At 46.1% G+C, this 124915-nt stretch overlaps 5 protein-coding genes, 1 long non-coding RNA gene and 1 pseudogene across 17 annotated transcripts in view; 3 read left to right on the top strand and 4 right to left on the bottom strand.

The window, feature by feature from the left end:
- Positions 1-15091: 15091 nt before the first annotated feature.
- LOC146355603 (uncharacterized) lies at positions 15092-20157 on the top strand (annotated as a pseudogene).
- Positions 20158-20176: 19 nt separating this feature from the next.
- On the top strand, positions 20177-28883 carry LOC146355602 (uncharacterized). The gene is made up of 6 exons (XM_084831028.1): positions 20177-20255; positions 21582-21664; positions 23321-23450; positions 24923-25033; positions 26661-28040; positions 28142-28883. Exons 2-5 carry the CDS (start codon positions 21590-21592, stop codon positions 27746-27748), a joined length of 1404 nt encoding a protein of 467 aa, XP_084687154.1. The 5' UTR covers positions 20177-20255; positions 21582-21589; the 3' UTR covers positions 27749-28040; positions 28142-28883.
- An 11086-nt stretch (positions 28884-39969) lies between these two features.
- LOC146355601 (uncharacterized) lies at positions 39970-68495 on the bottom strand. The gene is made up of 11 exons (XM_084829943.1): positions 68337-68495; positions 67319-67445; positions 67101-67196; positions 63645-64728; positions 56538-56670; positions 51441-51503; positions 47994-48193; positions 47056-47191; positions 44208-44334; positions 43583-43693; positions 39970-41353 (listed from the first exon to the last, which is right to left on the bottom strand). Exons 1-11 carry the CDS (start codon positions 68409-68411, stop codon positions 40191-40193), a joined length of 3315 nt encoding a protein of 1104 aa, XP_084686069.1. The 5' UTR covers positions 68412-68495; the 3' UTR covers positions 39970-40190.
- A 10393-nt stretch (positions 68496-78888) lies between these two features.
- On the bottom strand, positions 78889-98077 carry ATF6B (activating transcription factor 6 beta). Of its 2 annotated transcripts, XM_084830689.1 has the most exons (16): positions 97972-98077; positions 96727-96830; positions 96000-96084; positions 93663-93781; positions 93448-93577; positions 92105-92281; positions 91657-91838; positions 90994-91179; positions 87447-87538; positions 85969-86139; positions 85292-85399; positions 85058-85148; positions 84784-84854; positions 83492-83603; positions 79974-80058; positions 78889-79842 (listed from the first exon to the last, which is right to left on the bottom strand). In XM_084830689.1, the coding sequence occupies exons 1-16, from the start codon at positions 98054-98056 to the stop codon at positions 79571-79573; spliced, it is 2070 nt and encodes a 689-aa protein (XP_084686815.1). In that variant the 5' UTR covers positions 98057-98077; the 3' UTR covers positions 78889-79570. The 2 variants fall into 2 exon arrangements, with proteins under 2 accessions (XP_084686815.1, XP_084686814.1); XM_084830688.1 differs by lacking the exon at positions 78889-79842 and having other exon boundaries at positions 79980-83603.
- Positions 98078-98144: 67 nt separating this feature from the next.
- On the top strand, positions 98145-112565 carry FKBPL (FKBP prolyl isomerase like). 11 transcript variants are annotated; one of them, XM_084831056.1, is made up of 5 exons: positions 98145-98306; positions 98621-98714; positions 107718-107843; positions 111243-111333; positions 111465-112565. In XM_084831056.1, exon 5 carries the CDS (start codon positions 111570-111572, stop codon positions 112545-112547), a length of 978 nt encoding a protein of 325 aa, XP_084687182.1. In that variant the 5' UTR covers positions 98145-98306; positions 98621-98714; positions 107718-107843; positions 111243-111333; positions 111465-111569; the 3' UTR covers positions 112548-112565. The 11 variants fall into 11 exon arrangements, 10 of the variants coding, with proteins under 10 accessions (XP_084687182.1, XP_084687180.1, XP_084687178.1 ...); XM_084831054.1 differs by lacking the exon at positions 107718-107843 and adding an exon at positions 99988-100099; XM_084831052.1 differs by having other exon boundaries at positions 98621-100099.
- LOC146355599 (uncharacterized) lies at positions 98838-104234 on the bottom strand. The gene is made up of 3 exons (XR_014787235.1): positions 104155-104234; positions 103809-103904; positions 98838-101553 (listed from the first exon to the last, which is right to left on the bottom strand). It is a non-coding gene; the product is annotated as an uncharacterized LOC146355599 (long non-coding RNA).
- Positions 112566-114445: 1880 nt separating the features above from the next.
- PRRT1 (proline rich transmembrane protein 1) overlaps positions 114446-124915 on the bottom strand; it is a 26321-nt gene continuing 15851 nt past the window's right edge. Inside the window, exons 10-11 of the mRNA XM_084829942.1 lie at positions 119138-119314; positions 114446-117350 (exon numbers count right to left, since the gene is read on the bottom strand). Coding sequence (XP_084686068.1) covers positions 117174-117350; positions 119138-119314 — 354 coding nt within the window. The 3' untranslated portion in view covers positions 114446-117173. The remainder of the gene's footprint in view (positions 117351-119137; positions 119315-124915) is intronic.

Below are 124915 nucleotides of genomic sequence, written 5' to 3'. Positions count from 1 at the left end.
TTTTTCCTCTCTTCTCTATCTGTCTGCTACTTTCTCTATTTCCTTCTTTTCTACTTGCCTTTGTCTTTTCTCCTTGTCATCCATTGGGAACCACACTTAGTATCATTTGGAGTTGCAACTAACACTAATTTGCAAATATCACATATATTTCATGATATTTAAGAAATCATAAAATATACACAACAAACTTTTTCTGCAATTTAACACAATGAATGGAAAACACTTTTTGCATGGTAAGGCATGATGGAGCAGATCCAGCAATTATACTGCTCTTCTGGCTGAAAGCTCAGGGCCCATTAAAATCAAGGGACGGGCATACCCACACACGCAAAGAATTCTGGGTGACCATTTTTGCATCGGCAACTCTATGCTGCATGAGTTCTGGCAGAAGGAAATCTAAAAGTCATAGATCAAACTCAGCTTGCTGTACACTGAGCTGACTACAAACACAGACACACGGTCCACAGCGATGAGAGTTCAAGTTTATCAAAAGCTTCACAGCACTGTCCATGGCAAGTCTTTGACAATTTAAAAATTTTTAGTTCATGTGCAGAGTGTCTCTAAAAAGCCCAGATGATGATGGAGGCAAACAGAGAAGGCTCTGGGCAATGAAGATGAGATGTTTCCAGCAAAGGCTCTCCACTTTTGCATCAGTTTAAAAAGGGAAAGTGTGGCCCTACACCCCTTCTGACAGACAAGGGCCTTTAACTTTTTAGCAAGGCCTCTGTCTAAACAGAGCGGCACAGCTCAGCTCTCTAGCCGTGACGCTTTAACTTGGGCAACAACTCTTCTGTAAATTTTATTTTACTTCTGTCAGGTTCTCACAGACATTCTAAAAACTTACTCTTTTTTTTTCTCTTCTAACCTGGTACACGAAAGCACTGAAACACTGAGTGCCGAAACTCAGGACGCTGGGGGGTGATGGGCATCGCTTTATACTTGCATTTTTCAGGCAGCCATTAATCTTCGGGGAGGCGGTGGGGTGATTTGCAGGACTTCAAAGGCAAGCTTCTTAGTTTGTTTGTATTTGTAAATCCCAAGCTTAAAACAGGACAGGATGAGGTACAGGGCAGCCAAATTCTTGCTTTGGCACGGGCAACAAATAACTCAGGTCAGCTTTCTTCGCTGGGGTCTCAAACAGGAAAACAGTCTTAATTTAAAGTTGTAACATCACTGACAGCGTCAGCCAGCCAGCTACACAGATCTCATTGTTTTTTAAGACAGTTGCTCCAATATCTTTTCTTCTCAATCAGGTTGGGTCTCCCAGCTTACACAGTTTATTGCAGCTTTTAGGAGCATGGTAGTAGCGTGATTTTGACTTGGCCAGGAACATGCTGTCTGGTTTCTCGGTCTCTTCAGCACAGACACTTAGGCAGTGTAACACTGGACACTCAAATCAGTGAGATTTCTTCATTGCAGGGAATCCCACGGCAAAAGCTTAATGGTTACGCTCTTCAGAAATCATATAGCCGATGGTCAGTAGCTACAGGCTCTATGCAATTCTAACACAGTTCAAAGCTAAACACGGTTACCTTGACAGAGATCTTTAACATGGTCTTTCCGCTTCATTCTGCTTTGGGACAGTCTTATGGCACACTTTTCACTTGAAGAGGGGTCTAGCCTGTGCTCTGGGGGCTGATTCTTCACCTTTATTTTCTATTTTGCCTTCATCTTCTGGGTCTTCATTTTCAGTTTCCATTTCTTAGGGATTTCATCTCAATTAGGCGAGGTGATGATGTTGCACAACTCAGAATGTTGTAGGCAATTTTCCTGCCCCCCCTCTCTTGGCGCGCTAGGCTAACAGCTACTTCTTCGGCCTTACACTCTCACGCTCCCATGCTTTGTTAAAAGCCAGACTGTCCTGCAATATTTTTCTAATTAACAGCCTCAGATCTTGTTCTTTTTTTCCTCTCAGCTCGACCTTGAGCTTTTTGCTGTTTTCTCTCTCTATTCTGAATCTTTTTTTTTTTTAAAAAAAACCCTTTTCCTTCTTTGTTTGACATACATCTCAAGGGGGTGCAAGTCTTGAGCAGTAGACGAGCTCGCCTCCTCTTTTTTGTGAGAACACATCTTTTTAAGGGTCACTGCCGATTTTATTAAATCTTCTGCCCAACACTTCAATTCTTCAGTTTCTTTTATTAATGCTGATTGAGGTGTAAGAGGGGAACCTCCCGATCCCGATCCCGTAGAGATGAAAGTCTCGGCAGACAATATCTGGGAGTTGAGGACCGTAGCTGAAATCGGTGAATTACTGCCGGTGGGGCTTGAAACTGATGGCGACAGTTCTAAGTCAAAGCGAGGGGCAATGCCTCTGTAGGGGGGATGGCAGGGGCTCAGGAGCCACAGGATCTGGATCTCGACGGGGCGGTCTCACAGTAACATGGGCCCGTGGTGGAAGCAGGGCATAAGCAGGTGGAAATGCCGTTAGCTCTGCCAGATCTTCACACGGGGCTTCTAACACTGGTTGTAATTTCTTTTTGGCCAATTTTTCTTTTCTGAGCACCAAAACTTTTGCCTGGGATTCTAGGCATTTCTTTAGCCATGGAGGAGAAGCGCGGACTATGGAATCCCACGAGTTTATGTAGGGAAATTGGTCGGGGTGCCCAGGTCTCCCAACCACAATGGCATATACACGGCTGATTTTGCTGGGCTCTAAAGAGCCTTTAGTAGGCCATCCTACACCAAAAGACGGCCACTCTATTTTACACAAAGTCTGCAACTGTTGAGGATTCATGGGGGGGTCCCCATAATCTCTACTAAAACCTTTCTTAAAATTTGCTAGCATACATCCCAAGGGGGTGCAAGGTTTGCTTCCCCCACCACCCATAGCCTCCCTCCTAAACTGAAGACAGACACAATTAGGGAAAGGAATTGGTCAGTGAGTAAGGGGTCTCACTGGCTGACACAAGAGGATTTTACACACCACGCACTTTGCTACTGGCCTGGGCACCCGGACGGTCAACGGTATGCGTCAGAAACCGCAGTAGCCACTCACACAATCATCAATCTCTCCACTGCATCCATATGTCCCTGCCACCCACTTTTCCCACTTTTTACCAGAGCGGAAAGCGGCTTCCTCAGCTTCCTACTGAGTACTGGCGTGCTGGGTACTGGCGCCCACTCGGGGGTGTGATCAGGCCCCCCTTCTACCCGCAAGGAGTAGGTTCTTTTGTATACGTATACAACCCTGAGTGCTCATTGGAAGGACAGATAATGAAGCTGAAGCTCCAATATTTTGGCCACCTAATGCGAAGAGAAAACTCTCTGGAAAAGACCCTGATGCTGGGAAAGACTGAAGGCAAAAGGAGAAGGGGACGGCAGAGGATGAGATGGCTAGATAGCATCACGGATGCAATGAATATGAACTTGAGCACGCTCCGGGAGAGAGCGCAGGACAGGAAGGCCTGGCGTGCTATGGTCCATGGGGTCATGAAGAGTCGGACACGACTGAACAACAACTACCAACACTGACCTTCTTCATAAGGCGGGGCCCTCTTTTTTTCTGCCCAGTGGCCTTTCTCCCTAAAGGCGGGGCCCTCTTTTTCCCATATACTTGCCTTTCTCCTGAAGGCTTCCAATGTGGGTTTCAACTCAATTGCAGCTGTGATACAGGCAGGGCTCAAGTTCCTTCCTCCGCTTCCCAAGGTTCTCTTGCCGCTCGCTGCCGTTTGGGCGATCCCGGTGCAGGCTTTCTCCCATTCACTCGACAAAAAGGTCGGTGGCGCCAAGAAAGGGAGGCATGCGCCGAGCTCGTCTTCCCGGTGCAGCGATCAAGAGCAGGCAACTGCCACCTGTCTGGCTCAAAGCCTGCCACATCCGAGTCACGGCACCATTTATATTCCAGAACCCAGAGTCAGAGAGACCACAGAGTGAAGGAAAAAGAGATTCTTTATTTAACGCGCGGGCTTAAGGCTGGAATCATTTCCAAAAAGCCAGAAGCCCCGAAATACATCAGCACATTGGTTTTATAGACATTGTGACACATATGAAACGGCTCCTCCTCCCCCTCCCATGTGGGGTTGCAGTCCTCAACATTTCTTCTCCTAGCACTATTGTTTATAATACAAGAACTGGGTTATAGGGTAGCCATGATAAGGAGAGAACAGCAGAGAACAAGATATACAATTGTATGACCTTTGACAAGATAAGGAATTCCTGTGTCTCGTCAGCTTACAACAATATATTCAAGGGAGAAAGAGCTCAGCAAGAACATGAAGCATGAGACTGCATGAGGCTACTTAGTCTGACCCCCGATATGGCTGCTACAGTAGGTGCCAGGCATACCTCACTAGGGAGCTCATTCTACAGCCGGGGTGCCACAGTGGAAAAGGACCTCCTCCTAGTAGCCACCCACCTCACTTCCTTTGGCAGGGGCTCACAGAGAAGAGCAAGTGAAGATGAGCTTAAGGTCTGGGCAGGCACATATGGGAGGAGGCAATCCTTCAGATAACCTGGCATTCTTATAACTGCGTTGCTACTCTGGGGTACACATAACACATTAGGGGTGAGGGTAAAAGATTCTTTCCACAACTGGCAGCCAGTGCAGCTGGAAAAGTACCGGAATAATATGAACTCGTTGGCCAGTCCCTGTTAACAATCTTGCTTCCCTATTGTGTACCAGCTGAAGTTTCCGGACCGTTTTCAAAGCAGCCCCACATATAACACATTGCAGTAATCCAGACGAGAAGTTATCAGAGCATAGATAACTGTAGCTAGGCTATCTCTGCCCAGATAAGGGCGTAGTTGTTATACCAGCCTAAGCTGATAAAAGTGCTCCGTGCCACTGAGTTCACCTGCCTCAAGTGACAGTTCTGGGTCCAATAGCACCCCCAAACTACGAACGTGATCCTTGAGGGGGAGTGCAACCCCCTCCAGAACAGGTTGAACATCACCTAGGTGGAATGATACAGCTCACACTACTAAGAATACGATGTTCCCCTATGGGCAGGTGTGCTTTCCCTATGGGGATGTTCTGTCCTATGTTCCCCTGTGGGCAGGTAGTTTCCCTGTGGGCAAGCACTGTCATTTGTTTTAGTACGTTCCACAAAAAGGTAATAATAAAGAACTGAGGGCACAGGTATGTGTTAAGCAAACTCAGTGGTTTATGGCCACTGAACATGGAGGCAGTACATAGCTGTCATGACTAGTGGCCATTGATAGACTGCAGCTCCTCCATGAGCCATTTAATCCTCTTTCAGAGACATCCAAGCTCAGGGCCGTCACCTCACCTTGCGGCAGCAAACCCCACGAATGAATGTGCCTTGAGTGGGGAGCAATTTTCATTAAGTCTGTAGTGTGCAAAAGGCTCTCAGGTCAACAGCCCCAGAATCAGGGCCACCAGGATACAATGATGGAACATGGAAATCTTCCATGGAAACCTTTGGTCCATCTAGCCCCGTATTGCCGACACTGACCAGCAGTGGCTCTCCAGGGTTTCAGCTAGGATTCTTTCCAGCCCTATGTGGGGATTGAAGCAGAGGCCTTCTGTGTGCAAAGCATGTGCTCTACCACCGAGCGACGGCCTCTCCAGGATGGGTCCTGGGCACTGGTGGGCATGGGGAGCAGCAGAGAGGAAGAGAGTTACATAAGGAAAGCCGTGGGGTTGCACTCCCACACATTTCATCCATATTGTCTATTCCTGGGTTCAAAACCAGCTAGAAGATTGCAGGCTTGTGGTCGTCAGGCCCCTGAAGTGAAGCCGAGTGTGGCCAGTGCCTGGGTAGGCAGGCTGGAAACCTTCTGGGATTCCGCGGAAGGCAGGTGAGCCGCAAGTACCTTATGGGGATTCTGGCAAACCACATGATACTGTTCATCACTCCTGAGCAAGGGAAAAGGGGATGGCTGGTACCTTGGGGACCAGCCCAGCCTCTGTGAGACACGGTGCGGGAGGAGGGGAGAGAGCATCGGAAACAGCTTCGGCACCGATGGAACCGGGCAGGGAGGAAGTACTCCGTGGAGCAGGAGGTGACCGCACCTGCCTTCCCGCCGCTGGACACCTGGGGTTCCTTGCAAGAGGTGCGTTCGCTTACCACCACCCGCTCGCACCCCAGGAATGCCCGTTGCCCGTTTTGCGCTTCCCCCAATATCCCCCCCCCGAATTTCTGACATCTAGTGTACATATATGTGTGCCGTTGCACTGAAATATAACTGAAGAGACTGGGGTACAAATCCCAGCTCAGCTATAAAACTGACCTCTGAAAATGAGGATCTGACTTAGCCTCAGTGGGCGAGAGAGTGTAACCAGGGCTGACTTAAGGCTACTGAAAAGTTCAATTTGCTTGAAAATGTGTTTTAAAACTTAAGCAGGAAAACAGTGCGTACTGTTTCAACTTGTTAAACAAATGAAAACATACCACACAAAGTCTTAAGATATGAATGGTCTATCGAGAAAAGGAAATGCAAAGGAACGTCACATAGAGTAGTAGAATGTGAAACACGCAGTGATTACAAAGAAAATGTTTGTGTACACTCTGCCAAATACACTACAGTTTAACTCTCGCTCAGGCCTGTTAGAAAACAATGTCAGGAGTGTAGAAGGCCTAGCTAGCAGTACTTGAATTGTTACTTTGCTCCACTTAAACTTCCACTAGTCCAAACTAGCTAAATGCAGTGTTTGAAGCTTCCAGCTATATAGCAGTCTGGTCCAAACATTTAGAGGATCGAAGGCAGGAAACGGGAGGTGGGGGGAATTAAAGGGAAGGTATCGCTAGCTGTCCCAAGCAGAGATCTGAAGAACAGGCTTTTGTGGACCTAGTGAAAGGTTGAAGGAGACCTCCCCTAGGATCCAGGGTGCAGAACTCAGCAAAGTCTAGTGAGGAAAAATTAATCCAGGTAGAAAGTGGAGGGAATGTTTTAAAATGGAGAAAGGTGGTGAAGTCTGAGTCTCACCAGTGAGGAAAATAAAATAGCACGGAAAAACTGAATCAAGCTGCTCAGGAGCTAGGCTTCTAGCCCCCGAAAGCTGTTCGCAAAAGCTGGAACTATGCAAAACAGAACGAACAACAGAAAGAGCTGAACACAAAGTCTTCCTCCTAAGGTTCAGTCTCTTTTTGATTCACTGTGTCCCGTAAACGTCCTTGCCTTCTGATTGGCATTTTTCTTTCTTTTCAGTTGTCAACTAGAAATTTGGTTCTGGATTGGTGAACGGCCAATCACATATCCTCTTATTTATTTATATCACCGAAGCTCTCAGGGCAGTTTACAACAATTGCGGCTAGGAGTTATTCTGGTTGTATTGATGGACAGGTCATGGCAGAGAGTTCTGACAAAATGTGGTCCACTGGAGAAGGAAATGGCAACCCACTCCAGTATTCTTGCCAAGAAAACCCCATGGAACATAGCAAAAGGCTAAAAGATATGACGCCAGAAGATGAGCCCCTCAGGTCGGAAGGTGTCCAATATACTACTGGGGAAAAGCAGAGGGTATTTCCAAGTAGTGCCAGAAAGGGTGAAGCGGCTGGGCAAAAGCCGAAAGGACACTCAGCTGTGGATGTGTCTGGTGGTGAAAAGAAAATCCAATGCTGTAAAGAACAATATTGTTTAGGAACCTGGAATGTAAGATCAATGAATCAAGTAAGCTGGAGGTGGTCAGACATGAGATGGCAAGATTGAACATCGACATCTTGGGAATCAGCGAACTAAAATGGACAGGCATGGGCGAATTTAATTCAGGTGACCATCATATCTACTACTGTGGGCAAGAATCCCTTAGAAGAAATGGAGTAGCACTCATAGTCAACAAAAGGGTGGGAAAAGCAGTACTGGGGTACAATCTTAAAAACGATAGAATGATCTCAGTACGAATCCAAGGCAAACCATTCAACATTACAGTAATTCAAGTCTATGCCCCAACCACTGATGCCGAAGAAGCTGAGGTTGATCGGTTCTATGAAGACCTACAACACCTTCTAAAACTAACACCAAAAAAAGATGACCTTTTCATCATAGGGGATTGGAATGCCAAAGTAGGAAGTCAAGAAATCACTGGGATAACAGGCAAGCATGGCCTTGGTGTACAAAATGAAGCAGAACAAAGGCTAATAGAGTTTTGCCAAGAGAACACGCTGATCATAGCAAACACTCTTTTCCACCAGCACAAGAGGCGACTCTACACATGGACATCACCAGATGGTCAATATCAAATCAGATTGATTATGTACTTTACAGCCAAAGATGGAGAAGCTCTATACAGTCAGTCAAAACAAGACCTGGAGCTGACTGTGGCTCAGATGACGAGCTGCTGCTTGCAAAATTTTGGCTGAAATTGAAGAACGTAGGGAAAACCACTAAACCATTCAGGTATGACCTAAATCATATCCCTTATGAATATACAGTGGAGGTGAGGAATAGATTGAAGGGATTAGACCTGATAGATAGACAGAGTGCCTGAGGAACTATGGACGGAGGTCCGTAACATTGTTCAGGAGGCAGCAACGAAATCCATCCCAAAGAAAAAGAAATGCAAGTGGCTGTCTGATGAGGCTTTACAAGTAGCTGAGGAAAGAAGGGAAGAGAAAAGCAAGGGAGAAAGGGGAAGATATATGCAACTGAATGCAGAGTTCCAGAGAATAGCAAGGAGAGACAAGAAGGCCTTCTTAAATGAACAATGCAAAGAAATCGAGGAAAACAATAGAATGGGAAAGACTAGAAATCTCTTCAAGAAAATCGGAGATCTCAAGGGAACGTTTTGTGCAAAGACGGGCATGATAAAGGACAAAGAAGGCAGGGACCTAACAGAAGCAGATGAGATTAAGAAGAGGTGGAAAGAATACACAGAAGAACTATACAGGAAAGATCTGAATGTCCCCAGTAGCCATGATAGTGTGGTCACTGAATTTGAGCTGGACATCCTAGAGTGTGAAGTCAAGTGGGCCTTAGGAAGCATCACTAACAACAAAGCTAGCGGAGATGACAGTATTCCAGCTGAGCTATGTAAAATCCTAAAAGATGATGCTGTTAAAGTGCTGCACTCAATATGTCAACAAATTTGGAACACTCAACAGTGGCCACAAGACTGGAAAAGGTCAGTTTACATTCCAATTCCAAAGAAGGGCAATGCCAAAGAGTGTTCAAACTACTGTACAATTGCGCTCATTTCACATGCCAGCAAGGTGATGCTCAAAATCCTACAAGCTAGGCTTCAGCAGTATGTGAACCAAGAACTACCGGAAGTACAAGCTGGGTTTCAAAGAGGCAGACGAACTAGAGATCAAATTGCCAACATTCGCTGGATCATGGAGAAAGCAAGAGAATTCCAGAAAAACGTCTATTTCTGCTTCATCGACTACACTAAAGCCTTTGATTGTGTGGATCACAACAAACTGTGGCAAATTCTGAAAGTGATGGGAGTACCAGACCACCTTACCTGTCTCCTGAGAAACCTGTATGAGGGTCAAGAAGCAACAGTAAGAACCAGACATGGAACAACCGATTGGTTCCAAATTGGGAAAGGAGTACGACAAGGCTGCATATTGTCGCCCTGCTTATTTAACTTATACGCAGAATACATCATGAGAAACGCCGGGTTGGATGAATCACAGGTCGGAATTAAGATTGCCGGGAGAATTATCAACAACCCCAGATACGCAGATGATACCACCCTAATGGCAGAAAGCGAAGAGGATCTAAAGAGCCTCTTGTTGAGGGTGAAAGTGGGGTGTGCAAAAGCTGGTTTGAAACTCAACATTAAAAAAATTAAGATCATGGCATCTGGCCCCATCACATCCTGGCATATAGAAGGGGAAGAAATGGATTCAGTGACAGATTTTATTTTCTTGGGCTCCAAGATCACTGCAGACGGTGACTGTAGCCATGAAATTAAAAGACGCTTGCTCCTGGGGAGGAAAGCTATGGCAAACCTAGAAGAGCATAGTAAGAAGCAGAGACATCACCTTGCCGACAAAGGTCCGTCTAATCAAAGCTATGGTTTTCCCAGTAGTAATGTATGGCTGTGAGAGCTGGACTATAAGGAAGGCTGAGCACCAAAGAATTGATGCCTTCGAACTGTGGTGCTGGAGAAGACTCTTACGAGTCCCCTGGACTGCAAGGAGGTCAAATCAGTCTATCCTAAAGGAAATCAATCCTGCCTGCTCGTTGGAAGGACAGATACTGAAGCTGAAGCTGAAATATTTTGGCCACCTAATGCGAAGAGAAAACTCTCTGGAAAAGACCCTGATGCTGGGAAAGACTGAAGGCAAAAGGAGAAGGGGACGGCAGAGGATGAGATGGCTAGATAGCATCACTGATGCAGTGAATATGGACTTGAGGACGCTCCAGGAGAGAGCGCAGGGCAGGAAGGCCTGGCGTGCTATGGTCCATGGGGTCACAAAGAGTCAGACACGACTGAACGACTCAACAACAACAACAACAAAATTGTTATATTATGGTTTTGATGTTGTTATATTTTATATTGTTTGACTGTGCGTTCTTTGGTTTTAATTTTTGTGAGCCGCCCAGAGAGCCTTGGGTATTGGGTGGTATAGAAATGAAATAAATAAAATAAAATATGTTTAGGGATTGCCCTTCATCATTATAAGCAAATAGGGAGAGTAATCTTATGGCTGCTAGACAGTGTCTGGACAGCCATTGGATTTTTCCATTCCCAGAAAATGCACTCCCCGCCCCTTCCCAGCTGCCTTGTGCTGAGCGTGGTTCTTCCCTGTCTATGCGCTTGTAAATACAGTGCGGAGAGGGCAAAAAGTGGCTGTTCCCGGGGGCCGGGAGAGGAGGAGACCACAGACGAGTCGCTCCGATGCGCCCTGCGGCCTCCACCCCTCCTGCTCCCAAGTCCTCACCTAGACAGCCAGAATTGGCACCCGGCTCTCCTGATAGGATTGCTCCCTAGAAGGTTAGAAAGTGGTTAACCTGACAGCTATTTGGAGGAATCGAGGCATGTGGTTAGTGGTGACATTAGTGGTAGTTAGTGGTGATAGTGGCTGCATTTACCTGGATCCTTGTAAGAGGTTTTGGATTGGATTCGTTGTTTTTTCCAACTTGTGGAAGGGGTCAAGCTCAGAATACCATTTCTACATATTGCAAGTATTGTTCTTGCTACAGTTTCAAAGCAAGTCTGCTCATATTTTAGAACAGGGCTGTGATGAGAGGGGGAAAATATTCCAGTGCATTATTTTTCTGCAGAAATTATTTTGTTTTCTTAATTTCATTCATAAAAATGAATGCATGTCAATTGCAAATGCAATATCAGGCAATCTTGGCAGGTTCAAAGGTGTAATGAATGTTTCTCGCATGAATATCCTTAGCAAGCCTATGGGAGAATACATATATATCATTGAAAGACATGTTTGACTCAGGGTGAAGTGGAACTAATAATTAGTGACGGTGAAGATGAAGGTGCCCCAATAACCATAGTGGAAAAGTGCTGAACTGATGAGGGGGTGCCGCCACATCATGCACAGTTCTTTGGGTTGCTATAATTAAGTCGCATTTCAACAGTTTTCAGAACCCTTGTTTTTCCCCTTGAATTTAAACAATATAAAGAGATTTTTTTTCTTTCTCACATAGCCAGTGTCCTTCAAGGAGGTAGCTGAGTATTTTACTATGGGGGAGAGTTATTTCCTGGATCCAGGCCAAAGAGCTCTGTGCAAGGAAGCTGTGCCAGAGGAGTTGGGAACTGTGGTGTCTCTGTGTAAGGATTCCTTTTCTTTACTGGATAAATGAGAATGGGATGAATTTCTCTTCTTGGTCGTTGCAGTTGGGATGGTCCTCCCCATAGGCTAATGGATTCTTGGGGGCTCTGTAGGATTTTTCGTATGGTGTGGAGGCATTGCTGTCCAAGCCCTGGTCGATCTCTGGAAGGCAAAGCTGACCCAGGCGGTTGACAGAAATGCTCTCAAGCAGCTTCTCATCTTGAGCTGACTCATGGCCGCTCTTTACTGTACACCTCAATTTTTTTGATGAAATGTTCTAGGTCAATACATGACTAATAAATGTGAAGTGTGTATAAAAGAAAAAATTAAGAAAGAGCACTCAGAATGCCTGAAGATTTTGTAGTGACCAGCCTGTCTCTTTCTTTGCAAGAAATTCCCAGACTAGACCTCAGCTCCCAGCTGGAAGAAGGAAAATACCACGTTGTCCAGGGCTCCGACGAAGAGGAGCGATTGGCAGGTACCTGCTTAGATTTGTAGTGGAACTATTTCCTGTCTGGGAATTGACTGGGGGTTTTGGAGAACTTTTCATCTTCTCTTCAATTGTTGAGCTTAATCAGCCGCACGGCATATCCCCCAACAGAATACAGAGCCTGATTTGATTTCATTTGTACCTTGCCGTCTATGAAAACATGGCACTGAAGGCAGCTTATAGGCACAATTAAAATGGATTCAAACAATAAAAAATATATTCAAATAAAATACAAGCATGGCCATTACAGAATAAAAACAGTACCCCTCTTAACAGACTTACGGACAGAAGGTCTTCTTGAATGAAGCGTTCCTTGCCTGTCAGTGGTAGGGCAGCACGCTTCCTGTAACCAGCCCCATCAGCAGTCTGGCTCCAGCATTCTGGACCAGGAAACTTTCTGAGCAGTTTTTGAAGGCAGCCCCATGCACAGCATGTTACAGTAGTCCAAGCAGGCTGTAAATGAGGCATGGTGACCGTGGCCAGATCACACACCCTAGGAATGTGTGTGGTGTGCAAATGCGCTCCTGGCCACTGCCGAGACCTGGGCATCCGCGTTCAGGGCTACATCCCAAAGCACCCCGAACTGTGAGCCTGAGTCTTACTGAGCCATCCAACACAGGACGAATCTCCACTCCCTGATTTCCTTTGGACTGAGCAGCAACACCACTACCTTGTCTGGATTATTTGCCACCATCCACTCCATTACCATCCTTAGACCTGCTTCAGAACCAGAAAAGCTTCCTTGGATTTAGACAGAAAGGAGAGGGAGAGTGGGGTGTCATCAGAATCCTGGTGGCACCGAACCCCAAACTCCCAGTGGATTCGTGTATATGTGCAACACCACAGGGGATGAGGTCGAATCCTGAGGATCACCACAGGCTAGCAGCCATGGCTTCGAGCAGGAATCCCCCAACACCAACTTCTGAAATCGGACCTCCAAGACGGACCTGAGCGACTAGCGCCTCTGTGTCCCATCTCAGACAGATGCCATAAAAGGATGTGATGGTCGATGTTATCGAAAGCTGCAGAAAGGTCCAGTTCCTGGTGTAGATTATCCACCAAGGTGACCAAAGTTGTCTCTGTCCCATAGCCCGACCTGAAGCTAGATTGAAATGGATCTAGGTAATCCATGTCATACAGAAATCCCTGAAGCTGAGAAGCCACCTCACGCTCCAGCACCTTGCCCAAGATTTTTTGTGAACCTCCCAGAGAGCTTCGGTATTGAGCGGTATAGGAAGGAAGGAAGGAAGGAAGGAAGGAAGGAAGGAAGGAATATTGTAGACTGGCTGGAAAGTATCCATCACTGGCCAGTCTCTAATTTGAGTACCACCTCGTTTAGCCACAATAGAATCACACCTTGCCTTTAAGAGGCATTCGCCGCTACCCTACGCGCTCAGCCAGTCCCCAATGCCCGGCTGCATTTATAAGGCAGAGGGGGCAAGGGTCCAGCACATGAGTGGCCAGAGCTGTACACAGTATTCACAGTATTCTAAGGTTCCCATAGGCAGGCCCACTACCATCGCTTTGGGAGAGGGAATTATCTAGCATTTTTTTAATCACAACTTCATCATTTTTAAAAACTAAACGCTAGGTAGAAATGTTTTAATGAAAAAAGTGCCTGGATTATCTTAATGTCATATTCTACCTTCCTAATTTCTACAATAAACCATGATATCAGGTTGGGGTAGAGATGAAAATCTTCTTTACTATCAACATCATTCTCAGATATTTTAAAGGTCCTGGTCAGACACATGTGTACTACAGTTAAAGGGGCATGGGAATGCCCCTTTAGTTGAGTGGCAAAAAAAAACCCCAAACCCGCAAAGGTTATGCCATTATAAACCTCAACATTCCATTGGTTATACAAACAACACGTGTTGAGCTAAGAACGTGAAATTTGGCATCTATCATCTACACAATGAGTTCTACAGCTATGCCACATTTCAAAGTGATCCAGTGCAAATGATCACAGACAAAGTTAGCTGACATGATCTGAAAATTAACACATTTGTACTTTTTATTCCATGCTGTATCTTGGCATATCATACATTTCCTTCAGATTCTGAAGAAAACTACTCATGTACCTTATTCAGGCTTGGCGAGGAGAAGTGACTTCCACTTTTTTGGTGAAATTCTGAGTGGCGGTTCACAGGTCATTATGTTTCTGCACCATGAAAGCCTATGGCAGTGACTGCTGGCAAAGGTATGTCAGGCATGCTGATTTTCATTCTGAAGCTAAAATGCTGCCAGTACTCCAAGGTTTTCAGAGTATATCTGTGTTACAGAGTGTTCCATTCCTTTAGTTACAGAATGTGACCTCACACATTTAGGCTACAGATTACTACATGGATTGGGATATTGGCATGGGGGGTGTTAGGGAGACTTTTTCCCTGTGCTGTGGTCCCATACTGGATCACACACACACACACACACACACACACACACACACCGCTTTCAGTTTTCATTACTAAAATGGCATCCAGTTGTGTTGTAACTTGCAGGCACAGGGCAAAGGTTAAAGCCCGGTACCCACCACTCTAGGGTCCTGATCCATGTGAGGTCCCATGAGCTTACTTCTGAGTTTTGTTTGGAAAAAAGTTATGTCTTTAAAGTAACATGAACATATAGCCTGATCCTCAGAGAATTTGGGTGGGGTGGTGGAATGCATAGGCGGGGGAAAGCAGAAAGAGCAGGGTCTCAGACCACCTTTCTGAAAGCAGAAATACAGCCCAAGGGCCCTTGATCTTCCTTTCCACATGGTAGTGTAATGGGTCTGTGCAGTTTTAGAACGTTTCCTAAGAGCTCCTGCTATGACCTGTGTGTCTCTGAGGATTGCCTCATTGTTTTGTTTTTTCTTGGCAAGGATTTTTGCTTGCCAAACCTGCTCTTATTTCCCTGCTGGAATGGGGAGAAGCCGTGGGTGCCAGATGCTCAGGACTTGGACACAACAGAGACTATGGATACCAGCTCAGGTGAGAGGTCAGGGGAACCTGATTGACAAATTCCCCACTGGGGATGGTTCAGAACTCTAATCTCCTCCTGAGAAAGGGCAAGATCCCCTTTCCATTCAATCTGCCTTCTGAAGTGGTACAGTCCAACCACAGATAAATTGAATGGGACTGCTGGTTCCTTTGAAGGGGATGAGAGATGCAGGGACATGGCAAAGCAGTACTATTCCCCATCCTCCCGTGTCTTTAGCATCTTGAGAACGCAATCCTATGCATGTTTAGACAGCAAAAAGTCTTACAACTCCCAGCACGCTGTCTAAATATGCATTGCACCCTTAATAGGTTATTTTCCTCCTTTATTAATCTACGTCCTGAGGTTTCTCCTCTACCATAATGAGAAGCGAATTGTTTGCATTTGTCCTTTATCCTTGCAGGTGATGTTAGGAGGTGACAAGTGCCCGGAGTATGGGAAATGTGTTCCTCAGAATTACTGAACAGCCCAAAGTCCACCCTGGGGGGAAATCTCAAAAAAGCTTAGAATGTGGGACATGTTTTCTTCAACAGCCCCAGTCGCTGAACCACCAGATGGTCCACAAAAGGAGAGAAACCTATACGTGTATATAGTGTAGGAAAACATTTCCATGCCCTTCGGTCCTTGTGATCCACCAGTCCACACTGGTGAGAAGCCCTTTAAATGCCCAGAGTGTGGGAAATGTTTTTCTCAACATGCATACCTTGTAACACACCAGAGAATCCAAACCACATGAATGCTTTGAGTGTGGGAAATGTTTCACTCAGCAATCACAGCTTATGGCACATGTGAGAGTCCACACAAGAGAGAGGCCGTATAAATGCCTGGAGTGTGAGAAATCTTTTACTTGCCAGTCAAACTTTATGACTCGCCAGAGAATCCACACAGGGGAGAAGCCCTATCAATGCTCTGAGTGTGGGAAATGCTTTACTCAGCAAGCACACCCAACTCATGAGAGTGTTCACACAGGGGAGAAGCCCTATAAATGCCCAGACTGCAGGATATGTTTTACCCACCCATCCTTTCTTAGGACTCATCAGAGACTTCACATTGAAGAGAAACTTTACCAATGCGAAGAGGGTGAAAAATGTTTTGCTGACAATTCAGCCCTAATACAACACAAGAGAGTCCACATGGGAGAGAAGCCTTATCAATGCTCTGAGTGTGAGAAATATTTTACGTGCCAATCTTACTTCAGACCCATGAATGGGTCCACGAGGGAGAGAAGCCCTATAAGCATCCTGAGTATGGGAAATATTTTGCTAATCCCTCAGGTTTTTTGGAACACCAGTGAGTCCACATGAGAGAGAAACCCTACAAATGCTCCGGATGTGAGAAATGGATGTGAGAAATTGGACTCGATGGCCTTGTAGGCCCCTTCCAACCCTACTATTCTATGATTCTATGAAATGTTTTGCTCAGTGATCACATCTTGTGACACACCAGAGGATTCACTCGGGAGAGAAACCTTATCCATGCCTGGAGTGTGGGAAATGTTTTTCTGTCCTCTCGGGCCTTGTACAACACTAGAGAGACCACAAGGGCAAAAATCCTTAAAAATGTTTAAGAGTGTGGGTCTTGTTGAAACCTCAACTCTTTTCACCCACCAGAGAATTCATACTGGAGAGAAATGGTTTGACTATTACAAAAATGCGCGCCAGTGAGAATTGGTCTTTTATAGCCCAAAGTTAGCAAAATATTTCGAAGGTTGATAAATGCCTATCTGTAAATCCACTTGTGTGAAGCATTTTGTAACAACTCCTCTCAGTGAATGGAGGTCAAGAAAAAAAATGAAGTGCCTCACATATAGTGATATACTCTGAGATAGGGAAGGGGAAACCTTATAAAGATAGACTCCTTAACTGTGCTACACTTCTGTTTGTCTTTTGATGTATCTTTTTGTCCGTCCCTTTCCCAAGTATTTGAGTCCTACATCTATTTTTATCATAACACATCATTTGGGGTATATTCTTTCCAACTCATTGTGAGGAAAACATTTTACTCAAGCACCTGTTATAATACCCTGTGTCTGTCACTAGGTGTCACTATAGTTCTCTACCCTTCAGCTGTAGTTCTGTTGGATTACACCCAAGAACATAAGAAGAGTCCTGCTGGATCAGACCAAAATTGTTTTCTACTCCAGCAACCTGTTCCCCACAGTGGACAATCAGATGCCGCTGGGAAAGAGCCAAGTACAGTGATGGCACATATAAATCCCTTAATGCCTCGGTATTTCAGGTATCTTGTTCAGGTTACTTGATAAACCTTTGGATTATTTTAACTCTTTCTAACGTCGGTTAACCCTTAGACCTTGGAGCAGTTGGCGGTCTGTGTCTTTCCTAGCCTTAATGTAACAAGAGACACTTTGTGCTTCTTGCAATGACACCTAGAGCTCCTGGGCCATGTCAGCCCCACTGCTGTGCTGTGCACATTAACCACCTAGCAACCTGCCATGTTCTCTGGCCCCAATCCTCCCTCTCGCTCAGAGGAGGCCTTGGGGGTGGAGGGAGGGTTCAACAAGTAATCCATCATTTGCGACTGGGAACATGGCTTTTTCTGACTCCTCAGGTATGTAGTCCCCACTGCCTCCATATCATAAGAACCTATGGCTGCAGAATCAGACAATGGCTGTTTAAGAAGCAGACAGTTACTCAGAAGGGGTGGAGTTAATAGCAGGCCCAGACCTGCCAGCCTTCAGAAGGCCTCTGCATGTTGCTGAGACAACTATTCTTGGTGGATTTGTTTCCACGTGTTGGGAACCCACATTGCCTAACCTGATCTTGCTGTACTGCAGGAATGGGGAATGTGTAACAGAAACTCCCATCATCCCTCCCCATTAGCTATGCTGGCTTGGGCTGATGGGAGTTGAAGTCCAACAACATCCAGAGGACCACGTTCCCTACCCCTGCTTTACCGGATGTGACCTTGCCTTACTGGATGTGACCATGCTGTGCCAGATGTGATCCATCCTTTTGAGGCAGTACCATCACTGCACCCCAGTTTCCTCTGGGAGCCCCATGCTCAGCTAGGACAGGCCACAACCCAGGTCCAAGTAACCTGACCACCACTAACACCCCACTTATAAATAGCTTTTCTTCGGTTCAGACATTAGCTATCCCTCTTGAAGCCCTGACCATAGTCAGCTGCCTGCATAGACGTAAAATAGTCGTAGACTGAAGTGTATTCTCTTTGTGGGCCAGATTTCCTGGCAGTGTTTGATGCGATGTCTGCCTTGTGGAGGAGAACTCAGTTGCTCAAAGGAGATGATGTAAAAACTTTATTGCTGCTATAATTTGGCAGCACTGTGGTCCCACCATTCCCCTACCCCCAAAAAAGGAAAAGCAAAGACATGCTCTTACAATGCATGTGAAAATTATGTGTTGTTTAGTAATTTTTAATTTTAAAAATTGCCATGCAAATGCTTCCTGTGCTAGCAGGGATAAATAATTGTCCAATATTAGATACTGAAGCTGAAGCTCAAATATTTTGGCCACCTAATGCGAAGAGAAAAGTCCCTGGAAAAGACCCTGATGCTGGGAAAGACTGAAGGCAAAAGGAGAAGGGGACAGCAGAGGATGGGATGGCTAGATAGCATCACCGATGCAATGAATATGAACTTGAGCACACTCCGGGAGAGAACGGAGGACAGAAAGGCCTGGCATGCTATGGTCCATGGGGTCACGAAGGTCAGACACGACTTAAGGACTGAACAACAACAACAACAACAACAACATTATTCCACCGAGAAATATGATGTCCATGTTAGGGGAAGGGAAAGGGAGAAGCTGAGAGGGAGAGAGCAGTATTTGACAACCTTGCAATGGTGTCCCCATATTACATGTTGGGGTGCGCTGCGATTGAGATACAGTGATTTCTGACAATCCTGCTAACTGCAGCAGCACCAAGATTAAGATCTCTGATCAGCAGTGGCCACCAGCCTAATAGATGGTGCGGTTATGAAGAGGTTCTCAGTAACATATCAGGAAAATACATGTTAAAAACTCATATTACCCCCCTTCATGCATCCATGCATGAAGAGGTCTCCACAAGGACATGGGTTATACACACACACACGCTAACTATTGCAGTGCGGAATGCTCTTCAGGGTGCCAGCCACTCCATTTCATTTCCTCTAGTGGGTGCAGCTAGGTAATTTTAGACCCTGGACGGAATGCTGGGACTTGTAGGACTTTTTTTTTTTTGGTCAAAACATGCATAGGATTGCACCTTTAATGGCCTCATAGACAGCCCCCTTCAGACAGCTATGTATATTACTTCATCTTTCTTCTCTTCCCCACCTGCCCTCCACCAGACGTTCCATGTTCTACAACTGCTTCTACATGCCCAATATGTTAGAGAGAAACTGGTTTGCCAATCCTGATAAAAAAGACTCTGTGCATGGGCAGTTTCACTTAAATCACAGCCCACCACCATGCCTACAGAAAATGAGCCTCTGTAACCAATACATGCCCAACCTGCTGCCGCCACACTATAAAATACTTTTTTTATTGCTCATGGCTCCCTCTTGTGCAAGGAGGGTGGCGCCCAGGGCCATAGCCAGCCTTAACGGTTTTGGGGGGCCGCCAAAAAAGTAGGAGGGCTGCTCATCTGGTTTGCAGGCTTTTTAAAGGCAAAATTGTAAACTGTGTTTTAGTTGTTTGTAAAAAAAAAAAAAAAAAGTGGGCAGAGAAAATTTAGCGGCGGGGGGGGGGGGACAGTGCCCCAACCCACTCCTGGCTACAGGCCTTGTGGTGCTGTTTGGCTCCATAAGCAACGGCACTTATCGCCTGAACATCGCAAATAGAGGTAACAATCAGGTTTTGCGGAGCAGAGGCGCTCCACTTCAGTTTGGAGCCACTTCACTTCATTCACAACCGGGTACACTTGCCCCAAGGCCCGGCATGCAGCTGCCGAGTGCCACGCATGATCTCCTGCCCCCGGCAAGGCGACGACCCCGCCGTGCGTCGAAGGACGGCAGTTCCCAGCAGGCGCGCCGCAGCACGGTCGCTTGGCCAGATCCTGTTTCCTAGCCCCACACCCTAGGGGAAGGGGCTGTGCTTCCGGGGGTGGTAAGAGGGGGTGCGCGGTCGGAAGGGTCGCCGCAGCGAGAAGGCGCCCGGAGGGCACGTCTGGATCCCGCGGTTTGTTTGCAAATGGTGACAAGGGAGGGCTCGGGGGCGGAGCGGGGCGGGGGAGAGCGCGACTTGCTGGGGTCGGGGTCGGGGCTCCCCCATGCCTGAGGGCTGGCCTTCAGCTTGCTGCATTTTTCATGCTGCGGGGGGCGGGACGCGAAAAGAACTGGCTGCATTTCGGCTCCGTGATCTACCCCAGTCCTCCCCAACCTGATGCCCTTCAGATGTGTTGGACTACAAAGCCCATCATTCCCAGCCACCATTGGGAATGGTAGGGGTCGTAGTGCAACAGATCCGGAGGGCACCAGGTTGGGGAAGGCAGATGTATCCCCTGTGTATGTGTGTGTGTGGTGGAGAATGAATGCAGAGGAGAAAAGGGGGAAGGTAGAGACATACCGAGAACTCTTGAAATAAATGAAGCTGAAGGCCAGGGCGTGGAGACGGAGCCTGGATTTCGTTTTGCTCAGGGGCAAGTTAAGCGACAGGAAAGGAGTGGGCTGGTCCTCCCAACTGACACTTTGGCAGCATAATAATAATAATAATAATAGAGATCGAGCTGGAAATGCGGCTCTCATGAGCTATGGAGGGACCGTAGCTCAGTGGGTAGACCACCTGCTTTGCATGCAGAGGTTCAGTCCCTGGTGTCTCCAGGTAGGGTTAAGAAAGAATCCTGCCTGAAACCCTGGAGAGTCGCTGCCAGTCAGTGGCGACAATACTGGACCGGATGGTCTGATTGAGTACAGGGCAGCTTCCCACATTCCTGTGCTGCCCCCCACTCCATCCCGCTGCCCCAGCACCCTTGGTGAGCCAGTCATCTAAATAGCCCTACTAAGGAGGGAGGAGACCTTCACCACACTGTTGTCACTGATCAGAAATCCGGGGAAGCAAAGGATGGGGATAAAATTCTCCTTGCTGCTCAGCAAGTCAGCGCAGACAGTCAGCTTACCTAGTGGTTTCAGGCACAGGTAATACACCACCTGGAGCCTTCCAGATGTGTAGTCTGTCCATGCTGGGTGGGGATGGTGGGAGTTGTAATCCAATACATCTGGAGGGTACCAGATTGGGAAAGGCTGTATTATGCAGTCTCTGCCCCTCCTCACCGTGGTGCAGCTACAGCCCTATGGATACCCAGTTGCTTCTAGTACCTGTTGATGTGGGGGGGGGTGTACATTTTTACCACTGATTAGAAATCTAGAGGAGCTAGAAGGGAGGGATTTTCTCTTCACTGCATGGGGTTGTGTGTGCTGAGCAGCATTCCACCAAGTTTCTGCAGCCACCCAGCTGCAGGGTGAACGGCACATTTCCGAATTGCTTTGATCATTTCTGCCTTCCCAGTGCACAGAATGACGTCCGTGTTGACATCAGGATCGTCCCCCCACTGCAGAGGAAGGCAAAGAGTTACAGCACAGCCAGCTCAGGTAGGAAATTCCGAGGGAGCTGCCGGTGTGTAATGCCCAGTGGAATTCAAGCCCAGATAGGACACAAGGAATCCAGGTGTTCCCTTTTTCTGCTGGAGCTGAGAGGCACAGAGGTTGGCCATCTGAGCTGCTCTTGTTTCCCCCCTCTCCCTCAGTTACTGGAATTCAGAGCCATCACAACTAGTAGCTGTTGATAGCTTTATCCTCCATGAATTTTATCAATCCCCCTTTAAAGCCATCCAAGTTGGTGGCCATCACTAAACCTGGTTCGCATGTAAGAGCAGCAGAACATGGGTTAATTAATCCAGGATTTGCCACAGCAGGGGCCACTGTCTCTTTAAATATGCAACCTCTGATCAGAGGTTGTTCCGTAGCATCCAAACCCAGACACTTTGGGTTAGTTGTGGGTTAAACAACCCTCAGTTAAACTACAATTAGTAGTTAGGTTAACTGTGGGTTGTTTAACCCATGATTAACCCATAGTGTCTGGTTGCGGACATGATGGAGCAACCTCCGATCAGGCCAATAAGAGGTTGCATATTCTAAATGGCGGTGGCATGCACTGCAACAAATCGTGGGTTAATTATCCCACGATTTGCCACTGTTACATGCAAATAGGCCCTACATCTTGTGGTAGTGAATTCCATAGTTTAACTATGTGCTGTGTGAAGAACTCATCTCTTTTATCTGTCCTGAATCTCCCAGCTATCAGCTACATGGGATGACCCCATTCGGTTCTAGTATTATGAGATAAGGAGAAAAATGTCTGCCTCTCCACTTTCTCCACACCATGCATAACTGTGTACACCTCTATTGTGTCTCCCCTCACTCACCTTTTTCTAAACTAAAAAGCCCCAAATGTTGTAATCTTTCCTCCTAGGGAAAAGATTTTGGTTGCCCCTTTTTTCACCTTTTCCAGTTCTACCATATCTTTTTGGAGATGTGGTGACCAGAAGTGTACACACTGTTCTAAGTGTGATTGCCCCTTAGGTTTGTATGAAAGCATTAGGATATTTGCAGGTTTATTTTTAATCCCTTTCCTAATAACCCCTGACATGGGGGTTGCATCCAGGATCTGCCTTCCCAGACAGGACGGGACCATCTGCGAGAGGAAAGCTCCACTCACAGGAGATCTCTCCACCCAATTTTTGGGTGATCCCCTTCTCCCTCTCACCCCACAAATCACACTATTCAGCAGGGTCTTCCGAATCTCTGTGGAGCATTTGCAGAAGGCTGGAGGGGCTGCCGTGAGAAGGGGGGGCGGGGAAGTTCACTTGTGCCAGCGCAGTTGATCTAGCTTAAGCCCCTGGAATTCTCCACTTTCTCAGCAGCTGCATGCTGGGTCGACATCTTCGTTGAGCTGTCCACCACGACCCCAGGTTTCCTTTCCTGATCAGTCGCTGCCAGCTCAGATCCCATCAGTATATATGCAAAGCTAGGATTCCCCCCCCCCATGTATGTGCATCACTTTACACTTATTTACACTGAACTGCAGGGGCCATTTTATTCCCCATTCTCCCAATTTAGTGAGATCCTTTTGGAGCTCTTTGCAATCTCTTTTTGTTTTTACCGCAGTAGATAAATAGGTGTCATCTGCAAACATGGCCACATCTGGAAGCCAGCCTCTAGAATCTGAATGTCAGTTCTTTGTTCTAGCAGAGACTGGTGACGTTTGAAGATGTGGCTGTTTACTTCACAAAGGAGGAGTGGGTTCTGCTGGATCCAATGCAAAGAGCCTTGTACAGGGCCAGCATGCTGGACAATTATGAGAACGTAGCCTCACTGGGTAAGGAGTTTGTGTCTTCACTGGCTCATCACATGAATGAATGAATTCAAAACATTTAGCTCAGGGTGGTGATGGACAATCTCCCCTCAACCACCTGCCCTTCTCCTTTTATCCTCACACCACAAACCCCCCCGACTGTGAGGTAGATTAGGCTGAGAGAGTGCGACTGGCCCAAGGTCCCTTTGCAAGCCGAGGGAGTATTTGCACCCAGCTTTAAGGAAGACGTTAAAGGTGTTTCTCAAGGGCATCCCTTTATGTTTTCGGGGGGGGGGGTGTTCATTTTCTTCACCACTGTCTTGTCTTCTCTGAAGGGGGCCAAGTGGGATTGCAGGTCATGCTGTTCTCATTTGAACTTCCCAAGCCCTCGGTGAGGTAGGTTAGGCTGAAGGACAACAGCTTACTGAAGGCCACCCAGGAAGGTTTGGGCCGAGTGAGCGCTTGGCACCTGGATCTCTGTTCCACCCCTCTGCTGACCCTTGTCCTAAAGACCTCTCAAGGGAAGAAAGGACATACCTGGGAAGGGGCACACCTGCTCTCTTTGGCTCCCATCTGCTCTAGTCAGCATAACTAATGGTGAGGGATGATGGGAGTGGTAGGCCAAAACATCTGGAGAGCCACAGGTTGCTCACCCCTGCACTAATGGAACTCTGGGCTCAGGACAATTTGCTCATTACCCCACCTCTAGCAGCATCTTCAGTTTGAACCAAGCAGCCCCCTTTTAAGAACATAAGAAGAGGCACGATGGATCAGACCAAGGGTCCATCTTGTACTCACAAGAACTTGGGAACCATGTTTGCCTCAAAACCAGCTCATAAGAACATAAGAAGAGTCCTGCTGGATCAGACTAAGGATCCATCTAGTCCAGCATCCTGTTCACACAGCGGCCAACCAGCTGTCCCAAGGGGAAGCCAACAAGCAGGATATGAGTTCAACAGCACTCTCCCGCCTAACCTACCTCAAAGGATTGGTGTGAGGATAAAATGGAGAGGAGGAGGACCACATAAACCACCTTGGGTTCCTTGCAAGAGGGAAAAAGGTAGGATATAAATGTTAAGTGGGCACAGCTAAATAGACGCATGAGAAAACTGCCTTAGATCACACAGTTCAGTTAAGGAAATGTGGTAGTAAACAGATTTGGTTTTGAGGCATTTTTGGATGCCAGAACTAAAGAAGCCAAGCAAAGAACTGGAACAGAGTGCCACAACACAGAACTGTTATGGTGGGATCAGAGTCTTCCTTCTTTCAGAGAAAAATTAAGATAGCTTTCCCCAACTTGGTGCCCTCCAGAAGTGTTGGAGAGCAACTCCCATAATTCCCCAGCCAGCGTGGCCCATGGCAGCTGGGGAATTATGGGAGTTGTAGTCCAAGAAGTCTTGAGGGCACCAGATTGTGGAAGGCTGACCTAGGATGTCTTTTTTTTCCTAAGGGGGTTAAGAGAATTTGACCCAGTTATGCTGTTCTTTCTTGAAAAGGATGTCCAGTCCTGAAGCCTGACCTCATCTGCTGGCTGGAAGCGGGACAGGAGCTGTGGGTGCCGGACTCTCAGGCTTCGGGTGGTGCAGAGATCTTGGTCACCTCCTCAGGTGAGGCTTCGGGACCAGCCCCCTCATTCAAATGTCACTGGTGTTTTCTCGAAGCTCCTCCTGAGAAACATGGCTATGCCACTTTATTTCTAAGGATGTGAATAATACAAACAGGCCTTTCCACACATGCAAGGATGGCTTGATTTTGCCACACTTGGCTGGAAACTGAACATGTGAAATAACTTTGCAGAGAAGCCACTGGGTTTGAGATGAGGTGAAATGGATGGAAGCTCTGTCTGTAGTACTAGATCTCTGACAGCCCATTTTTGCATTTATATAGGCAAGATCTCACTTGCTGTTGTAATCATCAAGCAAACCTGTTGGGTTGGTTCCAGATTTGGTTTTACCTAGAGTAGACCCATTGAAATCAATGGAGCTGAAGTTAGTCATCCCTAATTTAAGTTCCATTTATTTCAATGGATCAAAGTATGGCTAAATTGGGAACCAACCCAAAATAATAAAGTGATTTCCATGCATGTGCCAATCAGCCAAGAGGAAGAAGTCTTTTGATATTCCCTCACCCCCTTGCAGCTCACCTTACCCTTTCGGTTTCACTCTTCCTACAGTCAACACATTTCCAGGAGTTTCCTCTCCTCTTCTCATTCTTTTTAGATTTTAAATGGCTCATTCGCCTCCATAAGAGGCAGAGGCTCAGTAGCTCTCTCCCTTCTTCCTACCTCATCAGAAGAGCCCTGCTGGATCAGACCAAAGGCCTACCTACTTCAGTATTCTGTTCGCACAGTGGCCAACCAGATACACCAGTGGGAGGCCCCCAGTTCATGCACGTGCACACACACCATCACTACCTCTTTGCGCACTCACTCTCATTTCCCACTCCGTGCCTTCCTTTTTCCGCTTTAGTTTTCAGTTTAATTTGATTTCATTTAAAATTCTCATTACTAATTAGCAGAGTGGTAGGTGAGAAGGAGGTTGACGGGGGTGGGGCATCACAAATTGCAGTAGTATCTTTGAGGGTCCACCAGCTCTATCCCTTCTCCTCTGGCTTTTCTCCTTTTCCTACAAGCCAGATCTCTTTGCAAGCTCCTTCCACGGGGGCAGACCCACCCTGACATTTGGGAAGATCAACCCCTGTTGAATGATTAGCAGAGGCATGAGTCAGTTCCCTGCAGGCTGAGTGGGTGATGCAAGACAAGATCAAGTTCAGTAACTGATACATCATGCTGAACTGCTGATAATGTTCGTTGACTCATAAAAAGGTTGCAATTCTTTTGTTGGCCTTTAGAAGAAAGCGAGATAGTGTGGTGTAGTGGCTAGAGTATTGGACTAGGAGTCGGGAGATCCGGGTTCTAGTCCCCACTCGGCCATGGAAGCTCACTGGGTGACTTTGGGCCAGTCAGAGACTCTTAGCCCAACCTACCTCACAGGGTTGTTGTTGTGAAGTTAAAATGGAGAGGAGGAGGATTATGTATGCCACCTTGGGTTCCTTAAGGAGGAAAAAAGGTAGGATATAAATGTAATAAATTAAATAATAAATAAATAGAAGAACCTTAAGTTTCTTCAGAAATTATTTATTACATCTCTTTCCCATCTCTTGATCTAAATCTTCCTGAGGTTCCCATATCCCCCACATTCCAGAGTAACTTCTGTCTGTGTTTGCTCTTTGTAGGTGACTCGAAGAAAAAGAACTTGTGCCCTGAGTGCGGGAAATGTTTTGCAAAGAAACGTAATCTTGTCAGACACCAGCAAGTCCACAGTGCAGGGAGACCTTATGAATGCTCAGAGCGTGGGAAATGCTTTGCTCAACAGCTGGTTTTTCTGGAACACCAGCGAGGCCACACAAGAGAGAAACCTTACAAATGCCTGGAATGTGGGAAAGATTTTCCTCACCATTCTGTCCTTGTGACCCACCAGAGGGTCCACACAGGAGAGAAGCCCTGTAAATGCCTGGAGTGTGGGAAATGTGTGGCATTACACGGAGACCTTGTAAGACACCAGAGACTCCACACGGGAGAGAAACCTTACAAATGCTTGGAATGTGGGAAAGGTTTTTCTCGTCACTCAAATCTTGTGAACCACCGGAGAATTCACACAGGGGAGAAGCCCTATAAATGCTTGGAATGTGGGAAAGGTTTTGCTTGCTATTCACACCTTGTGAGCCACCACAGAATCCACACAGGTGATAAACCTTATAAATGTTTGGTGTGCTGGAAATGTTTTGCTGAACGATCAACCTTTGTGAAACACCAGAGAGTCCACACAAGAGAGAAACCATATAAATGCCTGGAGTGTGGGAAATGTTTTGCTCAACATTCAAACATTGTGAAACACCAGAGAATTCACACAGGGGAGAAGCCCTATAAATGCTTGGAGTGTGAGAAATGTTTTATGCGCCAGTCATACCTTGCAGCCCATCAGAGAGTTCACACAGGGGAGAAGCCCTATAAATGCCTGGAATGTGGAAAATGCTTTGCTCAGAACTCAACATTGATGCAGCATAAGAGACTCCACACAGGAGAGAAGCCCTATAAATGCCAGAAGTGTGAGAAATGTTTTGCTGAGAACTCGGGTCTTGTGAAACACTCAAGAATCCACACAGGAGAGAAGCCATACAAATGCTTGGACTGTGGGAAAAACTTTGCTGATAGTTCTGCCTTTGTGAAACACAAGAGAGTCCACACAGGAATAAACTACACATTCCTAGAATATGGGAAGCAAAAATTAAACCTTGCCAACCACCAAATAATTCACACATGAAAGGAACTGTAACTATTAAGAACATGAGTAGGTGAGAATGACTCCTGTCTCAAAATTGGCAAACCGTTACCAGGTCTACACATGCAACAGAATGAGGTGGTAGAATGCTGAGGTGGTGGAGTTGATGCTACCCCTTCAGAATGCAGGCAGAAGGGTGCCATGTTTGAATTCTACCACCTCAGACCTCTTATCACCTCATTGTGCTCAAATGTAGACCAGGTCTATTTCTACTGCAGAGGGAAATAATTCACTCATAATTAGTATCTCCTTCTTGGTGAGATGCTCTACAGAAGTAACCTGTGGCCCTCCAGGTGTTGTTGGACTACAACTCCCATTCGCCTCTGACCACTGACCATTGGAAGCTGGAATCCAAGAACATCTGGAGGGCCACAGGTTCCGCACCCAAGCTTTAGGGATACCCCTGCCAATAATCCCTCCCTGCCATCAGCCTGTTGAGAGCAGAAGAAAAAAACGGTATGTGGAAGTAGTTGTTACCAGACATTAATGGCTGCCTCGGAAATCGGTAGCTCAGTGTCTCTTCCTTGACTATCCCCTCATACTGTCTGGCAAAACAAAACACGTGCCGTGATGTCATCATTCCCCTTTCCCTGCTGCTTGTGGATGGGATGTGACATCTCTGGGAGTTTATTGGGAAGAAAAGAGAAGATGTGGGGCTGCTTCTTTCAGCAGCATCCATACACCTTCTGCCACCTCCAGTTCCAGCTCCATTGTAGGATGTGCCTCACTGTGTTGTGGATTTGTTTCTCTTGTGTAATTTTGCTTTGATAATCCCACCCCATTCCACCACTTCTTCCCAAGGACCTGCATTTTTGTTTTGTCTTTATATGTATTTATCTTAGCAACACTGCCAACTTACGAGCTCCAGCCCATTATGCGGAAAACACTTTACTGAAGCACCATGCCTTGCAGGATGTCATACGAGCCATGCAGGAAAGACACATAAGGAACATGTGGGAATCACTTGCACATGGAAGCTCTTGTTCTATTAGAGAGCAGGGACATAATGAAACAATTAATTTGCAAGACATGTTGAGTGAATGCCGTGAGGGATGACAGAATATTTATTTAAATATAGCCTCAAAATATGCATTGACATAAATCTCTGTGATTCTCTCTCTGTGGTTGGTTACCTCTTTTTCTGTGCAGCCATTTGTGATGGCTAATTTTAAGCTGCAATCCTATATCCCCTTATCTGGGAGTAAGCCCCATTGAAGTCAATGGGCCATAGTTCTGAGTGGACCTGTATAGAATTGTGCTGTTAAATGTGCAGCCATATGCAGACACCTTTTCTTCCTGTTCCCTGTTCAGCATTGTTTTGATGTTTTACACTGATTTTTCTTTTCTTTTTTGAAAAGGAAAATAATTTGCATGTAGTATTGGGGGAAATCCAATCTTTCATGGACCTTTTCACTGATCAAGGTTAATCTTGCCTTTTTACCAAAGCCTTTGAGGGCTCAATGCATTTACTAAAGTAGCATACTGTTTTTCCTGTTGGAGGGAGCAATCCTATCTGGATCGACAGTCGCCTCCGACCCTGGGGGCGACCACCTATCCAGTGCAGGGCAGGAGGAGTGGTGAGGAGCAATTCTCCTCCTCGCTTCCCCCACCCAGCTTTCACGGCTAGACAGCCAATTTTGGCTGTCTAACCACAGGACCTCAGAGCGTGGGAAGCGGCGGTTGGACAATACATAGGATGTGTCATGCTGGCATTTCTGACCTCCCCGCCCTGCCCCCAGGAACGCCCTGTTTTCACCACTCCGCACTGCTCTTCCGAGTGCGGAGCTGATCCATGCTGCCTACTAGATGGCACGTGAGCGGGTGGGGGTTGGTTCTTCGGGAACCGACCTATCCTATGGCCATCTAGGTGCTGACTAGTGACCATAGGATTGCACCCTTATTGTTTTATATTTTAATTGCTATTAGCTTGTTTAATGGTTTAATATGTTTTAGCTGTTTAAATTATTTATTGTTTTACACTGTGTAAATTGATTTTATCTGTATGCTGCCCTGTGATCTTAATGATATAGGGTGGGATACAAATGTGTGTGTGTGTGTGTGTGTGTGTGTATATAGATTCTCTGCTGTAACAGGAAAACAGAATTAAGAAAAGTACAAGTAGGACCTGCAGCAAAACATTACATGCTAACATTAATGTACATGAGCTCCTCTTCTAGATATGCCAGTCCTTTCCTCCTTGGTTTTCCATTTTTTCTCCTCCAACATCAGTCAGCAGTGTGTGCCCACTGAGCATGAGCTTTTTTGGGGGGGGCTGTTTTTTTGGTACCCTCCCTTAGAATTTTCCCCCAACGTTTTTTGGTACGTCTACAAACCTTGGGATTTCCTGAGCCTTCTGATATATCCCTCTTTTGTGTGGGTGGTGCTGTTTTGGCTACAAAAGGAGCAGCATTCAAAGAACTGAGTTCCTATCGGTATATACCAGACATCATCAACCTGGTGCCTTCCAGATGTTTTGGACTTCAACTCCCATTAGCCCCAACCAGCATAGCTGGTGGTCAGGAATGCTGGGAGTTGTAGTTGAAAACATCTGGAAGGTGCCAAGTTAGGGAAGGCTGGTATTGAAGATTTACAGGGAGAAATAATAGAAATTGTCCCTGGTAAATAGGGGCTATTGGGAGTGTTTGAGACACAGACCACTTGACCGGACTTCTGGAAGCTTCTGTCAGCACAGACTCTTTAAGGGGCAACATCACAGAGACTCCCAGCCTAAGACAAGGCCTCAGCTAGGCCCAAGAATCTGCAAGGCCTTACAGGCCAAACTAGGCCAAGAGAAAAAAATCTCCAGACACAGGGCACAATCCTACACATATTCAGGCAGAAAAAGTCCTATGTCTCCTAGCATTCACCAGACACCATGGCTAGCTGCGGAAAGCCGATAGTTGTAGGACTTTCTTCTGCCTAAACATGCATAGGATTGCGCCCCGATGGACAGTCAGATACACCTGACCAGAGCTTTATTCCGGAGTACTGAAAATGATACACAAGTCCCTTCTTATACCACAGGCGTGCCTGTCCATAGTATTCGTTTAACAATTTAATAGTCTCAATATCCCTGATAAACTGCCTAGTTTCTGGAAGGTTCTGCAGTAATTCTTAGTGGATGGAATCCCAAACTTTTTAGCATGTAAGAAAGTTAGATCTCTGCTGTAAGCCAAGGCCGGCTGCTGTTGCATTGATTGATGTCAAGTAGCACAATGACTGTGCAGTTTTTGAAAAGCCATTTTGTCAAGAGCCTTCAAACTTAGAACCTATTAACCCATAGTATACTATAATGGTATACTTCAACTTATTTTAGGCAGAATAGCCATTTTGTCAGAGAGGGCAGATCCAAGTCACCATAATTAGAACTGGAATGGTGTGGGGGATATGTTCAACCCTTTAAACTTTGGGGAAGAGGAGAGGGAGCCCCAGTTCCCAACTATGGGAAAATTATGTAATCACACATAAACCTATAAAATGGATAACCTTCCCTTTCTCCCCATTTATTGTAAGTGTGGGAGAAAAGGCCTTTTCTGCAGGCCTGAACCAAAGTCCCCAAGATGGAAAAGATGTAAGAATGTTGTAGGAGAGTTACTGTGAAAAATAAGACAAACAACTGGGTGAGAGGGTGGAATAAACATTCCTAAGCACAGATAGAGACTCTGGCTGACTCTGACTCCTATCTCCTATCTCATGAAGACAATGGTTCTCTCAAAGCCCTGTTGTCTAATGAGATAAGGAACTGCCTTGCAAGAAGTTGCAAGTATTTGAGCTCAAGCTGTGCTCAAGAACCATGGTGTATTCATGGTTCTAGAAAGAAGCATCCTCTACATGTGTTAAATGCCTGATGTGTGCGTGATCAGCTTAAACCCTATGTGATTGGATATAGGTAGCCTATGCTAACTTTTGATAGGCTAAGACCTTTGCCTAGTATTTTCTACGCATGTATTTTGTTTTCTTTATAAACCATGTAACCTGTTCCCCCAATTTGTAGTTCCTTGGAGAATTACCCATGTATACATGTTTTGAATAGAGTGTGATTTCAGATACATGACCACCAGTCTCGTCCTTTGGGCGGGGATGGTTCTCACTGTTTGTTTCCCCGACAGAAGACATCCATTTTTCTTCAGAGCTTTTCTTTCTTATATTCCTTCTTTCTGTTATTTCCCCCTCTTCTCATCTGCTTTCTGTATTCCTTTTCATTTTCCTTTCCCTTATTCTTGTTTTCTTCTGGTTAGTGTGGTTGCATAGTAGGGGAGCAGCATTGGGGGTGGCGGGGAGAAATAAAACCTGAGTCAGACTGAGTCTGAGTCAGATGTATCTGATTCTGTGAAGGAATAGAAGGATAAAGAATTAGGAGAATTTGAACCAGTTTATAAATCACTGGAATAGAATGTTTGATCAGAATATAACTGATAGGAAGCTTCTTTCGAATGGACCCAATGTTCACTAATAATGGTATCAGCGGTAAATATTTTGGCTCGTAACTGGCATATATTTGTTGTTTCTATTTTAACCTACTGCTCATCTATTAAAATATTTTTTTAAATGCTGCATCAGATAATGAAGTACGGAGAGGCTGCCCCAGGACAGTCATTGTTTGTGGCTATGCATCTTTTTTCTAGTCTGCAATGCTTGGTTAATGCTCTTTTTGGAGTTTCATTTGACAATCAAGTAACAAGTAACACAAATAAGGGAAACAAACCCAGGCCATTTTCTAATTCTGTACATTCTCCATGATACCTTAAGAGCATAAGAATATAAGAAGAGCCCTGCTGGATCAGACCAAGGGTCCATCCAGTCCAGCATTCTGTTCACACAGTGGCCAACCAGCTGTTGACCGGGAACCCACAAGCAGGGCATGACCGCAACAGCACCCTCCCACCCATGTTCCCCAGCAACTGGTGTACGTAGGCTCACTACCTCTGGTACTGGAGGTAGCACATAGCCATCAGGACTAGTAGATGTTGATAGCCTTCTCCAGGAATTTGTCCAACCCCCTTTTAAAGCCATCCAAATTGGTGGCCATCACTACACCCTGTGGTAGCAAATTCCATAGTTTAATTATTGCGCTGTGGGAAGAAGTACTTCCATTTGTCTGTCCTGAATCTCCCACCAATCAGCTTCATAGGATGACCCTGGGTTCTAGTATTTTGGGAGAGGGAGAAAAATGTCTCCCTATCCACATTCTCCACACTATGCATAATTTTGTACACTTCCATCCTGTCTCCACTTACCCTCCTTTTTTCCAAGCTAAACAAGCCCTGCTGTTGTAACCTTCTCTCATAGGGGAGATGCTCCAGCCCCTTGATCATTTTTGTTGCCCTTTTCTGCACTTTTTCCAGCTGTACAACATCTTTTTTGAGGTCTGGTGACCAGAACTGGACACAGTATTCCAAGGGTGGCCGCACCATAGATTTGTATAGCGACAGTATGATATTGGCAGTTTTATTCTCAATTCCTTTTCTTATTATGCCTAACATGGAGTTTGCCTTTTTTACAGTGGCCGCACACTGGGTTGACATCTTCATTGAGCTGTCCGCCACAACCCCAAGATCTCTTTCCTGGTCAGTCACCGCTAGCTCAGATCCCATCAGGCTATACTTGAAGTTCGGATTTCTTGCCCCAACGTGCATCACTTTCCACTTGTTTACACTGAACCGCATTTGCCATTTAGATGCCCATTCTCCCAATGCACAGCTACCTCCTCAAAGGTCACTGGAGCCTGAAAGGAGAAGGAAACAATTTCTCCTAACACAGAGGTGGGCAACTTTTTTTTGCCGTCAAGGGCCACGGTTCTTCGTGGGCAATTTGTCGGGGGCCGTACGTCAGCGATGGGTGGGGGTAAAGCCAGCGGTGGGTAGGGCCAGGGCCAAATGTGGGTGCATCACTCCTTTTCTCTTTCTGCCACCCCCTTCTCAGTGGGGCTGTTCACCCAACATGCTAACCCACACTCAGTGGTTGAGTGTGGGTTGTTGTTGAACTGGGGGTTAACGTGTTGTCTGAATCCAGGATATTTTCTGCAGAGTGGCTTGTTTAACCATGCACTGTACCTTGATAAAAACCCTGAACAACCCAAGAACAAACGATCGATTCTCAAGGTGGCTTGTTCAAGAAAAATAAGACACATTGCATGGTTAACAAGCTGCCCTGCAGAAAATGTCCTGGGTGCAGACAACACACTAACCCACAGTTCAACAACAACCCACACTCAATCACTGAGTGTGGGTTAGTGTGTTGTGCGAACTCAGCCTCTCTCTCCCATGGAGCCAGGGAAGGGGCAGATCGTTCTTGTCAGAGGTCTGAATTGACCACATGCAGAGGGCTTTTTGGAAATTAGCTGAGGGCCACATGGAATTAGTCCAAGGGCCCACTCCTGCCATGGCAGATACTGTAATAATCCACAAAGACAGTGGAGGTGAGGTGGCTGGAGGTTCTCCTACAGGATGGTGTCCAAAGCCTTCCTAGTAGGTGGCTCTCACAGAAAGAAAAGGGGAAAGAGGCAGTCTCTTTCAGGCTCAGGGGGATGTGCAGTGGGACAGAGGCACCCATGCTGTCCCCTGCCCATCTCCCCAAGGATCCCAGATTCCTTCCTGTTTGGCTGCATAGAAGCTGCATCCAAACCACCATAAAGAGAAGAAGGCCTAGAAGGAGTCCACAGTGTAATTATTTCCGAGTGTTGTTCCACTTCCTGTGCGGAAAACATAGAAGATAGGAAGATATTTATTTAAGGTATTTTTATCTCACTCTTCAGGCAGAAAGGCTCCCCAGAGCGACTTACTGAAACAAGACAGTCCCTGGATGCAGGCTTGCAGTCTAAAAAGACATGACACACAAGGAACAAGGCATGGAGAGTGAAGAGGAAAAAAGTAAGGGCTAGTGGTCCAGCTTCCCGTCTCATCTCACTCAGTTACAGCCTGCTGGAATGGCTGTATGTTTTATACTTCATAAGCATTTTGCGTTTTAGTTTCTTGAGTCCAATCTTTCTCCACATTGCTTTCAGGCATAACTCAAAGTGTTGGTCTGGATTTATATGATGTCTTCATCTATTGAAGCAAAACTCCTTTTAAGGTATGTTAGAGAGGCTAGATAGAAGTGTCTCCTCCCCACACAGGCTTGAGGGGAACATAAATGTAGCCCATGGATTGCAGGCACATTTGCAAGGAGGAGACTATGTGGAAATATGCCCCGCTGATCTTTACCCAGGGAGGTGGCAGCATCTGCATCACCCTTCTGCACAAGTTCCCTTAACGGGGCCTCCGCTTGGTGTCCGATGGAATTTTCTCTGCTTCAGGGAAATTAGTGGTCACCTTGGCTAACATCCCCTGTACCTGAAACGGGAGTGAAGAACCCAAACAAGGAAGGGAGAAGCAGGATTAGCAAAGCAAAAAGCAAACCCTAGGGCAGGGGTGGGCAATGATACTTGGCTCAACAATACTACAAGCGAGAAGGATCTTGGAATTGTTGTAGATCACAAGCTGAATATGAGCCAACAATGTGATGTGGCTGCAAAAAAGGCAAATGCTATTTTGGGCTGCATTAACAGAAGTATAGCTTCCAAGTCACATGAAGTACTAGTTCCCCTCTACTCAGCACTGGTTAGGCCTCATTTGGAGTACTGTGTCTAGTTCCGGGCACCACACTTTAAGAAGGATGCAAACAAACTGGAGAGTGTTCAGAGGAGGGCAACAAAGATGATCAGAGGACTGGAAAGAAAGCCCTATGAGGAGATACTGAAAGAACTGGGCATGTTTAGCCTTGAGAAGAGAAGACTGAGAGGAGATAGGATAGCGCTCTTCAAGTACTTGAAAGGTTGTCACAGAGAGGAAGGCCAGGATCTCTTCTCGATCATCCCAGAGTGCAGGACATGGAATAATGGGCTCAAGTAACAGGAAGCCAGATTCTGGCTGAACATCAGGAAAAACTTCCTGACTGTTGGAGCAATACAACAATGGAACCAATTACCTAGGGAGATAGTGGGCTTTCCCACACTGGAGGCATTCAAGAAGAGGCTGGACAGCCATCTGTCAGGGATGTTTTGACTTAGATTCCTGCATTGAGCAGGGGGTTGGGCTCAATGGTCTTATAGGCCCCTTCCAACCCTACTATTCTATGATTCTATGAATTTCAGGGGCTCTGGTGACCATTTTGCCCTGCCTGGACCAGCCCTGCAGGCAGCACTCCTCCTGCTGCCCCACTGCCAAATTCAGCAGCAGCGCCCCCAAATTGGCAAAGAACTATGGAAGGCTAAAAAGGCCAAATGCAGCTTGAAAACAAGCTATGTTTGGCTGTTTTAGCCTTCTTTAATTGTTTGCTAGTGAAATTCAGAAGCAAACCCTCCATTTTTTTGCCGCTTCCACAAATTTCAGTAGCAACGAGGGCCACATCAGGGAGCGGCAGAGGCTGCACACAGCCTATGAATCGTGTGTTGCCCACCCTCGGCTTAAGGCATAATTTCTCAGTCTCCTTGACCTTGTGTCTCCTTCCATATTATCCTACCTTCCTGAGCCTCCAACCGACCCACAGCCATGTGGCCACAGGTGAGCACGTAAGGATCGCTGGGCTGGGACTAATAATTCAAGCCTGGCATTTGAAGAGGACTAGAATAGGGCATCTGAAACTCCCTCTTACAACCAACCTGCTGGGAGGAGAGGACCCTTAAGAACCACTATCCAGGGGGTGGGGGAGGGACACCTCTTCTTTAGTTGCCATCCAGAAAAATATTAATGAATTAAATTCAAGGCATTTTTACCTTGCTCTTCAGCCAAATAGGCAATCCCTCCCCACAAGCTTACAATCTAAAAAACACAGAACATAAGGAAAAGGGATTTGGAGGGAGGAGGAAAAAAATCAAACTCAGGCACTAGATTCTTAATTATGAAGTTGAGCAGGTCATGGAGCTGGATCTAAGCACAATGGAAGGGCTTCTGCTTCCACTTCCTCAGATGGCCTCAGCAGAGGTAGCTGGTAGCTGGAGGAAGGATTTTTAGGATGCCCTCCTGCAAATTCTCAGCCCCTGGGAACTAGTAGGATGAAATGCTCTCACCTACTTCTTGTCCTCCACCTGGCTCAGGAGGAAACCTTCTGCCAGGGCCACCGCCTGGGAACTGGTCTCTGGTCCATGCTCTCTGACCCAGCTACCTACCTCCGGGGGCAGGAGTCAGGAACTGCTGCAGGATCGCCAAGTCCAGCATCTGAGCCTTCGTGTGCCTTTTGGGCTTCAGCCACCGGCAGCAAAGGTCACAGAGTTGGCTGCAGGCCTCTCAGGGCCCCTTGGTCTCCTGGAAACGCTGGAACTGCTGCCACATGTTTGAACTGGCTGCCCCTACAGTGAGGATCTTCTGCGCTGTTTCCCCCCAGAATTCCCCATTGTTCCCAGCCTCAGGTCTCTTCCTGTTTCACGGCCTGTGGAATCCATCTTTACTCCGGACCTGAAGGCGGCCTCGGCCAGAGTTGAGATCTGTCTTTGCTCAGCTGCCAATTTCTTTCCTGAGGTAAGGACTGGTCAAGACATGTGCAGCTCTTATGCTCTGCAACACCAACAAATTGTTGTGTGTGAGAACAATTGTGTTTCCAAGGCTGGGATACATTTTACAAGCAAAAGCAGAGGGTTCTGGCCAGCTACCAGGGTCCCTCTCTCTGCGTAGGAAAGGCAGACAAAGCCCAAGAGGCAAAAGGCTGCATGCAGGGTGGCTCTTTCACCTCAGCACCACAGACCAAAGCTGACATCAGGCTGAGAACCACAGCACACACCACCACTGGTCTGCCCTGAACAACCTCTCCTCCCATCCCCTCTGGCTGTCTTCCCTTGATTCCACCTCCCCAAATAGCTGCCTAAGCCAGATCCCTCCCATTCCCCACTCCTTCAACACACTGTTCAAACGTAAATCAGTCTGAAACTGGTTTCAATGTATCCAGATTCACAGGACAGGGTCTTGAGTCCCATCTACAAGAATATTATTATTACTATCATTACATTTATCTCTTACCACTTTTCCTCTTGCAAAGAACCTAGGGTGGCTTACATGGTCCACCTCTCCATTTTATCCTCACAACAACCCTGTGAGGTAGGTTAGGCTGAGGATCAGTGACTGGCCCAAAGTGAGCTTCATGGCCAAGTGGGAACCCTGGTCTCCTGAGTTCCAGTCCAATACTCTAACCACTATACCACACAGGCCATCGCCTTGCCTTATTCTTACGTAAATCTTGTGAAGGCAGAATGCAATCGTGATGGGATTCTCATCCTCTACCCTTTATAAATTCCCACAGATGGGACAATCTCCTCAACTCTTGGCTCGCTTTACAGAAAAACTAGAATCTTTTCTGCTGCTTCTCTGATCTGAAGTACTCATTTGGATATTACACCCTCCCTGGATTCTCTGCCCCAAACCATGTAAAGCCCCCATGAGGAAAACATAGGGAAGACTCAAGTGTACTTTGGTTCTCAACCAGATTCCTTGAGGCTCAAATTAGATACGAACAGGGGACAACGGCCGACGCAGATCTCCCGCTCTTTTTCAAACCTGCCCTTCCTCAAGGTCATCCAGGGAGACCCTTCTTTGGATCCCACTGCCAAGGCTCGGCCTACCCTTAGGCAACATGAGGAGACCACCTCAGGTAGTTCCAAACTATAGGAATGGAGGGGAGGGCTGTGTGCCACGCAGCCTGCCCCAAGTGACTACGTTGCCTTTGTGCGCAGTGCAGGATGCTGTTCCACCATCAGTGCTGAAGGAAGATTCAACTGCCAGTCCAACCGGCTTTTGTACATGGAACTGCGGCATGTAGGATGGGGCTGGACACCACCCTGTTCTGATGATCTCTACCTGCCTAAAGGGGAGGGCCCATAACTCAATGGTATGTGCTTGCCATGTGGGTTCCAGATGTTATCCCTGGCATCTCTATTCAAAAATAGGATCAAGTAGCAAGTGAATTAAAACAGGAATGGGCAGAAGGTAGATCTCCAGATGTTTGAGATTTCAACTCCCAGAAGCCCCTGATGGCGTGGCCAATGGTCAGTAAGCTGGGAGCTGAAGTCCAAAACATCTCCAGATCTACATTCTGCCCACCCCTGTTGTAAAAGACCTCTGCCGGAGTCCCTGGACAGCTGCTGCCAGTCAGAGTAGGCTAGGGCCAGGCAGACTTCAACCTTGTCAGATCTCCTTTGGTCTTTTTACTAGAAGCCCACAATCCACCAGACAGAGCCATGTGCAAAAGACATACAATTGTATCCAATGGTGGTGTTCCACCAGCAAGAGGGAACCACTGGCAGAACTGATTTAACCCTCCCTGCTGCAGTCCTCCCCGCATCTGTTCTAGAGGTTAAGGGGATCCTCCAGAGTGGATTTCAGGAAACGGGCTGTAGGGGTGAAGGAAAGGAGGGGATGTCCACTTGCACGAGGGTTGAATCCAACCCACACACTTTTAGAATTAAAGAACAGGGTGCCTCTGAGCATATTCTGAGCCTAGCGATTTGTTTTCAGGATGAGAAGTGAACAGGAACACAAAAGTCAGTTCCCGGTTACTCCCAAGCTGTCTTCATTTCAGCAGCCTAATTTAGGAGGGAAAAGTCATTTAGTTGTTGCTATTGTTAAAGCACTGGGAATCAAAAACCCTACTCCAAGTCACCCAGAGCTTTTCTACATGAAGCGTTTATGATGTGTTTGTCATTCCCTGCTCACAGTTGCTTACAGGTTCTTTAGACAACGTCATGACTCATCTTCTAAACAGGCTTGTGGAGGCTGACAGAACACCTCTTCCTGCATGAACACTACACTCTGCATCTAAGGCCCTCCTCTGGGAGCCTCCTCCAACATAGTGCCTCCTAGAGGTTATATAGCTGAAAACACTCTTTGTCTAGTGCTCAGATCTCAGTTCTATGACAAAACCGAAAGTAGATACAGTAGATTAACAGCCTCATGTAGGAAAGCTCCCAGACATCCACCAATAGATCCTGATCTCTCTTCTGCCCACTCATGGAGTAGACACCACTGGGCTAGACAAATAGCCTGACCTGCTATCAGGTAGCTTGCTATGACTGGCCCTTTTGCCGTGGCTCACCGGGTTCGCACAACATAACAATCCCCAAGCTGGGGTTGCACATTCAAAATGGCAACCGCACACGCCCTGCAGGCTCACCACAGGTTAAATAACCCACAGTGGGCTGTCGTGTTGTGCAAACAGCCCCACAATCTTTTGTTTTACTATTTAATATTTGTGTATTGGTTATATACAATTGTATTTTTTAGAATCTTATTTCATTGTAACGGCCTTTGGTTATTTACGGTAAAGATTACAGACTAAGCACAAATGTATTAAAATGAAAGTCCAGCGTGGGTTCTGTTGCCATGCTTGCCATTGCACATGGGTCTTTGGCCATTTATCCTGATGGGGAAAAGATGTCTCTCAAAAAGGTTCAGAGTACTTCTCATTTGACTGTCCTAGGATGGGGCGACTTATCTGCGGCTGACCCCTGGGGGTTCTGCAGGTATTTGGAGTCTCTCCCTTTCATGTGGAATTTTTGGTGTTTCACGATGTGTGACCGATGAGAAAAGCATTTCCCACACTCTATGCATTTGTAGGGTTTCTCTCCCGTGTGGACCCTCCTGTGGGCCAAAACGTTCGACCTGTCCGAAAAGCACTTTCCACACTCCGAACATGTAAAGGGCTTTTCTCCTGTGTGGACCCTTTTGTGCCTGGCAAGGGAGGAGCTGTCGGCAAAACACTTCCCACACCCCAAGCACGCATAGGGCTTCTCTCCAGTGTGGATGCGCTGGTGTTTGACGAGTCCCGACTGCTGGGCAAAAAACTTCCCGCACTCCAAGCACGTGAAGGGCTTCTCAGACGTGTGAACCCGGCAGTGTTTCACGAGGGACGAGGGGCGGGGGAAACATTTGCCACACTCCAGGCATTCGTAGGGCTGTTCCCCTGTGTGGATCATCCAGTGGCTCACCAGGGCAGAGTGCTGGTCAAAACTTTCCCCACACTCCAAGCATTTGTAGAGGTTCATCCCTCTGTGGACCCTCTGGTGAGCCACGACATGGGACCTGTCAGCAAAACATTCCCCACACTCCAAGCACCTGTAGGGTTTCTTTCCTGTGTGGGCCCTCTGGTGCCTCACAAAGGCTGGATGGTCGGCAAAACGATCTCCACACTGCAAGCACTGGTGGGCCCTCTCACGCACGTGAATTTTTCGGTGTGTCAGAAGGGACAACTCGTGGGCAAAGCACTTCCCGCACTCCAGACACATGTGGGGCTTGTCTGCTGCATGGGCCCGGGAATGCTTCACAAGGGCCGATGGCTGCAGAAAACATCTCCCGCACTGCAGGCATTCGTAGGGCTCCTCTCCTGTGTGCGCTCTCCAGTGGTTCACGAAGGCAGAGTGCTGCTCAAAATGAGCTCCACACTCCAGGCATTTGTAGGTTCTCCCTGCTATCTGGGTTCTCCACTGCATCGCAAGGTCTGACCGGGGAACAAAATCTGCCCCACATGCCAAACATCTGAAGGATTTCTTTCCCATTAGGACTTTATGGAGCATGACATCAAAACGTTTCCCACACTGGGAGCAGCAGTCCTTTTCCACAGGGTCACCTGGTAGGATAAAGGACAAAATACAGAGAAGGTTCACTGTTGGTCATGGAGGGGAAGAAGTTTCAGAAAGAAAATCAATACAATTATTTATGCATTCAGTTTATGAATCACCCTATAGGCAAAGCTCTCAGGGTGACATGCATAATAATAATAAAAAATACAACAGAACCAAATGATAAAACATTAAAAGAATTATTTTAAGGTGTGAAAAGCAGCAACAGTAGTTTTAACGTAATTTTAAAAGAAATAAATATCCAAGCAGCTAAAACATGGAAAAGACCATTTTAAAACACAGCATTAAACGTATCATTAAAAATAAAATGAGCAGCAGTTAAACATTATTTTTGAAGGACTTTTAAAAGGCATGGGAGAATTAAAAGGTGGAGGTGGAAACATACGAATGTAGAAAACAAACAGCCTCAAAGGAATGAAACATGCTGGGGACGGGGGGAATTTTAGCCAGCTATGTTGGCCCATTAGAAAGAATTTGAAAGCAACGGTAGAGCAATTACGTTTACTGGGTCTACCTAAAATGCCACAAAGTAGTGAAGAAACTTTTGAGTTCATCAAAACTCGTAATCTGGCTGGATATAAGCAAAACAACGGGTGATTGAGAGGAAAATGTTCCTGAACAGAATGAAAAAGCAAATCCAACCAAAACAAAGACACACTGTACATATACAATATATTTACTTACTCAACGTATAATAAAGAGTGAATACACAAATTTTATATACACACACACACTTTCATCAACACATAAGTGAGATAAGCTGCCCACCGCTGGGTTAGTTCAAGCTAGGTGCAAAAAAGAAAAAAGATCTCAGGTCGAAATTGGAATTTCCCTCTGCTCTTCCCCAGTATTATATTGGACACCTTCCAACCTGAGGGGTTCATCTTCCGGCGTCATATCTTTTAGCCTTGTGATACGTTCCATGGGGTTTTCTTGGCAAGAATACTGGAGTGGGTTGCCATTTCCTTCTCCAGTGGACCACATTTTGTCAGAACTCTCCACCATGACCTGTCCATCTTGGGTGGCCCTGCACGGCATAGCTTATGGCTTCACTGAGTTATGCAAGCCCCTTCGCCACAACAAGGCAGTGATCCATGAAGGGGGAACTGGTCATTACCATTGGCCAATGCCAGGCAAATAGGGATGGCTCCCCCATCTTGCTACCCAAATAGCATCTCTCAAAGGGGAACGGGAAGCAAGGACTGTGTGTTACTCTTGTGATTTATTAGTTCTATATATTCATCCCATTATTCTCCCACAACTCACCTCAGATTGGTGTGGGGCATTCAATGCTTTCCAAGAGTTGTGTTTGCGCCAGTCCTGGACGACTGGCAAGGGGTCTGTACAAATGGAATGAGGTTAGGGGGTGGCAGGGCTGGCCCTACCATTAGGCAAAGTGAAGCGGTTGCCTCAGGCGGCAAATGCTGGGAGGCAGCAGCAAGGTGTTGGAGCTGTGAGTGTCACACAGCCTGCCCTGAGCCCCCTAAGCTAGCCAGCTCCCTTCAGATGTGGTGGAGGATGCTATCCCCAGTCCAGGCAGCTTTTGTCTATGGAATGGGAGGGGACACCATTTTGTCCTTTGCCTCAGGCAGCAAAATGTCTTGGGATGGCCTTGAGATGGAGGGAAACACCTGGCTATAGGTGAAAAGCCTTTTCACCTTTTTTGAAAGGTGAGGTGGGAGAGATGTGTGCTGTAGGGACGGTGTCAGTGGAGGCTGGTAGCTCCAATGTCAGTGGTGTATTGAATCTGCTCTGGGTTTCAGTCAGAACTCTGAAGGAGCTATCCAAGGGGCTTTCACCCCTTGGATAGCTCCTTCAGAGTTCTGACTGAAACCCAGAGCAGATTTACCACCCCACTGACATTGGAGCTACCGGCCGCCACTGGATGGGGTGTACATCCTCTTCATACAAATATATAATGGGGAGGGGGTGGCGGAAGGGTCTGTAATGGCAAGCATTGCTGGAGGAGAGGGTGGGTTAGCTTGGCTCAAGTTCATCTTGGTACGGCCAACTTGGGGAGAAGAGATGAAAAATTCTGCCATCAGAACATAATATGTGAAGGTTAACATTTGGGGTCCTTCTGAATGCAACAACTGAGGCGCAAGAGGGAATCTCACCATTTCACAAGAGGCAAGGGATGTTCCAGACAATCACCAATAAGAGGGGGGTTTTGAGTGGGGGAGAGTGGGCAGAGGTGTTATTGTCAACTTCCTCACCTGAGCAGGTGTAACGGATCTCTATTTCACCTAGGTTTTGAGATTCTGGCACCCACAGTTCTTCTCCTTGTTCCATCTGGGAGATGAGGTCAGGTTTGGGGTCTGAAAATCCTGTAGGCAAGTCAACATGAAAGGATGAGATGTAATTTGGAAGAATTCCCTAAAAACCATGTGATTTCAAACTGGGTTTTGGGGTGGGGGGATGACTCTGAATTTCCTCAGAAGCTTATCAGGGGATTCTGAATGAGATGATGTAAGGTAAATGTGAAGCAATGCACCTTGGGACAAAAAAAATCCTAACTTGACATATACACTGATGGAATCTGAGCTGGTGGTGACTGACCAGGAAAGAGATGTTCGGGGGATGGATAGCTCAGCCTTCCATGAGCCTTTGCATGACAACTCCCAACACTCCTGACCAATGCTGGGAGTTGTAGTCCAAAACACATGGAGAGCACCAGGCTGGGGAAGTCTGCTGTACAGCCTCAGCAAGGACTAGGCCTCTCTCTCTCTCTCTCTCTCTCTCCCCCCCCCTCCCTCTCCGTGTCTCTCTGTCAACCTAGCCTCCTTCCAGGTTGCCCCACAGTCTTTCATCTCCTGCAAAATGATACAGCAAGTTCCTTACCCAACGAGGCCACATTCCCATAGTTCTCCATCATGACCTCCCTGTACAAGGCCCTTTGATCTCGATCCAGCAGAGCCCCCTGGCCCTCTGTGAAATACACGGCCACATCTTCAAAGCTCACCGGGCTCTGTAAGAAGAAAGAGCTCTCATCCAGTCTCTGCTGCTTCAGAAACCAGTTCATCAAGGGCTCGAGTACAAAGCAGATTAATCACCAACATTTTTATTTTATTTTATGGGCAACATTCCTAGTTATAAGCAATTGACTCTTAGAGAGCTAGATGTCAAGGGTGAATCCTCCCCACTCCCCCAACACAGCATTCAGTGTTGATGGAGTTTGTGCCTTCCTGGGGGAAACAGTAAAACATGCAACCCCCGACCTACAGCCTGAAGTGGTACAAGTCTATGAAAAGCTTTACCATTTGAACTACTGTTAGTACAAACTGTCACTTAGGGTGCAATCCTATGCATGTTTAGAGAGAAAGAAGTCCTATGACTCCCAGCATCCCCCAGCAAGCCATGCTGGCTGGGGAATGCTGGGAGTCGTAGGATTTCTTTCTCTCTAAATATGCATAGGATTGCACCCTAAGTTAATCACAGCCTGGAACCAATTACTAAATTGTGTTTCCCAAATTATTTTATTTATTTATTCAATCAATCATTTTATATACCCCTTACCATATCTAGAATCAGAGATTAAAATACATCCTAAGAAATACAAAACTCAGCAATTAAACTGTTTAAAATATATAACATCAATGCTAAAAGCAGCATAGTAATTAATAAACAAAATAACTGGGCAGCCCAATCATTCAGGGAGGGCCTGGGTAAAGAGATGGGTCTTTAACAGGCACCTCAAACAGCCACACTTGGAGCCTCTCAAATATGAGGGAGGAGGGAATTCCATAAAGTGGGTGCCACCACAAAGAAGGCCCACTTTCAGGTTGCCACTAGATGGCAATCTGCAAGTCACGGTACAACCAGCGAGGACTCCTCCTGCCAATCTTCGTGATCGCATTGGTTTATATTTGGGAAAGCGATTTGCCAGGTAACCTGGTCCCACGTTATTCAGGGCTTTATATGCCAACAGGAAGACCTTGAACTTGGCCTGGGAGCTAATACGCAGCTAGTCCAGCTGCTTCAACAGCGGGGTAATATGTGCTCAGCCAGGCACCCCACTCAGCTTCCTGGCTGTCGCAATCTGCACCAGCTGCAGCTTCCAGAGAAGCACAAGGGTAGCCCCACATAAAGCACATTACAGTAGTCTAAACATGAGGTTACCAATGCATGGACTACAGCGGCCAGGCTAATTTATTTATTTTATTCATTAGTTACATTTTGATACCACCCAATAGCCGAAGCTCTCTAATTACATACTGAAGGCTGGCACAAACTCATGCCTGGATGGTAGACCATGTGAGAGCCTTGCATACGCTGCCCTGAGCTCCACCACGGGAAAAAGAAGATACAGAGAAGTTACAAGTGAGACTGGCACCAAATGTTGCTATACGGAGAGTGCTGCTGTTCAAGGTTCCAGCCTCCCCCTAGGGGTTTTCCATCCACCCCCACCCCCCCGCAACAGTCAGTCAGCATCCCATGCCCACTGAGCATGCTCAGTCCTCACTGGGCTGGCTTTTTTGGAGAGGGAAGCATTGGCTCCTTCGGGATTTTTTCTTAAAGATTTTTTGGGGGGTACCTCTGCAAATCTCAGGGTGCCACCAAGCATACTGATACCTCCCTGATGTGCATGGGCTGTGCTGTTTTGATTACATAAGCAATGGCACTCGACGCTGTCTAGTGGCCATAGGATCGTGCCCTTAATGATGTTATCTCCCCTCCTCTCATCAAAGGCAGCACTTGGGGTGAAGATGTCTGAAGTGATGATGGGCCATTCCAGCCTATTTACCAGTGAGAATACCTTTTCAATAAGGCCTTTCCCACAGCAGGCAACACCTTCCCACACACACGGTAACGCTGCAAGCAGGACCTTTGCCTCAGGTCCAACACCTTTACTTTGTGAGATGTGAGGACACATTGGCTTTTATTCTAACCTGTATTATTCCCTTTATTACTTTACCCTTTTGTAGCCACAAGCCTTAGGCAAGGGATTTTATAAAGCAAAGAAATATTTATTAATTACAGCATTAAGATGTTAAACAGTAAACAAGTAACTTTGAAAGTTTTATATATGTGTATCCTCCCACATGCACGCACACCTATTTTCTACTTTGTTCCTATACACACAAATCCTAGTCTCTTCCTAATCTACCTCTTCACAGACCCTTTCCAAATCTTGTCTCTCTCTTCCCAAGCCCTATCCCGATCTAAACTTTCCCCAGTCTACATCCCTATCCAAACTACACAAGCACAGCACCTTATTTATATAGTACACATCATTTCACACATCTCCATTCACTCAGCCAATCATCTCACATATGCAAATACATCATTCCACCTGTCACTCACCCTACTCTCACTCTAGATCTATTTACCATAAACACATAGAGTTACAACATTAATACACATATATAACCACAGGTTCATAATATGCATAATACACATAACATCACAATGTTTCCATTGGCTCTCAGGTTGCAATCCTGTCCACCGGCCTTTCCCAACCTTGGGTCCCCACAACTTGGACTACAACTCCCATCATCTCCAGCCAGCATGGTCAAGGATAACGGGAACTGTAGTCCAGTGACAACTGAAGACCTAAGGTTGGGAGTAAGCCCCATTTAGCTCAGTGGGATTTACTCCCAAGTAGGTATGTATAGGGTTGTGCTGCCGGCGGCACAGTCCTGCTCAGATGGATCACTGTGGCAAGGGCTGCAATGCTGTACGCACTTACCTGGGGGTAAGTCTGACTGAATTCCGTGGAGCTTACTTCCAAGAAGACACATGTAGGATTGCATGATAACAGCCCTGGAGATCTTGCCTGATCTGTTGCTGCCTGTGGCTTGATTCTCTCTCGAGTAACCCGGAGCCATCAGCTTGCTGCACAAAAGCTGGATTGTGTACCCTTCCCCAACCTGGTGCCGTCAACTCCCATCAGACCCAGCCAGCACAGTCAATAGCCAGGAATGCTGAGAGTTGTCGTCCAAATCATCTGGAGAGCATCAGCTTGGGGGAGGCTGATGTATGGGATTGCCACCCTTAAACAAAGAAACATAAACAGGCGGTCGGCAAGGCACAACAGCATAGTCAGAAAAAACGCAGAAAATCCAGTTGTGTGCGTTGGGCTGGAAGGTGGCGGACAGTCCCTTGTCCAGAGAGAAGGCCCAGGCTGGAGAACTTGTGGCTTGGAGCGCTGTCGTTTCTCCCTCCCCACAGGATTCTAAGGGCGCAATCCTATGCATGTTTAGACAGAGAAAAGGCCTACAACTCCCGGCATTCCCCAGCCAGCATAGCATAGCTGGCTGGGGAATGCCGGGAGTTGTAGGCCTTTGCTCTGTCTAAACATGCATAGGATTGCGCCCTAAAAGCCTGTTTCCGCTAACCACGCTCCAGAAATATGGCTTTTTCCTTCTCAGACGCGAGCCGAAGGGAAACAGCCTCATAACCTCCTTCCCTCTCCCAGCACCCCATTCTCACCCACAACTCTCACTAATTTTAAGAGCATCATTTCTCGTCCTCCTCTTGCTCGCTCCCCCAATTCCTCCTCCAGAAAGGCGGGGCGGGGAGAGAGATCCCAAAGGCAACCCGTTCTCCGCCCCCCACCCGCGGCTCCACACCGCAAAAGCATTTCAGCCCTCCAAAGCACCAAGGAGGTCAAACACTCCCGCGCACCCGCTGCCTCCTGGCCCCCTAGCAACTTCCATAAAGTTCTTGCCTGAGCAGCTGCCGGCCTCATGTTCTTCCCCTCGCCTGACAATTCTCTCACGCCTCCCACCTCTGCTCAAATTCAGCCTCCTAAACGCAGGAATCAGGAAGCCCGGTGGCTGCTGGGACTTGCAGTCCTCCTCTTTCGCTCCCTCATTCCCGTAAATCTAGGACGGAGGGGGGTTCTGGGACTTGTAGTCTTCTCTTCCTTTCCATCAGGAGAATTCACCTCCCTGACACACTTTGGAAGATAACGCGAATGTCACTTTGCCATCAGCGTTGCCAATGCTCGCCTCGTCTGGGATAGTCTAACCCTGCTGGATCAGACAAAGAATCCGTGTAGTCCAGCTTTCTCCAGCCGGGGGCCCTCCCAGAGGGATTGGACTACAGCCTGGCTCCTCACTCCCCAAAGGTGTCAAGAGAGACTGCTGTTGGACAACAGCACCCTTCTCCAGTCTGGTACCCTCCATAGGTGGATGATCTTGCCGAAAATTTCTCCCACGTTTTTTTCAACCATTTTCATTCAATTTGATAGAAAAGAACTTGCTTTCAACAAGAAATTCAATGGTGAAGAAATTTCAGAGAAATTCTCCGGGTTGGGTTTGGGTTTCTTGGGCTTACCTTACTTAGGAGGTGGCTGAGGAGTGAGCACAAGTGTCTTGTTTTTCACTGTACAATCACCTCTCTTGCAACCTGTAGCCTCCTCAGCTTCTTTTTGTTGTTCAGTCGTTCAGTCGTGTCCGACTCTTTGTGACCCCACGGACCAGAGCACGCCAGGCCTTCCTGTCCTGCGCTCTCTCCCGGAGCGTGCTCAAGTCCATATTCATTGCATCGGTGATGCTATCTAGCCATCTCATCCTCTGCTGTCCCCTTCTCCTTTTGCCTTCAATCTTTCCCAGCATCAGGCAGCTTCTTACACTTCAGTTAAAGCCCAGTTTAAGGCACCATGAGGTAATTCCTCCCATGGGGCTTTTCCAGATCAGAATGTGCAGGAAGCCTGGAAGCCTAGCTGTGATTAAAAGGTAAAGGTAAAGGTGTCCCCAACCAGTCGTGTCCGACTCTAGGGTGTGGTGTTCATCTCCATTTCTAAGCTGAAGAGGCAGCACTGTCCGAAGACGCTTCCGTGGTCATGTGGCCGGCATGACTGAACACCGAGGTGCACGGAATGCTGTTACCTTTCCCACCAAAGCGGTACCTATTTATCTACTTGCAATTTCTTGCTTTCGAACTGCTAGGTTGGCAGGAGCTGGGACTGAAGACGGGAGCTCACTCGGTCACGCGGCACTTGGGTCTCGAACTGCTGTCCTGCCGACCTTCCAGTCTGCAGGTCAAAAACACCACAGAAATAAATTATAACACATCCTGAATCAGGCAGAACAATGGAAGTCTCTCATGGGGGGAGAAAACTTTCAGAAAATTAGAGGACAAATTTTGGCAGAGCACTAACTCCACCTCATCCCTGGAGGTGGACACAACACTGCTCTCCTCACACCTGCATTGTGGATGATGCAAATTGGGGGCTGGCCTGCCAAGATAGTTGATGCTGTTGCAGCATGAAAACCCCCAAACCCTGACCAAAAAAGAAAGAAGCTGTGCTACAAGCCCTGCCAACGCAGAGCCCCAGCTAGGAGAAACTGTTGAGAATTTCTCCTCCGCCTGGAGAAATTCAGTGAAGTTGTCTTCCAAATTTCTGTGGCCACATGTAAGGTGGAGAATTTCAAGAGGTCATTTGCACCCAGCTCTGTGTTGATCATGCAGTTTGGGAGGCAGAAAATGTGGCATCTTTCAAACGCTGCCTGAAAATGCACTTGTTCACCCAGGCTTTCCCTGGGCTGTAATCAAATTAACCATGCTGCTCCATCTTGCTACTCCTTGTATTGCTTTTATTGCGATTGGAGTTGTTTTGAATGTTGTGTTTTTCATATTGCACTTTAAATGTGATTTTAAAATTTATAGGTGAACCACTTAGGGATTTTATTATATTTAGTGGTATATAAATATCAGGAAAAAAAAGAATGATGGCCAGCCCCAGTTATGCTCCCTTCACCTTAGTGGAACTGACTTCCAAGTTATTGTCCATAGGACTAGCCCACCCCTGCTCATCTCTGTATCTTATTGCAAAGTTAATAGATTACTTACTACAATATGTTGCAAATGGGGCTGCTTTTGAAAACGGTCAGTTGGTACAAAATATAGCCACAGGATTGCTGAGATGAGGTGTTATAAATATATTCTGTCCATGCATTGTCATATTCACTGGCTCCCAGTCTGTTTCTGAGTCCAATTCAAAGTGCAGATTTTGAGTCCTAATGTCCTTCACAGCTTGGGTTCTTAGTACTTGAAAGATTGCCTCTTATTTATTTGTGACATTTGTATACTGCTGAATATTATAAAATCTCTCAGTGGTTCACAATAAATATTAAATACATTTAGATACAATATTAAAAATATGAACATAACATTAAAACACAACATTCAAAACACTTCCAACTACAGTAAAAACAATTCAAGGAGCAAGCAGTAAAATGGAGCAGCATGATTACTTTCTTTACAGCCCAGGGAAAGCCTGGGTGAACATGTGAATTTTCAGGAGGTGTTTAAAGGATGTCACATTTTCTGCCTCCCAAAGTGCACAAGGGAGGGTTTTCCAGAGGGTGGCTGCCACCACAGAGAAGGCCCTCTTCCCACAGTACCTAGCCAGACCCTGAGATCCTCATCTGAGGCCCTTCTCCAAGGACCTCCAAGTGAAGCATGGCAGGTGGCTACAAGTGGGTCTTTTTCAGTTGCTATAGAAAAACCTCCCTAGAGTGGTCGACCAGATGCCTACTCTAACATCCTTTCAGCATCGGGCAAATACCATTTTTATTATCCCAGGCCTTTAAAATCATGTTGTAGCTTTTAAGGCTGTTATTTATTTTTTTATATAAAGCTTTGCTGATTTTTATTCTCTGCTCTGTTTCCTTGGATTTATTCCTGTGGTCTCATGCGATACTATTTTAATGCTACATTTTATCTTACTGTACTTCTATTGTATCATTTTCAAATTGTTATTTTATTTTCTGAGCCACTCAGATAACTTTTTGTTATGGGCAGCCTATAAATAACATATACAAATAGATACCTTTTGTGCTAATGAATTCCATGGTAATTATTAACCTGAATGAAGTTTCCGAATGTATGTGTGTGTCTCCAACAAATGAACTATGAAGCATATTTTAGCATTTCATAGAATTTAGCATTTTGACTGTCAGCTAACACTCTTGGGGGGTATTACAAAACCTTACAGAATTTTAAACTTTAATTGAGGGTAGAAAATGGCAAACCTCTTAAACAGGATAGTCAATATCATGCCAACCAAATAGCTAGCGCCATTATCATCACCATTATTATTACTCCTGACCCAACCCAACTCACCTTAGGGGTGCAATTCTGTTGTTGAGTTTGGAGAGGCAGCCGGTGCAGTTCTTTCCGTGCTGGCTGCGAGAGTGAGGGTGTGAGGAGCTCGGACTCCTGGCTCCAAGGCCAGAGCACTGTCTCCGCCCTCAGATCCAGGAATCTGGACTAAACTCCGGCCCCCCGATGTTCTCTAGGGGCCATGGGATTGCTCTCCCCATGTCCCACGGGCCTGACAATGACACAGCATTCATCTGGGGAATAAACATAAGGTTTTGGGACAGAAGTGCAAAGGGTAGCCACAAGGAGAGATTTGTTCCTGATTTATCCCAGTGTGCCTTTATTTCTTTACTCTTTTGCCATCCCAGCCCCCCTCTTATAGCCACAGGACTCAGCCATCTCTACTCTGAGAACTGATGGGATGGTGAGTGGGAATGTGGGGGTGGGGGAGGACAAAAAGCACTCACGTCTTGAGCACAGGGATAGATAGCAATGATGAATATGGACCACTGCCTTGTTGTGGCAAAGGGGCTTGCCTAACTCAGTGAAACCCTAAGCTAAGCCGTCCAGGGCCACCCAAGACGGACAGGTCATGGCAGAGAGTTCTGACAAAATGTGGTCCACTGGAGAAGGAAATGGCAACCCACTCCAGTATTCTTGCCAAGAAAACCCCATGGAACGTATCACAAGGCTAAAAGATATGATGCCGGAAGATGAGCCCCTCAGGTTGGAATACTACTGGGGAAGAGCAGAGGGAATTTCCAAGTAGTGCCAGAAAGAGTGAAGTGGCGGGGCCAAAGCCGATAGGACACTCAGCTGTGGATGTGTCTGGTGGTGAAAAGAAAGTCCGATGCTGTAAAGAACAATATTGTTTAGGAACCTGGAATGTCAGATCAATGAATCAAGGTAAGCTGGAGGTGGTCAAACAGGAGATGGCAAGATTGAACATCGACATCTTGGGAATCAGCAACTAAAATGGACAAGCATAGGTGAATTTAATTCAGGTGACCATTATATCTACTACTGTGGGCAAGAATCCCTTAAAAGAAATGGAGTAGCACTCATAGTCAATAAAAGGGTGGGAAAAGCAGTACTGGGGTACAACCTTAAAAATGATAGAATGATCTCAGTACGAATCCAAGGCAAACCATTCAACATCACAGTAATTCAAGTCTATGCCCCAACCACTGAGGCCAAAGAAGCTGAGGTTGATCGGTTCTATGAAGACCTACAACACCTCCTAGAACTAACACACAAAAAAAGATGTCCCCTTCATCATAGGGGATTGGAATGCTAAAGTAGGAAGTCAAGAAATCACCGGGATAACAGGCAGGCATGGCTGTTATCCCGGTGTACAAAATGAAGCAGGACAAAGGCTAATTGAGTTTTGCCAAGAGAACACACTGATCATAGCAAACACTCTTTTCCAACAGCACAAGGGGCAACTCTACACGTGGACATCACCAGATGGTCAATATCGAAACCAGATTGATTATGTCCTTTGCAGACAAAGATGGAGAAGCTCTATACAGTCAGTCAAAACAAGACCTGGAGCTGACTGTGGCTCAGATCATGAGCTTCTTGTTGCAAAATTTCGGCTTAAATTGAAGAACGTAGGGAAAACCACTAAACCATTCAGGTATGACCTAAATCATATCCCTTATGAATATACAGTGGAGGTGACGAATAGATTGAAGGGATTAGACCTGATAGACAGAGTGCCTGAGGAACTATGGACGGAGGTCCGTAACATTGTTCAGGAGGCAGCAACTCAATCCATCCCAAATAAAAAGCAATGCAAGAAAGCAAAGTGGCTGCCTGATGAGGCTTTACAAGTAGCTGAGGAAAGAAGGGAAGCGAAAAGCAAGGGAGAAAGGGGAAGATATATCCAACTGAATGCAGAGTTCCAGAGAATAGCAAGGAGAGACAAGAAGGCCTTCTTAAATGAACAAGGCAAAGAAATCGAGGAAAACAGCAGAATGGGAAAGACTAGAGATCTCTTCAAGAAAATTGGAGATCTCAAGGGAACGTTTTGTGCAAAGATGGGCATGATAAAGGACAAAGAAGGCAGGGACCTAACAGAAGCAGATGAGATTAAGAAGAGGTGGAAAGAATACACAGAAGAACTATACAGGAAAGATCTTAATGTCCCTGATAGCCATGATAGTGCAGTCACTGAACTAGAAGTGAAGTCAAGTGGGCCTTAGGAAGCATTAGTAACAACAAAGCTAGCGGAGATGACAGTCTTCCAGCTGAGCTATTTAAAATCCTAAAAGATGATGCTGTTAAAGTGCTGCACTCAATATGCCAACAAATTTGGAACACTCAACAGTGGCCGCAAGACTGGAAAAGGTCAGTTTACATTCCAATTCCAAAGAAGGGCAATGCCAAAGAGTGTTCAAACTACTGTACAATTGCACTCATTTCACATGCCATCACATGCCAGCAAGGTGATGCTCAAAATCCTACAAAGTAGGCTTCAGCAGTATGCGAACCGAGAACTACCGGAAGTATAAGCGGGGTTTCGAAGAGGCAGAGAAACTAGAGATCAAATCGCCAACATTCGCTGGATCATGGAGAAAGCAAGAGAATTCCAGAAAAACGTCTATTTCTGCTTCATTGACTATGCTAAAGCCTTTGATTGTGTGGATCACAACAAGCTGTGGCAAATTCTTAAAGTGATGGGAGTACCAGACCACCTTACCTGTCTCCTGAGAAACCTGTATGAGCGTGAAGAAGCAACAGTAAGAACAAGACATGGAACAACCGATTGGTTCACAATTGGGAAAGGCGTACGACAAGGCTGTATATTGTCGCCGTGCTTATTTAACTGATATGCAGAGTACATAATGAGAAATGCCGGGTTGGATGAATCACAGGTTGGAATTAAGATTGCCGGGAGAATTATCAACAACCTCAGATACGCAGACAACACCACCCTAATGGCAGAAAGCGAAGAGGATCTAAAGAGCCTCTTGTTGAGGGTGAAAGTGGAAAATGCAAAAGCTGGTTTGAAACTCTACATTAAAAAAATTAAGATCATGGCATCTGGCCCCATCATTTCCTGGCATATAGAAGGGGAAGAAATGGAAGCAGTGACAGATTTTATTTTCTTGGGCTCCAAGATCACCGCAGACGATGACTGTAGCCATGAAATTAAAAGACGCTTGCTCCTGGGGAGGAAAGCTATGGCAAACCTAGACAGCATAGTAAGAAGCAGAGACATCACCTTGCCGACAAAAATTCGTATAATCAAAGCTATGGTTTTCCCAGTAGTAATGTATGGCTGTGAGAGCTGGACTATAAGGAAGGCTGAGCGCCGAAGAACTGATGCCTTCGAACTGTGGTGCTGGAGAAGACTCTTACGAGTCCCCTGGACTGCAAGGAGGTCAAATCAGTCAATCCTAAAGGAAATCAACCCTGCCTGCTAATTGGAATGACAGATACTGAAGCTGAAGCTCAAATATTTTGGCCACCTAATGTGAAGCGAAAAGTCCCTGGAAAAGACCCTGATGCTGGGAAAGATTGAAGGCATAAGGAGAAGGGGAAGGCAGAGGATGAGATGGCTAGATAGCATCACGGATGCAATGAATATGAACTTGAGCACACCCCGGGAGAGAGCGGAGGACAGGAAGGCCTGGCGTGCTATGGTCCATGGGGTCACGAAGAGTCGGACATGACTTAACGACTGAACATACATCTGAGCTGGAACATAAACATTTTTGTGGAACTTGCTAATGCTGTGCCAAACTTGCGATTCAATTGTTGCTGCAAAGAAAGCTGTAATTTCAGAGGAGTGGATGTGTTTGAGAAAAGAAAAAGTTTATTAAGGGTGCAATCCTATGGCCGCTAGACAGCCGTAGGATTGTTCAATTTTTGGGAACTGACCTTGGAGCCTGTGCTTTGAGGTCGGCTCCCAGAAAACCGCCTCCCTGCCCCCTCCCCCTTGTAGGCGGCATGTGGAGTGTCCGCGGGCTCTGCGCGCGGAAGAGCAGCGTGGAGCGGGCCAAAAGGGAGCATTCCCAGGGGAGGGGAGCGCAGAAGTGCCGGTATGACACTGTATCGTCCAGCCTCTCCCCCCCACCTGCTCCAAAGTCCCACAGCCAGACAGCCGACAGCTGCCTAGCCACAAATGCAGGGCAGCTGGAGCATGGAGGAAGAGATCCCTTCCGTGATCCGCCCACCCCGCATTGGATAGGCAGTTGCCTTGGAGTTCAGAGGTGGCCACCTATCCTGATAGGATTGCTCCCTTAGTATCACTAAACTGGTTGATCTGGGGAATATGGTTTTTAAAGGAGAAGTTCTGAGATTTCTGTGTGGTTAAAGACATTATGGGATATAATAGTTAAATTAACTACTGCTGCCTCTTTAAAAAAGAAGACAACACAGGATATTGTTTTATGATAACTGGAAGTTCTTTATTGATTGCTGGAATTTACATTAAATGTTTTATCAACTATTAACTTGAAAAAATGCTTTCATCCAGACTGAATGTATAGATCACAAATGTTCCAGGTCAGAAATATTCCAATGTAAACGTGAGGCAATCAGGTTAAACCATTTATCCAGTCACCGAAATGATCCAATATTTAATTACACAATATACTGATTCTTAATGTTAAGCCAAGTTATTTTCAAAACATTTCAAGTATTATTCTACCTACCTTAAGTGTCACAAGTGTCTTGTAAGGAAATATTGTAAGACTAAAAAGACCAACTTTGCATGTGCTGATGGGGTCTAAACTGGTGTTTCTTTGGGTGGTATTCCATGTTAGTCCTACATAAACTAGACCCACTGAAATGAATGAGACTTAAATTAGTCACAACTAACTTAACTCCCATTCATTTCAATGGGTCTACTTTATATAGGACTAACATGGAATACTACCCTTTGTTTATAATATTTCCATACCACCCGATAGCTGAAGCTCTCTAGCCGGTTCACAAAAATTGAGAGGTGGTGTGGCCACAGCGCCAAGGATTGAGGGAGGAGCCCTGATCTTCACACCAAGCGTGGCCAAGGTGAGCAGGAGCAGTGCCAGGCAGTCATGGCCAATCTCATGCATGACCAGACGCAAAGTGCAGAACGGGAGCTTAATCGACACACAGCCAGCAAACCCACTTGTAGTGCGGGAGTTTGAGGATGGCAGCCCAATCTGGGCGAACGGTCAGGAAGAAGACTGCCCTCATGACCCACCAAGACAGCGGTGCAAACCCGCTGACGGTGCCTGCCACCACAATGCCTTTCTGCCTTGGCAGTAGAGCAGAAGAGGGAGAGCAAGAAGATGGAGGGGCGTGGTTCCATTGCCGTGGCAGCAGAGACACTTCCTCTCCTGCAAGGAAGCCTGGATGTGCTGGGGTGTGTGGCCAGAGGGCAAGGTTCCTGTCAAAGTTGTAGCCGGGTGTTTGTAAGCCCGCCAGGTACTGACCGTGGAGGATTAGCCCCAAAGCCCTCTGGCAGCACAGAGAGTTGAGGGCCAAAGAGAGCTCAGGGCAGTGAAGTCAACATCCCTGACCTTACCCCTAGGTTTCTGAACTGACTCTTAGGAACTACTCCACAGCAAGAACTTGTCAAATTCATTTTATTCTGGACCTTCCTGCAAAAAAGATTATATTTTCCCTAACTTTATTTTTGAATTCATTAATTCTGTCCAATCTTATTGGATGAAAGTGTTCTTGTTTAAGCATTATTTTCTTCTAATATGTGAAAGCAAGAAGTATTAGAGTTTAACACTTCTTGCTTTTAAATTCAGTCTTCCTGAACATTCACGTATCTGAATATTTTTTAGTAACCCATCTAAGTTTTATCTTATCTAGACATTATTTCCTCTGAACATACTACTCATGTAATCATTATGTTTCTCCAATATTCCAAGTTTGGTTATAAAAATATTGAGTTTGATCCAGATTAAGTTATACAGTAGGCTCACTGAAATCAATGGGAGTTACGTTAGTCCTGACTAACATAAGTCCCATTAACTTCACTGGGCCTACTCTAAACATGACTAAAACTGGATCCAACCCATTATTTTGTGCTTCATTACCTAATGGTGATGTGAATGTGTTCATTCCTAGTATACATTCAGTTTCTTTAGAATAAAGAAAACTTTCCATTTTATCTAAGAAGTGTAATGAAATATTTCTGCCTTCCTTTTTCTTCCCTATAAAGATATACCATTCTAGATTAGTGTTCCCACTGAAATAGTACAATATTTAATATGAAAACACATGGGAGAATCCTTACAGAGTAGTTCTAATGATATAGGATTCATTAAACTCATTTTGTCATCCAAAGCACTGCTTAGTTCTCTCCTAGATACAAAATTTAACTGTGAATTGCTGTCACTTCTATGAATCTGATTGCAAACAATGAATCTTATTTGAGGATGCACTCTTAAACATGCTTAGTAGAGAGTAAGCCAACTGAACTCAGTGGGACGTAGTTCTGAGTAGACATGTTTAGGACTCTGCTGAGGACGAGGCAATTCCATCCATTAAGGCTGATTTTTAAAATACTACAGTAAAATCTAATAGCTACTTCAATTAAGCAACTATCATGAGAAAAAATCAAAAGTGACAAATTAACCCAATTAATTAACATCAGTCCCTAATGAATTAGTATCACAGGTCCATAATTTGCCATCTTTTTCCTCACTTGATTGTAGTGACTGAAGTAATCATAATCATACTACTGAAAACATTTACAGGACAATGCATGTATTCAATATAATTCACTCAAGTCACTTTATCCAACATTTATCCACAAGGACACTATACATACCAAACACCAATCATCAATATAAACTCCCCAAACAATTCATTAGAGGAAGTAATCAATTAACACATTCCAATTCCCTTCTTTATTTAATGACATCAACAAAACTTTTAACATTGGAAATGATCCTGCCAAAGCCAACTGATTTTAAGTCCCATTGATTTCAACAGACGAGTTAAGCAACGGTTTAAATCTCTCCCACTGAACTCAATGAGAGACTGTAGCTTAGCATATGCTTTCCATACAGAAAGTCCCATGTTCAAACCTTAGCATTTCCAGATAGGGCTGGGAAAGACCCCTCCCTGTCTGAGAGCTGCTGCCAGTCAGTGGGTTAAATCCACCGTTAGCCCTACTTAGAGTAGACCCATTGAAATGAAATGTTTAACCCACAGTAGACAATATCAGGGTAGATGGATCAATGGTTCAACTCTGTATAGGGCACCTTCATATGTATATGAACATCAGATTTGCTTAAATTTGGCTGGATTGTGACCAGTGATTGTAAACCCAGTAAACATCTCAAATGTTAAAAGAAAGCATTTTGTGGCAACCTAAAGTGTTAAGTAATGTTTTTTATGGTATAAGTTTTTGTGGACATACAGTTTGGGTGTGGAGGATAGTAAACAGGAAGTACAAACAGTGGCAATCATGTTATTAACAGTGGCTAGTCATAAAACAGTTGTTGGTAACACAAACATCATTGTGTAAGCCAATAAACACATGTAGTGTTATTTTTTAAATAACAACCTTTATCCCAGTTTGATCACAATGGCTGGGTTCACACAACACGACAAGCCACAATACGGGTTGAGTGTAGGTTGTAATTGAGCAGTGGGTTGCTGTTGAATCATTGGTTGTGTGAACCCAGCTGCGCTAACAAACCATGGTTTGTTAACCACGAACAACCAACGAAGAGAATCTATGGTTTGTTGTTCGGTTGTGAACTGTGGGTTGTTCGTGGTTAATAAACCATGGTTTTTTGGCATGGCTGGTTTTGCACAACGCAACAACCCACAGTTTAACAACCCACACTCAACCCATACTCTGGCTTGTCATGTTGTGTGAACCAGGTCGATGCCCGTCAGGATGTTTGTGTTATCAACAAGAACTGTTTTGTAGATGGCCACTGTTAATAATGTCATGATCACTGTCTCTACTTTCTGCATTTCATTTCCCTCTCACGGGTTTATAAACCCCCCACCCACCCCATCATGTGTATATATACCTGTAACTCAGAATAATCCTTCATGGCTCTGATGGTGGATTGTGGTCTCTGAAAGCTTATGCCATAATACATTTGTTAAGTCTTTAAGGTGCCACAAGACTCTTTGTTGTTTTTGCTGCAACAGACAAACATTGCTACCCCTCTGGAAATGATCAAATGTTGTCAGTGCTAAATCAAGAAGACCTGAATCATAAAACGAAAGGAGAATCCTCCTAATGGCTCTTTAATATTTCCCCTTATTCTTGCTCAATCCTTTCCTTCAGTTCTTCACCAAAGGACCTTGCTGCCACATTGTTATGTCTCCACCATCTGGAAGCAGATCCCATGTCTCTCCCCACCCGCCCCCGCCCCCAGCTTAAGAATCAACCCTTTGCTACAGGAAGGAGCGTTACTAGTAAGATAGCCAGGGTGGTACACTGGTGAGAGTGTTGGACTGGGACTTGGGAGACATGGGTTCTAGTCCCCACTTGACCATAAAGCTCACTGGGTGACTTTGGGCCAGTCACTGACACTCAGCCAGCCTACCTCATAGGGTTGTTGTGATGATAGAATGGAGAGGAGCAGGACCATAGAAGCCACCTTGGGTTCCTTGCAAGAGCAAAAAAGATGGGATATAAATGTACAGACAGACAGACAGACAGACAGATAGATAGAAATAGATAAGACAATAATACAGATTAAGTGCAGAAATATATAATGCAATGATTTTGTCTTAAAACAATTTGTAGTGATTAATACTACAAGGCTGCATTTTTTTTAAAAAACGGGTGGGAGAAGAATTCAAAGCTTTACTAAGTAATCTGAGCCACAGCAAATGGAAAAGAGCAAGAAACAACAAAGTATTACATTACATATATAGCAGAATATCAAGTCAAATGCGGCATAATATGCAGTTATAATGAAATCATAAATTAGAACACAAACGTAAGAGAATAGCAATGCATATGAAAATGGGCATAAAAAACATAGAACACAAAGTAAATATATAGATGAGGGAAATTCCAAGGCAGTGAACAGAGTGCAATGATCAAACAAATATCAAGCAAGAATTGGTACAGATAACAGGATGGTCCAAGTAGAAATGTAAGTGGGGGATCTCTTAGGGCACAATCCTGTGCACTTTTAGACAGAAAAAAGTCCTATAATTCCCCCCAGCATTCCCCAGCCAGTCTGAATGCACATGATGCATCATGTGCGTTGAGACTGTGGCCTAGGATTAGGGATGTCTACACTGGCATAAACCATGATTAACACTAACCAGGGTTCCCGCTTCATAGCAAACCCTGTTTGAGGAGGAATCTGGTTAGCATTAACCATGGTGAGCATCAGCACCAAAATATCCTTTCATCACAGTTAAGGGGAGTGGGGAGCTGACTCCAAAGAAGGCAGAGCATGGGAGAAGGAAACCCACAGCCCCGGAACCTGCTCACACTCTCTTAACTGGGGTTAAGAGATTCCCAGCGTTACATCTTCACCAGCCCAATGTGAGGCTGATACACAGAACAATTTAGGGTGCAACCCTATGCATGTTGAGACAGAAAAAAGTCCTACAACTCCCAGCATGCCCCAGCCAACACAGGATTGTGCTCTTAAACATACGAAGCGAGTTGTCTGACTGCCTGCACAGGGCTTTCGACAGATGTGCATAAGCCCTATCTTTTATGAGATACAAATTCAGACACAAAATATACAAGAAAACCTAAAAGGGGTTACAGTTCATTTAACATTGCAAGTCCGATAAACCCAAGGGCCTTTTTCATTCCCTTGCCGCTCAAATCAAACACGTTGACTTCTACCCCAACGCAAATGATACCACCCATCAGACTTCCGATGTTGCTTTAAGGAAAGCTAGTTACACAACATGGAGGATGTTTAAGCAAATGTCACATGAAATCTATGATTTTCTGAATGATTCCAAGTGGCTTATACATTAAAACAAAAAACAAAGAAGGCGCCCACTCTGATTACTCAAATGCTACTCTTCCGTGGCTGATGGGTGCAGATGTAAGGCTTAATGAGATGCTGTGTAGACTTAAGAAGCAACGCTGCCAGGCAGCCGCTTGAGTGTACCTTTTCTGACCTGATGCTTCACAGTGATAAAGAAAACCACCGTTATTCAGGGATAACGAGGGCTGCCTCCGAGAGGTGGGGTGAGGTAATTTTATGGACTCTCGCCTCAACAGACGTATAGGGTGGGTTGGCTCTTTGGATCGTAATGCGTATCACTTTACTTACTACAAACGGTCTTAGTGGGGGGAGGGGGGCTCTAGATGGTAATATGTATTACATCACACTTCAAAATGTGGCAAGCCAGCCCTGCTGCATTTCGGGACTCTTTAGGGATGTCCGTCATTTGCAAATCTGGCCCTGTTTGGGCCCAACAGATTTCCACTGCCTGCCCGGCTCAGCTTGCATTTGTGAGCTAAGCCGCAGGGTTTTCCTGAAATCTGGGAACTTTTTTCAGGTTTCTTTTTTCGTAAATAGAAATTTGTGCAAATTACAGCTAAAATTTGTGCAAATTCAAATGATCAAGGTGCTGGAGCAACTCTACTATAAGGAAAGGGTACAACAGCTGGGATTGTTTAGCTTGGGAAAAAAGGATAAGGGGAGACATGACAGAAGTGTACAAAATTATGCATGGTGTGGAGAATGTGGATAGGGAGACATTTTTCTCCCTCTCCCATAATACTTGAACCCAGGGTCTGATTGGTGAGAGATTCAAGACAGATAAAAGAAACTACTTCTTCACACAGTGCATAGTTAAACTATGGAGTTCGCTACCACAGGATGTAGTGATGGCCACCAATTTGGATGGCTTTAAAAGGGAGTTAGACAAATTCCTGGGGAGAAGGCGATCAGTGGCTACTAGTCCTGATGGCTATGTGCTGCCTCCAGTAGCAGAGGTAGTATGCCAGTACACCAGTTGCTGGGGAACATGAGTGGGAGGGCGCTGTTGCGCTCGTGTCCTGATTATGGTTTTCCTGTGAGCAACTGGTTGTCCATTGTTTGAACAGAATGCTGGACTAGATGGACCCTTGGTCTGATCCACCATAGCTCTTCTTGGAGCTATTCCAAGCCAGAATTTACTTAATTTATGCAAATTGCAGCTGCAATTTGCACAACTTTCTATTTACAAAAAACCCCGGAAAATCCACAAGCTGGCCCGACTCAATGCAGATCGAGTTGGGCCAGCTTGCAGGGAAGCAAACCAAGGTCCAGGGGGCCAAGCTGATGAAAGCTCAGCGAGCTCCACCCTCCAGCAGATTCCTCCAACATCCCTAGGATCCTCCTCATTTTGCGGAGTGGGCCCTGAGCAACTGTCCTGCCCTGATGACACCATCATCAGAGGCAATATAGCTAAATAGACCAGTTGCTGGGGAACATGGTTGGGAAGGTGCTGTTGCATTTGTGTCCTGCTTGTGGAGTCCCAAGCATAGAACCCTTGTTCTGATCCAGCATGGCTCTTATGTTCTTCAGCTGCTTCTTTCCTGAGGCAGAGAATCAGGATCTAAAGCAGGGGTGGGCAACTTGAGGTCCTCCAGATCTTTTGGCCTACAACTCCCATCATCCCACACCACTGGCTATGCTGGGGAGGCCTGATGGGAGCTGTAAGCCAAAACATTTGGAGGGCCACAAGTTGAATACCCCTGATCTAAAGAGTACCCAATTAATTTTTCCCAATTAATTGTAGACTAGTCAGGAAGACAAACATTACTGCCTGTGGAGCATTGGGTTTGGCTTGGAAGGGCCCCCACCACTTTTGATAAAACGTTTATGATTTTCTAGCCCTGGGTAAGTTCTAAAAAAGTGGTTCTGCCCATCTGCAGCATGGTTCAGTTTGAACCAGGGAAATTCCAGCTCTGGATGGCACAACCTGATTAGTGCCCATGAGGTCACAGACAGATTTCCCTGTTCCCAGTTTTGCAAGTGTTTATAAATGTTTGGGTTTCTTGTGTTTTAAAATGAAGGATGAACAAATAAATGAACATTGGTTTGTTAAACCCACCCAAAGCATGCAGGGAGGATCAAGATGGACAGCTGAGCCAGTGTTCAACTTGCTGGAGTGTATGGCTGTCATGAACATTGTGAGGCCAGGCTGACACCTCAGGTGAAGTATTACCCTTTAAATACTATCTCTGACTTCACCATAAGATACTACAGAGTATCGAAGCCAGGAGGGACTATCTGATGTCAAGAAAGCATTGCTTTCAAGAGTATATTTTACTTAACTTGGATTATTCCTTTCTCTACCAAGTTTTCGCCACACTTCAAGCGTTCATAGGATTTCACTCTGGAGTGGACTCTGTGGTGCACACGAAGGTGCGAGTGCCGAGCAAAACATTTCCCACACTCCAAGCACTTATAGGGTTTCTCCCCTGTGTGGACTCGCTGATGCTTTACAAGGTTTGACAGCTGAGCAAAACATTTCTCGCACTCCAAGCACTTATAGGGTTTCTCTCCTGTGTGGACTCGCTGATGGCTCACCAGGGCTGAACGTTGGGCAAAACATTTCCCACACTCCAGGCATTTATGGGGCTTCTCCCCTGTGTGGACTCTTTGGTGATTCACAACGTCCGAATGTATCGCAAAACATTTCCCACACTCCAGGCATTTGTAGGGTCTCTCCCCGGTGTGGATTCTCCGGTGTTTCACAAGATCTGATTGTTGAGCAAAACATTTCCCACACTTCAAGCATTTGTAAGGTTTCTCCCCCGTGTGGACTCTCTGGTGATTCACGAGGTTTGACTGGTGAGCGAAACGTTTCCCACACTCCTGACATTTATAGGGTTTCTCGCCAGTGTGGACTCTCTGATGGTTCACGAGAACTGACTGACGTGCAAAGCATTTGGCACACTCCAAGCATTTGTACGGTTTTTCTCCCGTGTGGACTCTCTGGTGATTAATAAGGACCGAGTGACGAGCAAAACACTTTCCACACTCCAAGCATTTGTACGGCTTCTCTCCCGTGTGGACCCGTTGGTGTCTGACAAGTTGGGATCGCTGGGTAAAGCATTTCACACACTCCAAGCACTGATAGGGTTTCTCTCCCGTATGGATTCTGTGGTGATTCACAAGAACTGACTGACGTGAAAAGCATTTCCCGCACTCCAGGCATTTAAAGGGTCTCTCTCCCGTGTGGACCCGCTGGTGTTTCACAAGCTCAGAATGATGAACAAAATATTTTGAGCATTCCAGACACTTGAAGGGTTTCTCGCCCATGTGAACGATGCGATGCATGACAAGATCTGATTTCTGAGCAAAACTCCTGCCACACTTGCGGCACGCATTCTTTTTCCTCAAGCCACCTGCTGGAAAAAAAGAAAAAATACTGACAGGGTTGAGCCTTGACCCTAGAAGAGAAAGAATCTCAGTAAATGAGATCAGTAGACAGACCAGGGTGGATGGCAGTAGGGATAGGAAATAAACTGCAAAACATCCTGGAGAAATTCTTGACACAGAATGTGGTGACTACCAGGCTACCAACTTCAGAGGGCTTTAAAAGGGGATTTCACAAAGTGTGAGCAGGCCTGGCTCTACCATTAGGCAGAGTGAGGCAGCTGCCACAGGCGGCAGATGGTGAGGTGTAGCAGTGAGGGTTTCGAAGGCAGAGCTATGTGTACAATGCACCCTGCCCTGCACCTCCTAAGCTAGCCTGCTGCCTTCAGGTGCAGTGGAGGAACACTGTCCCATCGGCAGGACTGAAGTAAGATCCAACTGCCAGGCAGGAGGGTCTTTGTACAAGGGAGGGCGCCATCTTGTCCATCTCGGGCAGCAAAATGTCTCGGTCCAGCCCTGTTCATGGAGGATAAGGCTATCAAAATGGTTACTAGTCATGATGGCTAGATGGAGCCTCCATGATCAGAGACAGCATACCCCTGAATGCCAGCTGTTAGGAACAACAGCGAGAGGCTGGGCCCTAGCTCAGTGGGAGGGCCCCTGCTCTGCATGCAGAAGGTCCCAGGTTCAAACCCTGGCACCTCCAGGTAGGGTGGGAAAATGTCCTGCCTGAAACCCTAGAGAGGGCTGCTGCGAGTCAGTGTCAACAACACTAGGGTAGATGGACCTAGGATCTGACTCAGTATAAGGCAGCTTGCTATGGTCCTAGGTAGGATGCTAGTGCCCTCATGACCTACTTGCAGACTTCCTAGAGCCATCTGGCTGGCCACTGTGAGCACGTGGGAATCAGGATGCTGCTGGACTAAATAGGTCTTTGGTCTGATCCAGCAGGGCTCTTCTTATGTCCTTATGGAATAGTCCGAAAATGAGGGGCCGCAACACGGTAACCCTGTCTCTATCACTCCACCATATTTAACTTCGAACAATCATTCTTTGGTATTTCTACAAGGCTTTCTATGCTGCTTTCATCTGCTGTTTTTAATCGGCATATATTATTACTGATTATATTTTCAACCTGGCAACCTCCAGAGCTGTGGGACTACAAGTCCCATCATGCCCAGCTCTACGGGGCACCAAACTGAAGGTTGCTATATAACACAATACGCTGTACGTGGGGCTGCCTTTGAAAACAGTCTGGAAACTTCAGCTGGTCCAAAACAGGGCAGCGAGATTGTTAACAGGGACTGGCCAATGTGATCATATTATGCCAGTACTCTTTCATCTGCACTGGCTGCCAATCCATCTCCTCACCCGATTCAAAGTGCTGGTATTAACATTCAAAGCCTTAAATGGCTTGGGGCCACGTTACCTGAAGGATCATCTCCTCCCATAGATGCCTGCCTGGACCCAAAAATCATCTTCAGGGGTCCTTCTCCAGGAGCCCCTGCCAAAGGAAGTGAGGCAGGTGGCTACCAGGAAGAGGGCCTTTTCTGCTGTGGCTCCCCAGTTGTGAATGAGCTTCCGAGAGAGGCTCCCCTGATGCCTACATTGTGCTCCTTTCGGCACCAGGTGAAGACCTTTTTTATTTTTGTAGGCATTTAATCTTTCAGTTTCTATTGTTTTAAATCTACTGTAGTTTAAATCTTTGCACTGTTGCTATGTCTTATTTAGTTATTACTTTTATTTTATACTGTAATTTTAAACTTTTATATTGTATTTTACTGGATCATATTTTATGGTTTTAATTGTTATGAATCACCCAGAGAGCTTTGGCTATTGGGAGGTATAGAAATATAATAAATAAATATATGTTGCATAGCTGTGCTGGAAAAAAAATGCAAAAGTTGGAGAAAAATCCCTAGATAAAATAAATAAATTCCAATTTTTCAATGTTACCAGTTCAGATAGTTGCCCTAAAATGGGAGCCAAAACAAGGAGGTGTTAAAGGACAATGAACTAGAGTGACTATTTGCATGACAAAGGGAGAAGCAACAGTTAGAACCTGTGAACACTTTTTTGGTTAACCAAAAGTGCTGCTAGTCCTCTGTAAGTCTTGGCATTAGCTTCTTCACAGCATAAAGGTCAGAATGGTGGGAAGATAAATCTGAACAGATCAAACTGCCTTGCCTCAGAAATGGCACTGAAGAGCTATGGAGAGTATGTGGTAATTTAACAACATGTGTGTGTGGGAGAACCCTTCCAGATATTGGCATGGTTGGGTTGGCAAGTAGTCAACAACACATCTGCATGAAATGGCTGAGGCCCATAGCTTACCACATATGCCTGGCGAGGGCAGATTAGAGCGTCCCCAAAGGATTATTTGCCAAATAATCCAATCCCTCACCTGAGAAGTTGCCATCCAAGCCCGGAGAATCCAGCAACCATGGATCTTCTCCTTGCTCCAGCCGAGAGATGAGGTTAGGCTTGGGAACCGGAAATCCTTGACAGAAAATAAAATACAAACTCATCCTCCTGAAATATAAAGGACTATGGAAAAGCACAGATCAGCACTGGCACTTTGCATTTTTTTAGCTTAGTAAAACAAGAAAGCAAGTTCCTCACCCAATGAGGCCACATTCTCGTAATTCTCCATCATGACATCTTTGTACAAGGCCCTCTGATTTGGGTCCAGCAGCGCCCCCTGCCCCTCTGTGAAATACACAGCCACATCTTTAAAAGTCACCAGCCTCTGAAAGAACAAAGAGTCCTTGTTCAGCCTCTACTACCTCAAAAACCCTCTCAGTGGTTCAGTCATGGAGAAAGAACTTCTGCAACTATTTCACCCTGAAACTTGTTTATGTACAACTGAAAAAGGAAATGAATACATCACGGGCACAACTGATGCAGAAGTGGCATGTTCAGACAACCCCTCAAGCAATCAGTGAATGCAGGATGGGGAAGCGGGATCGCGCCTGCCAGGCAAATCCTCCCCTCCGCCCTCTAGCCAGGCTGAACACAGGAGGACATCCCGGGGAGGTAGAAGGAAAAGGTAGAGGAGGGGAGGTCAGTTGAGAACTCCAGAGTGAAGAGGCGAGTTTTGTTAACAGACCTTGAAACACACCAATTGTTCCAACAGCAAGGAGTAGCAGTGCAGTCACAGGTGATTTGGGGATTCACAGAGGATAAACTTAGCAGAGGGGTTGAGGCAATGTGAAGAGGCATAAGGAGATCTTTACTAGTACGCGGGGGTAGAGGGAAGACTTAAAATAATGTTTATGTGAGCCTCTGCAGCTGTCTTTTCCCCATTTCAAACTGGTCATTCTACAGATTTAAAGGATGTGTTTTTTTCAGAACTCGCCTCAGGATCAAAGAAGGATGTGTTTGCACTGAATGCAGCAAGCACACTTTCAAACTGGCCTGAAAGTATTACATCTGTCTTTACTGCTCTGAAAGCATTATATCTGTCCTCACTTTGCTAAAAGCATTACATCTTCACCCTCATCCCCCAACGGGGAATAATACTCAATCCTTCATGTGAGTAGTACTTTCCTGGAGTCGAGAAGATATGCTCCCCCCCACCTTCTCTTCTGCTTGGGAGGAGGACTTTGAATGGGCCTTAACGTTTCAGGTACATTCCTACCTGAGCTGGCTCAACTGCAGCCCTTTGCCATCCTCTGGAAAGAGGAGACAACTCAGACAGAGACATGGCCCTCATTCTGTGTTCTGCAGAGGTGAGAAGGACAAGGAAGAGGAGGACAATTTCACACAAAAGAACAAAATCCCTCCCTCCCTTTTTCAATATTGCATTGCATTTTCTGAGTTGAAAGTCATGATGGGGTAAGAAATAAGTAATATAGCAGGATTGTTTACAATATAAAAAGCTTCTGAGATAACTGTACAGTAGGATGCCAAGGGATAATTTTACAGACTTGGATGTAAGAACTGCCTTGCTGGATCACACCAAAGGCTTATGTTGTCCCCCATTTTGTTTCAAACACTGACCAGCCAGAGCTCACAGGCAAGCCATGAAGGAAATGGCCTTCTTCTGTTGTTAGTCCTCAGCATCTGGTGTCCAGAAGTATAATGCCCCTGAATATGGAGGTTCCACGAAGGTAATAGCCATCAATAGACCTGTCCCCCATAAACTTGTCAAATCCTTTCTAACAATAACAACATCTAAGCTACTGGCCACCACCAGATCTTATGGGAGTAAATTAATTGTGGACACGTGAAACAGTACAATTGCACACTGGAAGCCATTTCCTTTTCAGCTGTTTAGAGAACTTCACCGCTGATTATATTATACATGACTGACTCATAAATTAGAATAAGCTTTGTTATCTATGATTTTTATTAATAGGTAAAGGACACAATAATGCAAATAAAAGAAACCCATGACTGAACACCACTTCCCCAACATGTCCTCCCAACCCATATATAACCCAATTTCCTGAATGGCTCTTTTTAAGATAAATGAGGGGCAAACCAGAAGGAAAGAACAATTATGCGGAAAGAGTTCAATATGCTCATGTGCTGGCGCATGGCTGGTTCCAGGACACCCATGTAAAATAGGAGTCCTGGCATCTTTCCTGTCAAAAATTAAACACTAGCATTCACCTACCTTTAAAATGCTGTGTTTCCATTCTACCTCACAATCTTAGGCAGGTGCCATCAAAATCTTAACCTAGCTCACTTTCACCATTGTCTAAAGGGCTCTAAACACGAAATGAGTCTGTGGCACCCTGAAAACTAACAGACTGATCCTGGCAGAAGCTGTCATGCAATGAGGTCCACATTGTCAGAGGCATGGGATGCTATTGTCAGCAGGCAGATATACTTGGGTGACAGCATTTAATCAATTACTCAGTTAATCAATGAAAAATCTTTTAAGCTCTTCTAAAAAGGCACCCTGATGAACCAGTCAACACATTTCTTTTATTTTAAAAGTTACTTATATTTAAAAAATAATGACTTATAAAACCAACAGATTGCAGAAAAAGCATTCCCTTCACTCTCACACAGAAAGGAAGGTCTCTTCTAAGACAGGCCTGCTAAGTCAACCATCTATAAAAACAAGTTTTTCCACCCTTCAAAGGGATGGTTTATTCATATGCAGATTTATGCTGATGCAGATTTATGGGGATGTAATAGATTTGTGCACTCTTACCTGAGAGTAAATTTCACTGAACTCAAGAGCTTACTTCTGAATAGATACTTATAGGATTGCTGTGCTAAGAAATTATTTTGATTAACTGATTACAATTTCTTTAATCCGGTGACAACTCTAATCGCTATGCACATGAAGAGAAACAATATCACCAGTGGGACCAAAAGGCTATGAAACGCCACCATTCAGCATTTTTCTGCATACCCATCTATCTGCCAACTGAGGATAACACTTGACTCATCTGATGAACTGGTCCCTGGAAGTTTCTGCTGCTATAAATCTACAAGATAATCAGGTGCAACAAAACCCTTCAGGCAAAATCTAACAGAAATCCTACCTAGATGACTGGCTTAAGTTCCATTTATTTCAACAGGTCTACTCTAAGTCGGATTTACGTTGGATTTTGCCCTGGATTGTGGTCATTGTAGCAGACTTGCCCCGTTACCACTCCGGAATCTAACACTCCCTATACGTCCGAGCGACACCGAAATGAGCAACGCTCCAACTTCTTGTCTTTTCTTCTTTCTTTACATCTCGGCCTGTCTCTCTCTTTCCACGTATTTTATTACCAACTCCTAGCCTTGATCCCCTGCCTCTCTCTTGCCACATCGCCTCCGCCGTCCTCCTTTCTCGCTCCAGATTTTCTTTTTCTGGATTTTTGTTCTCTCACCTATCCACCGGGAGGCGGGCGGGAGGGGAGATGGAAACAAAGGGAAATGCGAAGAATTGCCACTCCCTCCCTCCTCCCCTTCCAGCTTCATCATCGAAGAGGCAAGAAGCGGAGAGGGGGGAGGAAAGGCCTCCACTCCCACCCTCCCAAGGAGGAGCAGCATTCCTGCCTTTGCCCCTCACCCGCATTAGCAGACGGCGCAGATGCTCCGCCAGGAGGTTTTCCCCGCCGCTGCAATTCCTCGACGTGGCCCCCTCGCCCAGCGGATGCCCGCCCGCCTCCGACCCAATCTCAGCCAGATCTCTTGGTGATAGGGATTTAGGGAGCCATCTAGCTGCTGGGATTTGTAGTCCTCCTGCCCTTTCGCCTGCCAAACACGAGGGATTCTGGGAGCTGTAGTCCCCCCTTCCCTTTCTCCACCAGTACCCTGCCACGGTTTTGCGTGTATGCGAAAAAACAACGGCAGGGCCATCTAGAGCACTGATAAAAGTCTGTGGCGTTTTGCAGTTTAAAAACAAACGTGTTGTGAGAGTTTCAACTAACTGTGATCTTATTCCAGTCCAATCAATGCCAACATGCACCCAGTCAACGGCAACAATAAATATATATTTATTTTAAGAGTGGTAGCCGTCATAGCCTATAGCAGCAACAAGTAAGAATCTTGTGGCACCTTAAAGACTAACAAATTTATTTATCCTGCCGTAAGCTTTCATGGGAACCGTCCACTTTGTGAATGCCAACCGTTACGGTAATGATACTTTTGTAATTATAATTATAATAAAATTATAACACATAATACATATAATGTATAATAAATTATAATACATAATAAAAATAAAATTATAATTGCATTATAAAGTAAAAATAATCACCGTTTGTACATTTTTCAGTTTTGCATTTCATTATGTTAATCAGCTCACCGGCGCAGGGACACCTGTGCTATCGCCCAACGTTTTGTGAATAACTGATAAGCTAATTACCAGTGTCTCCACTTTTTTTTGCATTTAAATCTCTGTGGACATTTATTTAAAGTATTTTTGTCCTGCTCCTCAGTTAAAAAGTGCTCCCAGAGTGGATTACAATCAATCGGTAAGATATCACTGTTTACATCTCTCTCCCCTCCCCCCCCCCCAAATACACACACACACACACACACGTGTACGGCCAATTTGCGGCTGACACTTCATGTATCTGAAGCGTCCATGAAAGCTTATGCCAGAATAAATTTGTTGGTCTTTAAGGTGCCACAAGACTCTTTGTTGTGTATATTTATTATTACTCGACTGCTGAAGAACATCTTTGCCATAAAGCAGGTAAGAACAAATCACCTGCTACATTAGCAATATTCCCAAAGACATACATTTGTACCCTATTGTTGTTCAGTCATTCAGTCGTGTCCGACTCTTCGTGACCCCATGGACCATAGCACACCAGGCCTTCCTGTCCTGCGCTCTCTCCCGGAGCGTGCTCAAGTTCATATTCATTGCATCCGTGATGCTATCTAGCCATCTCATCCTCTGCCGTCCCCTTCTCCTTTTGCCTTCAATCTTTCCCAGCATCAGGGTCTTTTCCAGAGAGTTTTCTCTTCGCATTAGGTGGCCAAAATATTTGAGCTTCAGCTTCAATATCTGTCCTTCCAATGAGCACTCAGGGTTCATTTCCTTAAGGATGGACTGATTCAACCTCCTTGCAGTCCAGGGGACTCGTAAGAGTCTTCTCCAGCACCACAGTTCGAAAGCATCAATTCTTCGGCACTCAGCCTTCCTTATAGTCCAGCTCTCACAGCCATACATTACTACGGGGAAAACCATAGCTTTGATTAGACGGACCTTTGTCGGCAAGGTGATGTCTCTGCTTCTTACTATGCTGTCTAGGTTTGCCATAGCTTTCCTCCCAAGGAGCAAGCGTCTTTTAATTTCATGGCTACAGTCACCGTCTGCGGTGATCTTGGAGCCCAAGAAAATAAAATCTGTCACTGCTTCCATTTCTTCCCCTTCTATATGCCAGGAAGTGATGGGGCCACATGCCATGATCTTAGTTTTTTTAATGTTGAGTTTCAAACCAGCTTTTGCACTCTTCCCTTTCACCCTCAACAAGAGGCTCTTGAGATCCTCTTCGCTTTCTGCCATTAGGGTGGTATCGTCTGCATATTGGAGGTTGTTGATAATTCTCCCGGCAATCTTAATTCCGACCTGTGATTCATCCAACCCGGCGTTTCTCATGCTGTACTCTGCATATCAGTTAAATAAGCAGGATGACAATATGCAGCCTTGTCATACTCCTTTCCCAATTTGGAACCAATCGGTTGCTCCATGTCTGGTTCTTACTGTTGCTTCTTGACCCTCGTACAGGTTTCTCAGGAGACAGGTAAGGTGGTCTGGTACTCCCATCACTTTCAGAATTTGCCACAGTTTCTTGTGATCCATACAATCAAAGGCTTTAGCGTAGTCAATGAAGCAGAAATAGACATTTTTCTGGAATTCTCTTGCTTTCTCCATGATCCAGCGAATGTTGGCAATTTGATCTCTAGTTCCTCTGCCTCTTCGAAACCCAGCTTGTACTTCCGGTAGTTCTCAGTTCGCATACTGCTGAAGCCTACTTTGTAGGATTTTGAGCATCACCTTGCTGGCATGTGAAATGAGTGCAATTGTGCGGTAGTTTGAACACTCTTTGGCATTGCCCTTCTTTGGAATTGGAATGTAAACTGACCTTTTCCAGTCTTGCGGCCACTGTTGAGTGTTCCAAATTTGTTGGCATATTGAGTGCAGCACTTTAACAGCATCATCTTTTAGGATTTTAAATAGCTCAGCTGGAAGACTGTCATCTCCGCTAGCTTTGTTGTTACTAATGCTTCCTAAGGCCCACTTGACTTCACTGTCAAGGATGTCCGGCTCAAGTTCCGTGACCACACTATCATGGCTATCAGGGACATTCAGATCTTTCCTGTATAGTTCTTCTGTGTATTCTTGCCACCTCTTTTTAATCTCATCTGCTTCTGTTAGGTCCCTGCCTTCTTTGTCCTTTACCATTCCCGTCTTTGCACAAAACGTTCCCTTGAGATCTCCGACTTTCTTGAAGAGATCTCTAGTCTTTCCCATTCTGTTGTTTTCCTCGATTTCTTTGCATTGTTCATTTAAGAAGGCTTTCTTGTCTCTCCTTGCTATTCTCTGGAACTCTGCATTCAGTTGGATATATCTTCCCCTTTCTCCCTTGCTTTTCGCTTCCCTTCTTTCCTCAGCTACTTGTAAAGCCTCATCAGGCAGCCACTTGGCTTTCTTGCATTTCTTTTTATTTGGGATGGATTGAGTTGCTGCCTCCTGAACAATGTTACGGACCTCCGTCCATAGTTCCTCAGGCACTCTATCAGGTCTAATCCCTTCAATCTATTCCTCACCTCCACTGTATATTCATAAGGGATATGATTTAGGTCATACCTGAATGGTTTAGTGGTTTTCCCTACGTTCTTCAATTTAAGCCGAAATTTTGCAACAAGAAGCTCATGATCTGAGCCACAGTCAGCTCCAGGTCTTGTTTTGACTGACTGTATAGAGCTTCTCCATCTTTGTCTGCAAAGGACATAATCAATCTGATTTCGATACTGACCATCTGGTGATGTCCATGTGCAGAGTCATCTCTTGTGCTGTTGGAAAAGAGTGTTTGCTATGATCAGCGTGTTCTCTTGGCAAAACTCTATTAGCTTTTGTCCTGCTTCATTTTGTACACCAAGGCCATGCCTGCCTGTTATCCCAGTGATTTCTTGACTTCCTACTTTAGCATTCCAATCCCCTATGACAAAGAGGTCTTCATAGAACCGATCAATCTCAGCTTCTTCGGCATCAGTGGTTGGGGCATAGACTTGAATTACTGTGATGTTGAATGGTTTGCCTTGGATTCGTACTGAGATCATTCTATCGTTTTTAAGATTGTACCCACCCTTTTGTTGACTATGAGTGCTACTCCATTTCTTCTACGGGATTCTTGCCCACAGTAGATATGATGGTCACCTGAATTAAATTCGCCCATGCCTGTCCATTTTAGTTCGCTGATTCCCAAGATGTCGATGTTCAGTCTTGCCATCTCCTGTTTGACCACCTCCAGCTTACCTTGATTCATTGATCTTACATTCCAGGTTCCTAAACAATATTGTTCTTTACAGCATCGGATTTTCTTTTCACCACCGGACACATCCACAGCTGAGTGTCCTTTCGGCTTTGGCCCAGCCGCTTCACTCTTTCTGGCGCTACTTGGAAATGCCCTCTGCTCTTCCCCAGCAGTATATTGGACACCTTCCGACCTGAGGGGCTCATCTTCCGGCGTCATATCTTTTAGCCTTGTGATATGTTCCATGGGGTTTTCTTGGCAAGAATACTGGAGTGGGTTGCCATTTCCTTCTCCAGTGGACCACATTTTGTCAGAACTCTCTGCCATGACCTGTCCGTCTTGGGTGGCCCTGCACGGCATAGCTTATGGCTTCACTGAATTACGCAAGCCCCTTTGCCACAACAAGGCAGTGATCCATGAAGGGGTTGTACCCTGTACTGTGTGCCAGTTTGTTTGGATTTTTAAAAACCAGGTGCCAGCCATTGCATCTTCCTTTCAGGGCCTGCAGCAGCACGTTTTCTTAAAGAACAAATTTGTCATAGCTTGCAGTTATAAGCAAAGCACTGTTTGGGGGTTTCAATAAAGCTTTATTCCAATCAAATCAATTCCAAAATCTGTATGTCTATACAGACATACAGCTGCTGAAGATCTTCACCATGTCAGAATGAATCACCTGTTGCATTGTGTTACTAAAGAAAGACATTTGCACCTCTGCAGCATGCCAGTTTTTGTGCTTTTGCATCCATTTCTCTTCATACAAGCTTATTTTTATGGTAATTCAGAAGAGATGTGTATTCCATATTATGATGCCAGAAAAGCAGAATGTGTGGGCACTGGATGCAGAATCCAGGCTTTTCTGGTGAACTTCATTTAAAGAAGAAAATACTCTCCAGGATATGTCTGCTGCCATCTCCTCACTACCCCTCCTTGTGACCAGCTGAACCTGAAATATGCAAAACTGTAAAAAAAAAAAAAAAAATTAAAGGCAGAATTATACAAATGTGTTTAGCTTGCATTCAGTTTCCCTTGGCACAGATCACCTGGTGATGTTTTGCTTTTTTAACGTGGAATCCATATTCACAGTCCTGTTTATACTTTTAGGAAGAAATATTATGCAGGTATGACCATATAAACATCCTGCAGTGCCAATGGTTGCCCCCCCCCCCCAAATATGACATTAAATAATAACTCCTGCTTAAGTGCTCCATTAGATTCAGAAGCCAGTTCAAAATCAACCGTGCTGCTTTGACTTGCAGCTGATCCTCTCAGGCTCTGTCTCCCCTCCATTCTCTCTTTCTGTCTCTTCTCTTGCAACATGATTTCCACACCACCACCGCCAATAATAGCAAATGGTTGAGCCTGGAAATGCCCTGGATGCCTGCACAATAGCCTCTGCAAGGGCCAGACGCTTCCTTGCCCATCTACCTTGAGCAAAGCTGCACCCAAGCACCAGCGTCATGAACTATCTTAGTTTCTTCCACTACAAAACCCATTCTAAGATCAGGGAGTGGGCTTCTACATTTATGGATATCGAGATCTGGAATGTGATCAGCAGTGACGGTGACTTGATATTTAAAAAGCACTCAGCTCTTCAGCGGCAGAGGGGTTTTGAAACCAAAGACAAAACAGCCTTAAGCAAAACAGGATTGCTGTGTTGTCTCCAGCCCATATTGTGTTTATTACGATTTCTATAATAATGAAAGAGAATGTGTGTCATCTTTTCTGCACCATAGCTTCAAGTCGATGAAACTTAAACATCTGACATGTGCCAGGCACACTAAGGGGCCCCTACAGGTGTGCACACCTCTGAGTTATTTGGTTTTTAAAATGCATTAATTTAAATGTGTCCATGTATTTGAAGAGTGCAATGCGGCACCTGCAGTTACCAGATGACAGGTTTCCCTAACCAGCCTATTTTGTGTGTGTGTGTGTGTGTGTGTGTGTGTGTGTATCCATCAATGCACATGACATTGTACAGAATAAAACAACAAAACAACAAATCCCTGCCGCAAAGGCGTACATTCTAATAAATCTCAATATAAAATTAAAACGAAGGGAAGGGAATGCACCGAATGGGGACGGGAAACACTACAAAAATAAATAATCAACATTACCAAGCAATTAATAAAATCTAAGCTAAAGTTCCAGAAACGTTGAAAAAGAGAAACGTTTTAACTGAGATTTAAAAACAGAAATTAAACCAACCATCTGCAAATATTCAGGAAGAGAATTCCAGGTATAGGGAGCAGCAAGAGAAAATGGACAGAGCTAAGCAAGGGAAATAAAAACCCTTGGGCAGGTAAGAAACGTAGCATTCGAGGAATGAAGAACACGAGCAGAGCTCTAAGGTGAAATAAAGGCTGAGAGATGAGGAGCAGCTAGCCCATGACGAGTTTCAAAAGTCAGAAGAAGCAGCTTATACTGAATCCTAGATGAAATAGGAAGCCAGTGAAGAGATTTCAGAAGTGGAGTATCATGATCAAAGCAACAGGCCAAGAAAATTATCTTAGTGGCAGAATGTTGAATAGAACCCAAAAAACTAATCTGAGATAAAGGAAGATCAATCAAGAGAAGACTGCAATAGGCAACCACAGCATGAACAAGAGTCTTACCAGAAGAGATGGATAAGAGCAGTCAAATACTGGTGATGTTATAAAGGAAGAAATGACAAGACTTTGCTACAGCCTCAATATGAGGAATGAAAGAGAGAGAAGAATCGAAAAAGAAGCCGAGACAACATGCTTCCTCAACTGGATAAAGAATAACATTATTGACAGTAATGGAAAATGTTAATGGGGAGAAGACTCGGGGGCAGGGGGACAAGCAGTTCTGTCTTTGCCATATTAAGTTTCAGACAACAATGAAGCATCCAAGCTGAAATATCCAAGAGACATGCCGAGATACAATGATGAACACTGGGAAAGATGAAAGATATAACTGTGCATCCATCGGCTTACAAATGATATTGGAAGCCATGAGATTGGGTAATCTTATTCAAAGACAGGGAGAAAAGAACAATGGGCCCAAAACTGAACCCTAGGGAGCCCCGACTGAGAAGGGAAAGGAAGATGAAGTGCAGTTGTTAGCCAGCACATTAAACGACTGATCCAACAAGTAAGAAACAAACCAGTTAAAGACAGTTGCAGAATCCAAGGTCACAAAGGGAATTCAGCAAAAGATCATGATCAGCCGCGTCAAAGATCAAGAAAAATAAGAACAGAACAGAGGCCTTTGAGCTTGGCTGTAATAAGATCATCAGTAATCTTCATAAGAGCTGTCTCAGAGGAATGCAAGAGACGGAATCCGAATTGAAAAAGATCCAAGACAGAATTACTAGAAAGAAAATCAAGGCAGCATGAATAAAGCTTTGCAGTCAACCCAAGACAGTTTAAAGTCAGGAGAGAGCAGACACAGGGACTTATTCCCTTGACTCCACCACACTGCTGTGGGGCAGCACTCCCTCAGGGGAATGGTGTGGGCAAACCCCTCCCTCAAGGCACTACAGAGGTACACCATGGCACGGGCCAGGCCCAGGGGTGCCAGCAGGCATGGCTTCTCCCAGACAGAGCAGGCGCAATGCGTCCAGTTCTGACAGCTGCGTAATGTTGCTTGAAGGCTTCACTACAGCAAACGAAGGGCTATTCCAACCTGTGCAAAGCTACATCTTTTCTCTAGTTAATAACAAATCTACCTCAGCACCAATTGCCAGCAGGAAGGTACTGAATCATTTAGGGTGCAATCCTACCTTGATAGTTGGCAGCCTCCGACACTGGGAGGCTGCCGAGTATCCAATGCAAAGCAGATGGAGCACAGAGGTGTTCCTCGCCTCCATGATCCGGCCACCCTGCATTTTCCTTAGACGAGCAATTTTGCCCATCTAGGCACAGCTTCGGGGAGGAGGAGGGAAGAAGGACAAGACTTCCCTAGGAACCTGCGTAAAGCAGCTTCCACAGTCTCCTCCCTTCCCTACCCCGGGACCGCCCCCTTTTTGCTCCATTTCCGAGCGTGGAGATGTAGCCGGCGTGGAGAGAACTGCACCAGCCCCAAGGGGGCAGGGGAGCATGGTTTCTGGGCTCCAAGGTCGGAGTCCTGATTCCGACCTTGGATCCCATAATCCAAACTATCCTATATCCCCCAGATGCCGTCTAGGGGACATAGATCGTGCCCTTAGTTGAGCACAACACTCTTGTTGGACCACACGAGTTTCTGCCTTACGGTACTTGCACATGAGGGCAAAAAACACAGAGAAAAAGGTCAGGGTCACATATTAGGTTTATTTGTGGCTATTGTTTTATAAAAAACACAATTGGGGGGAAAACACACAAAGAAGGATCCAAAGGGGAAGGTCTAAGTGCCATCAAAATTCGGAAGGGAGCGCGCGCACGCGCGCGCGCGCGCACACACACACACACACACACACACTCCCCTTTGTAGAAAAGAGAATGATCTTCTCTCCCTCTCACACTCACGATTGCAGACAGCAGTTTAAGACACCCTTCACCTCTCTCCCTTATTTACTCAAACGCTCAGCTTTGCCTCAGCCACCAGGGGACAGTAGAGACAGGCAAAACGTCTCTTCAGGACAGCGCTGAGGCACGGAGATCTGGCTGCGGAGGAAGGCAGGGGCTGCACAGTCCCCGTAGCTGTAGGAGGCAATCCCTACTGACCCAGCCTGTTGGCAGCAGTGAGATTAGATAAGGAACATCCCAACAAAGGGGTGATGAGTGGCGGCAGGGCAGGTAAAGTCTCTGAGGAAATAGGCCCAGCCATCCCACAAAATGGGTGCTAGCAAGCCAAAGTGGTACGTCCATTCCTTGCACAGGCAGGGTTCCGCTGAAGGGTTGTGTCCATCTCCCTGGCAGGAGCAGTACTGTTCCCAGGACCGTGTCCCATCCCAGTGTAGTGGGAGCTCTCTCTACCCTCCCAGAGGGTCAGGCTAGCCCCCTCCATGCTGGCTGAGGTACAGGGTGCGAGAGGGGTGCCGCCTTCCTGAGGAGAAGGTGGGCCGATGGGACCGCAAAGAGGTGCGAGTCGCTCTTCCGGCAAAGGCCTGAGGGGAAGGCTGGGTGCGGTTGTCAGTGGTGGCGTCTTGGCGTCTCAGGAAGGGGGGCACCGTCGAGCTCTTGATGTGAATGACGCGGGTGTCCATGACCTCACAGTCTATCTGCATCATCACCTCATAGCCCAGGGAGGAATTGTACAGGCTCTCTGAGGGAGGAAAACAAAAAACACTGAATGGCAACTGGAGTGGAAAAAGGGGTCTGTGAGGTTTGTGTCAACATCTCAAACAAAACACACAACCAACCCCTCAGTTCCACCCACATGTTGATTTATTTTACCGTTGAGGGCCATGGCTGGCATCACCAGTGACATTTTAGGTCGAGAGGTTTTGTTGTGGCTGATGGCAGGCAGTAGCAAGTGATCCTAAGACAGACAGACAAAACCCATCATCATCAATAATATACATTGTGGCAGATCAGGCAAATCTTTCATATTTGCATCATCTAACCCCTGCTGCCCAACTAGGAAATTCTATAATCAAATGCCTCCAAGAGAATTCTGGATTGAAAAATGAGATTCCAATGGCTAATATAATGCAACTTGGCCTTCTGGCATAGCTCAGCGTGATAGAGCACCTGCTTGGCCTGCAGAAGGTCCCAGGTTCGATCCCCGGCTTCTCCAGGTAGGGCTAGGAAAGAATCCTGCCTGAAACCCTGGAGAGCCGCTGCCAGTCAGCGTCGACAATACTGGGCTAGATGGTCTGACCCAGTATAAGGCAGCTTCCTGTGTTCCTCTGAGGTTTGCCGGATGAGAAACAGCAATGTCAGGCCATTGGTGACTGATGATTGGCAACCTTTACTGATAAGAAAGGAATCCAGACAAAGAGGTGCCCATGTTAAATTTATAGCTACGTCTTCCTCTTAGCACTGTAAAAGGGGGTACTATAAAACAACTAGCTTCGTAACGAAACCAGGTACGTAACAAGGCTCTCCCCAGATCATAAAATACAACAGATGTGTAATGAGAAAAGAAGATCACAAGACAAGACAGAATCAAGGAAATATTTCTGTGTCATAAACGCCTGTAACATGTCTAGGAACGCCAAAACGTTTTTGCAAGTATGTTGTTACAGTCATTTATCTTGATAAGAAGCTTTGAAATCCAACAATCTTATTTAGACACATGAAGATTTAGGGTAGAAGTGCATCTTTAGTAATTTTACATAAGAAACTAAATAAAGTAGTAAAAACAGTCTAAAAGACACTTAATACTACAGCCTCCACAAAGTATATATAGGAGATTCTGAACACACAACAGAGGGAGCCCTCCCTTGGATTAACTTCCCCACTGTGTTACCTGGGGAATCAAGCTGGTAAGCTTGATATTGATTATCAGTGAAACTAACAATTGTATTAACTCTGCTTAGGAGCCTTGACTTAGGATGATGTTAAATTTATCGTGTGTTTGAATCTATGCACGCACAAGCTTTGTATTGAGTACTGTTACGCTGATATTTTTATAGCAAAAAAGACAAATCTTGTCTGAGAGTGTGTTTCCTGGAAATACAAATTCTGTATAACCCATATCAAGAGTATACACTAAGCTTGCTCTATGATGGTATCTGGTTTTGTGAGGAAAATATACGGCAGTCAGGGGTTGCCAACATACTGACAATATATTTTGAGAGAAGCTCTGAACCAGGACAAAATGCCACAACGTGTATTCCCTAGCTTTCCCCCGCTTCTTTTGTTGGAACCATATGCTGGACGAATGCTGTGTACCTCAAAAGCTGGCAGGCCACACTGTGAACTTTGGATTGGTCTTAATCAAGGTATTATTGTACTGTCCACACAACCTTCTCTGTGGCCACCGCAGTTATTTATTTTATTTATTATTGAATTTCTTAATCGCCCATCTGGCTTGTCACTCAGCCACTCTGAGCGATATACAGCAATACAATTTTAAAACAATAAAATTCTACTTTAAAACATCATTATTTCTAAAAAAATACCCTAACCCACCCCAAATGCCTGCCTGAACAACCACATTTTTAATGCGTGGTGGAAGCTCATTAAAGAGGGGGCATGGTGGCGTTCCCTAGGGAGGGAGTTCCACAGTGTGGGGGCCACCACAAAGAAGGCCGTCTCCCTTGTCCTCACCAGCCTAGCTGTCCTGGCTGATGGGGCAGAGAGAAGGTCATCCGAGGCTGATCTTGTTAAGCAGCCTGTCTGGTGTTGCTGGAGGCACTCCTTAAGATAGGCTGGGCTGGAGCCGTATAGGGTTTTAAAGGTCAAAACCAACACCTTGAATTTGGCCCAGAAAACAACATGGTAACCAGTGCAACTCCTTCAGCACCGGAGTGATGTGATCACGCCAGCAGCTGCAATTAATCAGGTGAGCTGCCACGTTCTGTACCAGCTGCAGCTTCCGAACCGTCTTCAAGGGTAACCCCACGTAGAGCACATTACAGTAGTCTAAACGAGAGGAGACCAGGGCACGTACTACCGATGGGAGCAGATGGTTGGGAAGGAAGGGGCGCAGCCGCCGTATCAGATGGAGTTGGTACAGCGCTGTACGGCTCACAGCTGACACCTGAGCCTCCATGGACAGCTGGGAGTCTAAAATGACACCCAGGCTGCAGACCTGGTCTTTCAAGGGTAGCCGTACCTCATTCAACACCAAGTCAACATCCCCCAACCTACTCTTGTCTCCCACCAAAAGTACCTCGGTGTTGTCAGGGTTCAGCTTCAGCTTATTCCTCCCCATCCAGCCACTCACTGTCTCCAGACATTTGGACAGGGATTCTACAGCCAACCTTGGTGAAGATTTAAATGAGAGGTAGAGCTGCGTGTCATCCGCATACTGATGACACCGCACCCCAAACCTCCTGCTGATAGCCCCCAGCGGCTTCAAATAGCATCGGGGAGAGGATGGAACCCTGTGGCACCCCACAAGTGAGTGGCCACGGGTTTGAAACCTCCTCTCCCAGTGCTACCCTCTGGTACCTGCCGGAGAGGAAGGACAGGAACCACCGTAATACAGTGTCTCCAATGCCCAACCCCTCCAGGCGGTCCAGGAGGATATCGTGGTCAATGGTATCAAAAGCCGCTGAGAGGAGAACAAGGAAGGAGCATTCGCCCCTATCCAGAGCCCTCCTCATATCATCCGCCAAGGCCATTTCTGTCCCATGCCCAGGCCTGAAGCCCAACTGAAATGGATCTAGATAATCGGCTTCTTCCAAGAGTGCCTTCAAGTGCATCGCCACCACCTGCTCAATCACCTTGCCCAAAAATGGCAGATCCGAAACTGGGCAAAAATTGTTCAGAACTTGGGGATCCAAGGAGGGCTTTTTAAAAAGCGGTTTTATCACAGCCTCCTTGAGAGCTGATGGCATCACTCCCTCCTCAAGGGAGGCGTTCACCACCACCCTGATCCCCTCACCCAGCCTCTCCCTGCAGCTCATAATGAGCCAAGATGGGCAAGGATCAAGTAAGCAGGTGGTTGGCCTTACAGATGAAAGCACCTTGTCCACCTCATCAGAAGGAAGGAGCTGGAACCGATCCCACGAAACCGGTTTCCCGCAGACTGCCTCTTGCTCACTAACTGTATCCACAGCGCATGGAATAATACTCCTAATACAATCAATTTTATCTGCAAAGTGCCTTGCCAAGCCCTCACAGGAAGCCTTAGAATGCTCCGACAGTTCTGGAGCAACTGGACCAACCAGGCTCCGGACCACCTGGAACAGCCTCCTGGGACAGCACTCTGCAGACGTGATAGAGGCAGCATAATATTCCTTTTTGCTGCCTTCACTGCCACGTGATAGGCTGAAGATACAGCTCTGCCTGTTACTCACCCTGCGGAAGGACACAACATAGAAGGTATCCTCTCGCCTATCAATGGCATCCATAAAGTCATGCTCTTTGTGGTCGGGGTGCTGATATACCTGTAGCTGACTCAAGGAATCCCTGGAAGCACAAAGAAAGAGTTGTCATGGAGACAGGCCTGTTCAGAGTGGGGAAATCTTCCCCACCCACTACACACATCACAGTCATGGGACACAGGAATGGGGTCTATGTTGGACGGAGCGGAGTGGGGGAAGAAAGGTGATGAGGATCCGACTCATGAAGCGGATGAGCAAGAAGAGCCATGGGCGGCTGTCCTCCCAAGGGGAGAGGAGAGTGATGCTGCTGGTGTCATGGCCCACCTGAGCCAGCAGCAGAAACTATACTCTGCTTGGGAATAAAGGCCCACTTATAAGCAAGCAGATTCAGAACAGAAGCTTACAGCTCCTGCCTTAAGAGGCTGAAGGCAGGAAGGATCTTTGGTGCCTCTCTTGGGGCAAACATAGTAACAAGGAGGAGTGCAGATCATTACCAAGCCCCTTCCTACCATCTGTGGCCTTGGGCTACCAGCTGCTGACAGCTGGAAGGAGAATCTATTGAGCTTATGGGAGGGTGTGTGCCGCCTAAGCCAGGGAGACAACATCTGGGCAAGCCCAAGACAGAGCAATGGACTTGGATGCAGGGAGCCTGAGCTGCACTGCACCTCTGCAATGGCCTCCACATGGGGCCCTAGGCAAGTCACACTCTTTCGGGCTCAGTTCCTGGACAAGACTAGTTCACTCAACTTCACTATGACCAGCAGCTGAATGTGTGGATCACCTCCATATAAAAGGAGTGCACTCGAGTGATATGGAAGCTGTATCTGTGGTGCTGCATGTGTGAAGGGACAGTCACAAAACTAAGTCATCACTTGATGCTGGTGCAGTCATCAAGCAATGCTGAGAAATGTACTGACCGGCTCCGTCGTTCCCTGTGTGCCCTAAATAGCAGGAGGCGCAATGAGAAAGAGAGAGGAAGTGCAAAGTACTCAATCGGAAATACCGATACATGATAAAAGGTATTGCATCAGAGATGCATATACTGGAGGAGATGCGGCTCACAGTCCCTGGGCATCCTGGTTGCTGGAGGGAGGAGAAACCGCTGGAGAAGCAGTCAGCGCTGTCACCCACAACAAGCTGGGCGAAGAATCGAAGGAACTGGATCCAAGGACGTCCCCTTAAGGCGGCAGCTTATGGAAGAGGCCCACCATGGAAAGACAAAAGGGCAAGCTACGTCAGGAGGATTCAACACGAGAGCTGCTTACCTCTCAGTGTGTCTGGGAGGGCTGGCAGGCACATAGCGGGAGGGGTTTGGAGGCTTCCTTTTTGGTTTGTCCTGAAATGAAGAAAATACAGGCGGAGGGTAGGGGCAGGAGAGGGTGCCAGCATGAGAGAGACATCTGAGCAATTTTTCAAGCATTAACACCCCCCCACACCTTTTCAGAAAACTATGTCAAGATGCTGGACACCCCCATCCAGCTTCTGGTGGTTATCACCACATGCCCACTTCCCTTCCTTTCCAGGCCCACCATGTCACACCTGGCTGGCCTGTGCTGCCTTGCGAGATTGCGAGGGCTTCTTCCGGTTGATCTGGTGTCGTCGGACCCAGCCGCTGAGCTCATCTGCCAGTCTGGAGGCGGAAGAGCAGGAAAAAGGAGGGTAAGCCACAATGTTCCTGGGCATCATTGCTCCCAACAGACATGCCCGCAAGCAAAACCACCAGAAATGCTTAGCCACACACACTCTCCCTCTCTCTCCTGCCCTGGGACTTACCGGAGCGACTCAGTGCGATTGAACTGGCGGCAATCTGAGGCGAGGAACAGCTTGTCCAAGTCCCTCAGCATGAGATCCTTCATGTCAGAGAAAGGAGCCGACAGGTTCCTGGGGGGAGGAGAGGAGGTATGCAGGGGGGACAAAGGATGAATATTAAAGATGCGGTGAAGCGTTCTAGTTGTTTTTTGACTGATTCTGTTGATAAGTTTTGTTGTATTTTACTTTTCATATTCATGATTCTAAGAGTTATGATTTTAATGTTGTCTATGCAACGCATTATGTTTTATATACGCTGTTAGCCACCCTGGGCACTTTGTGAGGAAGGGTGCAATACAATTTTTTTTAAGAGGATTAATGGCAAAGGGAAACAAGCATGGGCTGAAAACTAATCACACAGCTGAGCAGCGAGGAATTTACGTCAGGTTCATAAATAGCTGCTCGCCCTGAAGCATGAGGACATCAATGTCAAAACTGCAAGTAGCCAGACACCAATAAATAAATGAGTACTTACTAGTATTTCCCCCTTCATGTGATCCGACAGGGAAGTAACTTGGAAGACGAAGGGTTCTTTCTGGCTGCCAGAACACCCCCAAACAATTCAGCAGAGGGATGTGCAGGCAGCTCCTTCTCTTCACCATCTTGTTATTTCTCCTCCCTACTCCCCGCATCCCAATTACCGGAATTGTGCCTTCCCTGGCCTGGCCAGGGCCTCCTCTTGCTGCTCCTCCTGCTCCTCCTCTGGAATTTCACGAGATTCCTCTGGAATGCTTAGGAGGTGCCTGTGACCTGGGCCAGAGTCCGCTTCCTGTTTGAGCAGGTCCACGTCTGCTGCCTTGCGCTCACTGATGCTGGAGAGAAGGGCAAGTGAGGTCAGCTCCTTGGAGATTCTGAGACATCTCATCAGGGAATTAATTTTGACGTATGCAGCAAAGCAGAATATCCGGACAACAACTGCCCACCCACAACCTGCAGAAGTAAAATGGAGCCTTTCACACCACAGGGTTTACAGGCCAGAATAGTGACCGACCCACCATGGTTCTTCCTGAATCTGCCCCAACTGTTGGAGACAAGAGTGGGTGAGGGGTAAGCAAGGTGACCCAAACTCCCCACAACTATCAAAGACGGGGGAAGGATTTCTGGATTATAAAGCCTTTTCTGTCATCTTCCTGGAATGTACCAGAGTAGGAAGGCAAAGCTAGTTAGATGTAGCACAGCTACGAAAAGCTACAGAGGACAAAGAAAAAGTATCAGGGGTGAAGAAACTCTTTCAGCCCAAGGGCCAAATTCCATTTTGGAGAAGCTCTTGAGGGCCGCGTTGGGGGCCGAAGACAAAAGGGGTAGGGCAAAAATATAAAAAAATACCAGCATATTGCAGGTTAAAGCTCTTACAGCCAATTCCGAAGCCTTAGGAGAAGGATTTCAACCATTTAGAGTGGGGAAAAAAGCTGCACAAAAGCCAGGAAACTACCAAATGATTGGTTGGGAGGAAGGGGGTGGAGCCGGGGAAGGGGAACAGTTATCTGGGGAACCCCGAAGGCCAGACTGGAACCCCAGACCTGAGGTTCCCCACCTCTGAAACAGTCAAACCATGTGCAAAAATGAGGGAATTGTGCAGCATTTTAAAGGCTGCCAGATTTATTGTAGCAAAAACTATAGTGGACTAGAGCCCACTTTGTCAGATGCACAAAGCATTATTGTAGTTGGAAAAAACACATATGTGGATAAGGAGAAAATGAGTTGTGAAAAGTGGGGCCAAAAGCCCATGAAGCGTAAGTGGCAGCGGTAGGTCTATGGAGACCAAACATATACAAGATAAGAACAGCAACCCATGATATGTGACTCTTCCTAATTAAAGGCCCCCCCAAAACATCCGCATCAGCAAAAAGAGCCCTGTAGGAATAGATTTGGTAGGGAGATGATGATCTTCCCAGAAAGAGTTTATCCCAGGTAAACTGCCTCCCTAACCAGTCTGCTGAGTTTAGCTTGGTATCCAACAAGCACACACATGCCCACAGGACAACTTCTCTGTCATTATCACTCTCTCGTGCGCACACACAAATTTCCTGGGGCTTTGGCAACTTCAAAAGACTTCAGGACAGGACAGGGAATGATTAGCAGAGTTAGTTATTAGCTAAGACTGAGAATGGAGCCTCACCTGACAGGCCCAAAATTGAAGGCTATGAAGAGCAGCACGACCATGACGCAGATGACTTTCCGGTTCCCAGAGCCAAACTTCAGCTCGCTGTTCTAAATGGGAAGAGAGGCAAGTCGTCAGCCAAAACGGCATACGGCCTGCTTGGAGCTCCTACCTTCCTTGTAATGGAACTGTTAACCCCAGTGACTCCATACTGGGCCTCACGTCATTATGCTGTAGCACTGCATGGTACTACTAGACATCAGACCTGAAAGCTCACGCAGAGGGGCCAGGAACACATCCAGCTGAATGCAGCTGTTATTCAAAGGGGCAAGAAAGCATTTCCGCAACTGCCTACGTCGGCGATGTATGATTCACGTTTCAAAAAGAGAGGAGCCAAATCGTAACTTTTAAAGAGAACACGTTCCTCTTCATTAAATGATGGATAAATTAACTGCTGCACCGCAGGGATAAAACACATGAAAACTCTCATCTTACCAGTGGTAAACGCCATAACTTTTGTAACTGATGCTTCAGTTTTATTACTGTGTTTTAATATTTATTATTGTTGTATTTGATTGCTTTTTCATATTGTAAACTGTCCTAGAGTCTATGATAAAGGGTAACATATAAATATGGAAAATACATTTTAAAATAAAGAAATAACGTCACCTCTACCAAGGGAACGTAAACATTTCAGTGCTGGTGGGATAACTATTAACAGATACAGAAATGAGTTGTTCTTACTCACTGAAATGCATCAGCATCCATCCACTCACCCTGCCTGCCCCAAGAGGCAAGGCAGATACTGGAAAGCAGGACATCTTATCCTGCCATTGTCTCACAAAGAGAGGAAATCCCATCATCACTATCCCACTGTTTTCTCCTGTAAGGAGACACAGGAAGAGGCAGAGGGAAAGTACTACAGTGCCAGACTGCCTGGGAGGATCTTCCACTCCTCTGGCTCTGGTATATTCATTTCAAACCCCATCCTGTTGTAGTCCAGTTGGTATGTCTCCCCGCAGTCTTCTCTTCTCAAGGCTAAACAGGCCCAGTTCTTTCAGTCTCTCTTCACAGGGCTTTGTTTCCAGTCCCCTGATCATCTTTGTTGCCCTCCTCTGAACCCTCTCCAGCTTGTCTGCATCCTTCTGAAAATGTGGTGCCCAGAACTGGACACAGTACTCCAGATGAGGCCTAACCAGTGCTGAGTAGAGGGATACTAGTAGTTCCTGGGATTTGGAAGCTATGCTTCTATTAATGCAGCCCAAAAGAGCATTTGCCTTTTTTGCAGCCACATCTCATTGATGGCTCATATTCAGCTGGTGATCGACAACAATTCCAAGATCCTTCTCGCTTGTCGTGTTGTTGAGCCACATATCCCTCATCTTGTAACTGTGCATTTGGTTTCTTTTTCCTAGGTGCAGAACTTGGCATTTATCCCTGTCAATTTTCATTCTGTTGTTTTCTGCCCAGCACTCCAGTCTATCAAGATCCCCTTGAATTTTGTTTCTGTCTTCCAAAGTAGCTATCCAACCCAATTTTGTGTCATCTGCAAATTTGATCAGCATTCCCTGGACCTCCTCCTCCAAGTCATTAATACAAATGTTGAAGAGCACTGGGCCCAGGACTGAGCCCTGTGGTACCCTGCTCGTTACCTCTCCCCAGTTTGAGAAGATACCATTTGAGTCCGATTCTGTAGCCAACTGTGGATCCACTGGATCATTGTTTCATCTAGCCCACTTTGAGCTAGTTTGCTCATCAGGATATCATGGGGCACTTTGTTGAAAGCTTTGCTGAAGTCGAGGTATATGATGTCCACAGCATTCCCACAGTCCACAAAGGAGGTTACTTGATCAAAAAATGAGATCAGATTCGTCTGGCAGGATTTGTTCTTGACAAATCCATGTTGGCTTCGAGTAATCACTGCATTGTTTTCAAGGTGCTTACAGACTGATCACTTTATAATCTGCTTCAGAATTTTCCCAGGGATTGATGTCACACTGACTGATCTGTAGTTCCCAGGTTCCTCCTTTTTACCCTTTTTGAAGATAGGGACAACATTAGCCCTCCTCCAGTCATCTGGCACTTCCCCCGTCCTCCATGATTTCTCAAAGATAATAGACAGTGCTTCTGAGAGTTCCTCTGCCAGTTCCTTTATTACTCTAGGATGCAGTTCATCTGGCCCTGGAGATTTGAACTCATTCAAAGTAATGAGGTGTTCCTTGACCATATGCCTATCGATCTCAAGCTGCAATCCTGCCCCTTCAGCCTGTACTTCGCCTTTGCCAGGGGGGTCATAGACCCTCTTTTGGGAGAAGACTGAGCCAAAGTAGGAATTGAGCACTTCTGCCTTTTCCTTGTCATCTGTTATCATTTTGCCAGCCTTATTTAATAGCTGAACCACCATTTCTTTCCTCTGTCTTTTACTATGCACGTAGCTGAAGAAAGCCTGTTTGTTGCTTTTAGCATCCCTCGCTAACCTCAGCTTGTTCTCAGCTTTAGCCTTCCTGACGCCATCCCTGCAATTCCCTGCTACCTGCCTGTACTCTTCCTTTGTTGCTTGGCCTTCCTTCCACTTCCTATATGTGTGCTTTTTTGTTTTCAGGTCATCTCTAAGCTTTTTGTGAAGCCACATTAGCTTCTTCTGTTGTCTTCCACCTTTTCTTCTTGTTGGAAGGGTTTGTAATTATGCCTTGGGAATTTCCTTTTTAAAAAACTCCCACCCATCTTGGACTCCTTTTCTCATTAGAGTCGCTTGTCATGGGACCTTACTGATCATTGTTCTGAATTTATTAAAATCTGCTTTCCTAAAATCCAGGGTACGCGTTTGACTACACTTGGCTTTTGCTTCCCTTAGAACCAAGAAGTATAACATGGTAGCTTTCCCCCTGAGTTCCTGTAACTGCTACTTTATCCACTACGTCATCTCTGTTTGTTAAGATCAAGTCAAGGATAGCCAAACCTCTAGTTCCTTCCTCTACTTTCTGTAGGAGGAATTTATCCGCCACAAAAGTCAGGAATTTCCTGGAGGGGCCATGCTGGTTCAGACCAAGGTCCATCTAGTCTAGCATTCTGTTCACACAGCAGCCACCCACAGGAAAGCCATAAGCAGGACATGAATGCACCAGCACCCTCCTGCCCATGTTCCCCAGCAGCTGGTTTACACAGGTTTACTGCCTCTGATACTGGAGGTAGTGTATAGCCATCAGGACTAGCAGCTACTGATAGCCCTCACCTCCAGGACTTTGTCCAGTCCCCTTCTAAAGCCATCCAAATTGGTGGCCATCACTACGCCTTGTGGTAGCGAATCCCATAGTTTAACTATGCACTGTGTTAAGAAGTCCTTCCTTTTTTCTGTCCTGAATCTCCCACCTGTCAGCTTCATGGGATGACCCCAGGTTCAAGTATTATGAGAGAGGAGTGGGAGGAGAGAATGGACTATTCTAGAGGAGAGCACGGCTGCCTGGCACCCTGAACAAGAGCAATCCTCTTACGAGGTGAGGATGCACCGCAACTTAGTTGCAGGACCCACTACTGTACAGTACCTTATTGGCCAGCAGGCCCTCACCTCGCTTAGGACACAGTCCAGACGGCGACGGAGGAGAGCATTCTCCCGCCGCAGTCGCTCATTGTCTGTCAGGGCCTCCCTCAGCCGGGACTCCAACCCCTGCAGGTATTCTTTCTTTTTTCGCCGCGACTGGCAGGCTGACTCACGGTTCTTAATCATCCGCTGTTGCCTTTTCAGCACCTTGATCTAGAGGGAATTAACAAAGAAAAAATCGTATACATACACGCATAATTGAATAATATAAAGGAATGAGTGAGGTTCTGTCACTGAAACCTGTAGGCATCTGGTATGACTAATGAAAGGAGGTATTTCCCACTAGGTTAATCTATGGAATTCATTGCCAGAGAAATATGGCTCAGACATTGCCATAAATGATGCATCTAAAAGTTTAGGTAAGTGCAAGGCAGGTTGATTGATCAGTGGCTATTGGCAGCAATACCTCCATGTTCAGAGGCCACCCATAAAATACTAGAGATTAACAGGCAGCCATTACTGGTGTAATCTACTTGTAAAGCTCCCTGTGGCTAGACTCTCTCGGAAGGCTTAACCATATCCACTAAAGTCGTATGCTACTGGGGGGCCCTGGGACAGGACTGAGGCGTCCCAGGGCAGGGGTAGCAGAGAAAACGGAAGCATGAGTTACAACTAAAAGACATGACTTACATCTATCTCTTGGTTGCAGGGTCCTATTTGCGTTGGTGCAGGGACAATGGTTTTAGCTTCTGGTTTGGGAGCAGAGGGAGACGGTTTTGCTGGGAGACTTTCCTTCACAGGGGACTGAACCTTGATCAGCCCAGACACTGGGAGATGCAGGAGTTCAGACTGAGAAATCACAACACCCTGTGCTGGTATCAAGGAAAGAAGAGGCAAGGCCACATCAGTTCTACACTCTATGTCTGCCACATGTACACTGTAGTCTTTGTCCCACAAGAAATGGTCCCTTCCCCACATAATTTCAACTGAAGGAAAATCTGTGTGGCACTAGAACACCTGGGGGCTGCGTGCATTCAAGCTGCACTTAGAACCTAGATTCCAGTATCCTGCTATTGGCCAAACCCTTCTCTAGAGCATTCCTTTTGTTATCAGAACAGAGGCCTCCTTCCCCGGTTACCTGAAATTCCTGTGTTGATAGTCTGTGATTGGGTTACAGGTACAGGCTGCAATAAGATGGTCTTACTGGACGTGGTTGTTGGCTGCATTGGGACGGCAGTTACCACAACTGGCTTTGGTTGAATATGGGGCTTCCGACTGAGAATGCTCTCTGCTTTGTTGGGAGCTGCTGGTTTCCCTGCAACAGAATGTGCCCATCAATGGAGAAGCAAACACTCCCTTTCCTCAGGGCTCTAAAAGTCTTTGTCAGAAATTACTTTTACCCATGAGCCTCTCTGAAAGAGAGAAGGGTAACAAGCTCTAATTCCCCAAAGTGGCTTCCCACCATCAGCTACCCAAACTGAAAGCTGGGGGTGGGGTGGGTGGGGTGGAGAAACAGAAGCAATAAAGTGAGAATAGGTAGACTCTCCCATTACTCCATTTGAAGGAGAGCCACGTGGAGAAAAACTGGGGGCCAAGCTAGACAAGATGCCAGTCATGCAATAAGCAACTGCATGAATGGTGTTTCATTTATTTTGTCCCTGAAAGGCTTGACATCCAAAGAGTTCATGTGTGCTGAACTTCACTTATCCCTTGGAGCAGATTTGAGCACGGCTGCTCCAAGCCAAACCCTTCTCTGGAGCATTCCTTACCATTACCAGAACCCTCAGAACTCCCACCAAGTGTCCTTAATTTTGGTGCCAAGGAACCCCCACACCATTCATTTAAATTCTGATCCATTTTTACACCACTTTCTAGATAACATATATCCAAAGCAGTTACATATTACCAAGAGCAAATAAAAATTTCAAGACATCAGTTGTTAAGACAGTGAGCTGCTGGCATGTCATGAATGTTCACAAATACACTATGAAGTAAGGATGAATCTGTCAACCAGTAGGATTTCAATGAACAGTGTGCTTCTCTGAGAAAAATGAAATGTCACTTTGGTTCATTAAAAAAATTACATATGGCCAAGAACAGGAAGGGCACCATATTGTTGTCAGGAAGGCGCTCTAGATGATGAGGCAAGATGGTGAGCTAGTAAGCTAGAAAGAACGTTATGTATTGACTCAAACTAACTAGCCATTTTTTTTTGCCATGGGTCTCTCGTATTTTCTTAGTTTACACTATTTTTTTCTAGGTAGTCAGTATTTTTTTCCAAAGCATACAGTGTCCATAGCCCTAGATGTCAGATTCTCCCACACTGAGCTACCTTTGGCTCTGGGGGCCTGGCAGAGTTTCAGAGTCAATCCACTCCTTATAGAATTCCCAAAGAAGCACAAAGGTTCCATTTGCACCCACTCCCAGCAGACTCTGTAAGGTAGCAAGAAGCTCCTCCCCTCGCGCTCCTCCCCTGTGTACCTGTCTCAGGAGCTGGGACTACACTGATGTGCACAGTGCCAAAAGGGGGAGAAAGAACATCTCCAAACATGCACGGAGGGGTTGGGGGGTGCTCAGTCTTCACCCCAATCACGTCAGCTGGGCTGGGGGCCTGTGAGAAAAGCACAGGTCTCAACACAGGAGTTTAAAGTGAAGGGACAAAATTCTCTCCATAAAGGATTCTCTGACAAACATACCTGCCCGGGAAGATCAGCGGAGGAGGAGGAGGATACTGCGGACGAATCAGAGGACACTGCAGACGAATCAGAGCAATGAGATGAGGCAGGAGAGACTGGCTCAGACTTCACCTGTAGCTCTAAAGGAAAAAGAAAAACATATTACTAACATGCTTTCCCTGCCAGCCAGCACATTCAAGAAAAAAAAAGATACCACTCAGAATTATCTCCTTTCCCCACCCCATACATAACACGTCCCCCAAGTCCCTATAGCCAGCCCCTGCCAACACTAAACTTCAAGGAAGCTACCATCACCACAGGCCTCGAACCCCTTACATTCTTGCTCCCTGTCTTGCTTGGGTAGCCACTCGCCTGGCTCTGCAGGGGAGGAGAGAATGACTAGGTGTCAGACAACCCAGTGTGGTTTGCCGTGGGTTATTTAACCTATGATAAACCACTGCACCCATGGGCACAAGGTTGCATATGCAACCCCCGCTCGGGGGTTGTTGTGTTGTGCGAACCCAGTGAGCGTGGGTTATGTGACGGTTAAACAAATAACCCACAGAGTTAAATCTTGTTAAACAACCCCCACACAACCCTTAAACAGACCAGGGTTATGAGGGTTGTTTAACTCCCGCATAACCCATGCTCGCCAGGTTCGCACGACGTGATAACCCCGGAGTGGGGGTTACATATCCAAAATGGTGGCCTCACACACCCTACACGATTATCAAGCAGATAGATGTTCCTTCTCTAGAGTTGCAACTGACCTTTCCTAACTTTCCACAGGAAACTGGTTATCTGGTGTAGGAATTAAAATTTGAAGAACTTGAAATTTATTTTATTTTCCTGTGAAAACCGAAATATTTCTTGTGAAATCTGAAATGTCAGCAAGACAAGTTTAAAGGCTTGCTGACATCAACTGAAAATGAATTCTGGGACCAAAGCCTGTCCACTATACAGCATTTACTAGTCCCACACTGCGGATAGTTCCAGTCACATGCCCTTACCCACTTACAAGCACTCCCTTAGATAGACCTCTTGCCCAACAATGGTGGCAGCACCTCAAAAAGTCTGGTTTGTGATAAAACATGCAAACCGAAGTGAGACTATTTAAAAAAGAAAAGCAAACCTACATGCAAATTTCATTCATGAGTATTATTCGCTTTGAGCAGAGATGTTTTGTTTAAAGCTTATGATAAATGCTAAAATAGCTTTCTAACCATGAGAGTGCTGGTTAAAGGAAGGATGTGAAACCTCATCTGGAGGTTTGTATTAAAAATAGAGATTGGACAGATGTTGGTCAGAGAGGCTCCAACTCAGTGGTAAATGACTGGCCCTCATATGGTAGCCAGTTGGCCTCTCATTGCCTTCCAGTGGCAAAAAGGAGCCATTGGATCCCAGCCAAGAGAACTTCAGGAAGAAGAACAGACAAACTGTCAGATACAAACTGCATATTATTTTGTCATTTTCAGCCTCACCCAGAGGAAGTCACGGGAGGGAGCTGAGAAAGTTGGGAGGTGGGGGAAGACAGGCAAGCAACTCGGCCTCTCAACCCTTCTGCTCTACCCACCAGCCAATTCAGCTGACAACCACTGGTATTAAATATAAGACATTGTGGCTAAGGTCAGACAGTTGGACTAGGACTCAGCTTTTCCCAACCTGGTTCCCTCCAGATGTGAGGACCACAACTCCCATAATCCCATAGCCAGCTATACTGGCTAACACATCAGGAAGGAACCAAGTTGGGAAAGGCTGGACTAGGCAGTCCATTACTTCCAATTCACCAACACGGGAGGGGAACAACCTTGCTCAATGTTACTCTTGGTGCACAACAATTACTTCTAGGCGAATAATTTCACCACTCAAATTATTCTGGGGATCAGAAATAAAAACTCCCCTGCCAGATCAGACCTAGGTTCCAGCTAGCCAGGCATTCTGTTTCCAGCAGTGGTCAGCTAGCTGCCTCTGGGAAGCCCACAGGCATAACCCCAGCTGGAAGAAAGGAGCCTCCATATGAAGCACGAGCCACTTAATTCCGAGTGGTCCATCAGTTTGATCAAGCCCAATGTTTTCTACTCTGACAGTGTCTCTCCAAAGGCTCACTGAGACCGTTCTTTTTTTTAATTGGAGATCAAGTCCAGGACGTCCTGCCTGCAAACATACTTAATTAAGCTATGGCCACTGCATGTTAAATACAAGCCAGTGACTATGCTGGTAATTTTTTTGCATTAGCCTGAGAAGACAGGCTGCCCTAATGTGCACCTCCTCTCCGTGAGTATCATCCTACTGCATCCACACAGCTCTGCATCTCTCAAACTTTCAGCAGTCCTCCTACAGCTCCAAAGAAATACTCACCAGGGAAAAGAGAGTCCTGCAGTGGGTCCCAAGGTGGGTCTGGGGGTGTCGTTTCCATGTCCAGGTCAAACCCATCACTGAAATGCTGCCCAGAGAGAAAAGAAGGCATAGAAAACAAAATTGGTCACATATGTATGTGTAGGTGCATCACACACACACACACACACACACACGGCAGTCAAATGACAGCCTCCACTTTGAAGTATGAAAGTCCGCAAAGGCTATAAACACAGAAGAGTGTTGTCAGTGTGACTTACAGACAAGGGTGGATTTTTTTTTAGTTTGCAGGGCAAGAGAAGGAAGGGCATGTAGCCAAGTATATTATTGTGCAGCCAGGAGCACAGAGTTGGTGCAGCCTATTCAGGGCCTGGAGCCTTGCCTTCACACACCTGGTGTACACAGAGATGACCAGTGAATGCAACCTAAAAGTGTAAATATGGCCACCCACCCACCCATATAACTGGGGCCATTAGAAATTGAACCCAGAGTTGCCAGATGCAAACCTAGTCCACACAGTTCATATACCTCACACAATTGTGTGTATCTCAGAAGGGAATATAAAGATTAAGTGGCAGGGGTGAGGGGGAGTAGGATGTCAAGATAAACTGGATTCAGAGTGTATATGAAATTTGGGGGAGTGAGAAAGAGAGGAAAACAAGAAGGGCTAAGAAGACACAAGAGGAGCATCCTTTTTTTTAGAAGACGTGTGAAAGAAGCTTGCTCTCACCATAGAATGGACACAGCCACCATCCACAATGCTGCGCTCGAGGCAGGGAAAAAGCTCAGCTGCCACATCTCTGTCATCCTCCAGGCAACTATAGAGACCTGCATCTGTGGGGACAAGAGCAATGTGCAAACAGTGAGACAACTCACAGACTCACACATGCTTTCACCCTTAACTGCCTCCTTTCTTTCACCTAAAGCTCAAACTGCAACCTGTGATCTGTGGGTTCGTTTGCTGAGCAAGGTCTTCTCCCACCTTGCTTCATCCCACTCAAGTATAATAAAAATTGGAAGTATGGAGTCCAATGACTAACTATATAACCCACTCACTTTTAGTTAATACAAGTAATTTCATTTTTGCCAGTGTTATTTCACCTACTAAAGGGGTAGGCCACCTGGTGCCCTCCAAATGCTTGGACTAAAACTCCCAAGCCCCATTCAGCATGGCCATTGGTCAGGAATGGTGGAAGTTGTAGCCCAGGAGGACACCAGGTTGCCTACCCCTGATCTACTATGATGTCCTTACATTTTCTGCTCACTTTGTAGTATGTATATTTTCCTTTACACTGTTGCTGTTCAAGCAATGTATTTTGTTAAAAATATAATGAAAACCACCCAAAAAAGGCTGCTCCCCTTTCTCCCACAACAGGCCTTGTTAGCTGCAACTATTATAAGACATAACATTCCGGGAGAGAGCGCAGGACAGGAAGGCCTGACGTGCTATGGTCCATGGGGTCACAAAGAGTCGGACACGACTGAACGACTGAACAACAACAACAACAAATAACAGCCTTGTGGCCCCGTAACGACTACAGGCAATGTGACTTGAAAGTGGGTTACAATCCTCCCAAGTAAATAAAATAACATACAACTAATTTATTACAGCATAGATGTTCGAGTATTAGAGTGTACTTCATCCGATGCACGACAGGCAGACATTCAACCGGTGGACCTTATCCCCATCGGGGAGGCAGATTGGGGAGGGTACTACACCTGTTCCATAGCTGCCTGTCGCACACCTCTTACCGACTCAAGAGTCCTGCCTAGGGGAAAAGGAGCCCCTCTGCCCCACCTGCCCTCTTCACCTTTTTAGTGCCCCCCCCACACGCAGGCCCCCCTACACTAGGCCCCCTAGCGCCTCCCTCAACCCCCGCCCCGCCCCGCCCCGCCCACCCCAATAAGCCCCGCCCGCTTTCCCCAGCCAATAGCTGCCTTTCCTTCCTATCCCACGACCCCCGTTGCTATTCACCCCAGTCCTCGCTGCTTAGGAGGTTATCCGCGCGGAAACGGCTTGAGTCGCTCAGGAGCAACAGCTCCGAAGCCAACGCCGCCATCTTCCTTCCGCCTTTTGCTACACTACACCAGCGGCGACTCCCACCCAGCCCACTGCTGCCATAGCAACACCTCGGACCAATGGGAAGCCCGCTCCTTTACTCCTCCGACCAACCAGAACATAGAGGAGGCGGGACACAGCCGGAATATCCACCAACGGAAAAGAATGATGATACGGAAGCGTACCGAGAGGGAACGCATGCGCTTAAGGCGACAGGCACAAACGCGCACGGAGAGCGGCTACTATAAGCGGTGCGCAAGCGCCTTGCGGGGCACGCGCTTCGTGGAATCCTCGCGGAGCAGGGTCGAATCGGCGTGCGCATGCGCCAAGGGAGCTTCGCGTTGATGCGTCGAATTCCAGCGCAGCGGGTCGGGGCGCGCTCCGCGATGCGCGGCGCTGCTGAGTAGGGGTTTCACTGCGTAGGCACCGGTGGGCCGAGCGGTCCATGGAGAGTGGCGCGTGCCTGGTTCACGCAAGTTCTTCTGGGAGTTGTAGTTTGGGTGCCTGCTTGGACTCCGGGGTTTTTCCAGGGATGGTTAGGTTTTTCTTCCTGTCTTTTAAAAAGGTGTTATCGAGCATCTCTGACCCTTCAAAGAGCGAATTTGACTTTGGCCTGGCGTGTGCAAACCCCGCCTCTCCCACGGTGCCAGTAGCATTGGGTAAGTGACTTGTGCCTTGGCCTCAGCTTCCCATGTGCAAAATGCGGGGGAAAGTGACTTGCCTCGCAGGAGCGTTCTGAGTAAATATCATAAAATGTCTTGCCACTGTTTTTGACTGACCCCCGCGCTTTGCCTTTAACAGCAGCCTGGCATACAGTTGGTGGTAGGTGGGACTACCACAACAAAATGTTGCAGTGTGGACTGCTGGCGCTCAGGATTCCAGCCACTCCATTCCATTCCCCTTTCCCAACAGTAGGTCAGAATTCCACAGCCACTGAGCATGCTCAGTCCTCATTGGGCTGTTTTTGAGCTTCTTTTCTCCCATAGGCATTTTCCCCCACTCAACATATTTTGTGCCCCTACAAACCTTGGGATCAGCCAGTAGCTCCTTTTGGGTGTGAGTGGTGCCGTTTTGGCTACATAAACACCACCACTCTCTCCTCCTGGCGATTGGAGTTAGTACTTATGGTGATGGTTTTCTGTGCTTGGAGATACCAGGCCAAATAAGAGAAGTGCTTCCCAAGCTACATTTCTGTACCTCTAGCTGATGTTAAAAGATGCAAGGAACTTTTGGAAAAACAAAACAAAACCCTTTTGTTTAGAAAAACAATACAAAAATTTTTAATGAATACACAAGAATAGGATCAGTAAAAGGAAAAAAAAGTGATAGCTAATTCAAAATGTGTATATAAGTCAGGAGTGGGAACGTTTTTCAGTTCAGCAGCCAACTTCCAACTTGGCAAAAGTCACGAAGCTGCATTCCATCTGTGGATGTGCCAAAGGCAGAGTAGGGAAGATAAAATGTGATCCTTAGGAATTTTAAGTCTACTCTGTAAGCAGAGTAGGCTTAAAATTGTCCTGTAAGCAGGACAAGTGTCTGCATGTCTACTCAGAAGTAAGCAGGCTTGACTTGCTCAGCAGCACTTTCAAATAGCATCCCAAATACTAAGCCTCTGCATGCCTACTCAGAAATAAGCATGAGCACCATGTCCACTCACAAATAAGTAGGCAAGCTTCTGCATGTCTCCTCAGAAGTAAGCAAGACTGAATCCCTCAACAGCTTCCTTGCTTTGCTCTGGCCCCTCTCACTGGCAGGGAAAAGCTCTTATCAGCAGCTGATCAGAGATTTCCTGTGCTGAGAAAGGGAGCCTTTTTTTCCAGTGTTCCACAGGGAAACGCATCAACATTCCTGGGTATATTTCTGAGTCTTTGGACATTGGCAAAATCTGATTGGGACTCTCGACACTAACATGTAGATGTCAACACTTTCCAGTATTTCAGACATCCTTTGCAACATACCTTGAGGATATCATTCAAGATCTACTGATTAAAATTTGTATGTTTGTTTCTACATGAATGGAGAAATAGTTCATCACAGAAGGATGGTGAGCAAGTTTCGCGGGGGCGGATGTTGATACCCTTTAAAGAACTTTGGGAATAATTATCTTCAAAATATGTGTTTCTTTTCTACTTAAGGCATTTGTTTTACTTTTACATATACGTATTCATCTACATTCTTTTCAATGTATTGTGTAAATCTGGTTTTCAAACAGTAAAGTTTTCAGATAATATACCCATGTCCGGTTTTCAGACTGGTGAGGTGGGGTAGTTAGGTTGATCATTCTCAAATACTTTAAAATGTCAAAAGAAAGATCCTTGTTCATAGAATATCTACCCAGAGAGGCTCACCTGGAGCCTACTTTAGGGCAGAATCCTATGTATGTTTAGACAGAAAAAGGTCCTGCAACTCCCAGCATTCCCTAGCCAGCCATGCTAGCTGGGGAATGCTGGGAGTTGTAGGGCTTTTGTTCTGTCTAAACATGTGGGCGCAATCCAGTGGGAATAGGCGGCTGCCTCTGAACTCTGAGGCGACCACCTATCCAATGCAGGGCAGGAGCAGCACGGAGGGGATCATTCCTCCCATGCTTCTCCTACCCTGCATTTGCAGCTAGATAGCCAATTTCGGCTGTCTAGCCACGGGAAGGCGGAGTTGGGGAGGAGGCTGCTGGACAACACATTGGATGTGTTGTACCGGCATTTCCACCTTCCCCACCCTGGAATGCCCCCCAGAAAGCCCTGTTTTGGCTGCTCCGCACTCCTCTTCCAAGGGGGCGGGGGGAAGGTTGGTTCCCGGAAAACCACATATCCTATGGCCGTCTAGCCGCTGACTAGTGGCCATAGGATTGCTCCCCCCATGTCTTTTCAGCACCAGACAAAGACCTTTTTATATTCACAGGCTTTTAAAATCAGATATGTTGAACCTTGTATTATGTTGTGCTTTTAAATGTGGCTGTTTTAATCTCTAGAAAAAAATATTTTTTTAGGTCTGTATTATCTGCTGCTTGATAAATTTTAGATTTTTCTTTCTGTTTTGTAATTGTTTTAATACTGTGTTATAAAACCGTATTTGTCTTGGTTCTAACATTTTAAATTGTTTTGTTATCTTGTAAGTTGCTCAGAGAACAACAGTTATTGGGCGACTGAAAAATAAATGAATAAAATCAGTATTTCACAATCCCTTCCCCATGGCAGTTTTCCTAATCAACCTCAAAGTTACCCTTCCAACAACACACCGGTGTCTTTGGATCCACAAGTGTTTCTTTATTTAAATGTTTTTCATAGTGAAAACGTGATGAGGGGGGAAGCAAAAGGATCCTCTGGTCTGTTCAATTCCCGCATGTACAGGAGTTGTCAAACGAACCATCATTTCCCTTTTGCCGTCCCTTATTCCATCAAGAATGAGGCTTCTGGGTCCCAACTTCTGAAGTGGCAGCAGGGGGGCACCCTGAACTAACAGAGTAACTAGTAGATTGTGACATTGTGTTTTTTGCAGTGGTGCCTGTTAAGAAAAAACAATAGGATATGTGGGTGCTATCCGGGCTCTAGAAAATTGTTAATGTGGATTTCAGAAGCAGAGGAAAATGGGTCAAGATTAGAAAGATGGATTGGGAGCATGGAGACAAAACTCAAGTTCTCTGGAAGAGGAATGGGGTCTTGTGCATTAAAGGAGGCAGAATTTAGAATGGTGTGATGTGGTTTTGAGGGCAGAAGTGGCTTAAGGGATATAATGGATGTTCTGATCTGGTGACAAACGAATGCTCCTTGTAGAGTCTGCAGGGGTGAGCAGCCTGCTGCCCTCAGCCTAATTTCAAAAAGAAGAGCTTGTCCGGGATTCGAATCTAGACTGATCACCCGTTAAGCAAGGGTCACGCATCGCAACCAGGTATGGGCAAACTAGGAACCCTCTGCATGTAATCAGTTCATACATCTGCTAAGAGTGATCTGTTCCTTCCCTGGCAGCCCACTGTGTGAAAAGGAAGTGGGGAGAGAAATGGGGGTGGCAGAAAGAAAAGCGGTGGCCCACTTTTGACTCTGGTGCTGCCCCCTGCCAACATGCCGCCCTTGACAGATTACCTATTAGCCCTTGACAGAAAGTAGGTTGCCCAGCTCTGTTCTATTATAGAGTCTATAACTTTAAAATCATCAAATCTAAAACCAAGTTCTTATTTAGTAGTATGCCAAGGTTTTTTTTTCCCTGAAGGCTGTTCTGTGCCTGTAAGAGTTGCATGGTAGGCAGAAATTCAGTAGGTGCAGCTTGGAAGCTGTACCTGTTGAATTTGCACCTGCCATACAGCTCTCAAAGGAACCTGAGGAGCTCAGACTATTTGTCTGTCTAGTCCAGTGTTGTCTAGCATAAGCTGGCAGTGGCTCTCCAGCATCTCAGGCAAAGAAAAGGGAAGGGCTTCATGCACATCCTTTGCATGCAGAAGGTCCCAGATTTGGTCCCTGGCATCTCCCGGAAGGGCTGGAAACATTCCTGCCTGAAACTCTGAAGAGCTGCTTCTAGTCAATGTCAACAATACTGGTCAAGATGGACCAAGGGTCTGACTCAGAATAAGGCAGCTTCCTGTGTTCCTTCGAGCCTTTGCCAGCAGCTGCTACCTGATCCTTTGGCGATGCCAGGGAATGAACCTGTGACCTCAGTACAGAGCATGTGCTCTACCACTGACCTATGGTCCCTTCCCCAGACGTATCATCTGTTCTTCACCAAAGTGATGTGTGCAAGAAGAGCTTGTCTGGGATTCAATCCTAGGACCAGTCACCCTTTAAACAAGAATCATACCTGGACCAACAAGTCTGACACTGAGCAGCCATCAGGGGGGAAAAGTGGCAGCACTGTTTTTTGGCCTACTATTCATATTCCCTTAACTGAAGATGCAGGGGATCAAACCAAGGATCCACATTAAAACGAAGCATGGTGTTTGTGTCACTGAGCTTACAGGCTTACTCTTGAAGCAAAGGGAAGTAGGATTGACACCTGATCGGGGGGGGGGGGGGAATTCCAGCCTGCTTCTGTGCCTTTAACAGCCGCTTGATCTGCAGCAACTGGCAGTCAAGGCTTTTCTAGCATGAGGAAAAGCATTAAGAGCCAATAAAAATGTTGGTAATCTTATACCTAATGAGGAAACTAATCTGTGGGGTTGAGAAGAAGGTGTGAGCGTGGACTCCTGGATTTTCTAGGAAGAGCCAGGCCAAATGCACTGGGGCCTTCCCCAACCTGGTGTTCTCCAAATGTGTTGGACTACAACTGCTATCATCCCCAACCTGGCTGGCGGGGGGGGGGGTGGCAGTTGTAGTGCAACATACCTGGAGGACACCAAGTTGGGGAAAGCTGATCTAGGCACCTATGGGGCACAATAATTTTTGCAGCTGAAATTATTATTTATGAATTATTCCCAGGGCACCATCAGTGTACATAGCTCTTTACTGAGTTTCATAAAGACACCTTCCCCTGAACCCAGCAGAAGATGGCTCTCTGACCCAAGTAGCTTGCAATATAAATTTTGACTGTGGGGAAAACAACCAGCGAAAGAAGGGGAGAGAGAGGCAAAGGTAGCAGATGAAGCTTAATAGGTTTGGTTTGAGCTGGGGTCCCAGTTGAGATAAGGGTTAAGGAGTTGGAAGTACAGGTTTCATAGAAGCGAGGAGTTTTGAGGGGGGATTTTAGGGGCAGTCCTTAAGAAGAGGTCACAGTTACTGGAAGGGGAATATTTCATCAGATTAAGGTTAGCCAGGAGAAGGGGAATCTCTTACCAGTCTGGCATGCCCGATTCTTGCATGTCGACACAGGCTCCCCGAGATCCTCGTTACGCAGTGATGCTGCTATTTTCCTAGCCACATAGCGGCAAGCTGAATTGGAGAGTGAAAATACTTAGGGATGTGTTCACCTGGAGGAGCTGGAAGCCCCCGCGTGACTTTGTATAGCCCTCGCCTCCTAGCTTATTTTGTCCCGAGCTTCTCCCCTGCCCTCCTAATCCAAGAGTCTTGGCTTCCTAGCGTTCTCCTTTCACCTACTAGACTTCCCTCTCCCTCTCCCCCAGTTAGTCCAGGAGTCCTGGCTCCCACTGCCTTTATTTACATTTGCAGACCCTTTACCTACCACTAATTATGAGTCACACCATGCTTTATGAGGGAGAGTGCCGGTCAGCCTGGACGCTCTGCGTTGTTCCTTGTGTAAACAGAATTACAGAAAGGGAAGGAGGTGGATATGAACAGTAGCGAGAAGCATTGTGGGAGATGTAGTTTTATTAACCCCATACATACAGGATCCAGGGTGGTAGCTGTGTTAATCTGATGCTGCAGCAGCAAATAAGAGTCTAATGCAGGTGTAGGCAACCTTTTTGAGCCATGGGCACATTTGGCAGTTTGATAAACTGTCCTGGGAACCACCACAAAATGGCTACCATGGGAAGCATAGCAAAGAACAAGTAACCTGTGGGGTGTGATCCCCAACACACTAAACAACTCCTTTGAACCCACAGTTTTCACCAGCAACAGAAACCTATTTCGCAGCAACCCCAGCTGCCAATGAGAAAACGTGATAGTTTGGGGAGGGGGAGGAGCAGGGAGGCATCAACCTGCCCACACGCTGAGGTCAACAAGGAAGGCTCTGCCTTAGGCGAGGTGGGAGGCAACTAGAGAGTACCTTTTCAGTGGTGGTGCCCCATTTATAGAACTAGTTCTGGTAGGCCTGATGCCTACTTCGCCATCATATTGGCACCAGGTGAGGGCCTCTTCCAGGCTTATTCTCCCAGGCTTTTTAACCTTTGAAGCTCTGGGTTTTAATTGTTTTAATCTAATCTGCTGCTTTTAATTTCTGGTTGTATTGGGGAGGGGAGGGTTAATAGTCTATTTTTATTTTGGTTTTGGATTATTTTTATTCTTGCTTCTTGAAGGATGGTATATAAATTTATAAAATAAATATAAATCCTTTGTAAAGTATAACCAGTAGAATTAATTTTAAGCCTAGCTCTTTGAGATACAGTTTTCCCCTTTACTGCAGTGACCATTTTTATCCAATTAGCATTTCATCCTGAAATGAAGGCCTAATCTCTCAGTACTCCTGAGAACACTTACCAGGACATAAAACCAATTGAACTTGGTGTAACCTTCTTCTGAGTAGAGAAGTGGAGGTTTGGGCTATAAATACATATATCCACCTTACCTTGCATTCATTGCTTGTTGTCTTCTTGCTTTGTCTCCCTTTTCTATCACCTTCTCCTCTACTGTCATAGTTTATGAAAAAAGCCAATTTGGGAGTGGGGGGAATTGTGGTAAACCTTTTCCACACACTAATGCTTCTATACTCTACATCAGAGCTTTCCAAACTTTTCATGTTGGTGACACACTTTTTAGACATGCATCATTTCGTGACACGGTAATTCAGTTTTACTACCAAACCGGAGGTTAAACTAACCCGTTATAAGAGATACGGACACATACATAAATTGTAATAACGAAATGTATGGGGATACAACAAATCTCATGAAAACCTTTCATTTATATTTTTAAAAATATATGATTTGTAAGATAATAACATACATTGTTGTCATTTATGAGTAACAGTATGTAAATATGTGCAAGAATTTAAAAAAGTTGAATAACACCAATAACTACATACCATTTTAATGGGATGTATGAGGTTGATGGGATGAACAGAGCTTTTCAATATTTGGTGGAATATTAGATAAAGACACTCGCATTTCATCATCAAGCATTTTTAAGCTTCCACGTTTCAGCGTCTTTAAGTTTGCCATCGTTGAAAAGGATACTTCACAAATGTATGTAGTAGAAAACTGCAGAAGAATTTGTAACGCTATTTTAGCTATGTTTGGATGCATTTTTGAAATGCGAATCCAAAAGCTGGCTAAGCCACCCTGTTCATGCATCATTAACAGATTTCAGTCATTTTTTATGTCAGCTAATTCTTCTTCAATAAGTGAAAAGTTCCTCATTGCAGTTGAAAGAAATGGATTTCTGATCCAATCATAGTCTTAGATGTCAACATTTGGGAAGTAATGATGAACTTTCTCTCCAAGCAATGTTAAATGGTCAACAGTTAGCGAGCTGATACCACATTTTAGCTGGCACTCAGCAGTTTTGGAAAACATTTCAAAATTTCCTTCTTTCACTTTCCTTTTCCAAATTGCTGTTTTGTCTCTCATAGCACAAATGTAATCTACCACTGTTAAGATATTTTCTCCTTTTCCTTGCATACAGGTGTTTATTTTATTCAAATCTTCAAATATGTCAGCAAGATATGCCAATTTTGTGCACCAAAGTTTGCTTTGAATTAGATCGCAGAATTCATTTTGCTGATTTTCCTCAAAAAGTTTAAGCATCATTTCCCTCAATTCATATACACGACAAAGCACTCAACCTCTTGAGAGCCAATGAACTTCTGTGTGTAGTAGAAGCTTTTTAAACCTTGCCCCCATGTCTTCACAAATATGAGCAAATAATCTTGATTGAAGAGGTCTACTTTTAATGTAATTGACCATTTGAACCACTTTGTCCAAAACTTTTCGTAATTCATTTCCAATGGTTTTCACGACTAGTGCTTTGCGATGTAAAAAGCAATGAGTAATTATAATATTTTCATTCTCTTTCTTTGCTAAAGCTATAAAACCTTTTGTTGAACCAGCCATTGAGGGTGCGCCATCTGTGCATATTCCTACACAATTTAACCATTGCAAATTAATTTCCTTCATGAAGCAATCAAAAGTTTTAAATATATCTTCACCTCTAGTTCTCATTGGAAGCTCTAGACAACACAAGAATTGCTCAATAATTCTGTCAGTATGAATGAAACGTATAAAAACCAATAATTGTGCTAACCCACTGACATCTGTTGCTTCATCTAATTGCAATGTAAAGATCGTATTATCGTCTTGAAAAATATCCTTCATTTGCTGCTTAATGTCATCAGACATGTCTTGAATATGTCTTCCGATCGTGTTATCTGCCAAAGGGATTTTATTAACTTCTATCTCAAATTCAAGCCCAAACGTTGTTCGAACAATAGCATAGCAAGATTCCTTTATGGTGGTTTCGGCAATAGCATGTGGGTCCTTGTTTTTGGCAATTATTTGAGCAACCAAGTAACTTGCCTTTTTGAGCTTTCTCTGATGTCTTCATTCTCTTTGTGAATGATGCAGACTGCTTCTTTATAGATTTTGAAAGCTCAGTGAAGTATTCTACTGGTTTTTCTGACAAATGACAGTGTTTTGAGGTAAAATGACGCTTTAATTTATTTGGTACCATACTTTCATTTGCAAGTATATCCCCACAAACTAAACACTGGGGACAAGGATTGTTTTCATTACCAGAAAATGTGAACCCCAGTTTCATATAATCTTTACTGTATAAATGAAGCTTGAAAATTGTTCCTTTACACTTCTTACATACTAATACAGACCGTTCAACAGTTGATTCTTGCGTAGTTTCCTCTATAGTGGCTACATTTTGTTCATTGCAAACGTCATCTTCACCAGCTTTTCTTTTCTTAATCAGAAACGTATCCATTTTACAGGTAATTCAACTGCAATTTAATGAATAAATCTATGCAAATTTATTTCTAGGTTTTAGCATTAACTAAATATGAAAATAACAGGACTGTTTTTAGCGCTTACCTTTCTCTGTTTTTTCTTATGAAAATAACAGCACCTGCGCTCCACTCCCACAGTGATAAAATGAGATAAAGATGGGAATCAGGACCAGGAGAAAATGTGAAAAATAAACAAAATTAACTAAAGTATTTACAATACATAATAGGACACATTGGCCCAGGTAGGAGCTCAGCTGCAAAAACACATGAAGTAGAGAAGCAAAAGTCCAACAAAAATGGTGTAAATATATATGTCTAACTACAAGGCTATATTGCTGTAAATATTTGTAATGCCTATGTCCAGAGTCCAGTTCCAGCACTCTCCAGTGGTACACTGCCAGTGGGTGGTTAATCCACGATTACAGCAGAGTAAAAATAAAAATAAATGGCAGAAATCAAATCATAAGTGCCACGTGGTGGTGGGTGGCTTGCTGTTTGCCACATTGGGTTTGGGAGGGTGGCCTCCCTTTAGCCAGCAGCAGGTGGGTTGACTGGGTGACAGCCTGCAGCTGCGCTCGCCTGGGTGATTGGAAGCACGCCGATTCTGAGGCTTCTGGCCTCCACTGAGCTCCGTTCCGACTGGCCAAGATGGCAGACGGCCCGCTCGGTGCAGTCCCAAGCGGCGTTTCCACCCGCATGTTACTCTGGCCTGGCAGCGTGGTGCAGAAGTCCGCGAAGGGCACGCCCGAAACCACGCAGGGCTAGTGGCCGCTGCCACTTCGCGCCGGCGTTGGCCGAGCTCTGCTCCCATGGCAGCGCCTCCCTTCCCCTCTCTTCGCCCCGTGCCTCTACCTTTCCAGGGAGTGCAGGCTCAAAGCTCCTCGCCTGCCCAGCGCAGCCCTCCTTGCTCTGGCGGCATCCAGCAGGCTGTTGTTCTCCCCTGCTGCCCTGCAGCTGCACCGAGAACGCAGGGAAGCCTCTCGCCCGAACTGATTGCAAATTGCTCAACTAATTGCTCCGCTGACTTCGAATTCTCCACACTCCTCATGCAGCCAGCGTTACCACACTCCTCGCCGTACCGCTCCAACACCGCCAATCACGTGCGTCCTACGTCAAGACGCCACACGATCCTAAAGCAGCTAATGTTAAAGCAGCTAAGCCTTAAGGCTTAGCTGCTTTAACATTAGCTGCTTTAGGAAGTTCCGGGGGAGGGTCCAAGGGAAGCAAAGGCGAGTAAGGGAGCTCCGCGGTGCCCTTCCGCACAATTTTCTGAATGTCGCACGACACACCTACACACTGCTGCCGACACACAACGGCACACAGTTTTGAAAGCTCTGCTCTACATTTTGTTGTCTCAAGGGCAGCCATTTTGTGTAGCAGAGTCCATTATGGCCTTTTGTGAGGGATGTTTAAAAGTCCTTCCACTATGGGCCATAACGATTCTGAGTTCCAAATTCTTACTTAGTTTTAAATTCTATTTACAGGCCTCCTTTCAGGCATAATGACTGTCAAGCCTGTTTACAATTAAAACTAGTCAAGTCTTTTAAAAAAAAAATCCAAATTCCCTTGTGCATAGAAGGCTAGCTGGTTACAATTCATCCTAGCCATAGATTGGGTGTGTTTTGGAGAGAGAGATTCACAAGTGATTCCAATTCACCTGGATTCACAAGTAAATCCAATTCACTTGTTTGGCAGTTGGCGAGCTAAAGCTTGTAGAATCAAAGGGGTGGGAGACGTACAAGGATGCTACCTTATGCCAATCTCTCTCATCATGGAAAAGGGGGACCCTGACTGTGTAGACCAGGGATAGGGAACCTCCAGCCCATGGGTGTAATCTGGTCCGTGGAGGCTCTTTGGATTCCTTCAGGTGCCCTGCCCCCTGGAGCAATCCCCATTGTTCCTCCTTTCCAAACATAGGGATTCCCCTATGTACCACAGTGGGCAAGGAAGACACAAGGAAATCCCAGTTGTCATCTCTGATCATGGATTGAAGATAATGGCAGGGGTGCATGCGCTGGCCAAGTCTGTTCGCACACCACTCAGAGCTGGGGACTCACCCACACTGCGTCTTCCCCATTGGGAAGGAACATGGCACAGGCGAAGCACTAGCTAGAGCACTCCCCCAGCCCCCTCCTCAGTCAGTACAGCTTTACTGTACGCGAACTTTTCCCAGCCCATGCACAGCAGAGCTGGTGCCAGCTAGAGCTCCAGGCAGTACTTCAGCTGAGGACCGGCTGAAATCAGCAGTGTGGCCGTGGCCCCTGAGATTATCCCGTCCATGGAGGGATAGGTGGCAGGGGGAGGTAATTAGGCCCTCTACCCCAAAACAGTTCCCCATCCATGGGGAACTTTGCTAGCCCCATAATTTCCTTCAAAGTACCACACAAATGTCTAGTTTTATAGATATATATATTTTTGCTAAGTGTTCTAACTTAGTTGATATTTGTATTCTGACAATGCAAGACTGTGCATATTTACTCAGAGGTAAGACCCATTGTGTTCAATGGAATTTCCTTTACGTAAGTGTGCATAGAGCATAAGCCTAACCTAACAATGGTGGGGAATACCATTGACCTTTTGAACTGATCTTTCAAAGCTGCTTTCTGTATTCTTTTAAACATTTATTGCTAAACAGCTGCTCTAGAAGCTGATTAACATTTGGATATATATCTTATGAGATCTCAAGATGAAGGAGAAAAGAATTGCTATAAACAGAAAGGAAATACCCTATCTCATAATTGGGATCAGGGAGGGTTTCCTTGATTTTAGTCTTTTTTTTGTCTGCCTCTATCTTGGCATCTCCTGAGGGGTGGTTTCAGCTTAGAGTGGTTGCTAAGACAGGTGGTTGCTGGGGAAATGACGTTAGAAGGAAAAAGAAGGGGGAATGTGAAAGGGGACAGAAGCTGAAACTCATTCTCTGTCCCCACCACAGTTCATCCTTCGAGTACTAAGAACCTGTACCGAGCAAGAGGGGTAAGAGGAGGAAAACATGAGTGGTCGTGGTTAAAAAAGGGAAAGAAGGGTGTGTGAGATTTAGGATGAAGGAGAAATTCCGGGGGACTTGAACACACTAGAAAGAGAGTTCAGTGTTTTGCTGCTGCTCTGTTGAATGTGTATGTGAGGGAAGAAGAGCTGGGAAATAGATGGTAGCGTGTTTGGGAACCCTGTATGTTCCATTCCAAGTTCTGTTTCCAATCTGTAAGATAAGAGGAGTCTATTGTGTTTGGTGGATGGGTGAAGTCAGATGTAGGAGGGCAGCTGGGTGTGTGTAATACATAATAAGAGAAAATAAGCTAAAAATTGGCTGACAAATACAAGCCCTATCTAGCCATTGGCCCACTTGCTGTGATGTCATTAAATGGTCTTGAACATCCTAATTGCTTGGGACGCAATAGAATGTTGACAAATGCTGCAAGGCCTTCTTGTCCCCGTTAGCAAAAGGGAGTGGGCAAGCAAGGGATCTTTGAAGCCATGGCAGTGTGCACTTAACTAAATGATAGCCAAATGTCTGGCTGAAAATGCCTACCCTTGTTGCTAGCTTTTTTCCCCCTAAACCCCTTTTTAATGTGCGAAACACAGCATAATCCTTGTCTGTCCTTGCAACAACTATGATTTAAGCTACTTTTGTTCCTATTTTACAGATGGGGACCTGAAGCTGAAGGATTGTTGCCTTTCCCAAGGCCACGCAGTGAATCCTTGGCTCAAGTGGGATCTGGGAAAAAAAAGCTTCAGGTTGGCACCCACCATTTTATCCACTGAAGTGTGCTGCATCTCAGAGGGATCTAGGTTGAGTGTGGGGTGGTAGGGAAAATGGGGCACAGCCATTTATTCTTTCAACCTCATTCTGTCTTTCTTCTTCTTAGCATTTATTGGGCTGGATTTCCTCATCGCAAACAGCTTCCTCACGCCACCTGCCCCTGCTGGTCTAAAGGAATATCCCATCACTAGACTAATTGGCTGAGAAAGCAATGGCAAATACAGAATCGGCCAGTGAGAAGACGCTGGCTCTAGGAGAATGGGAAGAGGGCAAGAAGCTGAACCAAGGATCTGCCAGTGACGAAGGAAACAGCCAAGATGTGTTTGTTGGGAGTGGAGAAAAGAAGAGAGGAGCCAAAGTGAAAGGAGAGGACCTGAAAGAGAACCTGCCTCCACCCACTCAGCCAAGACCAGCCAATGGGGGTGCCCCTTGGGCCTGCCCAAATGGCACATTTATCAAACTGGTTCTGGAGACTGGCACAGGTTTAGATAAGCCTAAGGAAGGCTCTCTTTGTCAGGTCTTCATTGAGGCTGATCCAGGAGGACCCTTGAGTTACCCACCCCACAGGTGGGCTGAGGTGGAGCTGGGTGGGGGAGATGCTGAGTGGGATGGGGTTGTGGACCGCTGCCTGGAGACTATGCTGGCCGGGGAGCGGGCTGAATTAAGGTTGACCGGTGGAGGTAAGATTGCTGTCCAACTGGCAAGCTTCACAGAGGCCAAGGACTCCTGGGAGATGAATGCCAGTGAGAAATGGGACCTGGTTATTAGCAACAAAGAGCGTGGCAGTGAGCTGTACCGGGGAGGGGATGTTGGCGCGGCAGCAAGGCGCTACGCCAGGGCCTTGCGTCTGCTTGTGGTGGCTGCCCCACCCCCAGACTATGACCAGATTAAAGCTGAGCTCCATGCCAACCTCGCCGCTTGTCAGCTGAGGTTGCGCCAGCCAGCAAACGCTGCTTGTAACTGTACCAAGACGCTGGTGCTCCAGCCCGCCAACACCAAGGCACTGTTTCGGCGGGGTTTAGCTTGTGATGCCATGAATGACCTGGAGGGGGCAGCCCAAGATCTGAAGGAGGTCTTGCAGGTGGAGCCCGGGAACCGAGCTGCCCGGCGGGAACTGGAAAGGGTGACTGAGCGGATAAGGGCCCGAGACGCCAAACTGGCCCGAGCCATGCAGAAAATGTTTGCTTGAATAAAAGAATTAAGTCGTGTTGTTGCTTTTATAGATTTACATCAGGGGTCCCCAACCTTTTTGGGTTAGTGGGCACATTTGGAATTTTGAGAATGTTGTGGGTGCTCTCACAATATGTTTGCCATGAGTCCTCCCCCCCACACACACCATCCCCATTTTTGTCTCCACAACAACTCTATGGGGTGGGCTGGCTGAAAGGATAGGGACTGGTGCAAGGTCACTCAGTGAACGTAATGACTGAGTGCGGATTTGAACTCCGGTCTTTCTGGTCTGAATCCAAGCCCATTCACCACACTGGCTTTGTTGTGTCTATAGGATTTAAACCTATGACTCTGTATATTCAAAGGGTAGTGCCTAGTATGGAATTTGGCATCCCAAAAGACTCGTGTTTTCTTCCTGTTGTTTTAACAAAATAAGCATGCTTATAACCCTTATGGGTGAGTAAAAAGGCCTTACAAATGTGTGGGTTGTGCTTGATGGAATCTCAACAGTTAAATAGAAAATCCAGAGCTCAGGAAGTGGAGATAAGTGCTGTACACCATTCCTTCTCTGCACCGTGTACACTGGGGTTTATGTATTTCGTGCTTCTGGGATTTATTTTTGTTGTTATTACATCTGTATCCCACCTTTTTCCCTCTTGCAAGGAACCCAAGGTGGCGTACATGTTCCTCTTCCTCTCCATTTTATCCTCACAACAATCCTGTGAGGTAGGTTAGGCTGAGAGTGAGTGACTGGCCCAAAACCACCCAGTGAGCTTCATGCTTGATTGGGGACTAGAACCCAGATCTCCGAGTCCCAGTCCGGCACTCTCACCACCACATCATACAAGTGAATCATTTTGCTTGACAAAATGTATAGAGGTCAACGTCCGCAAAATACAGAGTTTTCACTATCTTGTTTGTTTTCTGAACCCTAGCCCTTTTGACTGCAAAGGTGAGCAGGAAAACATGGCACTGGTGAAATCTCTGAAGCTGCAGAAGAGGAAGTGCAGAGCCACCACATAGAGAGGGCTTAAATGTTTGGCGTAGCTTTTTGGTCTTCCGACAGTTAGAAGTAGTAGAATAAGTGATCCCCATTTTGGGGAGCGGGGCAGAATATACACAGCCCTGCTTAAAATTACTGTTCCCTGGCTCTACAGAGCCAGCCATCATGCCCTTCTTTGTGGAGGGGGGGGGGCGCCTGGCAGGAAGGGTCAATTCTTTGGCAAGCCAAAATGTTGGGGGGGAAATAGCAATGCTATGCAAGCTCGTCATAATTTTATTCCAGTGGAAGAATTTGGGGTGTTCATTCTGTCTGGATGGGGAGGGAGGAATCGGAGTACACACAACCCCAAATTTAAACAACAGCGAAAAAAAACTTGGATTGAGCCTAATTTGGTGCGTTGCTGGTGGGAGCTGGGTGATGTATTTGGCTGGAGGTTCTGTGGCAAAGGAAGATGAAATCCGCAGTTCTCCCTTGCTGTTGTTATTGCGGGTTCTTCCAGTTCCTCTCCGTGCTCCCCCCTCTTCTTCCCTACGGCTGTCACATGCCCAGCTATCACTTTGAATCCATACATACCCCTTTTGCTGTTTCTAAGCAACCGTCTCCTGAGAGACTGCAGAGCGAGGGAAGCTCAGATTGCGGATGGTAAACCAAAGGGAAAGAATGAGGGTGGGGGGATAAGGAAAGACTGCCCTGGGGGAGGGGAGAGGGAGTGCTAAACCTGGCATGGCTCACATACCATCTGGAAAACAGCGGGAGGAGCTGGGTTGGCCAGAAACGAAGAAGAGGGAACAGGCCAGGATGTTATGATGGAGGTGGGCGTATCCCCTGAGGGGGAACCCCCAACTTTCATGAGGGATTCCACACAAAGCCATTCTGGGGTAAACACGGTTAAAAATGCAGTCAAACAGGCTCTTGAGAATCAATCAAGTGTCTTTATTAAGTAAGAGAGAGAGAGAGATTCTGTAACCATGTCACTTGCAAACAGAGATATAATATAACCACGGAGTCCAACATCCAAGAAAAAAAGGGGGAATGAATGGGAATTTCATATGGCAGAATATGAGGTTTGGCACAGTTTGGGGGTGGGGGGAGGCACTGGGAATGATAAATAGAACAGCCAGAAATGTTTCTGCATCAACCCAAATTTAATTAGTCCCCTCAGTGCCTGATCCACACACAACAGACCCACTCGTATCCCCCATGACTAACCTCGGACGTACTCTCTTTTGGTTGAGTTGACGCTACTTGGAGGTGCACTGTGTGTTATGCAGGATGAGGTGATGTAATTCTGGACTGGGCTGCTACAGCTGGGAGGAGGTCATGTTTTTGAATGCGCTCCCATGTTGACAAGAACACCCAAAAGTAATTCCCTGCATGCAGTCAGCTAGCACATCAGGAGGAAAGGTTTGGCATAGTTTTCTCCCTGCTATGCTAGTTCACTACATGCAGGAAGCTTTGTATGTGGGACAGCATTCAAAAATATCCCCCCACCTGCAATCTGAAGTGGCACAGTCCAGAATTCTACCACCTGATGTAGCATAATATGTTTAATGTATCGAAGGTTGGGTCTGCCCATGCAACAGAAAGAGATGGTGAAATGGAATGTACAATTTCAGACCATAGGTGCGGATTGCTGCTTTTAACGTCCCCCGCCCTCTATTAAATAACTCCCTGTAAATAGAAAGCTATCTGTTCAGGAAGAAAGATTCTCATCCAACTCTTTGCTTGTTGTACCGACTTTCCATTTATTACATTTTTTATCCCCCTCCCACCTCCAGAGCCCCTCTGTTTATTCCTGACAACAGCCCAGTGAGGTACGTCAGGCTGAGAGATGGCCCCTCAGTAAGCTTTGTGGCCAAGAGGGATTTGAACCCTGATCTAAGTCCAATACTCTAACCACTGCACCACCCTAGCTTAATTCACAGGGTTATTTACGGTAAAGAAGTAGTGAAAAAAGGTGATTCCCACAGCTGTAGTCTGTAGTGGTGCAGTCCATCCTTTCACCTCTTTCTGCATCATGTCTGCTACACCAGACTTCGCTTAGCACAAGTCACTGTGAAAACATCTCCCCTGCAACCTCATCCTGGTTCTGTCTTTGGTCAGATACCACCTGCTGATTGGAAATGCCACTGCTGCACCCTGACTCAGCAGGTGAACGGATCTTTCATTGCAATGAGTACTCCTTAGGCTTTCCCCTTCCAGATTCATTGTTTCCCCTTCTGCCCCTTTAAAAAAGTACCTGACAGCTTTTTCTTATTTTTCCGGCTGCTTTCAGAGGATCTGCTGTTGATTCCCCTTAATTTTCCCTTCCCCGCTCATTTTTCTCCTTTAAAAAAAAATGTTTGAAGTGTAGTTTTCTTGTGGCTTTGTGCAAAGCAACCTAAGCATCAATTGGCAATGAGGAAGGGGATTGCTATCTAAATAAAAGTTTTAAACTATTGATCATTATTATAATCTCTATAAACCCACGTTCTAAGATTGCCATAAGCATGAGATAAGTGTATATTGTAATCTACCTCAAGCATTTAGAACAGGGTGCTAAGGAATCAGAATAAAATAAATACAAGGCTTTAAATAACCTTCATCACCTTTCTCCCCAAGGAAGAAAAGGGGATTCTTTTTAAAGGAAGAGCATTGTGAAATGGAGACTATAAAAAGTGAGATTTAAGCAATACAGAATGGACTGTTCTTTTCTAAAGAGACCACGATGAGCAGATAGGAACTAATACTAAACTGAGCATCTCAGAACAGGTGGTGGAAGTAAATGCGTTCCTAATTGCACATGGTTATTTCAAACTGCTATCTTGAATGTTCAAGGAAGGGTTAGGAATCAACCTATTTATGGAAGCAATTGTGCCTTTCATACCTAAACCAGAGAGCCAAAAGGACAGAGCAAGGCCAGATTTTATATAGTGCAGGGGGGGCAGGATTGGGTGGAAAACAAACGAAGAGGAGGTAGAGACTCAGAGCCCCGAAATATTGGGCAACTCCACCCCACTGCAGGGGTGGAGTTCCAACGCAAGAAGGGAGAAACAGCTGAAGAACAGCAACATTTGCAGAGCATTATGGGGTGCATCTCAGCACATGAGCTTGTGCCTGCTTACGCTTGCAAAACTGCAGAAAAGCAGTCATGGATGCAGAAGGGTGGGGCATAACCAAGACCTACGCAGTGGGTCATTCTGTATATGGGCAGCACTATGCATGCAAATGCAGCAGCAGCAGCAAGAGGAGGAGGAGGAAGATGACTGTTGCCATGGACACAGGAGGTGGAGCCTACTCCTCGGGAAGGAAGGAAGCAAGCAAAGTATTCTGGTCAAGAACTGGCGGGAGGGAGAACTTGTCGCTAGGAGCCCTATAGCTTATGGACCCCAGGATGTGTCAGCATTCCACCTGAATATCATTGTCTGGAAGTCATCTGCTGAATAGGTGCCATAAACAAGGCCAACAGTAGCCAAGGGCTGGGAGGAAACTGTTGCCTAGCATTCCAAGTGTCGTTGGCAGGGGAGACGATGGTTGCCAAGGACCGCAGGGGAGACGGTTGCCAAGGGCCATCGTTAGGCGTGATGGTTGCCAGGGTTTTCAGAGCTGTTGTTGTCACCAGTTGTCAGGGTACAGGAGTAGGCAGAAGGCAGGGATTGGTCGCTAGGGGTCCCAGTCATTGTCGTGGTGCTGGGCAGCAATGATGATCACCACAGTGAGGATGGTGCACAGGACCATGGCAGCAATGCCCACAGCCAGGCTGATGAAGGAGAAGTTGCGGGCTTCTCGCGAGGCGATTTCTGCTGAAACGATGTCACCACGGGCAACAGCAGTCCGCACCTGACAAAGAGAAAGGACAGCATGCCAATGAAAGTGCCCACTGCTCTGAACTGCTTTGTGTTCCCAAAGCACAGTACACTTCATAATGAATACTGGCATAGTACACTCTTAAACAAATATAATAAAGAACTGGGAATGAAGGTACTTGATCAGTAGAGTCACACTTACTGCACTACCACTTCAGGCTATAGGTAGGGGATTGCGTTTTTGGATGTCTCCTACTAAAATGAACCTCCTTGCATATAGAAATCTAGCATGTGCGGGGAAGGGTTCTAACCTGGAAACTTGTCTGTCTGTCTGTCTATCTAGGGAGAGACTGAGTGTGTATGTGTTCTATATGCAGGGAAGTTTTTTGTATGAGAACTTTCCTTAAGTGCTTTAGTCCAGCCAGAAGTGTCCATGATTCTGCTACTTGTGGATGTTGCTCAGCTCTGGATAATTTAACCTAGGGAAAAAAATCAATGCTAACTGTCTTCAAATATGTAAAACGATATTGAACGGAAGAGGAACCAGAGGATAACTGTTGAGGACAAGACGAGAAGGAACAAACAAAAGGGCAGAACTACACCTTGGGAAGAGTGGGTGATGATTAGCCACATGATTCCATGCATTTATATTCCAAAATAAGCCCCCTATCTAGTCGGTGTGTTTAGGATTGCCGCCCAAAACAGTGTGTCGTACGGACATGCCCTTTGAGATCGTTTCCCTTTGCTACCCCTGAGATCATCTGAGAGAAACTTTTGAACATTATCATATTTATGCCAGGATTTCAGAATGCCCCCACCCCGCTCCCTGCGTAGGCATTCTCCTCAGCAGCTGTCAAGTACCAGTTTTACATGTTATTTATCCTTTGGGCAGAGAGGCAGAGATCAACTCAGCACCTCAGCTGGAGGTAGAGACATTATGCACTTCTGGCTTGACAAAATGGCTGACAGTCTCCTCAAAGCCCTGGATTATTTTCAGCACACAGAATGAAGCCATTGACTCCGGAGGACAGAACGTGTACTTGTGTGGGAGGTGAGGGGTGCCAGCCAGACGTGAGCAGGGCGTGCACTCAGCATATGTTTCTGAGGAGTCCACGTTGTTTTGTCCCCCACCCCCACCCATTCTTTAAATTTTTGACATTTCTGTGTGTGAAAAAGGGTGGCAATGCTTTTCAGGACCATCCCAGGAAAGCAGGGGTGGGGAACCTCTTTCAGCTCAAGGGCTGAATCCAACTTTGGAGAAGCTCTCAGGGCTGCATTCCAGTGGCAGGTGAGGTTGAAGCTAAAAGGGGGGGTGCCAAAAATACCATTTTATTTTAGATTAACATTTTTACTGCCAGTCACTAAGCCTTAGGAGAGGCATTTCAACCTTTTAGAATGGATGAAAAGCTCCACAAAAGCTGGGAAACCACCCAAAGGTTGGTGGCTAGGGAAAAGAGGACAGGGCCATGGCCATCTAGAGAACCCTGAAGAGCTGGATTGGGACTTCAGAGGGGCGGATTTGGCCTCCAGGCCTGAGGTTCTCCACCCCTGCTTTGAAGGGCTGTGGCTATGTCCATGGGAGTTGCTAGGAGTCCATTTTAGGAAGGGCCCTTGGCTCACTCCACTCCACTCCACTCCTCAAAGTGGCCATGCAGGAAAATGTGTTGGTGGCCGGGATCATACAGCACATCCCGAAGATACATGTTATCCCCCTGCTTCCTTGATGTACCAACACAATGCAGTACAATGCCAAAGAGCAACAACCCCTGTAATCCATCGTGAACACACCCATTGATGCTCCCTCCCTCTCGCGCTGCTCACCTGCACAGCCTTGATGATAGCAATGATGCCCGTGGGCCAGAAGCAGCAGATGGTGGTGAGGACGGCAATGGGAAGGTAATCGTGTGGTGGGCGCCGCGGTTCCAGGATGGCAATGCCGGGGGTCATCTGCGTTGGGGACAGAGTTGGTGGAGGAGGAGGGTTGGCCTGAGGGTATGGCTGGAAGCAAGACACAGAAACCTGGTGTCAACAGGAGGAGGCATCTCCAGTTTACATCCTTTTAGCCCAGCTAAATGGTTGGTACAACCAAGTGGAAGACCACTTCCTGGATCATACCATTTCAGACTGCAGGTGGGTGTGGCAATCTTGGGGGCTCCCCCAAATCAAGCGGACAGCCCTAACTCAGTGGTAGAGAACACGTTTTTCATGCAAAACATCCCAGGTTCAATCCCCAGCATTGCCTGGGGAGTGCTAGGAAAGGACATTGTCCAAAGCCCTGGAGAGCCATTGTTGTCAGTCAGTGTTGACAATACTGAGCAAGATGGACCAATTGCCTGACTCAGTATAAGGCAGCTTCTTCTCTGACCATGTGGAGAAAAGTAGCACATCAGAGGCAGCCGGGGAGGTTCTAACCTAGGCTTAAATCCAGACTTCCATTCATGCAACAGGAGTTCCCCATCCTCTCCTCCCCTCCGCAGCCTCCATACGCCTCCCAAATCTGTTTGAGTGGGTCTCCCAATCTTCCAGAGCAGATTTGTTTGGGGGAGGTAATGGGGAGATGGAAACTTTCACCACCAGTTTCCATTTCGCTGGTGGACTGGACAGAATTAGATACAGCCAGATTGCTGTATACCAGGGCTGGTAAGGGCTTCCCCCTTCATGGATCACTGCCTTGTTGTGGCGAAGGGGCTTGCGTAACTCAGTGAAGCCATAAGCTATGCCATGCAGGGCCACCCAAGATGGACAGGTCATGGCAGAGAGTTCTGACAAAATGTGGTCCACTGGAGAAGGAAATGGCAACCCACTCCAGTATTCTTGCCAAGAAAACCCCATGGAACGTATCACAAGGCTAAAAGATATGACGCCAGAAGATGAGCTCCTCAGGTCGGAAGGTGTCCAATATACTACTGGGGAAGAGCAGAGGGAATTTCCAAGTAGCGCCAGAAAGAGTGAAGCGGCTGGGCCAAAGCTGAAAGGACACTCAGCTGTGGATGTGTCTGGTGGTGAAAAGAAAATCCAATGCTGTAAAGAACAATATTGTTTAGGAACCTGGAATGTCAGATCAATGAATCAAGGTAAGCTGGAGGTGGTCAAACAGGAGATGGCAAGATTGAACATCGACATCTTGGGAATCAGCGAACTAAAATGGACAGGAATGGGCGAATTGAATACAGGTGACCATTATATCTACTACTTTGGGAAAGAATCCCTTAGAAGAAATGGAGTAGCACTCATAGTCAACAAAAGGGTGGGAAAAGCAGTACTGGGGTACAATCTCAAAAACGATAGAATGATCTTAGTATGAATCCAAGGCAAACCATTCAACATCACAGTAATTCAAGTCTATGCCCCAACCACTGAGGCTGAAGAAACTGAGGTGGATTGGTTCTATGAAGACCTACAACAACTTCTAGAACTAACACTCAAAAAAAGATGTCCTCTTCATCATAGGGGATTGGAATGCTAAAGTAGGAAGTCAAGAAATCACCGGGATAACAGGCAAGCATGGCCTTGGTGTACAAAATGAAGCAGGACAAAGGCTAATAGAGTTTTCCCAAGAGAACACGCTGATCATAGCAAACATGCTTTTCCAACAGCACAAGAGGCGACTCTACACATGGATATCACCAGATGGTCAATATCGAAATCAGATTGATTATGTCCTTTGCAGCCAAAGGTGGAGAAGCTCTATACAGTCAGTAAAAACAAGACCTGGAGCTGACTGTGGCTCAGATCATGAGCTTGTTGTTGCAAAATTTTGGCTTAAATTGAAGAACGTAGGGAAAACCATTAAGACATTCAGGTATGACCTCAATCATATCCCTGATGAATATACAGTGGAGGTGACGAATAGATTGAAGAAATTAGACCAGATAGACAGAGTGCCTGAGGAACTATGGATGGAAGTCCATAACATTGTTCAGGAGGCAGCAACTCAATCCATCCCAAAGAAAAAGAAATGCAAGAAAGCAAAGTGGCTGTCTGATGAGGCTTTACAAGTAGCTGAGGAAAGAAGGGAAGCGAAAAGCAAGGGAGAAAGGGGAAGAGATATCCAACTGAATGCAGAGTTCCAGAGAATAGCAAGGAGAGAAGGCCTTCTTAAATGAACAATACAAAGAAATCAAGGAAAACAACAGAATGGGAAAGACTAGAGAACTTTTCAAGAAAATCGGAGATCTCAAGGGAACGTTTTGTGCAAAGATGGGAATGATAAAGGACAAAGAAGCCAGGGACCTAACAGAAGCAGATGAGATTAAGAAGAGGTGGAAAGAATACACAGAAGAACTATACAGGAAAGATCTTAATGTCCCTGATAGCCATGATAGTGCAGTCACGGAACTTGAGCCGGACATCCTAGAGAGTGAAGTCAAGTGGGCCTTAGGAAGCATTAGTAACAACAAAGCTAGCGGAGATGACAGTATTCCAGCTGAGCTATTTAAGATCCTAAAAGATGATGCTATTCAAGTGCTGCACTCAATATGCCAACAAATTTGGAACACTCAACAGTGGCCACAAGACTGGAAAAGGTCAGCTTACATTCCAGTTCCAAAGAAGGGCAATGCCAAAGATTGTTCAAACTACTGTACAATTGCACTCATTTCACATGCCAGCAAGGTGATGCTCAAAATCCTACAAGCTAGGCTTCAGCAGTATGTGAACCGAGAACTACCGGAAGTACAAGCGGGGTTTCGAAGAGGCAGAGGAACTAGAGATCAAATCGCCAACATTCGCTGGATCATGGAGAATGCAAGAGAATTCCAGAAAAACGTCTCTTTCTGCTTCATTGACTACGCTAAAGCCTTTGATTGTATGGATCACAACAAACTGTGGCAAATTCTTAAAGAGATGGGAGTACCAGACCACCTTACCTGTCTCCTGAGAAACCTGTACGAGGGTCAAGAAGCAGCAGTAAGAACCAGACATGGAACAACCGATTGGTTCCAAATTGGGAAAGGAGTACGACAAGGCTGCATATTGTCGCCCTGCTTATTTAACTTATATGCAGAGTACACCATGAGAAATGCCGGGTTGGATGAATCACAGGTCAGAATTAAGATTGCTGGGAGAATTATCAACAACCTCCAATACGCAGACGATACCACCCTAATGGTAGAAAGTGAAGTGGATCTAAAGAGCCTCTTGTTGAGGGTGAAAGTGGAGAGTGCAAAAGCTGGTTTGAAACTCAACATTAAAAAAATTAAGATCATGGCATCTGGCCCCATCACTTCCTGGCATATAGAAGGGGAAGAAATGGAAGCAGTGACAGATTTTACTTTCTTGGGCTCCAAGATCACCGCAGACGGTGACTGTAGCCATGAAATTAAAAGACGCTTGCTCCTGGGGAGGAAAGCTATGGCCAACCTAGACAGCATAGTAAGAAGCAGAGACATCACCTTGCCGACAAAGGTCCGTCTAATCAAAGCTATGGTTTTCCCAGTAGTAATGTATGGCTGTGAGAGCTGGACTATAAGGAAGGCTGAGCGCCGAAGAATTGATGCTTTCGAACTGTGGTGCTGGAGAAGACTCTTACGAGTCCCCTGGACTGCAAGGAGGTCAAATCAGTCCATCCTAAAGGAAATCAACCCTGACTGCTCATTGGAAGGACAGATACTGAAGCTGAAGCTCCAATATTTTGGCCACCTAATGCGAAGAGAAAACTCCCTGGAAAAGACCCTGATGCTGGGAAAGACTGAAGGCAAAAGGAGAAGGGGACGGCAGAGGATGAGATGGCTAGATAGCATCACCGATGCAATGAATATGAACTTGAGCACACTTCGGGAGGGAGCGGAGGACAGGAAGGCCTGGCGTGCTATGGTCCTCTTCGACTCACAAAGAGTCAGACACGACTTAACGACTGAGCAACAACAAGGGCTGGTAAACGTTTGACCCTCCAGAAGTTTGGGCCTGTAACTCCCATCAACCCTCAATACTGGCTACGTTGGCTAGGGCTGATGGGAGCCGAAGGCCAAACAATCTAGAGGGCCCCAAGTCACCACCCCTGCTATAGAGAGTTGCTGGTTCACTATGCATGGTCTGAAGGGACATGAGGCAGCCCCCATCCTGAAGCTAAGCAGCTGTTGGCCTGGTGAATATCTGGATGGGGAACTGCCTGGGATGTAAATGTACTATAAATGTACTAATTAAATAGATATACACACAGGGAATTGTGGATGTGAAGGGTGCAGGCAAAAATGTAATTCCCTTCCTCCTGCCTGAGATGGTAGTAAGGACAGGAAAGAGAAATGTGGACTTTTTGTCACTAAGAATGACACTGCCTTCTAATGCCCTGGTCAATGAGTGAAGGGCACAGGGATCAGTGACAAGTGCTGGCCGTTATTTTGAAACATTATAACATGTTGGGCAATGATTCTCCACCCACTGAGGCCCCCTCACCATAAAACAGGCCTCTCCCATCTGGCACCCTCCAGATGGGTTGGACTGCAATCCCCATAATTATGAGAGTTGTAGTCCAACACATCTGGAGGCTGCCAGGTTGGAGAAGCCTGCCATGAAATGTCTGGCTATGGCCTGATTGCTGGGGAGGATTGTTGGTGGACAAGCTGTTCTTCTTGTGGTTGTTTTTAAAAGGAAGCTTGTCTGCCATTACTGATAGTCTCATAGAGGAATCGTCACTGGCTTGGGGTAGCAAATGCCCTGTGCACAAAGAGAAGGGAACTTCAGAGCACCACCTACAGTGTAATTAATCTGCATCACAAAAGACACATAGGCCTGGTTCAGACATAAAGGCAACCACTGGTTCCCACTACATGAAAACTCCTGTGCTCTCCCTCCCCTCCCCTCCCCTCCCCTCCCCTTTTGCAGGAAGAGGAGGAGATCTGCAGCATCACTTCTGCTTTTAAACAAACCACAGTTTCCTGTGATGCCCAAGTTCTGGGAACTCTTGTTTGTTTAAGCTGTGGTTAGTGAGAGGATAAGGCTATCAATGGCGACTAGTCATGATGGCTATACATTACCTCCAGTATCAGAGGCAGTACACCTCTCAAGACAAGTTGCTAGGGAAGGCAAGTAGGAGGGTGCTATTGCACTCATGTCCTGCTTGTGGGCTTCTCTGCAGGGCATCTTGTTAGCCACTGTGGGAACAGAATGCTGGACTAGATAGGCCTTTGTTTTGATCCAGCCTGGGTCTTCTTATGTTCTTATGAGTAAAAGCTGTGGCTTCAGATCTTGGCTTGTTCTCAAACCATAGTTTAAACAAACCAAAGTTCCCAAGATTCAGATGTCACAGGGAACTGTGATTTGTTTAAAAGTAAAACTAGATGCTTCTGATCTCCTCCTCTAGCATGAAGGGAAGGGAGGCGCATGGGAGCCCAAGGCTCACAGCAGCTCAGTTGGTGTAAGATGAAGCAGCTGAGCTGCTAACTGGTGCACTGTATCAGGATCATCTGTTCTGAAAGACCTGCACTGGTTGCCAATTGCTTTCCGGGCCCAGTGCAAGGTGTTGGCCTTAACCTTTAAAGCCCTAAATGGCGTAGGCCATGGCTATCTAAGGTACCGCCTCTCTCACTACGAAACTACCCAAATATTAAGATCTGCAGGAGAGGCCCTTTTGAGGGCACCATTACCTGCAGAGGCCCGTCT

Source organism: Heloderma suspectum, chromosome 2 (assembly GCF_057233095.1).
Source record: "Heloderma suspectum isolate Gila_16-S chromosome 2, 16-S_ref, whole genome shotgun sequence".
NCBI lineage: Eukaryota > Metazoa > Chordata > Lepidosauria > Squamata > Helodermatidae > Heloderma > Heloderma suspectum.
Note: the sequence above shows the minus strand (reverse complement) of the source record. Positions and strands in the feature narration are given on the sequence as shown.

What these genes read in the sequence shown, in the direction of transcription:
- ATF6B (XM_084830688.1), bottom strand. Translation starts at nt 98,056, where the DNA reads ATGGCGGCGTTGGCTTCGGAGCTGTTGCTCCTGAGCGACTCAAGCCGT. An exon ending in CCTAAGCAGCGAGGACTGGG is followed by an intron (nt 96,831 to 97,971) that starts GTGAATAGCAAC and finishes TTGTCCCCACAG; the next exon opens with ATGCAGGTCTCTATAGTTGC. An exon ending in TGGACTGTGTCCTAAGCGAG is followed by an intron (nt 87,539 to 90,993) that starts GTGAGGGCCTGC and finishes CTTCCCATTTAG; the next exon opens with AACAGCGAGCTGAAGTTTGG.
- LOC146355602 (XM_084831028.1), top strand. Translation starts at nt 21,590, where the DNA reads ATGACGTCCGTGTTGACATCAGGATCGTCCCCCCACTGCAGAGGAAGG. An exon ending in TTACAGCACAGCCAGCTCAG is followed by an intron (nt 21,665 to 23,320) that starts GTAGGAAATTCC and finishes TCTTTGTTCTAG; the next exon opens with CAGAGACTGGTGACGTTTGA. An exon ending in GATCTTGGTCACCTCCTCAG is followed by an intron (nt 25,034 to 26,660) that starts GTGAGGCTTCGG and finishes TGCTCTTTGTAG; the next exon opens with GTGACTCGAAGAAAAAGAAC.
- FKBPL (XM_084831055.1), top strand. Translation starts at nt 111,570, where the DNA reads ATGGCAAATACAGAATCGGCCAGTGAGAAGACGCTGGCTCTAGGAGAA.
- LOC146355601 (XM_084829943.1), bottom strand. Translation starts at nt 68,411, where the DNA reads ATGAGGGCCATGTCTCTGTCTGAGTTGTCTCCTCTTTCCAGAGGATGG. An exon ending in CGAGAATGTGGCCTCATTGG is followed by an intron (nt 67,197 to 67,318) that starts GTGAGGAACTTG and finishes TTTTCTGTCAAG; the next exon opens with GATTTCCGGTTCCCAAGCCT. An exon ending in AACAGAATTGCACCCCTAAG is followed by an intron (nt 48,194 to 51,440) that starts GTGAGTTGGGTT and finishes CCTCCGTCCTAG; the next exon opens with ATTTACGGGAATGAGGGAGC.